This window comes from Camponotus floridanus, unplaced genomic scaffold (assembly GCF_003227725.1).
Source record: "Camponotus floridanus strain SB8 unplaced genomic scaffold, Cflo_v7.5 scaffold3, whole genome shotgun sequence".
Taxonomy (NCBI): Eukaryota; Metazoa; Arthropoda; class Insecta; order Hymenoptera; family Formicidae; genus Camponotus; species Camponotus floridanus.
The window spans coordinates 6,945,898-7,059,649 of NW_020229436.1; the positions used below are offsets into that span (position 1 = coordinate 6,945,898).

Here is a 113,752-nt window from a genome sequence, read left to right on the forward strand (position 1 = left end):
GATATAAATTTAGTATATAAACAAATGTCGATTCTAAAACGATTTTCGAACATAAAAAAGTATTCGAACATAAAAAAGTATTCGAACATAAAAAAGTATAAAAAATTTTGTTTAAAATAGTAAATATATATATATATATATATATATCTTATAATCTTATATAAAAAAAAAATCTTATATAATTTGGTATAATATATGATTGATAAAAAAATTATATGATTGATTTATTTACAATGTATATGTTATTTTTTTCCAAATATTTATATTCAAGAATAAACAAAATTGTGTAATTAAAATACAATTGTATTATAAGAATATCTGTATAATAAATCAGAAAAATATATGTTACCATCATCATTTGCAATAATTTATTTTTGTTTTCATGATTTAAAGTCTTTTTGATTTAAATATGATGTTTTTTTCAATTAATTAATAATTAAAGACATGTAATTTTTAATTTATTATTATTAAATTTAGTTATTAATTTTAAGTAAAATAAACACTTTAAATTTTCGTTAAGAAATAAGTAAATTAATTTATATGTAACAGTTAAAATCTATCATTATCAATTATTAATTAGTTAATATTAATTAATTGCTATAATACAGGTAATATTCACAAAATAAAGAATTCAATTTAGTTGATCAGTAATATATTGTCATATTGTGATAAAAAATAATAACAGATACGGTACATATAATCTGTATATCATAGACATAGTAAATTTAAACGGAGTATTTACCTTTATTTAAAGAGTAAGGGGATAAAGATGCATGTACAAACAAGATCTATTCTGTTTCGTGCCCCTTACACTTTCGTTCGTCCTCGCTCGTGCGTAGCGTTTGTAGAATAGTTCTCCCATTATACTACATGCGAGTGATAGAGAATTTAAGGAGCATGGAACGTTTTCTGGAACGTTTTCTGTGCACGTTGGTCCTTACTCTTCAACATTTAATATACTACGTTGTATATATTTAAACACAAATACAAGTTTTGTATTTAAAAGTCAAAATTATGCATTAATACTGTCCAACTTCACTAACTTATAACAAAAATTTTATTATTTATAATAAAATTATTATGACACTACGGCATTTTAATAAAATGATTATTAATTAAAATTAATTTCTAAAAGAAGCTATTTAAAGTATCATACTATAAATCTTTAGGATATATAAACCAGAAAAGTACATGCGCACATAATTATTTCTTCAATAATGTTAACATCCTAATCCAATCGTCACATCGAAAAAATTTAAATATATTTAAAAGTTAATACTATTTAAAAATTTAAAACATGAAAATTTAAAATTTATAATTTAATACTATATTTTTACATTACAATTTAAAAATTTTACTAAATTTTACTAAAATTTTACTAAATTTTATTAAAATTTTAGTAAAAATAATTGTAGTAGCACATAAATAATATCATTTGTAGATACATGATATCTAAAAATGCCTATCATATGCTTATATTTATAAATATAAATTTAAATTTGTTTTAATTTAAATTTTTATCTCTTTCAAACATTTATAAAATTTTATATGTACATAAAACAATATATAAAGTTGCGATTTTGTGTTAAAATTATTAAAATTTTATCTGTTGATAATAATTTTAATATCTTCAAAACTAGTTTCGGTTTAAAATCATATTTGTAGTATTTTTTTCTTTTTGCTTGCATGTATTATTCAGAAGACTTAAAGTCGAGAATAGGGCTAATAACATATTTAAGATTTATTTATTATAATAAATAAATCTTTGCAACAATTTGCACAAATATCCACTCTAACTTTTCGAATTAAACGTTGATTAATGGCTCCTGCGAAATTAGAGATTATTAATATTATATAATACGATTGTTAAAAATAAATATACATATAAATAATTATAACATAACAGAACATATAAATACTTTGAAATATTGTGGGAATTTTTAAACATCTTTAAATAAACCCAGATGGCATTAATGTATTAATATAAATTATTGCAAACAAAATATTATGTTTAATGTTTTTTCAATTGATAAAAAGTATTTTTGTCAAACTCTAAGCAAATGTGTTTATATTTAAAAAAGAAGAGTTTTTGCATTCATGTTCGTACAAATTTCTACAATGAGTAGAATATGCTCCTCTCTCTAAAGGGTCATTTATTTCTAAAATATTCTATATGTTTATATCCATATTCTTTTGTATTCTTTGCTTATTATGGTTATTTTTAATATGTCTCAAAAAATATATTAATATATTAATAATTTTTTATATAGCATGATTCTGCATATAATTCTGAATATAATTTATTGTCTATATTTTACTTACTTTATTATTATGTATTGCATAATATTCTTATTCCATTCTGTCGTATTGATAAGCGACTTGGTCATTGTTTGGATCTTGAGCTCTCTCATCATAAAGAAACCAAATTATCAATGTAGAGCAAATTCCTCTGAGTAGCATGAATTGGTTAGTGCTAATAAAGTGTAATAACATTTATTACAATAAAAAATCATAAAAAAATTATAAAAAATTGTTTTAACAATAAAAATTTTTATAACACATTGAATAAAATTTGTATATAGCAGTTAATGATTATTGTGATAACGTAAATATAAAGTGCAACATATTATATTTATTTTAATTTTTCATAAAATTTTTATCATAAAATAACATAGCCTCAATATTTAAAAATTAATGATGATTTTTTTATTTTTTATATTTATTTTTTTTATTAAAAATGATGATTTTATCTAAATTAATATATATAATTCTTTTTAATCCAAAAATTCTTTTCATAATTATCATTATTTGTTTCTTTAATAATAAACATAATAATATTAAATGCAGTGAAAATTTAGTTTGTACCATAATTTGTACCATATTTTTAATTTTTTCGAATCGTAGTCTTAATTGATTATACAATAAATTGCATATAAATTGATTCAATATAAAGATAGGCATTAATATTAAAAATATAAAAAAGATTGATTTACCTGCATGAAAAACAAAGATTTGCCAAGAAAATGAGTAAAATCCAACTTTCATCACTAGTGCTAATTCAATCAATTCATTATCTTCTATTAGAATTGCATAAATTAATTCAAACGATTCAAAATCCTCCATTGTTATATATACTATGTCTTTCGATCCAATATTTTAAATGTAAATGTTTTTATATCGAAGTTAATATTTGTACTGTTGGTACTAATCGTATAGACAGATAAAAATAATTTTTATTAATTTTTATTAATTTAGGAATTGATAATTAACATAATTATCAATTAACATTATTCAATTTTTCATCTCACAAAAATATATTATAAACTTAATAATTCTGTTAATAAAAAGAAACTTTATTATTAATAAGTTAGTTTTTTTATGATTTAACAATTAATATAAATTAAGTTATTAGTAGTAACAATTTACACATTCATGTACATATACATTATTGATAAAACAGTTTTATGTTCAATAAAAATTACTACTATACATATTTCTTCCATAAAATCTCAGAAAACAAATTCTTTATCTTTTATATTAATATTAATTTTTTCTTTATCTTTAATATTAATTTTATAATTATATTATTCTCTTTCTACACTTATTTTTCGATAAGTATTGAAAGAGAAATATAAGGAAAAAACACGCACACAATTATTTATTTCAATCTTTTAGGTACTTTAGATTATAAATATATTAAAATTAATTATATAAATCTAATTTATAATAGAATTAAACATTTGATCATTTTACCTAATGTGCTAAGATAGAAACAAAAATGAATATAACACAAAACGTTCACTGTGCACTTGCATTATCCTTAAAATACATCGTTGATATTTATTTAGCGCTTTTCTTCAATAAAAGATTCGAGATTGCAATTTTCTTTATCCAATCTTTTTCAGTTCTTATTATCAATATTGCGATACTGTATCAATCATCTGTAAAAAATACATGTATTTTATATATTATACATATCTTATGGGATAGCAGATTTTAATCAAACGGAGAAGATAGATTTTTTAGTAATTATCAGACTGAAAGAAATATTAACAAGAAAAATAATAAAATTAATAAGATATATAAAAATATTTAAAAAATTAACATCAAGAATATTTGGAGAAAAAAAGGAATATAATTATATTTTTATAAATAAAGTATATTATCTGACACACACATACACACACACACATTTCTGTAATAAATTTTTTAGTCAGAAATATATATATAGTTTTGCCATCATAATAATATTATAATCTATATAGAGAGTTTTATATATTAATATTATAATCTATAGATAGTTTTGCCGTCAAAATAATATTATATCTCTGAAAATTAAAATTTAAAAAATTAAATTTGAATAATTAAAATTTGAAAAGTAATAATAACTGATAATAATAAACTTTGTATTTCTAGATATGACATTGCGGGAAAAACAAAATTTTTATATTTATTATCCGTGCTTGCTAAAGTTCTAAAAACTACAATAACTCTATAAAATTATACTTAAAGATTTCCAATATTTCCCTATTTTTCTTGACAAATAAAACCAATATTTTTCTCTTAAATATTTCGCTAATAAATCAATAATATATTAAAGAGTAGAATTAATGCTGAATAATCTTATAAAAAGTCATTAAAATGAAAACTTTTAATTAATATTATAACATATATATATCAAAACTATAGTAACTACTTTTGATCGATTTTGTTTCTAATTTTAACATGCACGACATTTTGAATTTATTAAGATACAACGAACATTGAAATTGCGATAATAAAATATCGCGTACTCTAAATAATGTATGACAATTAATATATAAATGATGAACGTGCATATCGATGAATCGTTAGAACTTCAAGCACGAATTTTGCAATACAAAAAATCGCAGTAAACTCATATTGATGATTTTATTGTCAATAATCAAAATTTAGAGCAAATATTATAATTAACAAGACGACATATGAAAACAAATTGACACGTTCAGCGATATAATTGTCGAAATACGAATAATTAATTTTATAATATCACAATGTATGTTGAGACCTTACCAGAGATCGTGATCCATTATCTTGTATATAGGACACCACAACAATAATGAACGTATGATTTCTGAGAAATATAAATGACATGATAGATTTCACATATACTTGTTTCATTTAAAGAAATATTATATCAAATATTATATAAATTATTTGTGAAAATTATATTTATATAGATATGCATATGTTTAAAATTTCCAAATCAACGTTTTTTAGGAACCAGATCTTTTACACTAAACTTATCTTATACAAATGACATTGATTGTTTTAATCGCGCTTAATAAACTGATTTTCGAAAAAATCGGAACTACATTGATATTATATCGCGAATGTAACTAACTAAGTCTATGAAATAAGATTATGCGAATAACTAACATAACTCGTGTGTACGCAAAAAAGTCGATAAAAACTGGATATGTAAATAGACATGTTATTTCATAATCATGAAGTAAGAGTATGTACTTTTACTTCATGGTCACATCTACAATGAAATGAACAAAAGAGTATTTATTAATTTCGTAGTAAAAAAGCTGAAATTTACGAGAGAACCTATTAGTACATTTTTTGTTTTAATTTTTATCAGCGTATCGAGTTCGGGAAGTCGAGCATTCCCTTTTAAGAATTAAAGATAAAAGAGATTTTCATTGTAGTTCATCAATTTGTTACATTTTTCCAAATTTTGGCTGCCATATTAGATTATTTTAAATTTGGAAAATTCATATTCAGTTCAAAAAAACATTTAGGTACAAAGTTTTATGAGAATTTTGCCAATTGAAGGAAAATAAAACGATAGACGCTGTGACGTCAGTTCAATGCAAACACGAACAACACGAACAAGTATGAAAATGTCTATAAACATTCATATGCAACATTTAGCATATATGTAGCGTGATTTTTCGAAATAACAATGCTTTCGTTCTTTATAAAAAGTTCGTATATCCCCACTAACTCAACTAATTTGCACAATTTTAATTACAAATCAATTTCCGCAGATGTTACATTAATTTACAGAATCGATATGCAGAGGGAAATTTTACGCCTTAGTTTAAATTCTGACTGGTGCAAAAATATAAACAATATATTTGTAACAAAAAATATATAACAATATATAAACGGCGAACATCAAGTAACATTTTTATAATTGTTAGTTGTAATTTCCCACTCGACAATATAACTTGAACATGTCATGTAACTGTTATATAACATGTTATATAAAATGTTATATTGTTGAGTGAAAAGTATATAATTAAAAGTAAATAATTAACAGTTATGAGGATATCAGGATGACTTTGAATTAGTACTCTGTACAATTTCTCATGGTCCATAGGACCATAGCAGGGTCCACGCAAAATATTTCTTCTGCTAAGAGATATGAAAGGGACGGAAATTGCGACAGGAAAAGTATCGCAGAAGGTTTGAATCGCTGGATTCGATCAACTGCCGTTTCTTCTTCAGGATCACTCCTCAAAATCGTGCGACGTCCTTTCGAGGTCGGACAGATACTTTGTGAAGTCCTCGAGAGCTTCGTCGAAATCGAGCCATTCTTGTCGGAAATCGCTGGATTCTGAAGGAGAGGAAGGAGGAGAATCTAGGATAATTACTGGGACAGGGGAGGAAGGAGAAGAAAAGGACGGGAGCTCTCCGGCGAAAAAATGGAGGAATAGTGGGGCACTGGAGTAGGAGGAGGAGGAGGGGGAGGATTCTGACTGTCTTGTTGGCTGTCTATGATTTCCACATTTATTCCATTTGTGGTGATATTGGTGATTGGAGAGCCAGAAGTTCTTTTTTCCTCTAAGATTCGAGCCAATTGTTGCCTCAAGGCCCGATTCCGCCGATTCCTAAAGTGTTTTATACTATTGCGTGATTTGCGTATAATCTGCACTAATAAAAATAACAAAAATTGTGATGACGTATTTTGTTGTTATTATTATTATTACTATTATTATTATTATTATTATTATTATTATTATTATTATTATTATTATTATTATTATTATTTACTTCTCTCCTTCCATTATTTTAGAAATAATGCATCGAAACATTTTGAAAAATACGTGGATAATATGAGGATTAAAATGGAAAAAGAAATAAATTAGGAAATGAAAAAGAATAATCGAATTTCTCGGAAGAAATCGATAGCGATTATGGAAATGAAATGATTTCTCTAAAGAAATTCATAGCGATTAAAGGGAAGTAAAAGACAAAAAACAAAAGAGTGAGAAGCTGAAGGATGAACTTTTTGTTATTTTTAATAGCGATTAATTGTCTAAGAATCGTTTCGCAGCCGAGAAAGAAGGAAAAGAGGAAAGAAAAAAATTCAAAAAAATATATATTCGACTTACTATTTGTTGAGTGTGGTGTAAAAATAAAGATATATCTATGTCCGTGAATTGGCTGATGACTTTTTGCTAATTGGCTGTTAGTAGAAGGTGACTTGCGGCCGAAGTCTTCGCAGATTCGAGTAATCTCGCTTGATCGCAAAATTTTAATTACTGAATTACAAGTATAAGAAATATATGAGAACTGTACGAGAAGTGTGGTGTCGCAACTTGTTTCATATTAAGATTGCTCGTTTTCCTGTCTGGACTCTTGTTTGGAGAATTTTTCAAATAGAATCAGGTTTCGTGAACAGAGAGCACAGTAATGTCAAATTATAAACATACGCGGCTGTTTGATTTTTGTAACAGCTTCTGTTTGAACTTGCGACTTTTGTTTAGAAATTTTAAATTTATATCGATTTAGTATTTATTTATTGTTATTTATTTCCCAGCTTCAGATATCTGTTACAGGAGTTAATCTTATGCATGTTTATCATATCGCTATTTTTAAAAAGAATCGCTTTGGCTCTTGAGTGCAAAACTGTCCTCGATATTTATCTTGGGCAGGTTTTTATCGCTTCGAAGAAAAAAAATCGTAGAGTCCACAGACAGATTTATGAAAATTACGATTATTATTTATGAGAAAAAACAATTTAACACGCGAAAAATTATTTTCCTACAATGAAAATATCGAACTGTCATTGATTAAAGAATTATCTTTTTTTTTTCGAAAAACATTTGCAAATTGAAAATTGAAGTATGAAATTATTTATTGAAAATTTTAATTTTAACCATGAAAAGATAATTAATGTAAAGTTATTTTCGTAATTCTATAGTTCAAATTGTCATATCTTTTTTGTATAAAAAGATATATGTGTTTGACTTGTGTAAAATAAATTAGTACAGTTCATGTTAGTATCAATTTCCCTTACAATTTACATGACAAGTATATATTGATTGTAAATTTATAGAAGATATTAAATTTAAAATTATTTAGAACGATCCCGTAGTCAATAAACTTATTTAGAATGCAATGATATGAATATTAATTAATGAATATTAATTAATAAATATTAATTAAATTATCTAATATAATTCATATACAGGGTATCCCAGACTACCTTTTAAAATGAAAATAAATGGCTTTTATCAAAAATCGCGAACAATTTTTAGTAAATCGTGTACATTCTATCAAATGATGATATTTTCAACTTTTAATTCCGACCGGAAATACGCCATCCGGATTAGAAGTTGAATTTTTTTAAGGGAACTTTACATGGTACTTTTTATTACAAATTCGAATTGTACGTGAAAAAATAAGAAACTTTTGTATCAAACGTTTTTTTCTGAAAGTGCCTCTGTCAATTTTAAAATTGATCTTGAAAATAACTGTGATGAAATAATGAACTTCAAATGTTAAGACTGACAGAGGTATTTTCAGAAAAAAACGTTTGATACAAAAATTTCTCATTTTTTCACGTACAATTCGAATCTACAATAAAAAGTACCATGTTTCCCTAAAAAAATTCAACTTCTGATCCGGAAGGCATATTTCCGGCCGGAATCAAAAGTTGAAAATATCATCATTTGATAGAGCGTATCCGATTTACTTAAAAATTGTTTGCGATTTTTGATAAAAACCATTTATTTTCATTTTAAAATGGGTGCATGGGTGGTCTGGGACACCCTGTATATTTAGAACTTTTATGGATTATATATTACATTTTTAAAAAATGGAGATACACACACGCATCGATTTCTTTTGTCTGTAAATAAAGTAGAATAAATTGTATCTAATCTCGCTTAATTTTATAATTAATTTCGTCTTTTAAAATTGTAAAAACAAACACATCGACGTAATTGTACGTAATGATTATAAATTCGATCATTCATTCGATGCAACTGATGTGAGTTCCCATGCTCCCTAATGCAATGCCCGATTGTGCATCGCTGCAATCTCGCTGTTAAGGCGCGCGGCGCGAGAAACCGACAAAAATGTAAGTGAATGTTCGCGGTATATAAAGAAGATTCGCAATCGTGAGATGCTGCAACGCTCTCCGAGACATCGCTTACTCGAGAGGACTACGTCTTCGGATCGGGAACAACGAAAATACCGATTCTCGAGTTTCGACAGAGAGTATGCAACGATAATATATCTCTTTTAATTAAACAACGCGAAGCATTTATATGTGAAAATGTTCTGTGATTAAAGGAAAGACGCTTAGCTTTTGATAAAAAAAAAAAAAGGACAACACACTTCAACGAGAAAAGCCATCCTAAGTTACGTGTCCCTTATATTGTGCTCTCGATATTACGGATTACAATGTTCTTTACTATGCGGAAATGTAATTTAGAAGAAATCTTCTGTGGCACGGTTAGTATTGTTAATATTATATTTCGCACGCTTTAAATTTTTCGCCATTTTTTTTTTTTCGTGTATGTCAAATGAAATTTTTCTTGCTACGAAGGAACTCTCTATTTGTTTTTAAATTTGACATTTACATAGTTGTCGTCAATAAATTAATTCTCAAATTAATTCTCATTTCAATTTTTAATGTCTCAAGAACGTAATCAATGTTAATCATTCTGATTTTGAATTTCATAGATTCCCAGGGACTTTTAAATTTAAGTCAAAAATTTATCTCCTTCCAACTCTCTTGGAGAATAAAGCTAAAAAAGGGAGTAAAGGAGGAGACAATTTTAAAATTTCGAAAAGATATCCATGTAACATTTCGAGATCAGAATGATATAATAATTAAATGAAATTAATTGTCAATTGTTATAATAATAATAATTATATATAAATTACATAAATTATATAAATTAATTGTTATAAGAAATTATTTAATTGTTATAATTTATAATAATTAAATTAAATTAATATTAAAATTAATATAATAATTAAATAAAAAATCTCATCGATTGAATCGAGTTGAATCTATCAAATGAATTAATCACGTTATCGTATCTTATAGAATTATAATCTTTAGAATAACTAAAGTTTTAATTAGATATAGAACGAGTACATTGCACAATGGAGCAGACTAATGATAGCCGCCATTTTTTCCGTGTACATTTATGCATATAACACGTAAAAATTTACAAATTCACGGATAAATAGAGCTATGAATTTCTAGAGCCCCTTTTATTTTTAAATAAGATCTAATGTTAGATCTCAAATCTAGAATATATTCTCGTAAATGATCAAGAAGATGTGAAACCAATGACTTGCATGCTAGAGCGTCGAACATTCTTTCGACGCTCATCGGAAGAACGATAATAGATCTAGCACATTGTATGGTGAACATGAAGAGAATGTGAAGCAGCAACTGTGGATGTGTAATCTAGCTGCGAATCGTTTCTATTATGTAATAGAGACCATCTCTCGTCGTTAATAATGTCGAATAATTCTCTTATGCTTTCTTCAAATAATAAATCGCACGTTTTACGCAATGCAATTACTTTAAATAATATTGCGAAAAGATTATCTCACGTGTCTTTCCTCTGTTCTCAGATGTTACTCTTGTGTATCTTGTTGCTCAGCTTTAGTCGAGCGAATCTTCTTCGAGAGTGAGTGCAAGATGATTTGAATAAAAAGAAACTCTTCTTACTCCTAGTGAAAATTATTTACAGAATTAATCATAAAAATTTTCATAATAATTTCTCTCTGAAAATTTTCTATAAGAATTTTAAAACCTTTTCAGAAAATTTTTAAATTTTTTGCCATTGAATTAGTACACTTTTCAAAAGGCTTCCGAAATGAAGATAATTCATATTTTTACCAACGATAAATTTTAAATTAGAATTTCTTGTATAATATATATAAATGTTAAATATTTTGAGATTTTTTATTCTATATTTTTTTCTAAAATAATATTTAAAAATCTGAATATAAATCTGATATATCTTTTTAGAATTCTTTAATAAATTTAATTTATGAAAAAAATTCCTAAAATTTCCTAAGAAATTATATATGACATTTTTTTCACCCGGGATGTCATATCGATTTTGCGGAAGGAAAAAGGGCAAAAAATATTCCATCTTTTTCTCTTGCAACAGATACTCCTCGCAACCATTTCAAAACCCGAGGCAAGCGTATTCGTGCACTCCTGTCGATTCAACATCGTTGGATGCATTCGGACCGACTATCGCGTGCGCGTTGAAATTCGCATCGGTGAAAAGTGATGATGCGTCTGGACCGGGAAGTCATCACTTAGAATCACCTACATACGTCAAAGTATCGGCGCCTCTGCTATATAAGCCTTTGCCAAGGACTTCTTCCCTGGTATATATCGCGCCGCCCATCGTCAAATCTGCATCAGCTATCGTAGCTACTGAACCGAAATCGCTGGAGAAGGACGTCCAGAATATGGTGAATTATGTGAAAATAAAAAATAAATAGTTATTAAATGACAAAAGTTAAATAATGGAATGAAAAGAAAAAAGTTAAAAATAATGGAATAAAATGAAAATGAGAGATAAATGCCTATTATTTATATTAAGTATTTTTGATTGATAGGACGCCATTATTTTAAATGCGCCAGACTCTACGTCAGGAGTCAAGATTAAATATATCAATATACAAGGTGTCCCAGACTTAACGAATCAGCCGTTAATAGCAAATTCCTGAGATCATTTGGAGAAGAAAATTCTAATACCAAAATGTTGAGAAAGACATCTTAAAAATGTTCAAACTACTGTCGCATCGAAGACACAATCGCGCTAACTGCAAAATCCTCTTTTTTATTTTATAATAAATAAATTATTTTATTTTATAATTAATAATATTTTAAATAAATTTTATTTTAATCCCTCTATCGATATCGATATTATCGCGGGCCCTTTGATGCGCTATGTCCCTGAGCACAGGAGAACGTAACGTGTCGATTGGTAATAAATAATAATAAATTATATAATAAAGATAAATTATATAATAAAGGTAATAAATTTAATTTTTTGTAGCGCCGAAACTACATCTTCCTCAACATTTTGATATGAAGATTTTCGTTTCCAAATGATCTCAGGAATCTATCATTAACGGCTGATTCGTTAATGGTCTGGGACACCCTGTATATGTATACATAATTTTATATTTTTCAATCATATCTTTTTGAAAAATTTCCCTCGAACGAACAATACAATAGCACAAATGGATACAAATTTATACAAATTAATTACAAACAATATATAAAAGGAGTAAAAAATATAAAATACACAATATATAAAAAAATAAAAAATATAAATATAAGAAAATAACAGATAAAATATTATATATATATATATATTTTTTTATCAGGCGTATCCTAAATATTCCTTTAATTACGGCGTAATCGACGGATACACCGGCGACTCCAAGTCAGCGTGGGAAGAACGAGACGGAGATACAGTTAAAGGGGAATATTCGGTCGTCGAGGAAGACGGAACCATTCGTACCGTTTCTTACACAGCAGATGATCGTAATGGCTTTAACGCGGTTGTAACTAGAAGCGAGCCGCCAAAGAATGCAAAATCTGCAGCCGAAATAAAAACATTTATACCCGGCGCTCTATTTACAAACGACAGGCATAAAATTTGATACACTTTAGCTTCACTTCACTATTTTTTCTTTCCATGCAAAATGTTGTGTATTTTTTTTTACAGCGGAGCATTACGTATTTGATAGCTTCTTATAATATGTAGAATATAATATGTGTTCTTTTTTATACTCTAAGGTGATTCTTTTATATGCAACATACATATATTTAATTTATATATTATATAGGGTGTTTCTAAAACTATGTCGGAGATTTTAATGGCGTATTCTAGGGGTTAAAATAAGAGAAAGTTCATATAAACATGGGTCCAAAAATGCTTTTCCTCCGAGTTATAGCCCTCTAAAGTTGAAGGAAAAAATTGTGAAAACCACATAAAAATAAAGCTCATTATTAATTATTACGCTGTGCAGAACTTTAATGTTCTATGAAAAAGTCTCCGAGTTACAATACATTTTTCGATTTTTTCCTTCAACTTTAGGGGGCTATAATTTGGAGGAAAAGCATTTTTGGACTCATGTTTATATGAGCTCTTTTTCTTATTTTAAACCCTAGAATACGCCCTTAAAATCTCCGACATAGTTTTAGAAACACCCTGTATATATTTCTCATGTTTCGCTGAGAGAATGTTATTAATTACACTATTATTACAATGTGCCGAACAAATTGTATTATAATTAAGAAAAAAAATGTTTTCTTGTAGAATAAAATGTAAAATAAAATTAATTGTATGAAGCACATTATTTTCGAGAATTGAAAAATTTATTCCACACAACATACATATTCAAAAGACATTCAAAGGAGACTTTTTGAAGATGATTTTCGTCCCATAAATGTCTTTGAAATCTTGATATCATCTAGCTGTCTTTTGGATGTGTATATTGCGGATAACATATGTGTGTTTATTCTTTTTCAACTTTATATTCCTTTATAATCTCTAACTGGTTTGTGATATACATTTATTATTGAATTACTCTCGCGAGAATATGGTTATTGAAATATATAACAAGATACAAGATATTCTTTCTACAGAAAAAATAGAATTTATCTTAATACATTAGACACACATAATTTTCAATTAATACATTATTTGAAATTATTTTATTATATGATATGTTCTATTTTTTTATATATTAGAATTAATTTTGTATATAGTTATTAGTGTGCTTATATCGAGATAAATTCGATGACATATAAAATTGTTAGAGATTTAACTTGAAAAAAAAATATAAATATGTGCTATTAATTTTTCCAACTTTTAAAATCAAGTTTTTTTTTTCAAAAATATAACGCATCGTGTAAAAGGTATTCTATATTTTTGGTTTATTTTTACATAAGGATTATTTCTTTTCCAATTGGAAGATTTCGAACGCATTACGTATATATAAGTTGCTATATTAAGATAGTTTTTTTTGTATTACAATGTACAGTTCTCTTACCTGTATAACATTCAATATATGTATTTTCAGACAATTGCGTCTCTTTATTTGTAATTTTAGATATTTCATTGATAACATAATTTATATATTAAAACTTATATAGAAGAGAAAAATAAGAAAAAAATCTTTGTAAAAAAATATAAAAAAAGAAAGATAAAAAATATTTTCATAAACAAATATGTATGTATGTATATTAGATTATGTACATATATATGCTAAAAAATGAAGATCTCTTACAGAATTAAATATTTCAATTTTTATCCTGATGTGAGATCTGAGATATATTTTATTTTTATTTATTTATTATTATATTATGTATAGCTATGAATGAAAGAAATGTGTGATGTAAGGTGTAATTAGTATTGTATATAATATTTTCGGCAATGTTATCAAAGAATATATTATTATATTAATTTGTGTAATATTTATCATTACATCTTTTTTAGAAAGTTGTACTTTTTCAGCAAATTTAAAAAATAGCTTGTAAAGAATTAATATTGCAATAAATATTACAGATACAAAAGAGATTATTTGCATCTTTTTACAACATATACTAATTACGTTTATTAATACATATATTATATAATGTAATTATGAAGAAATTAATTTATTAGCGTAAGATGAAATGTATTAATTTATCATGTCTTTAATACAGTTTAAATTAAAATGGAAATGTTTTGTTTCTATTATATACTAAAACGAATCTATTATATCTAAATCGCCCTCCTAATGTTAAGGTTTCAGATATTATCCAAAAAAAATATATATATGAAAATAATGAATATGATATTATAAATAAAAAGGTTCTTAGAGCTAATCTCGTTATTCATGTTGTCATTCGAGCAATGCTTGTATCGCTTAATACCAAGTAACAAAGAATTAATACATAGTTTATAATTAGAAGAATTTCTACCTATTTCTAGATCTTTTATTACTATTCTTTTTTGCGCTGTTTGTAGATTTATTTTTATTCGAGTCTTTACTATTACTGTGACATTCTTTGACAGGTGTGGTAATGTGTTCTAAATTTCCATTGGACATTGAGCCATTTGTAAATTGAATTGAAGCATTTTCTGAATTATTAAGTGTACTATTATTTTGGGCATATCCAGTTTGAATGGAAGTATGATTTTTTCCGCTAGCTTCTTTATTATTGCTAGAAGAGATTGCATTTGAATTGCCAAAGTTGCAATTGTCCTCACTTCCACTATTTCCAATTTGAGACTCCGATTCACTGTATCGTTCAACTGGAATTAAGCAGGGATCTCATATTAACGGTATACAAGTGGAAGAGAAAGCGAGAGAAAATAGATATTGTTTGCAGATGGAGCGATACAGGTGCATAAGCCAATGTTAGAGGTATAGAATTTTCACTCAGACAATGCTCGTAGCGAGTATGATCTTTTCTGTATCAGAAAATAAACATTTATGTGTAATACAAATATTTGCATAATATATATATATATTTTTATTATAATTATTTGTTTGCTACTATTGTACTTGCAAAGTTTATACTCTCTTAAAGCATGGTCATTCATACGATCTCGAGATACATAAAAGTGTGCAACATCATTTATAGAGATTAATAGGAAAATGAAGAACAATACCATTATATAATTTATAATAAAGTATTATTTATATGCTACTAAACACATAACAGATATATAGCGACTAAGTCTATTCAAACTAAAAAAATTATTTAATTACTTAAGCTCAGCATCGAGTTCTAATATTAGGTTTCTAATACTCTAATATTAGTTATATTAATGATATTTTATACTTGTAGATATCAAATGCTAGCTCTAGTAATATTATTCTTCTAGATACAAAGCAATCCAAACGAGAAAAAAATCAGTGCAGATATATTCTATTTATAACATAATAATATATACAATAACACAATAAGATAACTTAATCAAACACAAGTAACTACTTATGCATTCATAAAATTATCATTGTTTCTACGGAAAAGAGAATAATAAAGAAAAGTGCGTACAAAATACAAGAATATTATTTTTATAAATAAATAATCATGATATAATAATCATGAATATCCATTGAGGTCCTTACTTTTTTCTTGCGCATTCTCTACAAGTCCACTAACCGCCTGTAACAAGAAATAATGCAAATTAGCTATTAATCCTCTAAGAAGATTAAAATAGCGTACAAAATATTAGAAATAAAATTACAAATTTAATTATTTAATTGATTATAATAGTATATCTTTGTTTTTTTTGTGTAAATAAAATTTTATCGAGAAAAATTTATTTACTTACTGCCATAGATGTAATAGATGATTTAGAAAATAATCTCTCAGCCTCTTTAAATTTTCTGTTACGCTTATCAGCTTTGCTATTAGTATTTTTGTTGCTCGCTAAATACCTATCCCAACCTCTTATTATGTTTCCGTATAATTGCGTATCTTCCAAATAGCTTCCTTCGAAGGCGTATATTTGACGTTCTAAATTGGCTAATGTATCCTGCAAAAATCAAGCCTTGTACAAGTTTTCCTATCTAATATCTGTTGTATTTTATAATGTAAAAAAAAATTATAATTTCATGGTGTTATTTTTATAAAAAAAAAATAAATAAATAAATAAATATAAAAATAAATAAAAAAATAAATAAATATAAATAAATCATGTTTGAGTTTCTTGCTAAAATATTTATAAAAAAAAATATAATTCTATTAAAATTATAATTAAAATATTTATAAAAAAATTATAATTAAATTATTTTTATAAAAAATAAATAAAAATGAATAAATAAATAAATATAAAAATAAATAAAAAAATAAATAAATATAAATAAATCATGTTTGAGTTTCTTGCTAAAATATTTTTAGATTTATCTTCCGACGTCATAACCTCATACTTTTGTAAATCACCACAATCAGCTGTTCGCATCTAAGGCTAAATAAATAGTACGAAATAAGATGTGTAATAAAGAGGAATTAAAAACTTTACAAATTTTGTGTTATGTAAATATACAATGTGATATTCTGTACCGCTTTGACGTAAAATATGCGTGAAAATTGTTGGCACATGTATATTGTACTCACAGCAATTTCAGCTTTACGTTTTATTAATTCTGCCAACTCCGCTCGCAGATCCACCGAGGATTTCGTAGACATTTTCGAATGTACGTTTAAATAGATTATAATGGCAGAATCAAACTAAAATTAACGGAGGATTATTACGTTGAAAACCGACGATACAACTTTCCAACTTGCTCCAAATAATCAGGACCTAGTAAACCAGTGTTGCTCTATTTCTCTCTCTTTCTCTCTCTGACAGCTCTGACAGGTTCCCGCAGTTTTCGCGCATGCGCAATATAACTAGCAGTATTACTCCAAGTGCGTTCAAAAATTCTCCCCATCGATTACAATGACGTCAAATTGATCAATCAGGACAAAGAGACCAATTAAATACTATTCCATCGCAGGCATAGAATTTTCGAACGTAATTTCCATCATTCTTGCCAATCCTCAAGGAATAAAATACTGACGTTTCGGTATTGACCAATCCAGTTCGACAGAATTTATACCGGGTGTCACAAAATTTGACATAACGTCATTTGATTAAAATTTTAATTTGTATGTACTTATAAATGCTTATATTTATTTTAATAATTGCTTATATTTATTTTAATAATTGCTATATTTATTTTAATCATTGCCGTGTTGTAACTTATATTTTCATAACTGCCGGCAAATTGAAATGCGACACAGTGTATATTAAATCAATCTATATATGTATATCCTACCCAAATGTAAATGGCTGTCATGGCTTCAGTTGTAACGTCGCCGTGTGTCAGCAGTCTAATATAATATATAATAGAAATTTGTGGATTTTGCTTGGAATTCAGATGGATTTTTCGACAAGAGAATTTTTTATACAAGATAGTTTTAAATTTTTATAATTTTTTTGTTACAAGTTTCGTATGCAAAACATCTCCTCGATACTCCGAATTTGTGAATGTCCTGATTTATTTCGACGCGTCAACAACGGAGCAGTCCTTTAGTAAGTAAGCCCTGTAAGTGCCTTTATAGGTTAAATAAAATAATACACAATATATGTATTTTATTTCAAAAATTTAACAAAAAACGACCGTATCGCGATTTTTCAATTATCTCCACAAGTTTTTGATTAAGTGCGGCAGAATCGAAAATATATCGATTTAAGTAGATTTATAAACTCGTGTAATTATGAGAGATTTATTTTAAAAGAGAAAAAAATATAAATTTTGAAAAATAATAAATTTATATCATAAAAATATTTCTATTAATTTTTGTCAATTTTCATCAATTTCTTGCTATACAAATTTGCATATATATTGATATAATTATAAGTATTTTAATGAGATATAAATTATAAATTTTTTTAAGAAACGTGAAACACATCAATATTAACGTATTATATATATTATATCGATATTATAAAGTCAATATTTTTAGCGAAAGTTTTCACGTGTAAGAGTTTTAAATAAAACAAAGAGCATTCTTTAATTAAAATAATTAAAATATATTGAAATTAGTAAATATTTAATTACAATAAAAATACCTTAAGATGTATCATTAATATTTTTAATTATTTAATTTTCGTGCTTTATGTGATTTATCTGAAATTCTTGTCTCTTGTAAACCATTGCAAAAACTAATTATCATCACATTTTTTTAAGCTATTGGGAAATTACTCGTAATAAATTTGTTCGCATTGATGCGTGTTTTTTTTTAAACGTGTAATTTTCGCCTTTTCTCTGACGTCAGCTGATTTCGCTGTCGCTCGTTCAATAGACGCATATTTTCGAATTCAGAGCAATTTATTCGCTCTAATATAAATGATGTGTATCGTATATAAATAGCCGTGGTACATTCGCCGCCTTGATGCACAAGAAGATGCATCGCGTGCAATATTACGATTAGATTACATGTGGACTTAGTCTTCTTAGAGTTGATTACATCCATAGATTTCGCTTCTTCTTCACTAGACAACAACATTTGTCAAGAGAAAAATATTATATATTTATATTTATTATATATTTATAATTATTATTAATTACTTATAATTAATAATAATTTATAATTAATTTATTATTAATTATTTACAATTATTATATATTTATATTTATATTTATTATTTATTTATAATATTATATATTTATATATTTATATATTTATATATTATATATTTATTCTATGGGGTTCGAAATGTAAAAATAAGTCAAGGTTGAATTCCCTTTCGAACAGATCAGCTTCTTATCGGCTCTTTTCAACGGCTTGGTCAACAATGGGGTCGATATGGATAAATGATATTCCACGAAGAATGTCACGAGACACTCACATGCCCTTCGACGACTCGTAATACTCGCGTTTTGGCCTTTTAACCGGAGTAATACTCTCGATCAGGTATGTGTCTAAAGATGCATGAGATTTAAACGCATGATTAATCGACGAAGAAACGCTCGAAGGCTGTAACAATTCATATATTCATTAAGCACGCTATCTGCGTGACTTTTTTGTTATCTGGAAAGTATTACGCGATTCAATGGTCAACCCGGTCAAACTTGAAACTCTCTCTAGATAAAGCTAACAGATTTCTAATAACTAGCGTGTTTAGATAAATTTGCGTGTGTTGGAATAATTGTAAATTAAAAAGTTGTATCAGGCAATGTATTTAATAATATCGTTTTATTTGGAAGAGAGAGATTGAATAAATTTTATATTATTAATTTTTTAATTATTAATTTTTTTAATTATTAATTTTTGTATTATAATTATGCAAACACTCCTCAACAAATTGAAGATACAAATGCAACAAATACGATATCGGTTTAAATAACTTTGTTAATACAATGCGTTAAAAAATTATTTTCGCAAAATTAATAGATTATGATATTTATATATAATATATATAATATATAATATATAATATATAATATATAATATATATAATATATATAAAATATATTATATATTATATATATTAATATATAATGTATATATAATATATATAATATATATATATAATATATAATATATATAATATATATAATATTTGAGAAATATGTTATATATGTGTTATAATATATGTGTTATATATAACATATGTAATAAATTATAGATAGAAATGATATACAAAATATAAATAAAATTATATCTTTGTCGGCATTTGAGATAAATGTATAAACAAATATATTGATAAATTTATAGATATAATTATATAGATATAATTTCATGTTATATTATTTAATGCTACATCAAAAAGCAATGTAAATAATTACTTATCCAAAGAATATTAAAATTCTTCTTATTTTTTTTAGTATATTTCAATAAAATAAAATAAAACGAGGACAATAAAAACTTCTAGATGACAAATATTATAATCTTGTTTGAATGTCCACAATTTATAATTATTAAATTTAAAATATTATTAATAATAAAACACATCACTATTACTCAATCATCTTTTCCCAAAAACTTGAATGTTTTATATTCTCAAATAACCTGACATTCAAATACAAATGCCTGATTCATTAATTTTCATACTTATTCACAGTTCATACAAATTGTTACAAATTACCGATTATAGGAGTATAAATATAATAAATAGCAAATTTGTATTTTATCATATATTTTTGATATACGAAGTAAAATAATTGACTCAAATATTCATAATCTTTATGATAAAAATATATTAAAGATATATTAAATATCTAAATTTTACGATTTTATTTATTACACAAAAAGACACATAAATGATTCAAAAAGATAAAATTCTTTTTCATTGTAAAAATATATAATGTTATGGAATACTTCTTATTACAAATATTACATTTTGTTTGATTGTTTTGTATTATAGAAAAGGGCCAAGGTTTTCTTTCTGAAATATTGCCATATTTATGTTCTTTTTTTATTGACTTCTATTTGACGTAATATCCATTTGTATCATATCCATTTTATATCACACACTATATGTATATGATTAAATTCCAATGAAGAATCACTTTATCAAAAAAAAAGAAGCAAAAGAAAGAGAAGACGTGAAAAAACGTACATATGTGACTCTTTATATAAATATAAATATTGATACACAATCTGAATGTGTCTAACAAATTTTGACGATAAATTATTTAACTTATTTACTGCTAATTATCTTGTCATTTGTAGGAAGATTACAAAAAGAGTTAAATATTACAATAAGCGCCAATATTAAAAGCCAATTTTGTACAAGATATCTTTGATGAAAATTAGCAACAAATGTTTTTGTTAATTGACCTGCGTAAACTATCAGGTTGATAAGGAAAAAAACTGGGATATTATTATTAATCAAATATATATAGGGTGTCCCACTGTAATTTTTACACCTAATAATTGAAAAACATTTTGAAAAAAAGTGTTTCAAATAAAAGTTGTAGAGTTTGGAGAGAGAAAGAAGATAGGAATATTAGTTTGATCTTGAATGTAGATACTAAGGCTAAGTGAAGGTCAACTTTTTTTAAATGGAACTTTCTTAATTCGTCTATAAATCGATTCCCCACAATATATTCCACGTGAAAAGTTATACGGGTAGAATAGCCAAAAATCAAGTAGTTTACGAGATATTTTAAATCTTAAGTTGACATATAATTTTACATAAATTATAAAATATCTCGTAAAAAAAATATTTATTGTCGATTATCTTATCTCAATACGTATATTAATTTTTTACGCACAGAATAATGAGAGGAATCAATTAGTGTAAAAAAACACAGTTGTTCTTAAATAAAAGAAAACATGTAGCTTCTCGTTGCAAATTCATATTTTTTTTAGAGCTTTCCAAAATATTATAATAAAATTATTTCTCACGAATATATTTCGAGACTAGAATGTTTTAGTACTTCATGTATTACCCAAGTGTATCACGTGAAGGTCAAATTTACAATTCCTTTGTGGTTTATATTTCTTTTGTCTTTATATGTGGACAAACACACAATAGAGGCGCAAATGCGACCGGTTTTTTTCTCTCAAAATACATTATATAATAGATAACAGAGGTAACGCTTCCAATTTGTAATTGCTTCAGTCTCTTTGTTTGTACTATAATTACATAAATGTACATTTTTATATAATATTCATAAAAATCCAGAGCTTTTGAAACGCAGAAAACACATCTTTCAAACGTATCTTAATAAGTATCATTAGCGGGATATATATAAGAATATCAATCATTTAACGCATTATTTTTCGTGATTCTTGAAAAAGAAGTGCGAAGGTTAATAGCAACTTTTCCCTGGTCGATACAAGTTCGTTATCCGTGTATATAAGGGACTTGACGAGACACGCGTGCTTTCAGTCTACGGCCCGCCAGAATTTCCGACTGAGTGCAAACCTTGAGTGCAATTTTGATAAGCTAAATATCACGACGCGGAAATAATTAATAGTTTTTGTAGCTTCTAAAACGAACGAAAGTGAAAACTCAAGAAAAGAGAAAAAAAGAGAAATATATATATATATATATATATATATATATATATATATTTGGAGAAATTCGCTTCTCTCCGAGTGAAAGTAATTGCTTCTGCGAACATCGCTCTCCCTATTCTGAATATTATTATCGGTGTATTGTGGTTGCACATTTATCATCTATGGTAAATTTTAATGGCACTCATATTTCCTCAAAAATGTTGATCACGACATGTCATCTTGTTCTGCAAAAAAAGTTTACGATAAATTTTACTATCAATTCTTTCGCAAAAACACAGATACAAACATGTACTCCAAATAACGATATTCATTCATGCGAAGCAATCGGGAAGGATTAATCGCTGTACATATGTGTATAACGCTTTTTATGTATCTAAATGCTTGTTGTATGAAATCTAAATGAATACAATTACTCTGTGTTAACAAGATGATTGATATATTTCATAAACGGTTAATTTGAATTTATATTAAAGGCGCTCGCAAATAAAATCATGATCATTCTCATCTTTATTCATGTACTTTGCACGTATAAATGTAAACGAACGGGTTTGCTATCAACGTCACATATGTATACGATTCTCGATTCTCGTGATAGAACACGAAATTTATTATCATATGCGTGATAATACATTCTAAAAAAAAGGATACCTCTTATCGGTGTCGTACAACTGACAAAACATCAATCATTTACACATATATGTATAGCTTAAACATATAATAAGAGATATAAAGAGAATATTTTTTGAAATAATTTATTCATCGTAGAAGTTTTTTTTTTACGAAGAATCGCGGGTAATAAAATAACAGTAATTATATTTATCAATCACTTTTAATTGATTGAGGCTAATAATCCGTTAGAAATTGTAAGCATGGCTGGCAAATAAAATTTCTGATTATGAGAATAATATTTGCCATTTAATGACATTAAGAAACGTTAAGAAATGTCCGATATTAATGGCCGATATTAACGGTTCGATATTAAGCGTAATCCAATATTAGACTATGAATAACCTTTCTTTCATTTTTTCTTTCTATAGATAAGCTAATCTCAAAAGGCAAAAATTCATTCGTCCACATGCAAAATATGAAAAGTAATTACTAAGAGACGAATAGTGGCAAATTAAAGCGCAAGAAGAAACAAAATTCTTTTTTCCTTTTCTATTATTTTCATATTTTTAATTAATAATAAACAAAATGTATTAATAATATGTTACAATATATATTTAAAAATATGTTATATATTTTTGATTAATATATTACAAAATTATATTGCAAAATATATTAATAATATATTATAAAATATATTTATACATATTTTTAATTAATAATATATTACAAATTTTTAACTAATTATATATTATATATATAATATTTATTTAATATAATATTTATTATTAATATTTATTATAATATTATATAATATTTTTAAATAATAATATGTTACAAAATTATATTATCCAATTTTTGTTTGCATTTATATTGCCGTATTTATTTGCATTTTTATAAACATTTTAAAATGAAATTAAATATTTTGCAGTATTTTAAAAAAAGGAAAACAATATTTTTTTGCGCTTTAATTAAATAAAAGTATTTTTCTTATTTGTGCATTGGCTCTTATTTCGGCATCAATTGTTAGTTAGTAACTGTTATACTTTGAACTAATTTTTATCGTCTTTTTCAAGATATTAAAGTATCGAAATAACTATTAACATATGATTATTTAATAAAAATAAAAATATTTGTAAAAAATGAAGATACAAGAAATACATGAATACAATAATAGACTTTATATATTTATACATATATTTCTTTGTTGTTCTGTTCATGATCCAGAATGGCGACTGAGGCCGAACGTTGGAAGAGAAAAACTTGCATTAATCGACTACGTAAATTAGCATCGAGGCGTGTGCCCATCTTAGCATGGCTGCCGAAATATGATTCGGAAAAGTTCTTTAGCGACTTCATAGCCGGTGTCACGGTTGGTCTCACAGTCATGCCTCAGGGACTCGCATACGCGACATTGGCTGGTTTGGAGCCTCAGGTATAATATACAATAAAAAACAAAATTATTTCACATAGATAAAATATAGAATATATTACTTAGATATATTTATATAAATACATTCATTAATTTCATATAGAATTATCAGTGTTTGCTGGTATCTAGATAAAATTATGTAGATAATCATTTAGATATAAAGAAATGGATCATCTTTATCTTTAACTAGATGAAGAAATATAAAATATCTTTATCTTTATCTTAGATGAAAAATATATGTCATCTTATCTAAAAGTTGTGTAAGATGACGTTTTCATTATGCAAAAAAGTTTTCCAAAAATTTAAAGCAAGCTTCTAAAAATCTATCTAAAATGTCTAAAATATATTTTTTATATTATTATTATTAATATATTATTAATATATTATTAATATATTATAAATATGTTATAAATATATTATAAATACAAATAAATAAATAAATATTTACCATATCATTTATATACCTTTTTGCTATTATTTAAATATTCTTTAGGAAAAGAGAAAGAATATGTGTTTATGATTTTAATATCCCATTTATAATCTGGGTCACATTTTTTACAAATATTTATAGTCTTCTAAAATAAACAAAAATATCTAGATAATTATTTAGATTATCGCAATAATTATCTCATCTTTCATCTAGATTAAGTAAAAGCAAAATCATCTTTATCTCATCTAAGATAAATTTACGGATTTTTATCTTTATCTTTATCTAGATAATTTTGAAATTATCTACAGCAAACACTGAGAATTATTAATAAATGAGTAATCTAACACACTGTATATAATTTTCTTGAATTTGCTTTGAAATGTTAGAAATCAACATATATCATAATAATGCAGCTTCTGCTTTCAGTATGGCCTTTACTCGGCGGTCGTAGGAGCAATCATTTACGTGATATTCGGCTCCTGTAAAGATATTGCAATTGGCCCTACCGCGCTTATGGCATTAATGACTCACGATTATGTGCAAGGGAAAAACGCAGATTTCGCTATACTTCTTGCATTTTTATCTGGCTGCCTGCAGTTACTAATGACATGCTTACATTTAGGTATGCCGAATCAATGAACGAGAACAATGTCTTTTTTATTTAAAATGAAAGAATGATTTTATTTAAAACCATTCTTTTTGAATGAAAAAAAAAATTTTTTCTTTAAATACGCAAGACAAATTATGAGGTATGCTTGTGTGAAGTTCCAAATAGATTCTTTTGCCATTTTTAAACAATTTGGAATAATTTTCTTTCTATGCATTTGACATCTATTGTGAATGGGTTTATTGTAATTAATTTTTTCACATAAAAAAAATAATTTCCTAGGTGTACTCGTAGACTTCATCTCGGTGCCAGTAACCGTGGGTTTTACATCCGCAACATCTGTTATAATCGTCGCTTCGCAATTGAAAGGTCTGTTGGGCTTGAGAATTTCAGCGCAAGGATTTTTGGATACCCTGACAAAAGTTGTTCAGAATATTAATGACACGAATCCATGGGACGCTGGAATGAGTTTCTCTTGTATTGTGATTCTATTACTATTTAGGGTAACGTGTATAAATTTTTATGCTTGTTTGACATAAATTCGTATGATATTTGGTACACGTTCTTGATGAATTTCTTTATACGTTTTACAGAAAATGAAGGATATCAAATTAAATAACGTTAGCAAAAGGTCAAAGAAGATCTTCACGAAAACGATATGGCTGATCTCCACAGCGCGAAACGCCATTGTCGTTATCATTTGCTCCGTTATTGCGTACAAGTACGATTCGTCCGAATCCGGATCTCCGTTTATTCTAACGGGTCCGGTGAGATCTGGTCTTCCACCATTTGGCTTTCCACCATTCTCCACGCGAGTAAACAATCAAACCTTTACCTTCACGCAAATGTGTTCCGAATTGAATACCGCCATAGTATTAGTACCGATAATAGGTGTACTTGGTAACGTGGCCATAGCTAAAGCTTTTGTGAACGATGGTAAGGTCGACGCTACTCAAGAGCTTCTGACACTTGGGATTTGTAACGTTCTTGGATCTTGCGCGAGTTCCATGCCAGTTACAGGATCGTTCAGTAGATCGGCGGTGAATCACGCCAGCGGAGTGAAGACGCCAATGGGTGGATTGTATACCGGGATTCTGATTTTGCTGGCTCTCAGTATGCTCACGCCGTATTTTTATTTTATTCCAAAAGGTAGCGAATCTTTTCACCGCATGCAACATGCAAAAGACAATGAATCAGTTTGATATAATATTTATTATTATAATTATTATTAATAATAAATTAATATATAATTATTATTTCTTTTTTAGCTTCGTTATCAGCTGTCATCATTTGCGCAGTAATATATATGATCGAATACGAAGTTGTAAAACTGATATGGAAATCGAGCAAAAAGGATCTTATACCGATGTTCGTCACCTTTCTGTTTTGCCTCATCATCGGTGTGGAATACGGTATTTTGTTGGGCGTCGGTATAAATTTGATGTTTTTATTATATCCCTCTGCAAGACCTACAGTCCACATCGACAAGTGTACAGTGGGTAACACCAGCTCAAAGAATAATTTTTTTCTTTCTCCATCAGTCTAAGATATTAGTTGTAAAGCTATAAAAAGAAAAGAGTTAAATCTGATGAATATACATTAGATCGTTCTTCTCCGAAATGATTACATTTTTATTAATTTGCAATTTTCTAAATTCTTATTTTCATTTTATATCGCATTTATTACAGACTGATTCTGGCGCAGATTACTTGCTGGTTACTCCAGGAAATAGTTTGTATTTCCCAGCGGTCGATTTTATAAAGCAGTCGGTGGGTAATGCTGCTATAAAGCAAGGATCTAGTCAAGTGCCAGTTGTTGTCGATTGTAGATATATTTTAGGCGCAGATTTTACGGCTGCTAAGGTATAACGTCTTTGAAAATCAATAATATAATTAAAGATATAATATGGTGTGTTATATTTAAGTTTAAATCTATTGTTTTTTTTTTAATTTAGGGCATCAAAACATTGATTAATGAATTTAGTAGTCGTAAACAGGCCCTGTACTTTTATAATCCAAGATCTGACGTTGTTACTGTTCTAAAAGGCGCTTGCGGTGACGAATTTCAATACGTTTCGACTCAGGAAGAGCTCTCTTACTTGTTATCTACAACTCTAGGTAAACAAATCGTGTAATCGATTTCTGTTAATTTTTTATTTTAATTATTTAATTATATTTTATTTAATTATAACTATTTAATTATATTTTATTTAATTATATTTTTTATGTTAATTTTTTTATGTTAATTTTTTATGTTAATTTTTTTTTTATGTTAACTTCTTTTATATTTTATGTTAAAGTTATTTATTTACATTTTTTTATTTACTGTTTTTCTTTAAATTTGAAATTTTTTTCTATAAATTTTACTTATTTTTCTATTTACATTCTTTTATTTATTGTTTTTCTTTAAATTTGAAATTTTTTTTCTATAAATTAAGATTTTTTTTTCTTTTTTCACTTGTGTTCCCCTGTGATCACATGACTGCATAAGAATGAGGAAGAGTAGGAAATCAAGGAAAATATTTTAGAGCGTAAAAGATTTTAAAATCAACGTATGTTGAACATAATATCAAATATTACAATATTAGAATTAAAAAATTTCACTTGTATGTAAAAATATATTTATGCATTTCGTTTCCAGACAAATATGCGCAACAAACGCATGACAAGATATTTGCGCCTCTAGCATTAAATAATTCAGAAATGGTTCATAGAAATACGCGTGGTTCCTGTCATGAGCTCAGTGAGGTGACAAGCACACTATTGCATGCTACTGCGAGCTGAAATTAAATCTTATTTAATACTAATGCAGAATAAAAGTTTTTAATTAAATAGAATGTAACATAATATCTTTATTTGACATTAAGTATACAAAACAATAAATTAAAAGCGATATAGAAATAAATTCATTTCTAAACATAAAGGTGTTATTCTTATTTTTCCCAATGTAAACACTAATTTTTATAATTAAAAAATTAATAACCACCCTGTTGCTTGGCTTAAGCGTTATTTATCCTGATACATAATCAGGAAGACACATTTTTCTATATTATACATTTTTCATTGTTCTATATAGTCTTTATAATTATTATATACATGTAATACATGGAAATCTATGAAATATAGCCTATAAAATATGTTAGCGCTTTTACTGTTACATGTATAATCATTAATAAAGAACCATTGTTAATAAAGAACCGTATCACATAATGTAGTGAAGGCACACAAGAGTCCATCACCAAAATTTATTTGTATCATTTTTTGTATATATTCGATGTAAATATAATCATACGGGGATATAACAACAATAATACTCAAAAATATTGCACTGAAAATCATTCTTATATTCTAATCGCTGTCTATTTCATAAAAAATAATAGACTCGTACTAATTGATTGGTGAAATTTGTATCATTTATATTTCTCTTTTTGTACTTTTTTAACACAAATTTATAAATCACAATTTATCAGAATTAATATCTCGTTATTTTGCTATAGAGCGATATGAAAAATAATTGTGATGAACTTATTTCTCTTTTGCTGTGTAATTTTAATTTTAATTTTTTAAGAGAATTTTTTGTTCCGAAGATTTCTAAAATGAAGCTTTACAACCGAACAGATAGATAAAAAATTTGTTATCTTATTTAATAAAATTGTTTAAATATACTTATTAAAATATTTAATAAAATTTATTTAATAAAAATCTATCATCATTAAAAAAAAGAGGAATTAATATACGTTTGTCAAGTTTAACTCTTTTCTTTTTTTTTCTTTGTTAAAAGTCTGACTTAATATCTTAGTTACTTTGCTTTTAAATTAATTAAACAAGAATTATTTGTTACTTTATTACATGAGAGATAAAGATTTTCCATTTATATTGGCTCTTTAGAATCTCGTGTAAAATTTTACACATTTAATAAAGCCCCGAGACGTCATCTGTCACCTTGCCACGTTTCCCGATCAACGAAGAGGTCGTGTTTCTCCTGCCAATTGGGTTTTCTTTAGCTTGTTGATTCCCCGAGTATTTGCCTGCGTTGAAACGACTCTTCCCGAGACCAAATGTATCATACGTTCGTCCAGCAAAGATCCCCGATTCGTTCGGTCTGCCAGAAAACTTGTTACCAATATTGTCCTTCTGACAAAAGGAATTATGTCTCATACCACTCCTCGACAATATTATCGGTGAGTCTTCCAAGCTTATGTCATCCTTGCTTTGGGCATAATTCAGCTTATTATGGTAATTCCATTCGCGAGTTCTCTGCTGCTCGTAAAATTCATCATTCCTCAACTGCTTATTGTTAACGTGGTGCAACACGGATTCTTCGTTCTTCGAGTGCTTGGCCCTAGAAGAGGAATTGTCTCGCTTCACCGGCTTGTCAAATTCGGAGGAGCCGCAAAAATCATCGAGCCTGGTCGATTTCGATCTCGCGAGCTGCTTCTCAGACTTCGCTCTTGATTGACGTTTACCTTTATTCCACTGACTCTGCTCTTGCGTAATAACGATGTCGACCATCGAGTCTAGACCCTCGTCGATCCTGTCCAGAGACTTGGTCAGCGGATTGGGAGACTTGGGCGCGTCAATCGATCGCGGTCTTCTCGTGACGAGAGGCTCCAGATTGAAGTCCGTGACGTAGAAAAGGCCGCTGTCGCTTTCTCCCTTCAACGAGCTCTGCTCCCTCCTGGACGCGCGATGGGATATGTGATGGAAGGATTCTGATCTACGCATCTTGGACCTGGAGATATCGGCCAGTAGCAGTGCCTGCTCTCGCTTGCCAGGATTTTCCGAGTTTGATCTGCCATAATTCTGCAAGCTCCGATGCTCGTCGAAGGAATTTAAGCTCTCGAACTTTCTGATGCGACATTCCACTTTGCTCACCGAACGTCTCGACTGCGATGGACTGGACACGTTTGACTCGAGATAATCGTGACTGGCCGAGCGACGCAGATATTTCCTCTTTTCCACCTCGCTTCTATACTTGGAGCTATGTCGGTGAATCGTCCGCTGATCGATGGACCGCCCGGAGGCGGTCTCGAACCCTTTGGAAATGGAATCGAATTGCTTGTAAACGTCCATTTGTCCGCTAGTAGGCCCGACATCCGTGACAATCCTCGACTTTGATCCGCTCGAGATGTCGTAGCCTCTCCCGACTTTCCCATCCTTCGCGTTTTCGCTCCCCTCGAAGCGAGGCAGCTCGTCCGTGTTCTTCTCGAACTTGACATCGTCATTCCTGTCCAGTTTCTGCAACTGATTCGCGTTGATACCTCCAATTGGCCCGTCGTAAATCTGATGCTTGCCGTTGTACTTGAGCCTGGAAGCGCTCAGCAGGGAATCGCTACCGTCACCCAAAGTTTCTTCCTCGATTTCCTCATCGTGGGAGTTGTACGTTTCCGCGTGATCAGTGAGATCGCAATGCCTGGCGGCCATAATGGCCGATAAGCATGGCGGCGCTCTTCTTGGCGGTTGGGGGTGCAGAATGGCCGGTATTATTGCCTCTTCCACGTCGGGTCCCTTAACGATAATCTTCACGCTGCCCTCCATCGATGACTTTGATGTCTTGCGGGGCAGATCGCGCGTATTGAGCCTCTTCGTGCCGCTGGAGTCCGTGTTGTAATCTTGATCGTTGCCGAAGTAAGTTATCTGCTCGTCCTTGACTTGAGTTTGGGATGCATTGGAGCACGCGTTTGACCTCAACACTTTCGAATCTGGGTACTGATCTCTCTTGGTTATCTTTTCGTACGTGTAACTGTCGGAATTGTTCAACGAGATCTTGGAATTCGATCTGTATAATTTGGTTTTAGCCGATTCCTGTTCATTAAGGGTGACTTCTTGATCAATGTTAGCACGATGGCTCAGCTCTTGAGTCTTGTCACTGAACTCCTCCTCGGCATCCTTCACAATGATTCTCAGTTCCTCGATCACATCGTCTATCGTGGTTTCCTGATCGTTGCTCTGCGCGGACGAGGTCTTTTGCCGATTGATCTTCGCTTGATGTTTCATATCTTCAGAGCTGCTGGACCTTTCCGAGGAGCTGATACCTTCATCCTCGCCGTTCGAGGATACCTTCGGACTTTTAACGATAGTAAGGACTGTTGGCGCAGATTTATCTCGCTCTTCCGAATCAGAATTGCTCCGTTTCTCAAGCTGCATCTGAAGAAGCGACACCTTTTTACTAAGTATCCTGCAAGTTTCCTCTGCGCGCATCACCCTGCGTTGCAGAGCATCCACGTCGACGCAATTATGTGTCCACTTCTGAACTTCCTTGTGCAGTAAATCAGTTAAAGCGTCCTCCTCACGCCCATCAAATTCCCTCAGCCATTCATGAAGCACCTGCGGCTCTAGGCCAGCTTCGCAGGCTTCAGCCTGAAGGAGAATGGGATATTAAAAAGGCGAATCTTTACAAAATAACATACTTCTTCTTACTTTTTCATCGTAATTAAATCAAGAGAAAAAGAAATAAATTATATATATTGTGTTTGTAAAAATAAATATACAGGGTGTCCCATTTTAAAGATTTCACTGTGGACACTGTGGCAACTAAATTAACTAACTGAAAGATTGTAAAGAGGAATTTTGAAAAGTATCTGGTCAGTAAAAAACTTGTTTCCCAATTTTTCAAAATTTGTTCCTCGTCAAATATGCCATTTTCAATTTAATAGGTTTTTGAATGCCCTTTTTCGACGTTAAAGAAAATTCCAACGTCAAATTTAAATTTTTTTATGAAAAGGACTTTTATAAGAAAACAAAACTTTTCATATTTCGGACGTTTTTTAGGACTTTTTAAATGAAAGTAACGATTTTTTTAAAAATTGCCCTTTTTTTACCCCAACTTTGACCCCAAATAACTCTCGAACGGATAAACGTATCAACCTCTGCCTTGCGCCAAAAATTTTCTTTTTTTATGCCCTTTCAAAAGATGTACTGTAATATGGGAATTTCCAGTTAAAAATTTTTTTAACTGATCCTTAAATGACCTCTTTAAAATTTGAAATTTCAAAATCAAGATTGCCATCGAGAGTATTCCTCTGAACCCACCAACCCTTGTCCAAAACATCTTTTTCTTAAATTCTTTCTAAAAGAGATATTCCAGTGGAAACTTTAAAATGGGACACCTTGTGTACACAGTAAAAAATTTTGTGTTAAATGTAACATATTTTACATGTCCCAATTTATCATATTTAACTCTAATTTTAATGTTAATTTAACAGAAGGCAAGTATGTAAATAAATAATACAAGTAATATATTCAAAAATTAACACAAAAGTGTAACACTTAAACTTTATCTGGAAATAAAGTTTATGTTAAATTAACATATTTATAATGTTAAATTTAATTAAAAGAAAATGTTATTCTTACATTTTTATGATAAATAACAGAAGGGATATGTCGATTTAGCATATGAAAACTGTTATAGATAGATAAATAACACAACTTATCTGTTAATTTTAACATATAACATATTTCATCAAAAATTCGTGCATTTACATATTAATTGTGTTGTTTTAACTCTTAGAAACGGTGAATACTAACTCAACGCAGAAATGTCAAAATAACGCAACGATAATATGTTACATTAACATAAGAGTATGTTAAAAATTTAACACAAAAATTTTTACACGAGAAAATTTTAACCGAAATACAAAATGTTTTTTACCGTGTATGTATCTCTTTCTTTATACTATGTATATTTTCTTTTATATCCTGTCTAAAATATATTATATAAATAAGCAGAAAAATGTCTTACAATCTTCCCTCACCTGGATATATAATCTGGTTTGTGTGCGAGGCGCCGATTTGAGGAAAGCATTCAAGAACGAAATCCCTGCAACTCTCAACGCGATAGCCGCTCTAGGGGCTAGAAGAGCGCCCGCTAGAAATCGGAATCTCCCTCCTTCCCCGTATTTGAGTCTCAGCGTCGACACCGCTTCCGAGACAGCCGCGTGTCCACCTGGCGCTTGGCATACTTTCGTCAAGAGCTGCAAATGAATAGGTACAGCTTAATTTACTTTGTCGAGAGGTAGCCTAGAAATTTGTAGAGTCGCTACACTATTAGCTCGAGAAGAAATTCCTCGAAGAATTCGCTTGAAAATCTCCATCTTTGTGCGTTTTTAGGGAAACCTGGGACTTTTACTTCATCATTCCGCGAACCGACAGGTACATTCTTATTATACGCGTTCGCAGTTTTGTAAAACTTCCTGTTCGCGTGCCGTGGAAGTAATTATCGCTCCTCGTTTGCTGATCGTACCGCGCGATATCCGCTCTCGCAAGGTACACATCCTGAGAGAGAGAGAGAGAAAGAGAGAGAGAGCTAAAAAAATTAAGTCTTAAACGTTATCTGTAACGTGTAGGCTGGCAAATGACGTCGACGCGCTCGACCGAATAACGTTTGGTGGATAAACGATAAAAACTGGTTTCGTCGGTGAGTACCCTCGAAATAACGGGTCGCAGTCCGTGTCGAGTGTGTTACCTTTATTCGAGAACACGCGTTTTACGAAATACCGATACGACCCGGAAAAATAACTGAACAGCCCAATCAAGAGCATTAACTTTTATTGCAGAAGAAGAATTGAAGATTGAGCCATTTTATTTTCTCTTTGATATTTTATCTTTTTTCTTTCTTAAAAGTCCATCTAGTCTTATTATTTTTGTGGTAGTATCTCGATTTACCATAATCGTCGATACTTTTAAGAAATAATATTAGAAATAATTTTAGAATTATATTTTACACTAAAGTGCAAATATAAATAATTTTATTATGATTTTATGTGAAAATACGGAGTATATTAAATTTTCAATTTTCTAAGATTTAAAATCATAAGGATTTCTTAAATCATGTAAAGGATTCCAAGATACACAACGAAAGAAATTAAAATTTCAATTTCCATCGAGTTACTTTTATAATATTATATAATATAATGTAATGTGTCTTTAAATCACTATACGAATGTTTATTCATAAAGGAAGTGATTATGTTATGTATATTGCCCATGCGATATTTCATAACTGATAATAAAAGTGAAAAGATAATTCTACTGTACATGAAAAAAAAGAATCGAAAGTACAGTAAAATAAAGTCTCTTCAAGTAAGAATTTATTCCCGAAAAAATTGATTTTGAATTTAACAACATCTATTTTCTTTTTACATTTCAATGACTTGTAATATTACATCCTTGTCGTGTGATATATGTATAAATATAAGAAAAGTGTAACATTTCATTTAGTAAAATAATTTTAAATAATTTTAAATAATTTAAATTACTTTAAATAGAAAATGAAAAGGAAAAAAAAAGAATTATGTATAATTATTATCCAGATTATTTTGGCAGTAGAAAAAAATGTATATTTTTATATAATATATAATAAGATAATGTAAATTATATTAAAAATTATATTTAATTATAATTTTAATTTAAAATTATAATTTAATTATATTAAATTATATTAAAAATTATATTAAAATAATTATAATAAAATAATTTAAACACTAAAAAAGAGAACGAAGGAGAAAAAGAAAAAATTTATGTATGAATTATTTAGAAAAATTATTTTGCCGACAGAAAAAAATATATATATTTTCGTATATGTCAAATTATATTGTAGTAAACTGGACGGGTATGATAACAAAAAAAGGATAAAGAATCTCGCGTTATTTTGCGCTGACATTCGTGCGACATGACGAGTTCTAATCGGTCCTTTTTGTCTAACGGTATCGCGACGCTTCGCTTCGCGAACGGAAGTGACGATTGTTACCTGAAGAGCCAGAACTCGAGACCGGTTCAGACTACTAGTCAAACAAACCGCGAGAGCCAGTAGACCAGGTTGCGCCTGTACTAATAGCCTCGGTGCATCGGCGCATCGTTCGCCGCACGCGGCCAGACATTCCACGCATCCCAGCTCGTCCAGGGCGGCCCTTCTGGTACCGATTCTGGGCCCGGGCTGTCCCGAATTTGGCGGTGAACTTTGGGCCAGCTGAACCCCGCGTAAAGTCTCCAGCAATAAAGTAATTCCGTCCGCGGGCGGAGATGCAAATTCCTGTACAAAGCTGAAAAAGAAACAATACGTTGCAAAAATCTAGTTGATGTTTTATGTAATTATAACACTTTTATAATTTTGATCTTTTTATATGTTTTTTTTTGTTAGTTAGGAATTGAAAAATTATGTTGATAAGAGAAGAAGACGAGAGATAATCGAATTCAAACGATAATATATATCTGTGATTATTATTTCAATAAATACTGATAAATATTATATATTTTATTCCAATGATATGATGACAATAAGATGAGAACTTATAAATTCTAAAAAAACTGTGTGATCAGTTGTCTAATGTCATTTTGAAAAAGATTTCTAAATTTTAAAAAATCATTAGAAATTTTAATTTCATCTGGAACAAATTTTATTACTGAATATGACTCTATTTTACAAATTTTATTACTGAATATGACTCTATCTTGAATATAACATTTTAAATTTATATCAAAAATTTATAATAAGAAGACCTTTTATTCTAAAACAGTAGTCGAAAATTTCTAAATTTTATGATTCTATAATATTCTCTAAATATATAATATTTCAGATATCAAAAATTTATAATAAAACTTCTTGCCCAAGCAATAACATCATAAATTTTTAAATTCTAAAAAATTGATACGATCAGCTGTTTAATGTCATTTTGAAAATACTTTATTACGATTCTATTATTAAATATATAATATTTGAGATATCAAAAATTTATAACAAAACTTTTTGCTCAAGCAATATAATCATAAATTTCTAAATTCTAAAAAATTACATGCGATCATCTGTTCAATGTCATTTTGAAAATATTTTATTACGATTCTATTATTGAATATACGATATTTCAGGTATCAAAAATTTATAATAAAACTTTTTGCTCAAGCAATATAATCATAAATTTCTAAATTCTAAAAACTTACATGCGATCGGCTGTTTAATGTCATTTTGAAAAAATTTTCTAAATTTAAAAAAACCTGCGTGATTAAGCTCTTCAATGTCATTTTGAAAGTATTTTATCATAATTCTATTATTAAATATATAATTTTTTAGGTATCAAAAATTTATAATAAAACGTTTTGCTCAAGCAATATAATCATAAATTTCTAAATTCTAAAAAAATCGACGCAATCAGCTGTTTAATGTCATATTGAAAAAATTTTCTAAATTTTAAAAAGCCTGCGTGATCAGCTGTTCAATGTCATTTTCAAACTATTTTATCATAATTCTATTATTAAATATATAATATTTCAGGTATCAAAAATTTATAACAAAACTTTTTGCTCAAGCAATATAATTATAAATTTTTAAATTCTAAAAAATCGACGCGAGCAGCTGTTTAATGTCATATTGAAAAAATTTTCTAAATTTAAAAAAACCTGCGTGATTAAGCTGTTCAATGTCATTTTGAAAATATTTTATTACGATTCTATTATTAAATATACGATATTTCAGGTATCAAAAATTTATGAAGACTGTTCAAACTATAGTTACATCAATGAATATCCGGTAGCAGTTACGCCAATGGATATCGCGACTATAACATTCTCACTGTTCGGCTGAAAAATCGCGTAAATGGTGAAGATATTGAGAAACATAAAGAAAAAAAGTTAATAATTACATAATTACGGAGCTTCTCGCTCGACAAGAAAACCGAGCCGGTTTTATGCACGTGCAGCTCGGCAGGATTTTTTTTCAAGATTGTCACCACGAAAGCGAGCAGGACGACTTCGTGATTGGACGAAGGAATCGATCATCATCGATACGGAATATATTAACAAAGACGTTGCAAGACCTGTCCGCGGGATAGTCTTCTCGACACGCACGGTGACTAGCCAGAGTAAGAGCTAAAGTATCATTTATCGGAGGGAAAATATTAGAACTTATATATTCACACACTACGGGATGAACAAGGCTTCCTTCCATGTATGACTATGCAAGATCCATTCATCTCGTTCATTTAAATTTAACGAATTTCTACTTCATCAGATATTCAATAACAAATAATTTGGAGCGAAAAAACTCGATGATTTTCAATTAATGACTATATAATGTAGAGCTGTCAATCAAACCTTACTAGCATCTCTTTTTGATCGATTCTTCGAGCGTCCTTTTACTAAGTCTTCGATTCGTCGCGCATCAGTTATATCGATCTCGCAAAGAGCAGCAACGTGAGGTGGTTTCTCCTTACAACTATTTGCGACGCCTTAAGGTAAACAGGTGCAAGAACGAGGAAATACACGTTATACTTGTCACACAGTGACAAGTCCATACTCTAGACAGGTGCTCGCGCAATTTTTTCCCGATTTTGTGGAAACCGATGCGCATGAAAGCCATCGTAATCTCGACTCTCTTTGCTCTTCTCTGGCTTGATATATCGTCGATCCAGTTTCTTTAATCGCGACGACTCGAAGAGCCAAGATAACAAAGTACAAGAAGCCTTTCGTACGTTTTTTTACGAAGAAATTTGCATACATTATGTTCACCACCATGGGAATTATCGCACAATATAAGTCTTCTGTCAATCCTTATGAGAAAGATTGTAGGATCGTTCTTCTTTTTTAACGGTAAAATTTTAAATTCCTACGAGGGCATTTACGTTTCGCCATGATTAATGCACATTGTGCGGGAAAGAAAAATTCGAGAGCTAAAAGTTCGACCGAGAGGCATTTTACATACAGGGTGTCTCAAAACTCATAACATTGGTCAACAAAAAAAATAATTTTAACTTTTTCCTCTTATAATTTTGCAATTTTGGACTTATTTAAGTGTGCTGATTTCGAGTACGACAGTAGTTTTTTTTTAACAGCTCTTGTTTTTTAATATTTTTAGACTACCCCCTTTAGAGATCACGTGCAGTTTTTTTAGTTTTATTCTACTCAAAATTATTTTTAACTCTCGATATGTCTTCGACTCGGAGACGTTGTTTACATAATCAAGATAGTTTTTGTTATATTTGTGGCGAATACATCTTTCAAAAATATCGAAAACCTATTTCAGAAATATAAATAAAAAAAGTAAAGCTGATACAACTAAACTAGTATTTTTTTCGTAATCAGTGCCTTAGATATAACCTATAATACATGTTAAATGTCAGGAAAAAATTTGAGTGTTGACCAGTGTAATGAATCTTTCAAAGACAGATTCCTGGGATCATTTGAAGACGAGTTTTCCTCAGCAAAAATGTCGATGAAGGCCATCATTTTTTGCATATTCCCGATTTTGGTCATCATATATATCTTTGCAATTAAGCCTTAAATTAAAACTCAACTAAAGTAAACTCTATTTAAAATTAATCGAAGAATGTGGGTTTGTTAATATTTTATTTCTACAAAGCTTGGTTTACGAAAAACCCCTCATTTCCAATCACTTATAATTCAAAAATTATTAGTGCCTCGACATTTTCGTTGAGAAAAAATCGTCTTTAGATGATTCCAGGAATCTGTCTTTGAAAAATTCATTGAGTTTTGAGACACCCTGTATATTACGTTCTTTCAACAAGAGGATCGCATTGTCGTATTCAAAATCAAATGAGGATCATCCTCATACAACAGACATTGTTGTTACATTATTGTTATACTGCAGCAATATTGCAGCAATGTTGCTGCAATGTAACAACAACGGTCTGTATGGGTTTTGTTCCGCATTTTGTCTATTTATAGTTGCTATAACATTCCGTTATTCCAACATGTAAACGAGAAAGAGAGAGAGAGAGAGAGAGAAAAATCATAAAATAATCGATCGGTTTCTCGGTTAATGAGAGAAGTCTTTATTATGATCGTTAATTAAAAAGATAAGTAGATGCAGATAATTTTACATCTTCAGAAAAATCTACCTTTTTATAACGTAAGGATGGAAAAGAGATTGCGTCGGCACTTTTATTCATCTTTCGTAACATATTTCCTTTATTTACATGCTTCGATCATTACCTCGCTCGGCACATTTTCGCATAAAAACAATGCTGAGAGTAGCGTCTCTCTCTTATCTCACCTGGCGAAACAATTCCTGATTTATAGGACGAAAGTACCCATACAGCACAGACTATTGTTGTTACATTGCAGCAATATTGCGGCAATATCGCAATGTTGCTGATTTATAGGGCGAAAGTACCCGTACAGCACAGACTACACTGGTCAACAAAAAAAAATAATTTTAACTTTTTCCTCTTATAATTTTGCAGTTTATTATTTAAATGTGCTGATTTCGAGTACGACAGTAGGTTTTTTTAACAGCTCTTGTTTTTTAATATTTTTAGACTACGTCCTCTTTAGACATCACGTGCAGTTTTTTTGAGTTTTACTCGACTCAAAATTATTATTTTCTTAACTTTCGATATGTCTTCGACTCGGAGACGTTGTTTAATCCAGATAGTTTTTGTTATATTTGTGGCGAATACATCTTTCAAAAATATCGAAAATCTATTTCAGAATTTGTTAATCGTAATATCTTATAAATAAAAAAAATAGAGCTGATACAACTAAACGTATTTTTTTCGTAATCAGTGCCTTAGATATAACCTATGATACATGTTAAATCAGGAAAAAATTTGAATGTTGATCAATGATTGTTATTACATTGCAGCAATATTGCAATGTTGCTGCAATATTGTTGCAATATAACAATAGTCTGTGCTGTATGGGTACTTTCGCTCTATAAATCAGTAACATTACAATATTGCTACAATGTAACAACAATCCCGCGAAAAACAGTTAAATATGAATTTAATATAGACGTTTATAAAATTTTCATTTGAATTTAATTTAATTTAAATTAATACTGATTGTTAATTAAAATCTTATTTGTTCCAAATATAAATCAAATTAGAAATTCAGGTTGGTTAGATGCTTATTAAATATTAATATGATCCATATATAGGGTGCCCCAAAAGTCCCGGACCGGTCGAATATTTCATAAACTATGCACTTTAGAAAGAAATGTTTCAGACAAAAGTTGTATGGCTTGAAGGAGGCCATCAGATAGTGGCAATGATTTGACATGGGAGAGTCATTTGAAAATCACGTGAAGATCACCGTCAATTTCTTAAATGGAACCCCCTATTTTTAAATATTCTGGTAGTTCACGTCGAGAGCTTTCCAAAACACTATAATTAAATTAGTTTTTATTAAGTACTTTCCGAATTATGAGACTTGAAATCATTTCTTAATTTTACATAAACCATAAAATATCTAGTAAAATATTCATTTTTCGATTATCTTACCTTAATACTTTTATGTACAAAATAATGAGAGGAATCAATTAGTGTTAAGGAAACACATAGTTGTTTTTAAAAAAATATGTAATTGTTAATTGCAAATTATATATTTTTTTCTTAAAAACAACTATGTTTTTTCTTTACACCAATTGATTCCTCTCATTATTTTGTACATAAAATTATTAAGGTAAGATAATCGAAAAATGAATATTTTACAAGATATTTTACGGTTTATGTAAAATTAAGAAATGATTTCAAGCCTCATAATTCGAAAAGTACTCAATGAAGAAATATTTAATTATAGTGTTTTGGAAAACTCTCGAGATAAGCTACACGAATATGTAATAAAAAATAGGGAGTTCTATTTAAGAAATTGATGATGATCTTCACGTGACTTTCAAATGACTCTCCCATGTCAAATCATTGCCACCATCTGATGACCCTCTTCAAGCCATATAACTTTTGTCTGAAACATTTCTTTCTAAAGTGCATAGTTTATGAAATATTCGACCGGTCTTGGACTTTTGGGACACTCTGGACAAGTTAAATCTAATAGCGAGAACGTATTCAAATTTAATTTCGATGCATATTAAAAACATATTTAAATTTAATTACTTTTAAATTTGACATTTGGTTTTTATTTGAGTTTAATTTAGTTCATATAAAAATAAGCAATATGAACCATATTTAAATCATATTTAACTGTTTTTCGCGGGAATGATATGGATATAGTCTCGCCTCTGATTGTTAGTGACATCGTAACAACTCGATGTGAAATCGGGCATTAATTGGTGGTGTGTTATATCGAAAGGAATATTATTCCAAGGCACTTGGGTGTGACTTAAACGCAATGCGTTACCGACACCCGCGGTTTTACGACGGTGGCTTTCCGGAAAGAGAAAAAAAATGCCGCTTGAAATGAACCGTTGTTTATGGACGGGAATTGTATAAACAGCGCAATGAATCACCTCTCGAATACGCGGATCTCGGGGACATGCAAATGAGTATTAAACGTCTGTATGCGCTCGCACTGTGGTCGACGTCTCCGGCGACAAAGGAAGAGGTGAAAGGGGAGGGGAAAGAGGGGAACGGGACGGGACGGGACGATTCTTCTCCCCTTTAACAATGGATACATTATGTTACCGCCGTGTATTATGCATAATGCGCGAGATATCGCAATACACGACGCGATACGTGCACGAAATACGGACGCGGGAAGGGGAGGAGGAAGGGGGGAAGTCCTTTGTGTAACTTGTCCCGTCTACGTCGTAAAAGTGCTCGGCGACCGCATTTGAATGCAAAGAAAAACAAAAGCTTCGAGAACGACGAGAGTGACAGTGAGGTGAGGAGAGAGAGAGAGAGAGGGTGGTGAGAAGGGGAGAGACAAACGTCAAAATGCAGCGAAACGCTTTTTGGCGCACGTGTTTCAACTCTCGGAAAGACATGTAAAATCGATTACTCGAAATCATCAAAGTTTATCGTCGTTTGTCGCTTTTTTTTCAATGTCATCGTGAATTTTAATGATAAAAAGAGAGCAATGTGAGTAATTTTATTCGTTTAAATGTATTTTTGAGGAAAATGAAAAAAATTATAATACATTTTTCTCAAGTTTATAATAAAATATGTTTTTATAATTGTGTCATTTGCAGAATTATATATTTTGACAGCTCAGAATTTTAACAATGAATAATTCTATTATTTTAGTCTATTAGTATACATTATTATATTTTATTCACTTGTAAATTGTAAATTGTAAATTTTACATTTAATTTATTTTCAAGCAAATCGATAAAATATGAAAAATCGTATCATATTATTTTTTAAATGATTAAATTATGTAATTTTGATAATTAAATGACATTATATTTATGTTATATTTTCATACATCAAGATAGATATTTTCTTTTCTAATTTTGAACTCATTAAATTTATCTTTTTTTTATCAAAAAGAATAATAATTATTTTCTAGTTTTTTATTGAAAGAAAACTGTGCAATTTCATAACAATTGAGCGTTTAATAAAGGTAAATAATCAAATATTTAATAAAAATATGGAGAAATGAGGAAAACAGATCAGATTAAGTAATATATTATTATGTAATATGTGATAGTAGAATAAAATAAAAATGATAAAATAGTCATATGTATTACAAGAAATTGAGTATAAAGGACAGTCAAAGAAGCTACGACACATACGAGTCACTGAACAATACATGATACACATAATATTGAGATATAAAATAGAAACTTAACACGATAAATACTGTATAATAATATTATTATATTATAAATGACACTTATCAAAATCCTTCAGAATCCATAAAAGTAGAGATTGAAAATAGGTGTAAAATTTCGACTCAGACGGTTATTTAATTAAGTATTTATGGTATACATACAGGGTGTCCCAAAAGTCCCGGACCGGTCGAATATTTCATAAACTATGCACTTTAGAAAGAAAAAACTTTTGTTTCAGAAACTTTTGTTTCAGATAAAAGTTATATGGCTTGAAGGGGGCCATCAGATAGTGGCAATGATTTGATATGGGAGAGTCCTCTCTCCCTATTTTTTATTAAATATTCTGGTAGCTCACGTCGAGAGCTTTCCAAAACACTATAATTACATTAATTTTTATTAAGTACTTTCCGAATTATGAGGCTTGAAATCATTTCTTAATTTTACATAAACCATAAAATATCTTGTAAAATATTCATTTTTCGATTATCTTACCTTAATACTTTTATGTACAAAATAATGAGAGGAATCAATTGGTGTTAAGAAAACACATAGTTGTTTTAAAAAAAAATATGTAATTGTTAATTGCAAATTACATATTTTTTTCTTAAAAACAACTACGTTTTTTCTTTACACCATTCCTCTCATTGTTTTGATTTCTCTCATTATTTTGTACATAAAAGTATTAAGGTAAGATAATCGAAAAATGAATATTTTACTAGATATTTTATGATTTATGCAAAATTAAGAAATGATTTCAAGCCTCATAACTCGAAAAGTACTCAATAAAGAAATACTTTATTATAGTGTTTTGAAAAGCTCTCGAGATAAGCTATACGAATATGTAATAAAAAATAGGGAGTTCCATTTAAGAAATAGACGGTGATCTTCACGTGACTTTCAAATGACTCTCCCATGTCAAATCATTGCCACTATCTGATGGCCCCCTTCAAGCCATACAACTTTTGTCTGAAACATTTCTTTCTAAAGTGTATAGTTTATGAAATATTCGACTGGTCCGGGACTTTTGAGACACCCTGTATATTTCCACACTATTTATAATTATTCGTCAATAATTTTAAATAATTTTTCAAGTTTCCAAACCCTTTGTTTTATTGTCAAATTGCATCAATTTCCGTCAACGATTTGTCCTGAAAATTTTTTTAACACAATAATTATACCAAATTAGAAAGATTCCATCTTATGATACACAAGAGTACACGTATATCGTGTTAAGATTCACCGACAAACGATATGCGGAAAGTTATAGTTAACCAAGCTATAATTGAACGGCGGACTAGTTAATGAACGAGGTGCATAAAGTGGATGGCAGTCACTTTTAAGAACAATGAAGAAACGGGACGCAAGAATATACATTGTGGAACCCGTTCAAGTGTATAACCAGCGTGAAGGAAGATGCTTAAGAGGGCGGACGAGGCAGACAATGACAGATGCATCGCGCAAAAAGGCAACGGTCTTGATATCGCGTAGAAAAAGATCTCCCGTTTTTCATTTGTGTGCAGTAGGAAGCGGTTATGCATTCGCTATTACGCCAAGCGGAAGCACCTGTGGGCTGTGTATGGGTTCGGTGGCCGGTCGAGGCTTCTTCGCCTTCGAGGCAGCTGATTCTCGTTCGCAGTCGCGAAGGGGGGAAGATGAAAAAGAAAAGAGTATCCGAAAAATTTCCTTTTCTTTCTTCGCCTCGTTCATTTTCATTCTTTCCCTCTTACTTTTTAATTATCGCATTGTAAAGAGACGATCTGCCAAAGATTAATTAGAGGCTCGACTTGCCTCGCACACGTAAGGATCCTTTGTTAACGTTTTACGCATCGCCACCTGTGCTATTTATTCGTATTTCCTTTTCTTTCATTACTTTTCTTGAGAAGATACATCGCGCACTGATATCTTCTCTATCAATTATAATAAGAATTGAAAGAATCAGAAGAATAAATTTGTGCTTTTTTTCTTCATCTGCTTTATTAAGCATAAAGCATACATAGATTTCTATAAATGTAATTTATAATAATTGTTAGATGATAGTACGCAGGTATGGAAGATAAAGTCACAAGTTAAAGTGCAGAAGTGAGTCTTTATATGCACTTAACCTCTCTATAAATAAATTCAAATTAAAATGAACTATAATAAAGAGAACAGCGATATATATATTACGATATCTCTAACAATAATAAATAGAACATAAATTTCGAATTTCTATGAATTTGAGAGCTCCGTCTATGAAAAAAAAAAATAATAAATATGTAGATATTTCCTCTAGGAACAAATTAAAATCTATCAGGAGAAAGTATAATAATAACTTAATTTTATGCTATCGTCTTGATTTAATTCGATGAAACTTCCGTTGAATGCGGATAATTTTTTTTTTAATTTCTTGCAGGAAGATATACTCATCGATCATAAATTTAACTTAGAAAGTTGCTGAGGAAATAGAGCGAAGTAACTTAAACTAGAGTTGACAGACTTACGCTTTGCTTATATTTATTTATTTCTTTTATTTTTATTTTATTTTATTTTATCTCTCTTATCATTAAAATATATGTATAATATTTAACAATAATATTTTTATAATATATTATATTTATAATAATATTATTTTTCATACAAAAAGAATATTATTATAAATATAATATATTATAAAAATATTATTATTAAATATTAATTTTTAATTTAATTAAATATCAAATATTAATTTTTTCAAATTCTGAGAATGCATGTAATTCATAGAAATTTGAAACTTATGTTGTATTATTAAAGTTAAAATTTATTAAAATAAATTATAAATAAGTAAAATAAATAATAAATTTATTTTAAAATTTATTAAAATAAATAATAAATAAGTAAATTATATTTATAGAAATCTCTGTGCTTTTCGTATAAAAGAAACTCTAAAAAAAATTTATTTCTCTGGCTCTTCCAATTCTGGCTTGTTAAAATTAAGATAGAGGAAATATTATTATATCTTTTATACAAAAGATAATAAAATAAAAAGAAATACAAATATAAAGAGCAATGCACAAAAGAAGCGATATGTAAAACGTTAATAAAGATTAATCTTTACGTGCAAGGCAAGTCGATCTAATTAATCTTTGACGGTTCGTCTCTTTAATTAATTAAAGTGAAAAGACGAGAATAAATAAATAAAGTGAAGAGAGGGGGAAAAATTCCATCTTTTTCATGCACTTGTCAAGTATTACTCTTGTGGAAATGAGTTAATTATTTACTGAAAGACCCGTTCTATAATCATTACTGCATGTGCATAAATTCATGAAAATACGATTAAGCATTCTAATAGGGTTTCGAGTAAATAATACACCTGTCGTTTCAGGTGTTTCGTCAGGAAAGATGGCAGATGCTTGGGTAGATCGATTTGCAATGGTACACTATACAGTTAGCCGTAATATCGGCATTCGGTTATCCACCACTTACTCCACTGCTTATCCGTCAACATCTTAAAGACGCCGGCATATTATAACTCATCTATCTAGGACATTCTTGTCCGCCATCTGACGCGCGCGCGAATGTGTGCGTGAGGATAGAGCCATCAACATTCGTCTTTTTTTCCTTTTTCTTTTTTTAAACATGATGTACTAGCGACGGACTTTATTAAGAAAAAATTTAATATTAAGCGTCGTCTTTAATCATCTGCCAAGCTAACGGATCAACATTTTTTTTCTCTTTTCCTCTTTCTCTCGAATGGAGCGTACGGTTGATCGTGCACACCATATAAATCGTTTCTAATCGGGGAGCGGCAGGATACACGTTTAAGATTTAATTTCAGAACTGCCGCAAATCACAAATTCTTGTTATCCCACGGCTATGTCGCATCATCGAGATATAATATTTACATAACATGTAAGATGACGAGAATCAAACTACGAACTATTATCTTTAATAAATTTTAAAATTTAAATTATATAAAAAATATATCAAATAAAAATTACTCGATTTTGAAGAAGACATTTTATAAGTGACGCAATTTTATTTTTGCAAATGAGACGTTTTCGAAATAATTTGTCAAAATTATTTGCTTTCTTTAAAAATTGTATGCTTTTTCTTTTTAAATTGATTTTTTTTCATTATTTTACACGTAAATATATTAAAATATTAATAGGATTGTCAATAGTTTGCTAAATATTTTAAAATTTATTTTGACATATTGTGATAAAATATGTAATATCTTGTAAAAAATATTCTGGTGAAGTTTTTGACGATTACTTTAATACTTTTACATAAAGAATAATGAGATAAATTGATTGATATAAAAAATATATAATTGCATTTAAAAGATGTCCAATTGCATCTCATATAAAGGTAAATCAATTCTATTCATTTGTTGTGTGAAAAATTTAGCCAATATTTTAGTGAATAATGAGTGAATACTTTGTAAAATATTGCATACATTATATCACGTTATATTAAAATAAATTATGAGGAATATTTTATAAGATATTGCATATATTATGTCGCGATATATTAAAATAAATTATAAAATATTTTGTAAAGCTTATTGACGTAGTACGATAAATAAAGCAATTTCACATCATGCAATTTATCTTCGTCAATTTAATTATTCTTCCTGAATCTTTTCTTCACCTCTCAATTACGTCAAATTGAATTAGAGAGACCGTTTCGCATTAATGCTCATCAAACACATATCACTGTAAAGGAAAAAAGGAAATGAACTTGAAAGATTGGATGTCACTTTGTTCCTTAACATTAAAAGCTTTATTTGGGTCAAAAATTGCTATCCCGATTCAATCATTATTACAGTCATTTAATTAGCTATCTTGTAATCATTGTGACTATAGGCACTATTAATCAATATAGATAATGTGCCTCGAGCGCTTTGGCGCGAGACAAACATCATCGATCTTCTGTCTAGCGGTGTGAAACATTAGAAGGAAACCTCTAACGATGCGCCTCGACGATGATTTTTAATCATCTTCGAACTTAATAGACGTGTGTGTGCGATTATGTATAATATGTTTCGATATAATTTTTGCAGTTTCGTAAAAAAATTTCTTTTATCAGTTTTTAGAGCTATAATTATTTCTTAAGATACCCTGCTTGCTACTTTAAATATTTATATTAATATAAATATTTTTGATGCAAAATATACAAATTATTATTTGCAATTAAATGAAAAATTTATTTTCGCTCAAGCCTTATTTTTTATTTTACATCAAAAATTTTTTGTTGCGAATAAAGTTTTGATCGACTGTCGAGAATAAAACGAAAATTTTGACGAGCATCGATTCACTTTTTCGCACGTGAAAAAGTATAAAATATAACTGTAAAGCCCGCATTCATTTTATTTCTTGCTTATCTATTCAATGGATGATTCTCACGTGTAGTATATCTAATGAAACTCGAATTTAGAAATTAATTGTATCACGCAAGCACGAACAATGAAAACTTGGATTACTGCACAGTCTGGGTTTTTTTTCGAACGCTTATTTTGTTTCTGCTATACTTCGGGTCTCTTCTTGTAAGATGAATATTTTATAACGTTTCATCATTAGTTCCACCTGAGGAGCACGAACAGCGAGCGTATATTTTAATCATTCGCAAATAATTCATACTTGGCTCTCTTCCGTGTACGTTTCTCGCGTGTATCCTCAGAAAATTCACTAGGGATCACTCAGGAAATTCACTTCTTTGAGAATGAAATAATTCATGCTACAAGTATAACTAGTAATCACTTCCTTTAAAACTATTCTGTATAATAATTTCGACAGTTCGATATATAAGATCTCGAAATTAATGATATATTCCATCAAAAAGTAATGATATATAAAAAAAAATTAATTAAAATTAATTAAAGAATAAAAATAAAATTGGCTCGAAAATAATAAATTATAGAATACATTTTTTTATACGTGACTTTCCGATAAAATTGGCTTTGAGAGTCAAAAAATTAATGAACACGACGTTTTTTCTTGAATAATCTCTAATAATCTTGTATTATCAATTATATTTTCTCGATAATAGTTATTAAAATATTTACACATATGAAAATATTATTTTTTCATTAAAAAAATAATTTATGTCAAAAATTTGTACATAATTTCTTTTCTTTCTCTTTCATTCTTTTTCTTTAATTTGATTTAAATTATATTAAATCTTTTTATTAAATAAAATGTTGCACTTTATTTGTTCTATATATTGATAATCGTCATGTGACAACGATATTATATTACAAATAATTTAAGTCTAAAAAAAATATAGATGTGTTAATTTTAGAATCATTTTTCTATCAAAAACACATAATCATGTATGAAAAAAAATTATTCAACTATATTTTTGATTTTTTTCATGTAAAGATAATAATAGAATTATTATCTTCTCACAATTAGTTTTACTACCAATTATGAAACATAATGTATGCAGTATGCGCGTGTATATAACATGAATTCTTTCTTTATAAATAAACATTGGCACAATGACTTGAAATTATTATAAAAATAATTCGATTAAAATCGGAATCACTTGAATTTCTCTCGTTTTTGTTATTTGATTCTCTTTTACATCATTAAAGAAATTATTTTGCAATTGAGTTTTGGAAAATAAAGAAGATCAAGTACGAATATAACACATTAACATAATAATTATAAAAATATACAATTATTATAAACATAAAATTTGTAATGAAATCTTTTTAACAAATATTTTTAATAAAATCAATGATATTTAATATCGAATAATATATTTTTTATAATATATAATATTTTAAATAAAACTTTTTTCCTAACATGTTTTGTATTTAATACAATTAATTAATTAAAATAATTCTTTCTTTATAATTTTAACTTTAAGTTTTCCAAAATTGTAATGTGATAGCTCATTTTTTTATGCTAAATTGATATTGGCATTAAAAAAACTACACAGAATAATTGTTTTTCACACATATACACATATACAGTTTCTTTTGTTAAATTATATTATTTGTTAATGACGAATAAATCATAAGATATCATAAGCACTGACCTGGGAAAAGCAAGTCTGAGGTCGGCTCTGAGTTTATTCAGCAACTCGCTGACCGATGTGAATTGTCTCAAGGTCATTTCGCCACTTCCGGATGCGTAACCGGAACTCGAACTGGTTGTCGATGGCAAGGTACCTTGGGAATCTTGAACAGTTCCTAATGGACGTCTTCCCCATCGTCTCAGCGCAATTGCATAATCCTCAGCGTTGTACGTAGGTGGCCTTAAACGTTCCTAAACGAATAGTTTGATCATTTATAATCTCTCAATCTCTTCTTTCCTCTCTCTCTCTTTCTTTCTCTTTCTCAATTTACATTATTATTAAAATTAATAAATTGATCATTAAATTGATATTACACAACTCGTTTAATAATTAATAATAAATAATATATATATATATTTTTTAATAATATTTAATAACATTTTTAAAATAATAAAATAATAAATTTTAAATAATATTTAATAATATTTTTAAATAATATTTTTAAATAATATTTGTTTATATTCGATACATTTTATATCTTACGTTAATATCACCTTTAATATAGAAATTGTGCTAAATGATTTACGATATATCAGGGCAATCATATTTTTAATTCGCGTATGAACAATATTTGATTTCTTGAAAATTTTACTAATCATCTACAATAAAATCTTTTTTAAAAATAAATATTCTAACATTGTGTATGTACTAATAATATAATATAACCATGCTATGGTCCGATGAGAAAAACAGATAAGCAACTGATGGAGAGAAAGAGAGAGAAAGTATGAAATAACGTGTAACGTGTATAAAATTCGCATGAAACATGATTTAAAGTGCAAATTCATGAGACACTCGACACTCATTTTCAGCGTTAAATCACATAATCAATAATAAAAATAATAAATTGGTACCTTTATTCACGTAATGTCTTTTGACGCTGAAAACGAATGTCTTGTTTACTAATAATTAATGATAAAAATTATTATACAATATTTTCTACGTACTATATTTGATACATGTCCTGTCACATATTCTGTAAGTCCGCGTTTTTTCTTGTTTTTTAACAAGGAATACAAGTAGACATATCAATTTATCTTAAAATAGAGACTTTATGAAAGTTTTATTGCTTACGGATACTTGTCTCTTGTTAGAAAGCATTCTATATTGATGATAAAACTGTAGAAAATGTAACCAATCAGATTCAAACAAGGATCTATACTTTTTCTGTCATATATCAATCTCGATCATTAATGCTAATCTATGGACACCTTTGTGTCGCGTTTAATAGAAGCTAATATCAAATAATGCAACTCGCGAGATATTTGATGCGTGTAGTACTTATATAACATTGCATCTTGGTATTGCTAGGATATTGAGAATCAACAGATTTGTCAATATTTGGATATAATCGCGATAGTAACTATTTTATATTTTTAATTTTAATAATTATTTAATTTTTTGAATTATTTTAAATTATTAATAAACTTAAAAATATTAACAAATTAATAAATTATTTTAAATTATTAATAAGCTTAGAATTATTAATAAGCTTAATAACGATATTATTTAAGAATAGTTTTAATAAGAGAATTTTAAAAATTAAAATAATAAATACACGTGTATACAAGAATTAATATCTGTATAAAATATTGTATAAAAATACAAAATTTGGAATACGAGAAGCACAAATATTAATTAATAATTTATAAATTGTAAATGAAGCATCTGTCGCAGATACAGTTATGCCAAGTGAGGCAACGTATCATCAGAATAGTGAGCAATTTTATATTCACGAAAGTATATTGCATAATTTATATTTCAATAATTTGGTATTGTTACATCATGCGCAGAGTTTGTACAAGATCTTTAATTAAAATGAATTCTCTTCGTTCCCAAGAATTACGAAATTTAGTTACAATTTTAATTAATGTAAACGAAATATAATGCAATCTAGATGCATAAACATGATAATTATGATCAATTATGTATTATTTTTTATGTATTATTTGTATTTATGTATTATTTTTTATATTATTCTGCATATATTATTTATAAAATTTGGCATAATGTATTAAGTTTGAAAGTTTCTAAATATATACAAATATAAATAAATATATATGAAATAAGTTATGTTTGTAATATTACAGCGCTAATTAAATTACATAATTTGAGAAAATAGTTTGACAGAAAATTTCGCAAGTAAAATTTTAAAAAATATATATGTACGATTTTTATTTATATAATAAGGATATGTGTATTTTCAATTTTGATTGAAAAATTCTCTTTGTTGATATTTTAAAAATTATTTAAAATTATTTAAAATTTTTGATTTTTTTCTTTAATTAATATTATATAATTGATTTATATAATTAGTACCATTATATATTATAAATAAATATATTTCACCATTAGTCGAACGCTCTTACTTGATGTAGCAATAATCATCTTTTTAATGCTCAAGTAGCACGACTCGATTGAAAAAGAAGAAGACAATTACGCTTAATTATGTCAATCATTGATTTCTAAAAATAATAAAGAATCAAAAGAAGGTTTTGAGAATGAAGGGAAAAATCTGACATTTTCGTTAGTCAATTAAATCATTCATAAATATCCACGATTGCCTACTGTTTTTTTTAAATATTACTTTATCATTCACGTCGTAATTAGAAATGACGATTTAATTGGCATGAAATCGTAAAATGGATCAATGTTATCGCATCAATCTTGAATCTACCGAACCATAATATGTAGCTTTTTCTATAGTCATATAATTCCTTATCGATTTTATCACAGCTCATATAATTCCTTATCGATTTTATCACAATTCCGATTAACGGAATGATTTACGCTTTTTTCATATTTTAATTTGTAAGTAAATACTGCATACAAATGTACGTTTCTCGCTCTTAATACATCAGTATAACTTTAAATAGACGTTTCTCTTTTACTAAAAAAACTGCAACGGATTAAGTTTAATGCGTGAATTTAAAATGAATGTAAAATGAATGAGGTTAAAATAGTGAGCATTTCGACGTATATCATGTCATGCTATGTCATGCTATCATTAACTTATCCTTTCTTTCATCCCGTTTTTTAAAAGGATAGGTTTGCGAAAGTTAATAAAGTGTGACAAAGCAATTTTTTCTATTAATAACGGTGATTATCTCTGAAATTAATACATGTGATTTATCGATATTAAAAAATAAATGCAATTATACTTAAATTTTTCATATAGTAAATATAATTGAAAACTAAACTAAATATAAAAAAAATATAATATAAATAAAATATAAATAAAAATATAAGTATAAAAGTATAATGCATTTTTTGTTATCTCATTAAATATAAAAATTTCACGTAATTTTATATACATGTATGATATAATATTTTATTTAAAAAATGCCGAAATAATAAATAATTAAAATCATAAATAATTAAATTATATATCTAAATATCATGCATTGAAAAGTAAGACAATAATTTTTGTATAATTAATACTTTATTATATCCGTTAAGTTCCATTTGATTTAGATAAATTTTTATTAAAAAAAGCGATATTTAAATTTCTTCGTAAAAAGAAGCAATATTTGAGTTTATTTGTATATAATGTGATGGATGATAGATAAACTTATCCATCACGTAACAATACTGCGCGCTAATTTGTACTAGTATTGTAGGATTTAACATGCGCTACAAATGCTTCGGCTTTGACTGTGACAATAAAAAATACACCAAGTCATTTTCCCGCTTGTGAGTACCGTAGCAGTGAAGCGAATCTCATCAGCGAGCGATGTTTTCTCGCTAATACGCGCCATTGTGTTCCACGCGAACAAATTACGTAAAATTTGATTTACTTTCATGCTTACGGTTTATGTAGAATGTGCAAATTATATGAAGAAATCCGCTATTGACGTACGCATGCGGAAGCAATAGAAATTATTCAAATGAGTCAATTACATTCGGATTCGTTCCCGTTCTTCAAGTACGAACGGTTCTCCTCTTTCGATATAACGTACGCTTATCGAATAGCAAGCGATCCAATATCTTGATAATTCATTACAGCGAGCAATCGCTGAAGAACACGTTTAGAGAGAATTTCAATTAAGTAAATTAAGTGTTTTTTTTTTCATATTTTCAAATATTATTCTATTTTTATTCGCGTAAATGACTTCAGACAGGCATTAGCTCGGAAATTGAGAAATTAAAGAGCTACGGGAAGAGTTTAGGGGAAGAGAAGAAACAATATATGATCGCAATATATCAAAAATAATTTTAAATGCGAGAGGAAAAAATAATGCTTGAAAATTTCAGGAAAATTAATTCAGATTAATTATAAATTAATCAATTGAGAAATTTAAATTAATTTTACAAATATATATATATATATATATACAGGGTGTTCCAAAAGTCCCGGACCGGTCGAATATTTCATAAACTATGCACTTTAAAAAGAAATGTTTCAGACGAAAGTTGTATGGCTTGAAGGGGACCATCAGATAGTGGCAATGATTTGACATGGGAGAGTCATTTGAAAGTCACGTGAAGATCACCGTCAATTTCTTAAATGGACCACCTTAAATAACCCCCTATTTTTTATTACATATTCGTGTAGCTTATCTCGAGAGCTGTCCAAAACACTATAATAAAGTATTTCTTTATCGAGTACTTTTCGAGTTATAAGGCTTGAAATCATTTCTTAATTTTGCATAAACCATAAAATATCTAGTAAAATATTCATTTTTCGATTATACTTTATATTATATTTATATTATACTTTATATTATACTTTATATTATATTTTACCTTAATACTTTTATGTACAAAATAATGAGAGAAATCAATTGGTATAAAAAAAACACATAGTTGTTTTAAAAAAAATATGTAATTGTTAATAGCAAATTACATATTTTTTTCTTAAAAACAACTATGTTTTTCTTTACACCAATTGATTCCTCTCATTATTTTGTACATAAAAGTATTAAGATAAGATAAAAAAATATTTTTTATATAAAATATTAATAATAAAAATATTTTTTATATAAAATATTAATAGTATTTTCTAAAAAAAATTTCTGAAAGAATACTTAACAAAAATTCTTTTTAGAAAATCCCAGATATTTTCCTTAAATATTTATTTTACTATCATCATTATGGAAATATTTACGACGTACGCTAATTATTTTTGGTTTTTCTCGTGTTTGTGAATTCTTTCTTTTAATTCTTAATAATTCTTAATAATTCTTAATAATTCTTAATAATTAAATTAAATTAAATTACAATTTAATAATTCTTTAATATTGGTTATTAAGCAACAAATTGAAGGAAATAATGCTGCTTTTCCTGCTTCTTGTTAGCGCAGAACGAAGGAAAATGTGAAATTGGCACGCATCATTGCCTAAACTGGCGATTTTTTTTATAGCAACGCTTTCGATAAAAGTCATCAATTCTATATTTTTAATACGTGCTATTCCTTCCGCAATTTAAGTGAAATCGCCGCACGTTCTTCGCCGACTTTCTCGCGACGACGAAACATCACATATGACCGCACGCGCGATCCTCGTCACAGTCGATCTAATTTCCAGATCATCCGCGAGCGATTTCCATTTTTATTCGACGGATCGAGCCGTATAATTTTGATCGTGCCGTAAAACTTTCACGTCCACGTGAAAACGTTCAAGTGAAAACTCATCTCGGGGCAATCGATTGCTGATTTATTGAATTAATATAAGTAGCGTACACTCCCGATTAATCGAATCGCTTGTGATTTAATTAATTACGACGCATCGCTAATTTATTTACAGGACTATTTTTTAAACCGTATAACATTCGAGGCATATCATTCGATCCGATTTCGTTAATTACGTAAACAACGGTACATAAAAAAATTCTCACGTCATTTTTTACCTCGCGCTGTATAAATTACTTACCGTGAGCGGTCGAAAATACGGAATGGAGAAATATTTATGAGTTTATGTTACGCAATGCGTCATGTTGCATGTGCCGTTAGCGACAAGGTCAAGGCGGAAAGTGACTTTGCTACTTTAGCTCTCGGAAGGCCGGGAATTTCTCTCATGTCAGTATTAATGCGCTCTTTCTCCTTCTCGCACGCATATGTCAACTAATTGTAAGTCGGGGCGACGAGGTTCTCACGGTAAAAGTCGCGAGGAACCGGCAAAACAGCTGGTTTACCTATCTGTCCTCGCCATCGGAAGCATCCTGAGCTGATATTGCTGCGTGATCATTTAACACGATTCGAGTTACGTCATAAAGCTTCCGCGCCGAGTTAACACGCCAGGTGATCGGCACGCGACGCAATTCGCATCTCAACGATATTTGTTACACGGTAATTTACTTAACGTCTCTATACTCTACCTTTTCCGGCTGCGGCCCCCATGGTTTCACGACCAGCAGCTCCTCCTCCGCATTGGGCGCCATGTCCGACTCGCTGAAAAAAAAGATATAAATGTATTATTCAGAGAAAATCACCGCAAATTTCTGTTCGTTATATTTTTAAAGGAGAAATATATAGAGACAGCTGTATAATTAATTTTTACTCTCTTATGGGAGGTCATTTTTGACTCCACCATTTTTGTAGCGAGGCACTTTGAGCATTTCGTCTCACATATATTGCGATAAAATATATTAAAGCAAATTATTTTGCAAATTTATTATTCCAGTTTTTATTTAAAAGAGAGAGGCGTATGAATTTTTTTGAATATTTTTATCCTTTGAAAAACGCATCTAACAAAAATGATTCTCTCTTGTTTTGAAGGTGCCAAAATATGATGTAAATATGATGTAAAGGTTAAAATTGTCGGAAATTTTTTATGAATATATCTGGAACTTTAAAAATTCTCTGGGTAAAAGCTAAAATCCCAATTATATCGAAATTTCGAAAATAAAATGAGCCAACTTTTCATACAATGCATTGGGGAATATAAAGGATTATAAAGTCGATATTGATAGAAGTAAAAAAACTTGACAAACAGCTGATAAGTAACTAACTGATAAATAAATTATTAATTAAAATCGCAACAATATTTTATTTTTCTAACCAGAGGAAACATCTCCAAAAATTCTGATGAAAATTTAAATACATACATGTAAAAAGAAGTAAATAGATGAATTTAGAAATTTTCAGTTACTGCCTAAAATGATTTTAAGGGGTTAAACTACCTCTTAAATATAGAGTGTCCTTTTGTTTTTCTCGATATATCTCAAAAATTTATTCGAGATAAAAATATTTTATATAAAATTTTATATCATAATTAAAACAAAAATTTTGGAAAAATCATTTTTTTCAGATTTTTTCAAAAATTATTTTTAATCATGGAACTTTTGTATAAAACATATTTAGATATCTAAAATAATTTTTGAAATCAAGAAAAGTAAATACATATGACAAATAATTTCTCCAGCCTTAGAATCATTTTTGTGCAATAACTGAAAATTTCTAAATTCATCTATTTACTTCTCCTCCCTTATTATATTATTATTATATTATTATTATTATATTATTATATTATTATATTACTATTATTATTATATTATTATTATATTATTATTATTATTATTATTATTATTATTATTATATTATTATTAATATTATTATATTATTATTATTATTATATTATTATATTATTATTATTATTATTATTATTATTATATTATTATATGTGTGTGAAATTTCGTTAGAAAATAAAATTGTCCAAGCTCGTGAGGTTCTTTTGTGTAAATAATAAAAAATAAATCACACATAGAATTAAATTAAATTATTCTTAAGTTATTCTATCTACTGTCATTTAATCTTGAATCTAAATAAAACAATTTTTATTCCAATTTGCAATTTTTATTCCATTGTCGTTTATCTTCTTAGAGAAAAGTACTTGAAATTGCAATCCCTAGAAATAAAAACGTATCCGTTATTAAAAACGGCATCTCGATCCAAGCAAGTTTTAAAAGACGCGTTGCCTCTCTCAAATACTACTTTCTTTGCGATCGATGCGGAATGTTGTATTTAATTAGCGAATGGCGTACATAGCGCTGTGTCGATCGTTCGAGTTGTAGAACGGCTCCACGGAATTTGCTTCGCGGTATTTTCAAACGGTACCTCACTCACGTGGTGCGTTCCGCCAGAATGGAGACGAACGATTCAACATGTGTTATTTTAGCAATTTCCAAATGGAAATTTTAATTTTATAATTTAAGAAAAATTTCGTAAATTTTATAACAATTTATAATATTTATAATTTTTAAAAAATTTACAAATTTTATAATGTAAAAGAACTTTATAAATTTTAATAAATCTCTAATTTAAAAAATTTTACAGATTTTAATAATTTTATCATTTAAAAAAATTTTATAAATTTTAATGCGATTTCATAATTTTCTAATTTTAATATAATTGTATTTTTGTATAATTTTAATTTTTAATTTACATCCAATCGAGATGTAAACTTCACCGTATCCCCGAGAGACATTTTTCCCTATCAAACTGCAAAATGATCGTCGTTAAAAATTGGATAAGTAGAATTAATTTTATCAACCTTGAATTAAGCCGATAATTTTTCACCGATAACTGCAAAATGATCGTCGTTAAAAATTGGATAAGTAGAATTAATTTGATCAACCTTGAATTAAGCCGATAATTTTTGACCGATAACGTCTCGTGCAAATGCGATCTATATCAATGATTCACGCGAGACATAGAGCTTGCGAAAGAATCACTCGTGGTAGCTAACCGCAAGTGGTATTAGCGCAGGGATTTCGGTTATCGCAATCGCGATTTTACACCTGCACACTTACTCGGTATGCAGATAATCTTATCCGTCGAGATAGAGGCGAAACTCCTCTCGCGAACGCTGGCATTTCACGGTCCGGTGCAGCGCAATGATTCCTTCTTCTAGATAGAAGGATACACGAGGACACGGATCACGGATGATAAGTTTTGTGGGTTAGCTGCGATGTAATAATAGGAGTCATGATGATCGGGCCGCAATCACGAGGGTATATGATTGCGCATCGATGATTCGATGGCAAGTCAAGTGAATCAGAAATGCACTATTACAGAACTATTGACGAACTTGTCGTAACTTTGCGAATTATATCGTGGTCAATTCACGCAACTTGAAGGTGTGATTACAATTTATAATTGGTATATTTTAAATATTATATCGTTACTAACAGATTTTTTAGTCACAAATCGCGTATACATTGTACATATGATAATAGATGAATAATTTGAGGACAATTCAATTGATTTAAGAAAATAAAATTGTTGCGATTATGCATTTATTATTTATTTATTACTTATTTATTATTTATTTATTATTTATTTATTATTCATTTATTAGCCTACAGCTGTTTGTCACTCTTTTATAAATATCGATTTTCAATATATTGTTCAATATATGTGAAATATTGGCTCATTTTATTTTATTTTTAAAATTGCGACATTGATAGAATTCTAGTTTTTATTCAAAGAATTTTAAAGTTATTAGAATATTGGTAAAAAAGTTTTGATAGTTTTAAATAGATATATGTGATGCTAATTCAATATTTTCTTTGTGTAAAAATACTTTTTCAAAATTATGATAAAAACTATCCAAAAATTTTTCTAATAAATTTGATTTTCTCTTGAAAAACATTTTTAAATACTTTCCCGAATATGAAAAATTCTGGCAATTTTATGGTTGCCAAATAAAATTTTTTTTCTAATATGTGATTTAAATATTAAGAATTTCGGATAATCTTTTAAGAATTCTATTGATTATTCTTATACAATTGAAATGATAAAAAAAGAAATAAATAGTAAGTTTGTAATTTTAATTCTCGATTAAAAATTTTTTAAATTTCTATGGGCAAAATTTTTATTTTGAAATGTAGCGTTTCTTTTTTTTGCATAGATATGTCAGAAAACGTTGCATCAAATCGATCCAATTAAATCAATTTTGAAATGAATTTTCATATAACGAAGATACAAATTTAATGTACTCTATTTCTCTTCCATTTTTATAGTAAATAATTTTCCAATCATTTATCAATAATGAATCGAAACATTTTTCTAAACACACAAAAAATACAGCTTTAGAATTTTCTTCTCTAGAAGAACATTTTTAATAATATTTTCGAAAAATTCTGGCAATTTTATAGTTGTCAATTTTTTCTGACATGTAACTTAAATCTTGAAAGTTCTGAATAATCTCTCAAGAATATCTTATTGATTATTCTTCTGCAATTGAAATGATAAAAAAGAGAAATAAAAAGTAAGTTTGTAATTTTAATTAGAAATGTAGCAATTCTTTTTTCTGCATAGTATTTTCATAGTTATGTCAGAAAACGTTGCATTAAATCTAATTAAATCAATCTTGAAATGATTGAATAAATTATTTTCAAGACGAATTTTTATTAAAAAAAAAAATACAAATTTAGTCTCTATTTTTCTTCCATTTTGTTTAGTAAGTCATTTTCCATTTCTCATTTTTTAAAAATAAAGCTTCCATTTTTCATTTTCTTTTTTAATAAATCATTTTCATTTATTAATAACGAATCGAAACATTTTCCAAACACGAAAAAGGCAGGTTTAGAATTTTTTTTGAAGAAGAAGAGTCAGACGCATATCAAGCTCTAATTGTATTGAAATCCCGACATGAGAATAGGCCGCGAGCTTTGCAGAAATCATGCAAGTCGCTCTCGGACGTCGCGCGTGGACCTCTCTCGCGGAAGCGCTGCGGATGCACGCGTGCATGCGTACGTGCGTACATGCGGGATATGTACTTGAAACGCGTTCTTGGATGTAAAACGCGGAGAAAAAAACGCACGTACGTACCCACTGCTCGGAGACAGCCGAGGCATTGACCCGCGCGCGAGCGGTTAGTCTCGCACACATATGCGCGCCTACTACGCCAATACACGTACATACGTGTGCACGGTGCTTTAATAGCATTAAACGGCGCGCACTCCCTCCGTTTATATCTCTTCGCGGCTACCGCTGCGTCTTGAAACAATTCGCCACCGTATCCGCCACGGGTTTCCGCTTTAATGTACCTTAGACCGCAGACAGCCCACAGTTGTCCGCGATAGTAACAATGCTGGCAATAAAATCGTCTTTACTTTTAAACCCTCTGCAGTCTGGACGCGATTTTAATTCATGGGAGACATCTGTTTCGGAATAGAGCGACATTTTATATTTGCAATTTGCACGAGAGATCGATTTTCGTTCATTAAATTTTATGTTTATACGTTGCAATATTTATCTGTCGTAATAAAAAAAAATCTTGTTATTGTTGTAAAATATTTGTTTCGACGTCGAGCGGTCAAAGAGTCTTTAACTTAATCGGAGATCATCATTCGAGATCGATTTCATGTTTTTGAACAATTAAAAAAATATTTTTTATCAAGTCTGAAAACTGGACGTGTATACAGGGTGTCCCAAAATTCATAATCAATCTTTCCAAGACAGATTCCTGATCATCTGAAGACGATTTTTCCTCAAAATGTCGAGGCTAATAATTTTCGAATTATAAGTGATTGGAAATAAGGGGTTTTTCGTAAACCAAGCTTTGCTGAAATAAAATATTAACAAAACCACATTCTTCGATTAATTTTAAATAGAGTTTACTTTAGTTGAGTTTTAATTTAAGATTTAATTGCAAAGATATATGATGATAAAAATCGAGAATATGCAAAAAATGATGGTCTTCATCGACATTTTCGCTGAGGAAAATCGTCTCCAAATGATCCCAGGAATCTGTCTTTGAAAGATTGATTATGAGTTTTGGGACACCCTGTATATTTTATTATTAATGTTATTATTATTATTATTATTGATATAAAATTATTTATTATTATCATTAATATAAAATTATTTAGTATTATTATTAATATAAAATTATTTATTAAGAATATTTTATTACTAACAGAAAATTTTGATTAAAAAATTTAAGAGTAAATATTCATAAAAGGGAATGCTTCGCCGATCACTTTTATTTTAAAATTCCTCTTGTGATTTCCACTTTGAAAATAGGAAAATACTCTTGATTTCTGACATGTATCATTTCATTTTTTTTACTTGTCAATCTATTCATTTTAAGGTATCCATTCTCGAATTTTGATATCATTACAAGACTTTAATAGATTATACACGTCTATTCATAAGTTATAAACAATTAAAATAAAATATAAAGAATGTACTTCTTACTTTTAATACAAGAAAAATATTTATTGGAGATAAAAAAAATATTTATTGAAGATAAAAAGTAAATGCTTAAAGGAAAGAGGCGAAAAATTTCATTAGCATTCCCGCTCCAAAACATTTCTAATCTCTTACTCAACTTGGAATTAGATTAAATATCTAAGATTAAGTTAGAAAATGTGTAGGATGAGAGCTTTGACAGGAACTCTGTCTTCCCTACCTACGCATATACTTTGCATTTAATAAATAATAAGCAACTACTCTGAATTATTGAGAGATTCAAGATGTACGATACAAATTTATGTTCTATTATTTTTTTTAATGGAAAAAGTTTTCATTTATGTTTCCTAGAAGAGAAATTTTAATATTATACTGCCAACATAAATTTGACCTATTTTTGTCAATTTAATAGCGATTTAATTCGACATGTGACTGTAGCCATTTCTGAGTTTTATTGAATATAATGATAAATTAATAGACTTTCTTTCCTCGAAGTTATTTCTCTATGGACTTTTTAGGTATCTATTAACACCGTTTTCTTCATTTAAATATTTGAACTTGAGCAAAAAGTAGGAAAGTAGTAAGAAAAATAGTAAAAAATAAAAAAATAGGAAAGAGATTAAGAGGATATGTAAATACATATAACCAGAAGGATCTGAAATGCAATTCAAAAAATAAATCATTCCGGATTTTATCACAAGATATCTCAAAAGAAAAATAAGATGTCCCCTTTTATGAATATTTATTTACTGAGAATAAAAAATTGTTGATTTCATAAAATAATTCGCGAAATAATTAAAATAATCTAATGATTATACGGTAATAGTACAATTTTCTTTGATGTAAGGATGAAAACTTGCTTTACAGAGCTACAAAGAAAAATGCAGAAACTTCCTCGTCCATTGTCTAAAAAATTGATACGTACTGCATCTTAACTCGTTGAAACAATTGTCCTCGTACGATTGCATAATGAAAAATGTCAATGAACCCGATCATTCCCTCGTAATAACAGAGGCATTTCAATCGAGTTTGCATTGGTAATAATAGCATTGGAATAATAGATTCTTCTCCCCCTCTCTCCTTCTCTCGTATTTGAAAGACGACGGTAATTGATTGCATCAATTTAAGGGGATCCCTCAAGCGTACTTTTTTACTGACAAAACCACTGTGATTTTCGGAAATGTGTCATTTTTTATTGCTTATTTAGAATTAAAAATCCTTCTCCAAAATTGAAGTATACGCAAATAGACACGTGAAAAGTCTATACAGTATGAGATTTTATTTTGAGAAAGAAAATAAGTATAAAATTGCATTTTTATTTATCGACTTCTTAAATCAACATGGCGTCAGAGCTGCCAACTTGTACAAATATTAGATCCTTATAAAAGTTGTATAGCTTTTATGCATAAAACAGTAGCTTCCACGATTGTGTACTGCGCCGTAGAACATTGTCAAACTATAAAAACTGAATTTAATTGTCTAATTAATAAATGGCATTCTTCCGAAAATTTCAGTCCGTATGTATCTGAAACGTCGGTAAAGTAGAGTGGAAAAAGCAGTGCGTCTTCTTTATAAAATAACGTGATAGAGAGAGATACGGAATGAGGATTTAGATGAGGGTGCTGTGTCGAGTTCAATGAGGGATCCCCTTAAGAGTCAAATGTATTTCGACGTTACGTAATCATCGTAACGACGTAGTCCACAATATAATACATCCGTACGGTGGAAGCACAACGGTATCCATGTTCCACGATTATTAAAGTCGAGTCGCGTACCAGCGCGAGCGGTCGAAAGGTATGCTTGAATACAAGAAGGGGTCATCGCTAGAGCGATTGCGGGGTAGGAGGAGATGGGGAAGAAAGACATTGTAAGCATCACGATGCCCGTAATGCCTTTCCGTTGAGCGCTCGCCGCATCAGATATCCGCGGCGCGGATGAGCGAGGAACACGTCCCGAGAGCAAAGGAAGGAACGCGATCGGAGAAGAGGCGCCACGATCTTCGGGACCCCGGATCGTCGATCTTGACGGCCATTAGCGGGATACACGTGGAGGTCCAGGAGGGATTCTTCCGTTATGACTGTTCCGGGAGTTATGCGCGATGGAATGTTAACCGATGCCCGGAAATGCACAGTCGATCCTCCATGCTTGATTCCTCGCCGATTGCCAAAGAAATAAGTTCTGCATTTACCCCGGGGCTTGCAAAAACCGAGCCGGACGTTCGTAAAGCTCTTTTGCGCGGTGCACAAGGTAAACGTACCCGAAGTTGTATCCGAACAAGACTGATTCCCCGAATAAAAATATCCATTTTTATTAGAATTAAGGATGTTTTGTATCTTTTCAAAATATTGAGAATTTAATGAAAATTGTACAGAATGTCCTTACATATGTTTAGAATCTTCGGTACAATTTTTAAATCGATTCACGAGTTATAAGAATTTTAATTTACACCGAATTTATATGTATTCTTATGGGAAACGTACAACCATGTCGATTCAAATGACAAAAACACATGGAAATAATATTCAGAATTTGTTTAAAATTTGCAAAAGTTTAGATACAGAGGAAATATTTGGTCAAATAATATTATATAAGTACTAACTGGTTAAAAAGATATTAAATATAATTCAATGAAGTTAGCCATGTATCTGTCACAAGCCGAAATTCTCTGCCAAAAGTTAATTATTTCGATTAACAAAATTCGGAATATTTCAGTAAAAACGCAATAAATATTTAATTAAACGCAATAAATAACGCAAAAAATACATCTCTGCACTGTAGCTAAGCTCAGATTGTAATATTCCACACAATTTCTTACTCAGAATACACCAAAAGTGGATATATTCGTCAATAATGATTTTCAGCTACTTTTTCCTGAAATTGTACATACACAGTAAAAAATTTTGTGTTAAATTTAACATATTTTACATGTCCCAATTTATCATATTTAACTCTAATTTTAATGTTAATTTAACAGAAGGCAAGTATGTAAATAAATAACACAAGTAATATGTTTAAAAATCAACACAAAAGTGTAACACTTAAACTTTATCTGGAAATAAGTTTATGTTAAATTAACATATTTATAATGTTAAATTTAATTAAAAGAAAATGTTATTCTTACATTTTTATGATAAATAACAGAAGAGATATGTCGACTTAACATATGGAAACTGTTATAGAGAGGAAAATAACACAACTTATCTGTTCATTTTAACATATAACATATTTCATCAAAAATTCGTGCATTTACATATTAATTGTGTTGTTTTAACTCTTAGAAATGGTGAATACTAACTCAACGCAGAAATGTCAAAATAACGTAACGATAATATGTTACATTAACATAAGAGTATGTTAAAAATTTAACACGAAAATTTTTACACGAGAAAATTTTAACAGAAATACAAAATATTTTTTACCGTATACAAAACATCCTTAAGCTATTTTATCGATATTTTAAGCTATATTTTAATCTGTATCTATAAAAGAGATACGAATTAATAAGATATAGAGAAATGTCAATCGTATTTTTAATCGAAAAAAGAGAACTTGGAAAAAATTTGTTTGGAAAATATTGGCGATTAATATTTCACGTATGAAGATGTTCCTTAATTTTTTTATTTCTTTTCATATTAAGCTAATTGATTATTTTCATAACATTTTTATTTTCTTCATAGCAAAAATATCGACGTAAAATTATTTTATATTATCTCTGATATCAGATAACTATGTATTTATCATTTCTAATAATCTCATATTCCAGGGCGAAATAATGAATTGCCTAGAGTCATTTAGAATATATTAAGTCGTGCGCGCGTACAGTAAATATGATCAAGAAATAGCTACTTCACTTTACTTATTATCATATATTGTAATCGGGATATCGTACAATCTACATTATTATTATTAGATAATCATATGGAAATTAGATCTCAAAGTCACGCTAGATTCCTTTTTAAAATAAGAAAATCGGGCTCTCGCTATTTTTCCCAAAATTAAAATTCCCACTATTATCTAACGCTCTTTTGTATACATTATTTCAAGTATAAACATCTCCATTATATACATGCTATGATATTTCGATTACATTGCTTCTAATCGAATATATCTAGCACATCAAAGCACTTTATTCGTCATGCATCATAAAATACATTAAATAAGGCCCGATGACCTCGATCTAGGAAGAGGAAGATTCAGGATGCGCAGCAACCAGGATCTCTCTCGAACGGGAAAGCCACTGGGCTATATATGTTGATTACAGAGCTCGGTCCTGCCGATGAATCTTTAGTTGCGATTATAGGAAAAGAAGGAAAAAAAATTACGCGACGAGAGAAAGAGAGAGAGAGAGAGAGAGAGAGAGAGAGAGAGAGAGAGAGAGAGAGAGAGAAGACAGAGGAAAACAGGACGGGGGAGGAGCACAGTCGAGGACGATAATAAATGCGAGATTAAAGCTGGCTGCTTGTTTTATTAGCATGAACTCGCTTGAACGAGCAGCGATCAAGATTTATTTAAATATCGTACTATAAATGCCCAGAGACGACAGCCAGTTATAAACATCTACGGTAAGACTCGTCCAGGACTAACCCGTGAACTCGTTTTTAGCGTCACTTACAGCGTCTCGCTAATAACATTGTGAATATATTGACACCAGAGATTACTATATCTTATATCACGAAATAAATATTTAAATTTTATTTATTTAATTAATGTGTTCGAAAGTTAATATTTAAAGACTTCTATCAAGAATAATCGTACGAGATCGATCGTTCATAATTATAAGGATTTTTCGAATCCTCGAGATAAGGACAAAGATGACAAATGGAAAAGTAATTAAAAATGCTTTGCATGTACAATCCCAGCAAAAAGTAGCTGAAAATCAATATTGACAAATATATCCACTTTTGGTGTATTTTGAGTAAGAAATCGTGTGGAATATTTACAATTAATTATATAATACAATTTGATCTTAGCTACAGTACAGAGATGTATTTTTTAATGTTTATTGCGTTTTTACTGAAATATTCCGAATTTTGTTAAGGATGTATTGGAGATATATTACAATCAATGAGGTCGCCGTGAATTTTTAATTTAACATTCTTAATAACATTCTAAATCGTCATGAATTATTTCAAATTTTTTTACTTGCTCTTTTAAAAGTTATTAATTTTTGAATTTTGCGATTTTAACATAGAATCTTATGTAAACGTTCAAGAGACAGGTAATAAATTATTCACAAACTATAAAAAAACAATGATAAAAATTTCATTTTCTAATATTATATTCTTCATGTAAAAATGTCCCCACAAAGTTTTAAAATGATTTACTTGCTCGGTTTGAAATTATTATTAAAAAATAACTGTGATTATCGGTTTGACGCAATATTGATGATAAAACGTGGCAACATTTTCTTGGAAATTAAGACCTATGTATATTAAAGAATACTTTGAAGCATGATTTCGTGATGTTTAAAAAATTTTTGATCAATTAGAATTCGTATTCTGCCCAACTTTAATTTTTTGGTACTTTGGATTAATGTTTGAGACAGACGATCCGTCCAATACATCCTTAATCGAAATGATTAACTTTTGGCAGAGAATTTCGCCTTGTGACAGATACATGACTAACTTTATTGAATTATATTTAATATCTTTTTAACCAGTTAGTACTTGCATAATATTATTTGACCAAATATTTCCTCTGTATCTAAACTTTTGCAAATTTTAAACAAATTCTGAATATTATTTCCATGTGTTTTTGTCATTTGAATCGACATGATTGTACGTTTCCCATAAGAACACATATTAATTCGGTGTAAATTAAAATCCTTATAACTTGTGAGTCGATTTAAAAATTGTGTTGAAGATTCTAAACATATGTAAGGACATTTTGTACAATTTTAAATTCTCAATATTTTGAAAATAGGTACAAAAAAATCCTTAAATACACTTTATATTTTTTAAATTATGAATCATAAGCAGAAATTTATTGGAGCGAAGCGTGGTACAGTAGATAGCGCATTAGTTTACAAAGCCAAAGGGCTTCCAGTGATGGTGAAAATGACTGGCGCTTTCTCGAAACCGGAATTGGATCGAGAACAGTTTGATAGGGGAGGAGAAGAGAATTCGTACGATGATACTCGCAGGAAATTGAAGTCATTAATGCTCGAGAGATGCGAGTAACGCCCATTGATCGAGATGCGTAGAGTCGAATCACTTCGTGTATGAACGTACTTTCTACCTTTCAGGACCAAGAGGCTTCCCGTTGAATATCTGTCAGTTCTTTCTAAATAAAAAAAAACTATCGATTAACTTAGAGATCGAGATTCGCGCGTGAAAATCGAGTCCTTGTTCCTGGATAAATTTATTAAAAATCCAACACGTGCGAGACATGCTAACATTGCGTGAAATCTTCCGGATTCGGGTCCCGTTTCGGATCCTGCCTGCTGCTTGTCAGCCGAATGTCCATTGTGAGATCGCGTGCGTATTCCGTTATGAATCTCTAGTTATAAAACGGGTCCTCTCCGTCTGCCGAGATATCCATCTTTCTCTCTCTCTCTCCTCTCCTGCTCTCTTTCTCTTTCTCTCGAGTAAAGTGTATAACTGTATCTTTTCCACGGATATGTACGCGAGTGTCCGTCGAGTGTGCAGGTGTGAGAGATGGAGGGATACGAAGGGAGATCTCTCTTCGAGAGAGAGAGAGAGAAAGAGGAAAAAATAATAAAATAAATAAATATATAAGTGGAAAGAGAAGAATTTTCAGTGCAGCATGATGCTCGACGGAATGTTTATCGCACGGGTGAAATCTCTAATTTACAGCCTCCCGACGCCGATTGCAACAATTTCTCCGGACCGTTAGGCGCTTTTCGATGCACTTCGTTTAGCGAGATGACATTTAATTCAGCGCCGACAATGTCGCGGTCCGGCTGTCATTCACAGTAAAAAATTTTGTGTTAAATTTAACATATTTCACATGTTCCAATTTATCCACTCTAATTTTAATGTTAATTTAACAGAAGGCAAGTATGTAAATAAATAACACAAGTAATATGTTTAAAAATTAACACAAAAGCGTAACACTTAAACTTTATTTGGAAATAAAATTTATGTTAAATTAACATATTTATAATGTTAAATTTAATTAAAAGAAAATGTTATTCTTACATTTTTATGATAAATAACAGAAGAGATATGTCGATTTAACATATGCAAACTGTTATAGAGAGAAAAATAACACAACTTATCTGTTAATTTTAACATATAACATATTTCATCAAAAATTCGTGCATTTACATATTAATTGTGTTGTTTTAACTCTTAGAAACGGTGAATACTAACTCAACGCAGAAATGTCAAAATAACGCAACGATAATATGTTCCATTAACATAAGAGTATGTTAAAAATTTAACACAAAAATTTTTACGAGAAATTTTTAACGAGAAAATTTTAACAGAAATACAAAATGTTTTTTGCCGTGTTCCGTAAGATTTTGGACGACAGAGAAACATGTCGATTGGTAATAATGTTACACTTTTTATTACACTTACATGGGAGAGCTCGCGCATTCATTCATTGATATAATAGTTAGGTAGAGGGAAAAATAATCGGAGGGAATAATTATGGAAAGAGAATCGTTTTGAACAGCGGTTAATTGCGAAATTTACATCGAGGATATATAACCACGTGCGGTAGCAACATTATTCATCCAGCGGGATAACGGGACGCAATAATTAACACCGGTAGGGAATTATTGGCTAAACAGCGCCGGTAATAAAATCGGCGGCGGCGAATGTTCCCCTGAATGAGAAAATACATATGAGAGCATATACATTTACATTTACAGAGGTAAGGGAAATAGAATCCTCAACCGGGACTGATTTTCTCGCGAGAAAAACGCTTTCTAGAACCTGCGAAACTATTTGCGCGAGTTACACGGCACTTGCGATTAATCATAAATGAAGCTACGACGAGATTAATAACCAAGATACGGAGTCTTGGACAAAAATACTACGTTATAAAATTACGAGTGATATTATTATGCACGAAATATTAAATTTATTATGTATTAATTTATTATATATATGTGTGCGTTATAATTTATTTATATTTACATTTATTTATACTTATAATTATAATATATGTTATAAATTATTTATATTTATATTTATTATTATTTATTATTATTTAGTATTATTTTTTATTATTATTTATATTTATATTATATTTATTTTATATTTATTTTATATTTATTTATATTTATTATATAAATTATATCATTTATTTATAATTTATTGTGCATGTATGTATATATATTCTAAATCCAAATATCCTTTTAATAAGAGATTCTCTGGTTTGGAAACAAATTTTCTTTATCAAAAATATCGATATGTTAATAATTTTTGAATTAAGTAATTTAAAAAATAGTTTTTTCCCAAAATAAATTTTTGTTGAGTTAAAGATTAACGAAATTACTTTCCTCGATTAATTTCAAGTGACACTTACTTCAATAGAAAAAAATTTTAATTATATATTATTTTTTTATATATTATTTAATTATAATATATTTATATATATTTATAATTTTATTATTTTATTATTTTATTATTTATTATTTTATTATTTATAATTATTTTTATATATTTAAAAAATTATAGATATATTAATATATATTTATAATTTTTTAAATATATAAAAATAATATATTTAATAATATATAAATAATATATGTACTAATGTATTTTTTCTTATTTAATATATAAAATTATAATAATATAATCTTATTTTATATATATATATATATATATATATATATATAAACTCGATTGTATCATTACAATGGTACGCTTCTAGGATCTCATAAATCTTTTATTGTACAATTTATGTAGTCTACGTGAGAATCTCGAACAAAGGACAAGACGTTTTTGCGAACAAGCTTCCGGTACTCACGTGCTCTCTTTCTTTTCTCTGTCGAATAACTGTCCGATGATTGAGATGTGTGGATCTTCGATAAGGGAATTGTATCTCGTTAATGAAAAAATATGCGTTTAATCCGTCGAACGTTACCGATCGTTCACTGGTTTGTTGAAAAAAAGAAAAAAAATAAATCGCACACACTCTCTCGTGAGAATTCGCTTGCGTGTCGAAGGAAACGATTTCGCGTTACAAAGCATCGTTTCCGCTGCATTTCAGTCGCCATATATGCGGATATACCACCACACTTTTGCTCCTCGCTGAGAAACAAAGAGCGGAGGCGAGAGAGTCGCCTTCGTCTACGCATGACGAGCCGGGTTTTAAGCGCTCCGTTGCTTTCACGGGGGAATTCCGAGGGAATTTATGGAATGCGAGAGGGGAGATGAGAGTTATATGCAATCGCCGGAAATTTAGGCGTAGATTTCCAACTGATATAACTATCGTACGTTCTACGTCTCTACGTGACACGTGTCTACGCCCACGTGACGCGTTTACATCCATCGCACCCATCGGATGACAACGCATGGGGAAACGTGACCCGTATGATTTATGGATATTCTCCAAGTAAAGCATCGCGAGTAAGATCCTGGCGAGGATCTACCTGTGAAACTACCTATGAAACTATTTGAATCCTCCTCTTTTCCTTCTTCATGTTTTCTTTTTTTTTATTTTATTCCTCTCAGGTAAAGAGCGATAAAATAAAATAAAAAATAAAATAAAATAAAGTAAGATAAAGTAAAATATAATATAATATAATATAATAATATAATAAAATAAAAAATAAAATAAAGTAAAGTGAAAATAAAATAAAATAAAGTAGGATAAAATAAAATATTGCTTTGGAAAGATACACATTACTGGGGTTGCAATTGTATTAAATAATGAAAAATTGTTCGTATAATTTTACGTAAATAACGCTGCTCCACACACACACAATCGTAATTATATTAAGGTAACTATACAAAATTTATGCGAAATTGTAATTCAATTTTATTACGATTATTTATTGCGTTCTTTACTTTTTTAGTATATTCGTTTATTTTCCCACAATCTAAGAATATAAATGCACGCACATACGCGAGAATTGAACGTATGAGATAATCTTCTCATTAGATGAAAAAAAAAATGTCGCATCGTATTAACGCGTTAAATAAAATAAAATAAAATAAAAAATAAAATAAAGTGAAAATAAAATAAAATAAAGTAGGATAAAATAAAATATTGCTTTGGAAAGATACACATTACTGGGGTTGCAATTGTATTAAATAATAAAAAATTGTTCGTATAATTTTACGTAAATAACGCTTCCTCAATCGTAATTATATTAAGGTAACTATACAAAATTTATGCGAAATTGTAATTCGATTTTGTTACGATTATTTATTGCGTTCTTTCCTTTTTTAGTATATTCGTTTATTTTCCCACAATCTAAGAATATAAATGCACGCACATACGCGAGAATCGAACGTATGAGATAATCTTCTCGTTAGATGAAAAAAAAATGTCGCATCGTATTAACGCGTTAACTCGGATGGTGCACGTTGATATCGTAAATTTATACGCGATGTGCCGGTTACAAGTCGATATAAATCCAGATTACAACATATATTTAGTTACGTGAGAAATCATTTCCCAACATTAATGCTGCACGACTATCAAGAAATCCCATGACATATGCGTGTATCACGGTATACACATAATGCCATTACACGAATGCAATTTCAGTGGAGATCCTGCGAATAAAACTTTGCGTTGAATAATTCAGTTCTTCCTCGAGGAAAATATTTATATTAATAATGACAATATAATTTCAGAGACTTCACGTACAAAACACGCGTATTTTAAAATTCTAATTTTATCGCAGTATGAATTTCTTTTTTCCTTTTCTTGGAAACTAGTTCATAAACGGATAAGAAAATGGATAGGTTTCCATACAATTTAAAAGATGGATAAAGTCGTATGTAAAAAAAAAATATATATATTTTTCCTTTTTAAGGATAAATATTTTGTTTAACATCGAAAATTTATCTAAAATTTATCTAAAATTTATCTATCGACATCCAACATCACAATGGATAAAATTTGATATTTGAGACTTTTTTTTAGTGTTAACATTTCACTTCATCAAGAAGGAACAATCAGAATTGTATCTATTTAATACAGTTGATAGAATATCAGATTGTTGCTCCCTGATGACATGAGCTGAAATGTTCACGAAACATTGGAATCAAATAAAGAATTATGTAGTTTAAACCGAAAGCCAATCCTAATAGATAAAATAATGCTATAATCGATAAAAAGATTTGTGACGATTTGTGAGTTGCGCGATATCTTGAACAATGGAGTAGATTAATAGCATGTCGAGACATTGTAAATGAATTATTATCTCTTTGTCGATACTCTTTATCGCATGTTGGACGATCGTTCACGAGTCGATTTAATAGGCTATTCACAGACAATTTACACGCGCTCGCTATAAAATCTTCTCTTTCTCCGTTGCTGTGAGAAATTGCACCGATGTGATTCTCGTATCAGAAATTCTGCGAAGAATCTGACTGAAAATCAAATTTTTAATATGAACATTTCGAATGAGTTCTCCTAATTCTGAGTGAGAAATAGAAGAAGATACTGTCTAAAATAATAGTCAAATTTCCATATTTTTTATTTGACTGAGAAAATGAAATGTATCCTATTTGCCAGAAGAATTTATATATTGTGATTAGAGAATCATCCGTTCTTTATAAACTGTGAGATATTTTTTATTATAATTTTCATTGATTTAACAGAGAGAAAGAGAGAGAGAGAGGCGGAGAGAACTTTAATCATAAAAAAATTCGATCTTACATATATCTTTCTTTTTCAATAAAATTTTTTGAGATTTTGATTTTATATATCTGATCTTGTTTTATATATCATTTCAGAAATTAATTATGCATGTATTTAAAATTTTTTTACTGTAGTTGATTTTTTCAATTAAGAATAATTACTTTGTAGAAAATTATATTTTTATGATATTGTACGTAAATGTGTGTTTTATGTCAATGAAATATTTTCCAATATTTATTCACTAATATTTTTCAATATTTATCTAATATATTTATCTAACTTAGTATAAATAATAAAATCATAAAATAAATTGTCATCTGAAATCATTAACATTTAATAAATAAAGAATTTTAAATTAGCAAAAAATTAGAAAATATCAGAATGTCATAAAAATTTGTTTAAAAATTCGATTAAAATATATTTCAAAATATTGTCCAGGTGTATTTTATAAGTTCAAGAATAATACAAGATTTCTAGTCAATATTCGAAATATCACGATGCATACAAAGTTTATAACATAATTAATAATATTAATTATATATTAATATTAATTAATAATAAAAATTATATTAATTATATAAACGATAGAAAGGATAGTTTTGTATCATACAGTTAGAACTAATTGATAATAGCACTTGTAAAAACTGTATAGATCATCTGCGACCTCACAGCTTTCCTACTTATCAGCAAATTAATTTCAACATTTGATTTATGCGTTTCTGTGAGTAATTGGATCAGCATCGTTCATAAATCGCTGTCAACGAGTCCGGAGCTTCCTTATAGTCATCAGAATGATCTACGATCGGGCGGTGACGGGATTTTGCTCGATACCGCATGAACTCTATAGAAAAATCGCGACGATGGGAAGCTTAATAATCGTCGTTGTCGCGGATGCGCAAGATGAATCGAGCTGAAACGAAATGGTAACAGTGAACGGAATCGAAAAGAAACATAGACGAGCGTTCCGCATTCGAGAAAAATGCAGAGATCCAGCGTAATTGGATGTTTGCAATTAACCAGAGGTAATGACGACGATGAGCGCGATAGCATCGCATATTATACTCGTTCGTTTCAGGGGACGATCCTTGTTCTCACATTTCTTAAAGCGAGGCAATTGACTTATTGTTGCCGACGTTACAACAATACGTGGTTTATTTTTTTATGGTCATATTAATTTATAAACAATTGCATTGCACAAGATATAAGCCAATATCTACAAAACACGCAGTTATGTAATACATATTAATAAAGATAAAGTGATGATAATGAGTATCAAATGCCTGTTTCACTCAAAATTGCAGTCCAATTTATAAAAAAGTCTTATATAATTTATGGGAAAAAATATTCCTTGGTGATATTGCGTTAAATTGTGACAATTAACAATTAATCATTTATTTCTATTGATTTCTCAATAATTTGTTAAATTTTTTAATTTAAAAGTTTTTAAAGTAACAAAATAGAAAATTATATTATAGTTATTAGAGCATATTAATGATAATTAATATGGAATATTTTACATCTATCAATGTGGGTCTATTTTATAAAAATTAAAAATTAAAATATTTCTATTTTTAATTTTTATTTTAATTTATTTTTATTTATTTTTATTTTTATATTTTTTCTTGTCTGAGTACTTCTTATTTCATTTTACCCCAAGAATAAAAAAAATATATAAGTAATGATTAACAAATAATCAGCTCTTTTATCTTAATACTCTTTATTTTTTCAATAAAGAATTATATTTCTACCTACTTATATTGCCTCTCCTTTCATTTGTACTTCAAAAAATATATTCTTTGAATTTTTAAAAATCGCTTAAGAGGATAACTTGTTTCATTATTTTTTAATAAATGTTTTATGTTAATAAAATTTGCTTATATACCTAATAAAATTCGAAATGCGGTAAAGTACTCTCTCGACGATGCGCTCTAGTAGCTTAGCTATACTTTTTCATGATCTGTAGAAATTTTATAACCAGAGATCGTAAACTGACGATTCTCACAACCTGAACCAATTTCACCGAGAGACCATTTTTCGTACAAAAATGTGCGACGTCTTTTAACATCCAATATTGCTAAACCGCACTCGAAGTTTAGAGCGATCGACCTACTTCTTCGTATTAAAAGCGACAATCTTCCTGTCAACTTTCGCGAGGGAGAGACGCACAGGTAGAGAAATTTGCATCTGATGCACGCGCTCGAAAATCATCCTACGAAATTGTCGCACGCACGGAACGAAATACCGCTAGGCATGCGAGATTTAGGATTTTAATCCGTCACGCTCTGCATAAGAAATCGCGCGACAATTTCTAATCTTCGTCCTCGTAATCATCATTACGTATCGCTGCGTTAACGACCGATTCGCGAGGCGTATTTTTTTTCTTTTAATCTAGTTGTAATAGAAAGTACAGTTATGTATCTCGCACATGGCAATTTCTAACGCGATAAGTGGAAAATTGGACACTTGGTGGAATAAAACTCTACTGAGAATGTTAATTAATTTAGCACTAAATTGAGTGTAAAAAATTCAATTATATCAGAGCCTTTCAAAATTCACACGAACGTGTAATAATATTATTTCGATTATATAAGTAAAATTCTCTTTCGAGATTGTATTTCTTTTTAAATATTTTAAAATTTTAAAAAGAAATTGTTAAATTTATAATATATAATATAACTATCACTTTGTAATTAAGATACAAGATCAACGAGATTAAAGAAAACTAGGTTCCAGTACAAGTCTAATTGGCTAATTCTCGATCTCGGTTTGTTTCGTGACGATGCATTATTATAAATGAAGTGTCGAAAGCAAGAGCAAGGAATAAATAATTACAAGTTGCGCTATTTAATCCGCATGAAACAAATGCTTTTACCCTGAGCACACTCATTGTCTTATATCTGGCTCGTTACGAGTGACAAGTGACAAGTTAGCGAATTACAACCACGAAATAGATGGATCGTACTTAATTGCAAGGTATCACGCACAGTATTTGTTGTGGGAATAAAGCGATCTTTAAAACAAAAAAAGGAATTTGGTAACATTTGTACGAACAAAACACTTGACGAAATAATCAAACACGTTATTTTCATATAATTTAATTTACCTGAATTAATGTCAATTTTATGCAATTAAGTCTATGCATTTTCGTTCATTTATTCTTATTGATTTTTAATTGCAGTATTGTAGATTAAATTACTACAAAATTTTTTTATTGTTGTAATTTTTTTATTGTCGTGTCCTACATGTTGTCATTAATAAATATATTTATATTTATTATATTTATTAATTATATTTCTTATATTATTATATTTATTATATTATACTATTATATTATATACTATTATATATTAATAGTATATATTATATAATATTATATTTATTAATTATATTTATTAATTATATTAATATATTTATATTAATTATATTATATTAATTATATTAATTATATTTATTAATTAATTTGGATATATATATATATTTTTTTTGCAATTAATTAATTAATTAATTTTGATGTATACTTTGCAATTAATCAATCAATTAATTTTGATGGATATATTTTGCAATTTTATATATATATATTTTTTATTTTAAGTAATGCACGAAAAAAATAATAAAAATAATAATGAAAATTATCTTATGTGTTTATGATGAAACGTTCATGACACTTATTGTTCCTAGTTCAATCCAGCATCGATTTAATCGATCGTTATGCTTGACAAATGTACGCGTACGATTGGCATCCGTGTGCATTCCGATTATAGCGGGCATGGTTTATTAGCATCAAATGGGATTAAATTGCGCGGAACATCGTGTGTACACGATGTTTATTGGTACCGACTTACATACTGCATTTCAAGAATCACTCTTGAAGAGAGGGCCTCATCGTGGCATTCGGAGCACCGGATTATATCAATTGATATGGGCAAATGTGTGATTGCACGCACTAGTAAACTTGTTTCTGCGGTGTATCGATGAAATAGTGTAAGACCTATCGGTAAACCGGTATACATGAGAACGTAACGTGAGATTATTCAAGGAAATTACGGCGAAAATAATGTTATTGTTATTATTATTATTATTTTGAAACTAAATTTATATTGGACGAAAGCTATACGAAGAGACTTATTTGATTATGTGTACCTATATATTATGAATGGATACGTCTTAAATTCCGCAAACGTTGAAATATGTAAGATTTATATGATTCTTTTTATTAATAAATAAATTTTATTAATAAATATTACTTCAAATAATTTATTAATAAATATTACTTCAAATAATTATTCATAATTATTATAATATATAAATATTCATAATTATTGATAAATATTAATTCTTTTCTTAATAAATGATACTTGAAATGTCATTATTAATAAATATTAATTTTTTTATTAATAAATGTTACTTCAAATGTAATTATTTAAGTTTTTTAATCAAATGTATTTTTCAAATTTTGCGCAAAACAAATTCAAAAGTATAATAGACTGGCTGTTTTATAAACATACCGTCCAATTTCTAAAGTTCTGTACATATTATGTATTTAATTTATTTGTGTATTTAATTATGTATCTAATTCACTTTTTGACGCATTCAGTCATAGAAACTATGTCGTAGAATGAAGTTTTACTGCTGAAATTTGTTACTTGCTTTTTATAATTGAAAAAAAAGAAATGAGATAAAATCTTTTCAAGCGCATAAATTATTTAAAAATAAAAACACTTAGAAGTAACCTTCTCTGTGAATTTAATCTTGACGGTTAGACTCAGAATTTATCCCGAACGGCAAAAAATTTTAATTTAGTAACTTTATTTTAAATCGATTTCAAAATTCACGGACCAAACACAAAGTATTATCCTATCATTCCTGCCTCAATCAGATTAGAGTTTATTTAATTACAATGTGACTCGTTTATTAATTTTATATATCTCGTAAATCCTTTCTTGTGTAAATAAAAGAGTTTGAAAGAAAAAACAATGTGAGAATTTGTCTGTGAATTAATTTTTCATTTCAGACGAAAAAGAGATAAATTCCTATTCGCAAAATATTTGTGAAGGAAGATTAACAAATAGCTGTTTGCGTAGTGTACGTAGGTGTATATTAGACTTGAAACAAACACAACATTAAAAAAGATACGAGAACAAAAATTACGTAGGTTGACGTAAATGTCCTTCGAATCACGACGATTAGTCTAATATGGAAGCGACCATGGCATCGATTGATGTCCTTTTCAAATCTTTTATTTTCGTCCTACCTTTGTTCTATTCAGGTTTTATTAAAATAAGTATCTTTTACTTAGACAAAAAATACTTCGATATAAAAAATTACGCACATATATAATTTATATTTTCGAAATGCCTCCATTTATATAATGTTATACATTTTTTACGTATGGATATAATACATCTCTTAGGCCCAATTGCATCAATATTATTTTAGCTTCAAACGAGACTTAAATATATGTCTTTTTTTATTTAGACAGAAAGATAAAGATATATACGTATTTAAATGTTGATGCAACCTGGCCTTAGAATGTTTGCACAAATGTTGATAGCGCTGATGATTTGCTTCAATATAATTGCGAATTCTCCTCTTATTTATATCCTTTTATTATTCAATACAAGAAATATGTTTCTATATCAAATATATAAGTATTTGGAAACTTAAATCGATTATATCTTGGAAATAAAAAATTTAAGAATTCGGAATTTTTGTCAAACTCTTGATTTTCAATTTTATTAATCGACTTAAATTTTTTAATCTTACTTTTATTTTTTCAATTTATTTTTAATTAATTATTTTGTTTTTTATTTTTATTTAATTATTTTTAATTAATTATTTTTGTTTTTTATTTTTATTTATATTCCACTACTTATTTATATCTCACGTAATCACTTAGTTTTTTATTATATACAGTTAAATTTTAATGGCAATCGAAATGGTAAATTCGTATGATTCGTTTCGGTTAATATCGGCGAGTAATATATCACAATTTAGAGCGCAATAAATCGTACGATGATGATCAGCTTCTATTTCATTATATTTTTGTAACCTAGAAAAACAAGATTGATAGCACGATATTAAAAGAAATCAATAATGATATCGCAAAGAATATATATATATATATATATATAATATATATATATATTATATATTATATATTATTTTTTTAAACTTATGTACATTCACGTACAACATTATATAAAATTCATTATATAAAATATAATTGATTTTTATTTCATCGAGCACGCTTTTCATTAAATATTTCATTAAATAAATGCAGTTTAAAATTAATAAATAAAAAATTAATAAATAAATTAATAAAACTAAACGTGATCTGTTTTTTCTTTAATTTATTTTTAAAGCACATGATTATATTGCACGCAGGATATTATACATCGAAAGCGTAGGATCGCAATAATCCTTATTCATTGTCCTTTTTCGACTTCTGAAAGAAAAACAAGGCACTTCTCGTCCCGCGATTTCGCGAGAACAATGATGTCTGATGTATTTACGTTTATCCAGAGTAGAAACGACGGCACGCAATCCTACGGATGGGAAAACGCACCGGATGATTTCGCATTAAAGAACCGAGTATATTTCTGTAATTGCGGTAATTGGCATGAAAGTAACGACCGGCGGTTTTTACGCGAACGCGATTTCGTTTCATTCATCGCCATTTTCTCTTACATTTTACTACGCACGATCCATATATATATATATATATGGAAATTAAATTACTCGTCTCGTTAGGGACGCGCGTTCACGCGCGTATATAAAAAAAAAAAGGGAGGAAAAAAAGTACGTGCCATCGCTTCGCCCGTAATCGCCGAGGAAGTTCAAACGAGATAGTGGCTTCTTCTAGTCAGCAAAAAATTTAAATAAAATTGTCAGCGTGCGTGCACCAAGTGGCGTGCTGATTACCCGCATCTTACCAATTACACTTGCGTATCCCTGATGAAAGGCAGCAGCGATAAATTAAATGATTCTAGTGTATTTAGATTCATCAATATAATCGTGGAAGTAATTAATATCAAATCCTCTCTCTCCTTAATATCGCCTCATTCGTCGTTATCAATTCTACTCCAATATGTGTGTGTGTGTGTGTGTGTGTGTGTGTGTGTGTGTGTGTGTGTGTGTGTGTGTGTGTGTGTGTGTGTGTGTGTGTGTGTGTGTGTGTGTGTGTGTGTGTGTGTGTGTGTGTGTGCGTGCGCGCGCGCGCGCGCGATACGGTATCAATGAATTATCGTAAGACAGGATTAAAGAGAGTTACAAGGAAGAGTTATAGAATTGATCATGATCTGTCATATTAAATAAATATTTTTCGAATATTTTTTAATAGGATTCTTTTTTAATCAAATCATTTTTAATAAGATTTTTCTAATAATAAATATTTCTAATAATATTCTTATTAAAATGTTTATTATTTGAAAAATAATCAATATTTTTATTGAATTAAAATAATAAATATTTTCATTAAATATCTAATAATAAATATTTTTCGAATATATTTTTCTAATAGGATTCTTTTTCAATAAAATCATTTTTAATAAGATTCTTCTAATGATAAATATTTCTAATAATATTTTTATTGAATTAAAATAATAAATATTTTTCGAATATTAGGATTCTTTTTTAATAAAATCATTTTTAATAAGATTTTTCTAACAATAAATGTCTCTAATAATATTTTTATTAAAATATTCATTATTTGAAAAATACTAAATATTTTTATTAAATTAAAATAATAAATATTTTCATTAAATATCTACTAATATATATTTTCCGATACTTTTTTTAAAATTATTTTAATAGAATTTTTTTTAATAGAATTTTGCGAATAATTTTCCATCGAGTTTTTTACTAATCTTTGTTAAAAAAATTGCGCTAGATGAATTCAAGTGAATGTGATTTACCTCTTAATCAATAAACTGGATATCTTCGATTGGACGTCTCTTCAGAATGCATGGAAAAACGCACGAAAGAGGCAGGCAGTCGATTTTAATCACGGTCCACGGTCTTAATCGCGTGACCTGTCGAAATATCGATCGACATGGTGCGATTATCGAGTGACACACACGTGAGCTTACTCGGAGGAACTCCGTTCCTCCGAACGACCCGAGGCTTACTGACTTCGGCGAGGCACAACCGGCGCGACGAGGCGCTGAGCGGCGTAATGAGGCGCCTTCACCTGCTCGTAACGTAAGTAGAGTTTATCCGAGTTTATCCCCCCGTAAGGTACGTCGCACACGCGAAGGACAGGTATGTGTACGCAGTGCGTATGCGATAATCGACCGTTTTCTCGCATGTATGTATGTAGAACGAGCGCGAAACGGCCGCTGGTTTGTATAAACCAATCGCACGGTCGCGATCAAATGAATCGAGACATGTAACTCTGGTGGAGATTCACTCAAGAGATTTTTTAATTTTTTATTTTCATCCGTTTTCATTGATTCTCCTACAGATCGAGAGAATATTGAAATTTTATTTATAGAACTTTGTAACAAAATGTAACAAAATGTAACATACTTCATTAATGAGAGAGAGAATTTTAAAATCAATTTTTCACATATTTTGACATCGTATGATTATATCAGATTACAATATTGATTAATAATATTTGATTTTGATATTGAATCAAAAAATCAACAGATTAATCTTTACCATTAGACTATGATTTCAAAATAGACAACTTTTTATTTATAAAATATCAGTATTTTTATTATTAAGCCAATATATTGATTTCTTCTTCAAACACATTTTGCTAAAATTAATTTTTTATTGTATTTTAACAATACCTCTTTTCTGAAAAAGAATGCACGATCTATTGTTGAGTTTGAAAAAAGTATGAAGAAGAAAAATGACATCAAAAGTTTCACTAAAAATTGTTATAATTAGCAACTAATTATTTTTGAAAAATTTTAAAATAAAATCACAAATATATTCACATTTTCTTAACATAAGAATTTCATCACATCAATTTATCAACCGGGCATGTGGCAAACACTGATGATTTTATCATAATATGCGAGATGACAGAAAATAATACTTTATTTTTTAATGAATTTCTTAGTGTTATAATTGATATGTAATATTAGCAGTATATTTGCACTTATGTGATAATCAACATTAATCAAATATTCGTCAATAATTCTCAATATATTCAATATAATTAAAATATTTTTAATATAATCAATATTTAACCAATATTTAATTAATTATTTAGATATCAATATTATTAGAAACCCGTTATCTAATCAAACGCATCATGTGTGTAAGATTGAAATAATTAACTATCGAATTGATTATTATTAATATATAATCGAATTGTGTACACACACAAGGTGTTAATAATATTTATAATAAATTAAGAATATGTTGAATAAAAGAAAACGAAATTAAAAAATTGATTTAAGTCCATATTACAATAGTTACTTTTAATAAGAAATTTTACAGGCACTACTTCCAATTCATTCTTTTATCTGTATGCATATATTGCAAATTTTTAAATAAATCTTTTCACGAAATCAAATCTTTAGAAACTTTTTATTTTTAAAAAAATCTAGGTTTTTTTATAAAAAATATAAATACTAAATATAAATACTAAATTTACAGATTTTAAATACTAAATATAAATACTAAATTTACAGATTTTATACGATATTATATATATTTTTTATGTTAACAAACATTGTAAGAAATAATATCTATTAAACTTTAAATTTAAATATTAAATTTGAAGATTAAAATATAATTATTAGATATTAAATATATTAGAAAATTAAAATATAAACAATAGTCTCATTTAAAAATTATATGACAAGCGCGATTGCAAATGATATTATTTCATAAGATGTATCATGTATTGCCATATCGCATATTACTGAAACTAGAATTATTGATGTAGGTGAAATGCTTGGCATAAGATGAAACGGTTTCTACGGATAGTTTCCTATCGGATACAGGCGCGACAAAAATTAGTAGTCGGTTTCCATAGAATAAAATTTATCTAGTACGTTTTACTTCACTGAAAACGCGTCGAGAAATTATGTATCTTTATAATTTATGAAGACTTTTACATGTATATTTTACACATGTTATTTAGCTTTTCAAAATAAATATAATTTTGTTAAAATAAGTTCAGTTTATACTCGTTACACACACCATACATCCATGCAGAAATACTACCGTTATCAGATATCGATAATTTAAAAGTAAATACTAAGAAAAGTATAAATAGAGAGATATCTTTTTTATAAGATATCTCTTTTTTTAATAGATATGATATTGAATTGTTTGGAAAGTTTGTTGCAGTTTTCTTGTGAAAATCGAAAGCTGTATATTATCCTGAATGTTTATTTATCTAATGTAATGTGAGCATTTTTTCTCATTTTTAGGATAAATTTTCAAAATATATTAATTATAATTAATATTTTCATCTAATCATCATTAATATGCTCTTTCAAAAGTGTATAATGTCATCAAGATTATAAAATCACTTCCCAGTACACACAAAGTGCTAGTATTAATATTATATTCATCAAATAAAAATATATTTTATTTATTTTCATTTTAAACAATTAATAGCTTACCAAAATTTAGCAAGTGTAAATCATTCTTGTTATAAAAAATATATGTTAAAAAATGTTACTTTATAAAATATACTATCAGATGCAGTAGTCAAATTAAAATATATGGTTTATTTTAACGTCATTTGTTAAAAAAACGCTACAAAATTTTCAAATAATTTAATATATAAATCTTAAAAATAAAATACTGATTATTATCGAATTAATAATAGAATTTTATACTATTAATCTTATAATTAGAATATAAGAGTTATACACAGTAAAAAATTATACGTCCATATGTTAAAATTTTCTTCTATTACCACGTTTTAATTAGTACTTTAATGTAAAATTAATATACAACCTATGTTATTATTTTTATAACGTTTTCATGTGTTACATTTATATTCATTTACATTCAATTTTATAACTTAACACTTTGTATGTGTCTCTTAGAAATGGAATATTATTTTGAGTATTTTTAACATAATTCAATTTTTAACATAATCATTTTAAACAATCAACATGTCTCAAAGTCAGTTTAACATTCTAAGAAAAGTTAAAGTGAATTTTCAAATAATCTTGAACTTTGACATACAAGAATAATCAAATTTACTAAAATCAAATGTTTCTATTACAAATAATTTAAATTAAAGTAATTACTATTATATGTTAACGTTCTCAACATAACTTACGAGTTATTGTAACTATTTTTTTCATGTAATTTTTAATTAATTTGTATGTTATTTTTACATTACACTTAAAGTCACAATAACAAAAATAAATGTAAAGTATTGTGTCAATTATTTAACATTACATAACATTTTTAGTTTGTCAATAAGTAACATACGATGAATGAGTTATTTTAACTTAAAATTTAGAGTGGACTTTCTGGGGCATGTGGAAAATATTATAATTAACATTTTTTACTACGTAGTGTTTTAGTAAAATGTGATTATTTTTATATATTTTTATATTTATCCTCAAGAAAGTGTATTATTATTGATACAGTATATGTATAAAAGATCCGTTATTGTAATAATAAAATTGGATAAATTAAAATATATATTTTAATTAAAATATATATATTTTAAAATATATATATTTTAATATATATTTTAAAATATATTATATATTTTTTTTAATAATTTGTGTAATTATCTTTGCAGAAATAATCAAAATAGTATCTCATTTGTTCTCTTATTATCTCCGCGGACTCACTTGACAATTACAAAAATTCATTCATAGTTGTTTTAATAGTAACTTCATCGATATGTGAAAATAGTAATTTATAAGATAAAACATTCGAATATTTGTGTTATCCTTTGAAACAGCTATAAAAGATCACTACTACGATGATAAAACAGAGACTAGATAAAGTAAAATATTCATATTGTTATCTTCAGTCAAAATGATAGGAACTGTCATCATTCTTTAGTTATCCCCACCTGATTGTCATGAAAATTTATTATGATTGACATTTTCAATAATAATTTCGTTGGTGCATTTATTATTAAGATACTATTTCATTACTAGAATTTTCATGACAGATACGTCTTTTATTATTTACATGCTATATTATTTGTATACTGATTGCATATGCGTGTTCATGTTACCTGTCGAACGTCAGGCTGTTCTGCTGGTAATCGCAAACGTCGCATCGATCTTGATCCTTCCGATGATCTACGACGATGCTCCACGTTCGGTTGATAAGGTAGAGGAGGTAGAGCGATTTGCTTCGTCGACAGGATTGCGACCTCGTGTTTCCCATTATTATTATTTCGTCGTCGAGTCTTATTTTACTTAGCACATATACACGATATGAAATTTTTAGGAGAAAAATTTTATATAGTTTTCCCCACACTTTTTATTCGCATGATATTATACATTTCTAACGTCCACGTTAATTGTATTGCATGCGTTTTCCGCACAGGTCTTCTTTATCACACGCGATTTTTTTTTATTTTAATTGATCGTTCATTGCAAGTGAGAACTTGCACGATATGTAGTTCTTTCAGAAGAAACTTTTTTCTCGTTGCAGGAATTACGTTTGATCGCATAACCGGCCGTGAAAGCCGTGGGATTCTCGTGTGCCATGACCCTGGTCTTTGGGCCTCGGAGTCGTGTAACAACTTAAGTAATAACTTACATCCTCTTACAAATGGAGAAATCTGCAAGCAGATTTTTACGATTTGCCTTTGGTTTATTATTCGCAATTTAGTTTTTTGAGATACATTGTATATTCCATTATTTTTTTGAGATACATTGTATATTCCATTATTTTTTTTCTTACATTTTCTCACTCGATCCAAACGACAGAATAAATATTCATTTTAAACATGAATATTTATTCAGATTTCAGTTACAAATTTTAATGTATTTTTTTTTAATGTATTTCTACCCTGGTTGCACTTCCTGTTCCGATTGTTTACTCATTATGAACGACTATTGCATTAAATTACGTTGCAGTAAATACGCGTTGTTCGTTGCAAATACATCACTAACATTGCCTGTGCAATTGTGTTTACACTCGTAATTACGAGGCAACGACTCGAAAGTAACATTTACAGAATGGATGCACGCTGCACTTCCTCGAATGGCAAGGGAAATTAAAATGCGCTTTTATGACGCGACTTTTATCAAGATCTCTTACCGGAAAATACCCATAAATTATACTCACGACGTTTACGTGAGAATGTTATATTTTCCGTTCTAATAAAAATCTATTTACAAGGCATTAAAAAGGTGTTTCAATTTACTACTTTCTCTTCCATTTTAATATTTCTTGTTTTTTACTTTAATAATTCTGCTTATCTTTTTTTTTCTTACAATTTTTAATTTAATTTACAAGTAAATTTTTCTAAAAAAAAATGTTGTTTTGATTCTATCACTGTATTTCTTGTTGAAAATATTTGCCTATATTTGCCTATATTTATATATTTGTATTTTGTATTTAAATTTTCTCCTGAAGATTGATTTCGATATAAAAATATCTCGTAATAATGTTTATATTATTACCTATAAAATTTTATAGGGTATATTGTAAATCGTAGGAGAAAAAAATGCAGATGATTCTTCATATAAATACAAGTTATAAATATATATAAGAAAATTTTTTCATTTAAATCTTTATTTTTGAGAAAATCGACTTTGAATATCTGTCAAATGCGCATCCATTTAATTAATAAGAGTTGAATTTTATTATACATAATTATTTATATTCGCATTTGAACAATATTATTTTATGTTAGATTTAAGTTAGGCAATAAATAATATAATATATTATTTCATTAAATTACAAATTATTAAAAAAGTCTCTTTTCTTGTCATGCAAAGAAAGGCTTGAAAAATTAAAAAAAGTAAAAACATAAGTTGATTTTACAATTGTTTAATTGTTTATAGTACAAACAAAAATAGTTTTATAGAAATCTGTAACAAATTTAGAGGAATTTTAATCAGATGCACATATACAATATATGGTGAATTTTTTGAAATCAATTTTCTCTAAAACAAAGTCTTGTATGAAAAAAAATTTTATTCTATATTTTTTATTTATATTTCATGAAGAATCACTTTTATTTTGACTTATATCACAATTTATAATACACTTTATGTGTATTTGTGTATGGGCGTATATATCTCCACGTAACTGTCAATAATTTAATTAAAAATAGTAAAAATTACTTAAGAATTTTTCACGATTAATTTTAATTATTTCCTAGAGAATTTTATAAATTTCAGGAATCTTTACATCTATGTCAAGATTGATTCTCCTGTAAAAGGAGTCGTAAGAAGACAAACTTGACATAGATTTAAATGTCCTTAATTGATTTTCTCGAGAATGAAAAAAATTTATACATTTACAACTTATTTATATGCAAAATCATTTGCATTTCTTGAAATATTAAATTAATGATGAACAATTATATGAACCATTTTGTATATAAAAATGTATATAAAAATTAATATTTGATTTTAAGTTTTTCAAAAAATAAAAGTTATATCGACTGTAATTTAGCTTAATTTTGTTTTTTATAACTATTTTATATAAAAATGCCTCACATAAAAAATTTCAATTTTGAGAAATAAAAAGAATAATAAAAAAAACTTTAAAAATGTTTAATTTTGATAAATAAAAGAAAATAACTTTATTAAAATTCGACAAACTTGTATAAATAGTAATAATAATTAATTGTTGCAGTACCTTTATTATTTTTATTATGTTTCTATAACTTTTAATGAATATATTTTCGAAAAAACTAATTTCTCAGATTTTTAATTCTTCAAAAGATTTTTTAAAAGAGTGTTTACTCACAAAAGTTTGAAATAATGTTATCAACACTGTGTTCTGTGAGAACATTTTCTAGTGGGTGGTACATTTTTATTTTAAACCTTTAGATAAGAGTTAGGGGCTAAAATAAAATAATTTGGTATCATTTTGGTACCTTTCATCCACAGTATCGATGAATCGAATTGACATCATCAAGAAAACATGCTACTGGTTTTTAAATCGTTGTTGGAAATTTTAGTGACCCACTAACACAAAAAACTAACGTAAAAACAATTGATGGTATTTTTTGTACAATTGTTATTACATTTTTATTACACTTTTTCATGTATACTCTTGATTTTTTTCCGATTACACAATATTACATGAATAATAACAAGTATGTACACATTTATAATGTGCATAATTATAATCATAATGTATATATGTATAATTATAATTATAATATATATGTATTATAATATATTTGTACATACTTTTTATATAATTATTATCATAATAAATGTACATACTTTTTATATTTTATATATCCTATTTACAAATGTTTTAAAATATATTCTATCATAGTTAAACAAAATTTATATAATATACGGCTATAATTTGATTGAATATATGATAAATAATTATAAGATACAACAATAAATTAATATATTTGATTAATATTTTGACATTGCAATATCTTAGTCTTTTCCAGTGAATTTTTACTTTAATAATTACAGAGAGATTTTTTTTACTCACATCAACACGTAGGACACGTTATAGGCACATGCAACCTTAACTACACTAAATATAATTCAGCAGTGCTCTCGCCTAAGAAGATTGGAACAAAAAATAATTTCAAATTTAATCGAAATTAATCAAATTTATCGAATTTAATCGAAATTAATCAAATTTATCGAATTTAATCAAATTTAATACTTCTCATTTCTTTTTTTTTCTCTCCAACAATTAGTAGGATTCATTTATCCCGTTTGTGCCATCAATCTTATCATGCATGCGGCGTCTCGCCGCAAACAAAGCGAGTTCCTCTACATCGGAGCGATTAGCATTTGCTAAAAATCGCACTTAGCACCGGCCCCGCACTTCTCTCACTCTCTCTCTCCCCCTCCCACCACTGTTTCGCGTCAACGTTCAACACTACGGCATCACGGCTAATCGTGAAAATAATCGGTTAAAAATTTACACACCCCCGCATGAGGCCCCCATTCGATGGAGCACCTCCCTTGGACACGAACCTCCGGAAGATACCGAGAGTTTGGTGAAAAACGCGTCGTGCGAGAGGCCGCGAGAGGCATTCACCGAGCGGCTTTCAAGAGCCGACTGCCAACCCGCGAATGCCCCGAGGTGCACGTGTGCACATCGCCTCTCTCGGTTACCTCTCCAACGAGACCCCGTCTTCATTCTCGGCCGGTGCGGTACGGTGCAGCCAGTGTTTGCTGGTATCTAGATAAAATTATCTAGATAATCATCTAGATAAAGAAATGGCTCATCTTTATCTTTAACTAGACGAAGAAATACAAAGTATCTTCATCTTTATCTTAGATGAAAAATATATGTCATCTTATTTAAAAATTGTCTAAGATGACGTTTCCATTATGCAAAAAAGTTTTCCAGGCATGCTTCCAAAAATCTATCTAAAATATCTAAAATATATTTTTTATATTATTATTATTATTAATATATTATAAATATATTATTATTATTATTATTATTATTATTATTATTATTTTATATTTATTATATATATATTATTAATATATTATAAAAATATATTATAAATATAAATTAATAAATAAATATTTATCATATCATTTATATACCTCTTTGCTATTATATAAATATTCTTTAGGAAAAGAGAAAGAATATGTGTTTATGATTTTAATATCCCATTTATAATCTGCGTCACATTTCTTACAAATATTTATAGTCTTCTAAAATAAACAAAAATATCTAGATAATTATCTAGATTATCGCAATAATTATCTCATTTTTCATCTAGATTAAGTAAAAGCAAAATCATCTTATTCTCATCTAAGATAAATTTACGGGTTTTTATCTTTATCTTTATCTAGATAATTTTGAAATTATCTACAGCAAACACTGGGTGCAGCGCAATCATGGCGCGTCCATGACTCGCAATCGGCGAGGGAAGAGACTTGTACTCGCAGTTTCAGACTGTGGGTCAAGTCGCGACCTACGCCGCGCTGATGCACCGTGAGCCTCTTTCATCCTCGGCTTCTCGAGCACTCGGAAAACAGAAGATCCGGGGAGGGGGGAGGGAGGACAGAGGGGCTTGGCCTCACTGGGTCAGAACTGACGATCCTTCTCGATTTAGGACACGAGTGTATTAAAGGATTTAATTTATTTGCGTAACAATATTTTCCATTCTATTTTTTCCTCACGAGCATATTTTTTATTTTCTTCATTTTATATTATTTTCAATTTTCAATTTTCAGTGTTATAAGTTCTTAATTTTTAATATGGTTATTTTTATAATTTATTATATATTATTATTATATATTATTATACAGGGTGTCCCGGACTTAACGAATCAGCCGTTAATGGTGGATTCTTGAGATCATTTGGAAATGAAAATCTTAATGCCAAAATGTTGAGGAAAATGTAGTTTCGGCGCTACAAAAGATTAAATATTACCAATTGCCGCGTTACGTTCTCCTGTGCTCAAGAATAAAGCGCATCAAGGCCCGCGCGATAATATCGATATCGATAGAGGGATCAATATGAAATAAAAAATGGGATTCTGCAGTGTGCGCGATTGTGTCTTCGATGCGACAGTAGACAGTAGTGTGACCATTTTTATGAAGTCTTCCTCAAAATTTTATTAGAATTTTTTTCTCCAAACGATCTCAGAAATCTGCTATTAACAGCTGCTTCATTAAGTGTGGGACACCCTATATATTATTATTTTCGGAAATTAAAATAACTACTTTGCATAACAATGTATTTTAAATTAAAATATTTTTTACAGTTTAACATAATATTATTTTATACGTATAATAATTTTTTACAGTAATAAATTGTTACATAATATTTGACAGCAGTTTTTCAGTTTTAAATTTATTCTTCACAAACACATTTTTTATTTTATTTATTCTTTGTAAAAATATAATTTAGGACACGCTATCTTACGCTTTTATAGTTTGTAGTTCGATGCGACAGTAGATAGTAGTTTGAACATTTTTATGAAGTCTTCCTCAACATTTTATTAGAATTTTTTTCTCCAAATGATCTCAGAAATCTGCTATTAATGGCTGTTTCATTAAATGTGGGACACCTTATATATTATTATTTTCGGAAATTAAAATAACTATTTTGCATAACAATGTGTTTTAAATTAAAATATTTTTTACAATTTAACATAATATTATTTTATACATATAATAATTTTTTAGTAATAAATTGTTACATAATATTTTACAGCAGTTTTTCAGTTTTAAATTTATTCTCTTCATAAACATTTTTTATTTTATTTATTCTTTCTAAAAATATAATTTACGACACGCTATCTTACGCTTTTATAGTTTGTAGTTCATCTCTGACTTCATAGAATTATTGTTTGCCCGCGTTTACCACTAATAGTAATGAGAATATAGACCACAAATCAAAGTAGAAATGTCATGTTTTGCGGACACATTTAAATGCCGGTTTTCAAATCCGAGCGGCTGATCTCACATAATAAGGGACAACTACGGGATACGACGACTGTTTTTTTTCATCGCAAAAAACACAATTTGTTCCAGCAACGGTTAATTGGAGTAATTTGGATGAATACATAATGACATCGTGGTTTGACGAGAGATCGAAGGGTCCGATTTCGATGAGATTAAGAACTAACGAGCCGACGTTGGGCGTAACGTAACACGCAACGTATCATAATTCGTTGTTATGTGGAACGGAAATAAACGGTTCTCTCGCAACAACGAATATTTTATAATAGGTTCGAAATGTATCTATACTATTATCCTTTCACAAATATATTAGAGGACAATAAGGATAATTTTAATGTTTTATTTAAAATTTAAAACGTGGATTTCAATTTATAATAAAATATTTAACAATCAATAATATTCAAATATATAAAATATACCATTAAAAATTGTAAATAATTTTAAGATGACGAAAGAGAATTTTTGAAGATTTCTTTTTCAAATCTAAGAAGCAACTTTTTATTGTAAAAAGGAAGAAAGACCTCATTTAAATAAATAATTCGCTTGGCTTATCCTTGGGTTTATGTGGGAGGCAATCTCGAAACAATCGAGATAAGATTGAAATTAAAATCAAATTTGTTTACGAAATACTAAATTCAGGAAACACAGCACATTTTTCGGAAAATAATATATGTATAATGTTGCTTCTTTTAATAAATTATACGCTTTAATTATTAATGGAAACTAATGAATTACGAAATTAATAGAAATCTAAATGATTAATAATAATTCATCATTTTGATAAATTTCTATAACTGATTGAATGATACATAACGAAGATGAATTCGAGAAGATAATATGTTGGCAGTAGATAAAATTATATTGGATACAATTGAAGTCAACTATCAATTGATTTCGATTAAATGATGTTAAAAATAATATATATTCAATTTAATGGCAATTATTTGTATGAATTTTTCATGGATACGTAAATCGTTTTATTTTCTGCACGTACCAATCTTACTAGGTCAGTTCGCTCCAGTGAGGCTTCTTAACGAAAGGCAATCAAGTACCGCTGCAGACAGAGTCCACAAGAAATGTGATTTTCATAGTCTGTAATCGCGCGACCGTCAATGAAAAACATCACGAGATCCACGAGTGAGGAATGTCTTCGCGAAGAATAAATAAAATACAGAATATTATCCCAGAGATCTTTCAGGATGGCACGCCAGTCACTTGACTTCTAAATGTTACATGCCAGCGGGAGTTAAAAAAGAAAAACGTACGTCTCTCTCAAACATATTGTCAAAAGTCAGAGTTCATCTAAAGGCAAAAAAAGAATAAAAAAGTACAAGAATAAATTGCTGTAGCCAAGTGATTTATAAATACAAATGTAAAAATATAGCGACTTTGTATTCTTATTGACAATAAATTTGTTAGAACTCAATCTACGAGTTGTGAGAATTAATGCCAACAAGTCGCGTATTGTAATTGACTCTCGAGAGAAGAGGAAACATAAATGGGTACTAATAGGCAACATATATCTTTCAATGAACAGACTTAAATGAACAGACCTCGCTTTACCTCGATGCAAAATTTAACATAGAACGTTGATGAATTCTGCGGTCAAAGATCGTGTCAGAAATTTAGTCTCCGCTTTAGTCTCGGTTACGTGAAAAAAAGATAAGTCTTGAGTATTTGAATGGATTAAATCCACGGCTGACTCGAGGTAAATCTTCACATTCGTGTATTCTCTGTATTCTAAAGAGACGAAGGCTAACGGGTGTCTAACAGCATTGAAAATAAGAAAATGCCGCAAAGAATAAAGCAAAAAAAGTATAAGATGTGGCTTCGATGATTCAATAATTTTCATATCGCGCGCAAGGTTTTAATTTAATTTAACATTTCAATGTCAATTAAATTTATCATCACGATCATTTTTAAATAGCACTTCGTCCATTTATACCTAGTTTATATTCAATCAACGAAATTCTGCGCAAACTTTGAGTCTAATTTATAGGTTTTAATCATTGAAATATTTTTTTTAATTTACAGAGCTCTTCAGCGAAAAATGGTTTGAATCTATGACATTTCGGATATATTATGCTTGCGCTCTAGAAAGAGCTGAACATTGAATCCAATGAATATTTAATGGATCGCTGTGTAATGTTCAGCTCCTTTTGGAACACGAGAATAATGTATGGGATGCTTATTGTAAAATTGCTGCTATAAAAGTACAAGTTTTAATTCGTTATTACATTTCAAAACAACATTGTCTATCCTGAAAAATAAAATTCATAGTGAGGATAGGCACGACGGTAGTACTAGTGGGTCAAATTCACGCTTGACCTGATACACGTGTTGAACGGATACACGTGTATCAAGTCATGTATCAAGAGGCAGAACGCCGCTGCTTCCGGATGCTTGTGCAACGTCAGGAACAGGGAAGTAAAACGAAAGAAATGATAATTACAGATGTCTGTCAAAAGCAATCGTGCCAGAGAAATGAAATCACTCAAGTAAATTATTACGAATAATTTACATTTGTTGAAGAATAGATTTATCTCTTTATATCTTTATCTTATAATATGTCTAAAAAAATTATATTTAATTTTTTCAATTATTATATTTAATTTTTTTTATATTATGTAAAAAATAAAACTATTTTGTAATTAAATAACTGTATTAGTCATTTGTCTTTTGCAAAATGAACCAATGAAAATTAACTTATGAGAATCTTTCAAGCGTATCTGTTTTACCAACAAAAACACCGTAATTTCGGAAATGTGCCATTTTTTATTCTGTATAAAATTAAAAATCCTTCTCCAGAATTGAAGTATATGCTGAAACGGACACGTGAAAACTTTATACAGTATGAGATTTTATATTGAGAAAGAAAATAAGTATAAAATTACATTTTTATTTATCAACTTCTTAAATCAATATAGCGTCAACCTGTACAAATATTAGCTTCTTATAAAAGTTTTATAGCTTCTATACATAAAATAGTAGCTTTCACGATTGTGTGCTGCACTGTAAAACATTATCAAACTATAAAAATTGAATTTAACTGCCTAATTAATAAATGGCATTCTTCTGAAAATTTCAGTCCATGTGTACCTGATATATATAGGTAAAGTAGAATGGAAAAAGCAGTGCATCTTCTTTATAAATAACATGATAGAGAGAGATACGGGATGAGGATTAGATGAGGATGCTGTAATCGTGTAAGAATTTGCCGTTCAATGAGGAATTCCCTTGACATTTTTGAAACCATTAGAGAAAAATTTTTCGAACAAGGATTGCATGATAAAGAAAAGATCATCTATGATGATAATTTTTTTATTACTTCGAAATTCATTCCTGTTGTTTTCGGAATTTTATTTTTATATTAAAGTGATTATTGATACAAACTTTGCGCTGAAGATGACTTAAAAATAAGTTGAAACGTCCGCACATATCTTAAATATCTATATGTTATATCTGGTTTTTTCTAAACTTGTAATTATGAATTATTAATATATATATTCTTTAACTAATCTATATTATTGATATTGATCTTTAGCTCTCTACGTCTACTTAATCACTTTAATTTTGAATTTACAGAGAGCTTAATTACTTTTTGTTTTTATTTTTATAACAATACATGTACAAAATGTTCAAAAAATTTTCCTTTACCTCTTGTAACTTCGAGAAGATATTAAAGATACTATTGCTATTATAATTCTCATTGATTGTACATATCGGAGAAAGTAACGAAGATATCACCTCATAACTGTATCTGTTACTTAAGGAACTTATTTTGCAAACAATAGTAAGTGGTAATTATACAAAGAATAAGTTAACAAAATATAAAATGTGTCTACGATTTATGTATCCGCGCATCTCCTTCGAGCCACTTCTCACGGTATAGAAAGCACAGAGATGTGAAGCATTTTGCCTTAAAACTACACTGTGTGTAACAAAGGATTAATTTATGCACGTGATACCTATCATCTTGCGCCGTCTCTATGATCTTACGTAAAATAGAACCTGTATTTCTGAGAAAAACGGATGATCAAAAGGGAACGTAAAACGCGTATAATGCTTATAATATCCGTGCGAACGCGGTTTTGTATCACGATAGCTTTCTGGATAACGTAAGACGGAATTGCGGTTGCGTTTATTACGTAAGAGATTCTGTCTTCCGCAGGAAAAATATCTATCGATAAAAAAAGATGTGTCATGGCCATAATCTATCTCTCTTTGTGTTTAATATGCGCATTATACTCTTAAAAAACTAGGTTAATCATGATAATAATAAGCGTAAACGTGTGATATTGAATCACAAAGATTCCTATGCAAAGTTTTGAATATATGAATTCGTAAATTCAAAAATCCATCAATCAACAAAATTAACGCGTGAAAAACGAAAAAAACAGAAGAATTTCTCGATCGCAAGCTTCTTGAATCGTGATTAAGATGCACGAATAATTTATATATATATTAAAATTTACTATAAAATTAATTAATATAAAATTTATAAAAATTTATTCTAAAATTAATTTATTAATATATTAAATAATATATTAAATATATAATATTAAATACATATAAATATATATTTATTATATTAATATATTTATAAATTAATTTAATATATTTATTTAATATATTTAATATATTTATAAATGAATTTTATAATAAATTTTTTATAAATTTTATATTAATTAATTTTATAATAAATTTTATATAATAAATTTATTATAATATTTTTTAATTGATTAAATATATTAATAATTCCGTTTATTAAAGGAATACTTGGATACTAATTATAAATATATTATATAAATCTTGATCTTGCCGGAGCAATGTAATACGTGTAATATGTGTTACACTATATTATCAAGCGAAAGTTATATCCCCCCTATAATCGAAGTACGTATCAAGTTTTATACACATATAGATATATATTCGTCTTCGATTTATATTTATTAATTGTTATTGCATTATTTTGCGAAGATTATGTATATTATATATTCTTTGTCATTCAACTTTTTTGATAAAAAATTCGAAATATAAAGAATGCATTTTATAAAAACACTAACATAAGTCTTTTTAGAAGAAGACTAATATCATGAAATGTTTGCAATATATGTTTAAATAGCCGAATTAAAATCTGCCGAATATTTTTATGATAGAAGAAATAAAGAGGTCACTCATATCACACACACACACACACACACACACACACACACACACACACACACACACACACACACACACACACACACAAATGCACGAATCCTGCATATGATAAAATATAAATGTTATTGAACGACCGCATGGAATCCGGAAGAAGAACGACCGACCTGTCATACTTTGCCGTTGGGAATTAATTAAACGGACTTAAAAAGTCGTCGGAGCGGTATCGTCATTAAGTGGAACAAGGTGTCACTCTGGTGTCTGTTACAGCGTGACCTACAGATACAGACTGTTTTCTGCTCTCCGAGTAAAAAATCCAGTTAACTGACTCTCTTTATAACATTTTTCTTTTTTTTTAAGTACAACACAGCAAAAATTGAAATTTAACTGTTATGACAAGTAATAATTAATTACTTCTGATAAATCTTTGATAAGAGGATCAATCTGAAAACCGTTCATTTAACATGGTTTTTCATTATATTAATTATTTAATTTATTTACATTAAGTATTTAAACTATTTATATTAATTAATTATTTATATTAATTAATTATATTTATTAATTATTTATTTTATAAATAAAAATGTACAACGAATCGATATCTAATAGATATTTCTTCTTATTTTCCGATTGACTAACTTAATTATCTGATAAACTTTGATAGCTTCAACGGTGAAAGTTTTCATTTATACAAAAAAAAGAACTTGTTTCTACATTAATCAAATAAAGAAAATGAATTACATATATGTTCGAAAATATTAAAATCCTGCGTTTTTATTTTTGATGTATATTCCTGTTTTGAAATTCTCTTGATTTCCTAATTAATTAATTGTGTCAAATATTATAATCAAATATTAACAGTTGTAATGTTATTATAAAAAATAAAGCAGATTTTGTCAGAAGTATTATTAGCATAATATTCGTTATAATTATTATATTATAAAAAGAAAAATTCTTATTTAAATATTAAATTATCTTATTATACTATTATTTATTCTAAAATAAAATTTATATTTCTCATTATATATCAAAGAAATTACTATAAGAATCTTTATAACAAAAATAAATAGCTTTCGCGATAAAAAATATATAGAAGCTAAAAAAAGGATATTAGAAGTAAGCGATGAAAGTTACTTCCCTCGCATGCATAGACAGCTGCAATTACAGTCTGTTACAGTTAGGGTCAACAGAAAAAGATGAGGGTCTTGTCGGTCCAGTTTGCCACGTTAGATCTTCTCGCGAATAGATCTACTCCAGTCGCTCTCGGAGAGAAAATGCATCTATAGTGCATGGTAATGGCCAAGCCTACGCCCATCTTACATGGAATTATATACCGTTATATTATTTATACTTACATTTTGCTTACGAATAAACCACGTGTCATCGATATTACTACTTAATAATCTATATTAAGCTTTTTTACAATTATTTATAAGCTTTTTAATCATTGCACGGATAATTACCGCTATATAAAATATGGGAAAACGCATAAATATCTAACGCTTGATTGCCGTAAGCTAGATAGAGAACAGTAATCTTTATAAACAGAGAGAAGAATAAACAAAACATGCGTGCTACACAGTTTTAAAGTATATAATTATATATATTTTTTAAAATATTATTAGTAACACACATATACATATATTAAACAATATATATAATTTAAATATTATATTAGCTTTAAAAAAATTTAACTTTAAATATTTTAATTTTTATTTTTATTTAAATTTAACTTTATTTAAATTTTTTTAAATACCTTTAATTACATACATGATTATTTTGCGAAAACATAATTTAAGAGAAGAAACAATTACTGTTATTATTGTTCCTTTTATTTTTTTTTTTTTTTTGTTAAATTTTCACCCATTGTAATTTTTCTTTTTCTATTTTCTATTTTTATTTAAGATTTTTGTTAGATTACTTAAGATTCTTTTTATTATATATTATTAGTCTTTGACTTTTAATTAGAATGCAATTTTTTTTTATTCACAACAGTAAGTCTAATTATTTATTTTCAATTGAATAATCCTTAATTAATGACTTAATCAAAAATACAGGATAACTCGAGAATCGAATTAGAGAGAATTCATCGATTACAAAAACATGAACAGGAACTCTATCATGGAGCTCTACCCTACTGAACTTTGTACGTATTGCGGGAATTTTTAGCACCAAATGCAGTCCAAAGGAAATAACGACGTTACATTTCATTGTCTTTTTCAGTACAGTCCAATTAGATAGTTCATCTTGCATTCTATAGAGAAAGATATGCTTGATTCATGTTTATTTATAATAATATTTGCTTTAAGGACTTGTACAAACTTAAAGAGATTCTCTCATCATTTTTCTTATACGAGAATTATATGGGAAAATTCTGTAAACAGCATGTATGCTATTCATATTCTATGCATCGAGATGTCACAAATATCTCACAATTATTATATATTTAATAATCGTTAAAATATATATTGAGTTATATACATATCAAATAATTATTTGAATCCGTAAACATAAATATGTCATGAAAAAAACAAGTTTTGGAATTTTAAATAATGCTAATTTTTAAAATAAAATTCTTAATCTTTAATTTTTACATAATTAATTTACATAATTAATCAGTTGATTAAAAAAATCAGTAGCTTATAATTATTTATTAACTTTTAACGGTAGAATTTAATGACATTTTATTACGTTAACGTTAATAATAATTTGATTAGTACGAAATTATTGATTTTAAAAGCTCAGAGTATGTCTGTATTATTATCAAACATCAATATATATTTAATACATATAATATATAATACAAAAATGTATTTTAAATGTATTTTACTTCATTATACATATACATTTAATATTACATTTAATTTACATTTCTATAATTTCTACAAATTAAATTTTTAATTTTTATTTACAATCGTTTTTTACAATCGACTTTATACATAATTTTTATACATAATTTATTTAATTATTTATTTCATGTTTTTCCTGAAAATATATTTTTTTATTTCCTTAAAAACAAATTTAATTTTATTATTTAATTGTAAATTTTATTCTAATTTCTAATTTTGAATTTTCTTTTCTAATAGCCCTAAGACATAGTGGCCCTACCTAACCGCCCGAATAATCCTAACAAACCTAAATGCTCTACCTAAGCCCTACTTGAGTTACGCCAATAAAAACTCTAAGTTTTGGGAATCCTAATCGAGAATGTGAGATATGAAAAGCCCTACCCAGGAATTCGTGATTACGAAATTTAGGGAGTCCTAACCGCGAGATTTAATTTGGACGGCCAGCTAATTATTATCGCCGGCAGATAAGACGATCGTATAATACGGTCGTAAATAAATCGCTTTTCAGACGTACACATCTGAATTCATTCGTCAAAAATACAAAATACAAATTATCATGCATATGTATGATATAATTAACATGCATTTCAACTCTCTCGGCGGGTTAAAAATTCATATCTTTAAAATTTTTATAAAAAACTCGTATTATATAAATATATATACATATATATGTGTATATATATATATATATATATATATATATATATAATCGAAATAAATATTTAATTTATATTTAATTTAAGTTATATTTTGCTATAATTTATATTTAATTTAATTTAATTTCTATTTTAAAATAAAAATAAAGATATCAATATTTCTATACATTTTTCCCTTGTCCTTAATATTTAATTCAATAATTAGTATTTCCTTTAGCAAAAATTTTAAAAATATAAAAAAATAACATGTAACATTTAGTATAAAATTTTATTTTGGAATATAAATACATATAAAAGAAATTTTTTAATGATTTAAAATTTATCAGAATTTGTACACGCGATTGTCCCGCCAATCGAGAATTAGAATAAGCAACGGATTTATTATCTACATGCATTTATATAAATCCACTGCTTCAAAATAAAAGTTCGTCACTCACCGGCATTGATGCGCAACAGTGGAGTTGTTAATATTGAAGCTACGTTGTCTGTAACATACAAATATAAGATCCAAATTATAACAGCGCTTAAAATAATTAATATTTTAAAAAATTACACTGTAAAAAACATTTTGTATTTCTGTTAAAATTTTCTTGTGTAAAAATTTTTGTGTTAAATTTTTAACATACTCTTATGTTAATGTACAACATATTATCGTTGCATTATTTTGACATTTCTGCGTTGAGTTAGTATTCACCGTTTCTAAGAGTTAAAACAACACAATTAATATGTAAATGCATGAATTTTTGATGAAATATGTTATATGTTAAAATGAACAGATAAGTTGTGTTATTTTTCTCTCTATAACAGTTTCTATATATTAAATCGACATATCTCTTCTGTTATTTATCATAAAAATGTAAGAATAACATTTTCTTTTAACTAAATTTAATATTATAAATATGTTAATTTAACAAATTTTATTTCTAGATAAAGTTTAAGTGTTACACTTTTGTGTTAATTTTTAAACATATTACTTGTGTTATTTATTTACATACTTGCCTTCTGTTAAATTAACATTAAAATTAGAGTGGATAAATTGGGACATGTGAAATATGTTAAATTTAACACAAAATTTTTTACTGTGTATTAGTTAATTTTTAAGTACTCTCATTTTTTCTTGTTTAAATCATTCAAATAAATAAAATCAAATTAATATATGTATGCAATTATTTATACATAATAAATATAAAATAATAATACTCACCATCAGGTTGCTCCACTGGTGCAGGATGCCTCTCCCAGGCCTCCTCCTCCTCTCAGTTTTAAACGCGCGGTACTTAACGCCACGACCGCACTCACGAGCGATATTTTTATCGCTATTTTCGCACTTTTACGCGCGATACTGAACGGTTCCCGCACTACTTCAGTACGATAAAAAATTTTCTATTTGATATATATTTCGCGCGATATATATTTAATACATATATATATTTTGAACGGCACTCCCGGTTTCGAACACAACGCGAAAACGCGAAACGCCACCGTCCGCGACACGTTGACGGCACCGATGACGCGAAAGGGTACTTAGCTTCCCCTTCAGGCTCCTTAAGATTTATACTAAATAGAAAAATTTAAGATAAACTTCAAGGCGCCATCCAAGTACTAAGCCCTCCCACCCCGACAAGGTGTACCCAATGGGAGGGTTATATTATATATAATTTTATATATAATATATTTTGTTTTGGAATTTATTTTGTAACATACTATATATAAATTTAAATTTGCAAATATAAACAATAAATAAAAATATAAAAGATAAGAGAAAATATATTACATAAAGCATGTTCAAAATAATTGATTTTGAAACTAATTATTGCGCGCAATTAATTTTTACATTCTTCCTTTTAAATAGATATATTTTAATATTATGAATTGCGTAATTACAAAATAATTTATACTTTTTACATATAAACTTTTAGAAATACGATAAATAAAAAAAATTTCTATTTTTTTATATGTAAAATTTAAATAAATATATTAATATGAAATATTTTATAAAACAAGAAGTATCTGAAAATATTAATAAAAAATTTTATAAATGTTTTAATCATTTTAAAATAAAATGGAATATTTTTTATAAGTATATGTATTATATATGTTACAATTTAAAATCACTATTGAATCACTATCAAAGAAATAAAACGAAATATGTATATTTTGAATATACATATACTAATGATAAATAATTTATATATCGTTGCATCCGCAGAACGATATACAGAGTGTCCCAAAAGTCCCGGACCGGTCGAATATTTCATAAACTATGCACTTTAGAAAGAAATGTTTCAGACAAAAGTTGTATAGCTTGAAGGGGGCCATCAGATAGTGGCAATGATTTGACACTTGTTAATTGCAAATTACATATTTTTTTTAAAAAAACAACTATGTCTTTTCTTTACACCAATTGATTCCTCCTATTATTTTGTACATAAAATTATTAAGGTAAGATAATCGAAAAATGAATATTTTACAAGATATTTTACGGTTTATGTAAAATTAAAAAATGATTTCAAGCCTTATAACTTATAACGAAAGAATTCAACAAGTGACGAATACATTCAGCGGGACAGGACGCGGGGACAACAATATAATAAATAATGAATGTGATAAATAATTTATATTAATGATTTACCTCATATCTTATTGGTCCATCCATTTCCAAAACCTCCTTCTTTCTTTTACTTTCTTCGCTTTTTCCTCGTAGCACTTCAATCCTCCTTGCATTCATTTGAATTCCTCGTTGCACTTACACTTATTGACGAAAAGTTTCTCGTTGCACTTGCAATTGTGTTCAGAGAAAGAATTTGATAATATGAAACGTTTCGCATCACTACTTTACTGCTCAAGAGCCACTGAGCAAATGATCGTAAGTCAGAAATATTACTGCGGTACTGTTTATATCGCCAAGGTTGACTATGTGAAGAAAGAATTTGATAATATGTGAAACGTCACTACTCGAGGTGTGAATGATAATAAAGCTGTGTAACATATTAACAATAGCGCGATACTGCTTATCAAGGTTAAACACGGTATTATTGATAAGTCTCTCGTTGCCGAAATATTTTCTATAATATAAAATATTTGCGCGAGGAATATTAAATTATGAAAGTTTATTTTAATTTATTGATTAAGATTAATTGATTATTTATTAAACTATTCATCAAGAAGTCTTTCGTTATGCTAATTATTTGCATTTTTAATTCGATTGTTTTATTTCGTGTTCCCTCATAATCTAAATTACATTTAGATTGTCAAATAGAACGATAAAGTAATACGGATGAGATATATTTTTGACTGTAAGTATTAAAATAATAATTATTGTCCGTAAAGATCGCAACGGTCGAAGTGATTATTCAATATTTTGGATTTCTATTATTTAATCGATTCTCGATTAAATTGTATATTGTTTAATTAACAAGGATTGAGAAAATTAAAAGCATTGGTCGAAATATATTTAATTCTAATATTGTTAAAGAAATATAATAAGCATCGATGATCGAAAAATCATAACATAATTAATTTTCTTAAATTGTATGTGTTACATTATTTTGTTATCTATTTTCAGTACGCAAAAGGACTGCCAGGAACTCGAAGTGTTCCTTTCGGAACAATATCCTTAATATTTTATAAAATTATTACAGTTAATTTTTAAGTATTCTAATTTTTTCTTGTTTAAATAATTCAAATAAATAAATCAAATTAATATATGTATGCGATTATTTATACATATTAATTAATATAAACAACAATATTCACCATCAGGTTGCTCCATCTATGCAAGATGCCTCTCCTAGGCCTCCTCCTCTCAGGCTATTAGAGTTGTTGCATTGATCTATAACATACAAATAGAAGAAAAATTATAACAGCATTTAAAATAATTAATATTTCAAAAAATGATTATTGTTGGCAAAAGGAGATTTATCTCTGATATTAATACTTTAAACGTAAAACTAGCGAAAAAATGTTTGTTTTTATTATAAATTTTTGAAAAATGTAATTAATAAAGAGAGTAGATTTTTATATATATGAAATATTAAAATAATTATATTATTTTAAAAATATTTTATAAAATATTAAAATATTTCTATATAAAAGTATTAATTAACAACAAAAATGTTATAAATGCTTTATTATAGATACTTTGTATTAAAATAAAACCTAGAATATTTCATACATTCATTTCATGCATTATGTTATGTGATTTTTAGAGCGAATTATATATATATATTATCGAGAAAATGAAAAATAATAAGCAATATATCTATTTTGAAACAATATATAAAAATAATAGATAGATTAATACCAATTATAAGTTCGATAGTTTAATATAATTGAAATGATATAATAATCGTTTAGTTAATAATTAATTTAACAAAATATACAACGTATTTCGCACCATCTTTACTGCTCGAGTATCGCCGTGTGAATGATACCAAGGCCGTATGACGTATAACACTAGCGCGCTATTGTTTACATCGTCAAGGCCGAACACTGTGTGTTATTCTCCGTTCATCATATGGAAATATATTTTACGTATTTTAATACAGCAAATTGTTCGATATTGATCGCGATCGCGTCTAGAAAAGGAATTTAACGGAACGCCTCCCACCACTATTTTACTCTTTGAGTGTCGTCGCGCAAATAATAATAGAGCCGAAAAAATTAGTCCGAAAGATCGAAAATTATCGCGCATGAAAATCAAATGTTAATCTTTTAAATAATAGGAGAAAATGACTTACTAGATTCTGCACTTTTTTCGCACAAATTTAATATGTATCAGGTAATATATTAATGTATATTAATAATTATATTATATATTATATATTAATAATTAATTGTATACTATTATTAATACAGAGAGAGAGAGAGAAAGAAAGAGAGAGAGCCAAACTTATTATTTATAGTAGAAATTTATTTAATATTAAAATTAAATATAATATTAAAATATTTATAATAAAATTATTTACAATAATTATTTATTTATAATAAAATTATTAAAAATATTTATAATAAAAATTTAAATAAAATTTATTTAATATTAAAATTAAATATAATATTAAAATTAAATAAATTAAAATTTATTATAATAAAAATTTAAATAAAATTTATTTAATATTTATAATATATAATATTTAATAATTATTTAATAAAATTTATTTAATATCTATTTACTCTTCCCCCCTACTACACATGTGTATAAGGTTCTATCGAAATCAGAATTTCCCGCGAGTGCAAAAAGTGCAGGTAACGCGGGCAGATCCATTTGACGTTTGACAGCTGGCAGCACTGAAGCGGCGCCGAAGCCGGTCGTCCTCGTCCTCGCTCTTCCAGGTGGCATTTGTGCGCGAACAGTTGAACACCTTGGGACGATCCGATTGACTGGATCGACTCCGATCAAGATGGCATCCGCGGAACAGGTCGGCCTCAACAAAACATGGGAATTGTCACTGTACGAGCTACATCGCACGCCGCAGGACGCGATCACCGACAACACGGAAATCGCGGTCAGTCCGCGGAGTCTGCACAGCGAGCTCATGTGTCCCATTTGCCTGGACATGTTAAAGAAAACTATGACCACCAAGGAGTGCCTGCATCGCTTCTGCTCCGACTGTATTATTACGGCTTTACGGAGTGGCAACAAGGTATAAGCTTGTATTTAGGATTCTGCGAGCAGGACTAAACCCGATAATGCGTCGTATGACTCTGTTAAAGGTGTATTATTAATTTCACAGAATGTCAACAATGTTATATTTATGGGAAAATTTATTTATTTATTATTTTATTTATTATTTTATTATTTTATTTATTTCTTAATTATTATATATTTTATTTATTAATTAATTATTATATATTATTTATTAATTATATATTTTTATTTATTTATTAATTATTGTATAATGCATTATATACTTCCATTTAAACTAATGACACGGATACTATAAAGTGATAATTATATGCTTGAAACCTTCCTTGATTAATAAGAAATTTATAAACATGATATCGAGATATATTGTAGTTATCAAGAATATCTGTTACAATTAATTCAAACTTGGTGAAACTCATACTCCTTCTGTCTTTTTGCCAACTGTAGGTTGGCAACAGTCGGGAGTGAAAAATAAAGTTTATCTCAAGTTATATGAAAATGGAATAAATCTTATTTTTTATATTCTAACCTACTCGTACCTGTTTCTAACATAACAATTTTTATGATATTTGCAGGAATGTCCCACATGTAGGAAGAAATTGGTTTCCAAACGATCCCTCAGACCGGATCCAAACTTTGATTTGCTAATTTCGAAAATCTACCCAAGCAGAGATGAATATGAGGCTCATCAGGAACGAGTTTTGGCTAAATTAAATAAATCACATTCACAAGCAGCGCTTGTTAATTCTATTACAGAAGGTATTAAGTTACAAAGTCAGAATCGTCCCCAACGTTCAAGGAAGAATGCCAATGAATCCGAAAATGCGAGTAACGCAACATCTTACAACAATACGCCAAATGTTAGCGCACCTACAACACCAAATCCATCCACAAATGTAGCAAATCAAAGTGATTCTTCTCAGAGCGCAACAGGACCTTTGAATAGTGGAGGTATGGTTAGTCTTCAAAATATCAGCATTTCTCAACCTGTAATTAATCCAACAGTTTCTGTTACAATTTGTAAACTTTTATTATATCTTTGTTTATTTTTGTGTTTATCAGGGACAACGTCGAGAAATTCCACCACACCATCACCAAATCCTGCGAATCAAATTCCAAAAGCACCGAAACGACAGAAGAGCTTTCAAAATTCTGAAAATGACTCTTCAAGTGCTGAGGCTGAAACTGGCGGTGGTGACTCTATGGTTGACACGGAAGGTGAAGGTCCTAGTGAACCTTTAATGCTCAATGAAATTGAACTTGTTTTCAAGCCGCATCCTACAGAAATGGCTGGTGATAATTCCCTAATAAAAGCGTTGAAAGAAAATAGTATTCGGTACATAAAAACAACAGCAAATGCAACAGGTAAAGTATTTTGCATAAGTTGTATAATGAAAAAGAAAAAAATTTTGTTAAAAATAAATATGTCAAATATGAGAAAGCAAGGAAAATAAATTTTTTTTTGTAATTAAGGCATTTTGTTCTTGCAGTGGATCACCTGAGTAAATATTTAGCGATGCGTCTGACACTGGATCTGGATACTGAATTATCAGAATCGGATAGGTTACTAAATTTCTGTATCTACATCGCCCCTTCATCAGGACAACTTGTGGTACTAAATGGTTCACAAACGTTACGGCAAGTGAACGATAAATTTTGGCGTGTCAATCGACCCTTGGAAATGTTTTATTCATGGAAAAAAACCTAGGGAAGGCCTCGAAAATATCAATCTGACGGGAACTAATTGCGCTTTGTTCCAAAGATAAGAGCGAATTATCTTTATTAGACAAAGTACAGTGGAATGCATTAAGTGTGAAAAATACATATCATTGATGTATTCTGCTGTACTTTCCATTTTAATCAGATTCAGAGTGTAAGGAATATTCTTCATAATCATCGACAATGGTGCAATGAATTACATCTTCAAAATTGGTTGCCAGTAATCTATTTGTGTTAATAAAAGTTGGATAAGACAACTGAAATAAATGTAAAACTGATTTAAGCGGCATTACATACATCCTGATGTTTGAAATGTGAACTGAATGCAGTTACACAAGGTATTTTTTATGAAAGTCACTATTAGTATTTTTTATTAAATATATTAGATACACTTAATATATTATATAACTATATTTTAATGTATTATATTTTGATTTCTACTATTTAGTATGTTATAATTGTTTATTCATTTATAATGTTGTATAATTCCAACATAATTATGTTTTTTAGAATGGTATAATTTCAAAATTAGAAAAATTTTGTTTTTAAGAGGAAATGCGATAGAGCTTTGCAATATTCTGTATATTAACTATGTACATAATAAGGGGCCATTAAAAAAACAGCAGTTTATATCATTGATATCAAAAATAAATAATTGAAATTTATAGAACATTTCTAAATAATTAAATTGTTTTCTTTTAATACTACTAATTACATGTTGTAGGCAATTAAAATTATACTTTGATATTATATGCTCTATTTGAGTCTGTTTTCTTAGAATTTGTATGTAACTATGTGTGTATGTTTATATATAATATACACACATGCACATAATCTTATGAAATTGAATTTTAGAAAACTTTGTTTTGTACATAAATTACAGAATTATCATTAATAATTTCATGATTTCAATATTAAAGAAATTATTTCAATTTTAAAAAGAAATAAATATATTTATATTAATCAATATTGAGAGAGAAGAAACATGAGTTTGAATCAATGTTGTAAATTAACCCGGATAATTTATATTTGCAAATGGACATATATATATATATATATATATATATATATATATATATATATATGTCCATTTGCACACACATATGTATACACACACATATGTATAGCTTCCAGGATGTACAAACGTCGCTTAAATTTGAATGAAACCAGCAGATAAATATGTACACGAATGAAGCTTATACCAGAGTTGCAATGATCATGTCACATCATACTGAATATACATTTATTACACTAATATGCATTATATATTTGCACGTATTCATACGTGTTATGTTATTCCATCGTTCAATAGTCTCACAATAGTCATTAACTTATTTTAAACAATCATATTGTGGACCATTCTGTATAGTTTACAAAAAAAGAATAAATCTATGTAAATATGGATATTTAATAGTTTATCTTAAAGAATACTATGCGCACCAAATCTTGAGACAATTTTGAATTTAAATATGAGTAGAAGCTAGAAAATGCTATGTTCAACATATATCACATCTCAATTTATTCTCAGATTTAAATTGTCTTTCAAGATTTGATGTACGAATAATAGGGTGAGTCATTAAAAATGCTTTATAAATCTTAAAATATGATTTTTATTAAAAAAGGGGTAAGTATTATCAAAGCCAGCCATCTATGTAATACATCAAAAGAAAGTTTTTTTTTAATGCGATTACTCGTATTTGTATAGATTAGTAAAATTGAAGATTGTCTTTTTGATTTATGACTTAATAATTATAGCTGTTAATAATCGTAAAATACATTCTCGCTGAAAATATAAAATATTAATAAATATTAATAAATGCAATATAATTTACGTTATAATTAATATGCATACATAATTAATTATATATGCATATTAATTGTAATATAAATTATATACGCATTTATTAATAGGAACTAAAATAGAAGTATTTTCAACGTATTTTTTATTAATTTTATTGAATATGAGTAATAACATTTAAAAAAATTTACTTATTTCGATTTTGCAAAGAAAGAAAATTCATATAATCTTTTTCATTTAACGTCATATTCAGTACGATGTCAATAAAGAAAATGAGTTTTAATAATTTCTTTAAAAAACAAGCAACAAGCCTTAAAGATTTTAAAAATTACTTCAAGTTAAGCTCATTAGAATGGCATCAGTAAATGTAAAATATTTATCAAATATTCAATATCTCTAATAAAATACTCATTCTTTTTTATCATAATATTTGCTGAATTTTTTACAGAATAATCAGCAAAGTTGATTATTTTTATTCTTATTTTTATGCAAGCATTGCTCTTGTACAAACTGTAATGCCTTTGTTTAAGTACAATAATATATTCTTTTATACAAATTATTTATTTCATTATTTGTATTATTTTCTATAAAAATATTAAAGTAAATTCAAAAATAGATTTAAAAAATCGAAAAGTAAATAAAGTAAATAAAGTACAAAAAATATTATTGTACATATATTTTATTACAATTATATATATATATATATATATATATATATATATAATTAATATTTTATTACATCAAAATTAAGAAACAAATTAGGAAAATCTCAAATTTTTTATTTTTTATTTAATTGATAAATATTTTTGATTGATAATTTGTATATATTTTATATATTTATATTTATTATATTTTATACACATACAAAAAATGCAAGACAAAGTAAATCGAAAAGTATAAAATATAAAATATCACATATTTTATTATACATATGCGAGTGTGCATACATCTTGAAATAATATTAATAATAAAAAATTGACCGATATTAATATATAAATATTGAAAATAGATATTAAAGGATTCGTATTGTTCAGAACTGCTACATTTTATATATTACAATTGCAAATTAGGAATTAATTGGCCGGAACAAACTTTTTAACGTACTGATATAAAACTCACTTTTGATAAGACAAATATCTATTTACGCGACGCTGGCATTTCCCTGCTTGGAAGTTTTGTGTTTCCGCCGTCGTTAAAGATACATGGAATTCGTCTTTACCCCGGTGGATGGAATAATCGATAAATGCCACCCTATTGTATGTCCCCTTAGATTTCCACCGAAGCGAAAACAATACGTATATCGGCTTTTTGAAAACACATTACACAATCTTTGTTATTCAATCTTAAACCGCATACATTTTTCTCGTGCTATTTTTTTATTTGCTTGATTTCCTTTGTTGATTTTAAGCTGCAAATTCTCTCCCTTTTGTGTTGTTATTATATTAATATATTAATAATAATTTTTATTGTTAATTATTAATATATTAATATATTAATATATTAATTATAATTTTTATTAATAATAATTAATATATTAATATATTATTATATTAATATAACAGAGATTTTTTTTGCGATTTCAGATTAACTAATCACGTAATTTCTTTTTACATGTTTTTGAACTTAATTATTCCAGCAGCGGTACTCGTAATAGTATACTAGTTAATTACGGCATAACATCGTATGAACTAATGATTAGCGGCTGCTAATTAGTGTTCCGGAATGAATACTGAAGTGAATCCTATCTCGCGGCCATATGCATATAACTTGAACAATACTCAATCTGTTTACCGCTACATCTTTAATTGCCATGTTTCTTACAAGAAGAATGCAATAGATCATTGTACGGTTTTAATGTTGCTACTAATTTCCAATTAATCTTTATCAATGATCACATAAGAATGTCAAGATCGATCCGAGACATCTCCCGAAGAAGAAATAAATTACGAAAAATTAATTTTTTTATTGTATAATTATAATCAATCTTTAATAACTTCGCGTAATAATTTAATTTTTGTCTTGATACAATATTGTATTTTAATAGACTCCATCTCAGAAATATGTATTTGACATTTTTTTTTATTTTTATTTAATTTTTTTTTATATGATGTGCCAAATTTTTAAAATATTTTTATTATAATATATTATTTTATTTTCAATTAATTACTGCCAAATTTATAAGTCATTAATTTGAATGATTGGATTTGAGAATATCAATGATAAACTTCTTGTGAGGTTCTTTGTACCAGGATGGATAACGCGAGAATCTTCGACTTCCATCAGGAATAGAATTCTCGGATAGAAATGGATTCAATCTAAAGTTGGGCGGCTCTACAGTCTCTTTCAAAAAGGCCGATATTTGTCGCGCGTAATCTTCCGTATCAATTGCTCGTTCTAATCTGGGATGAAGGTGAATAATTCGCTCGAAAATTTCATCAGGACAATTTTGCGAGAAATTCTCACTCTCTAGAGAAGAAGGTTTCTTTACTTGTGTACCATCTGCCTCGTGAAATTCGTCCTGCGTTTTTTCTTAATCGTTGTTGTTTCTTCTTCTGCAAGATTATCGTGACATGCTTTTTCATTATTATTCTGAAAACCATAAAAATCTCCAAAATGTACGGCTGCATTTTCGTGCGCTCTTGTCATAAATTGCGGATGTTTTGATTCACAATTTTCGTTCGGCGTTGCTAATGAAATTGTTGGGAACAAACATTTTGATTTCCTAATAAAATAAAGAAATTAAAGAAAATAATAATTAAATGAAAATAATTATAAAATTAAATAAAATAATGATGATAGAAACTGAAAATGGAAATTATAATTTTCACTGGATACATGCATGTTATCTTACATTAAAACACAATTAATATATTAAATTATATTATAAAAACTTTAATTTGAATTTATGTGTGAAATCTTTACGATCAACATGCTTATTTTGTATAATTATAATATTTACAAAAAGTTTTATTATACAATAATTTCAGTTATTAACTGGAAAATCAAGAATAATATGTATTGTATGATTTTTTTAAATGTAGTCAATAATATTGCTCACTCATTGCTGTTAGCATTTGAAGTCGAT

At 28.2% G+C, this 113,752-nt stretch overlaps 5 protein-coding genes across 15 annotated transcripts; 3 read left to right on the forward strand and 2 right to left on the reverse strand.

The window, feature by feature from the left end:
- Positions 1-9,455: 9,455 nt before the first annotated feature.
- On the forward strand, positions 9,456-13,201 carry LOC105254346 (cuticle protein 19). The gene is made up of 4 exons (XM_011262970.2): positions 9,456-9,735; positions 10,876-10,931; positions 11,421-11,733; positions 12,658-13,201. The coding sequence occupies exons 1-4, from the start codon at positions 9,685-9,687 to the stop codon at positions 12,934-12,936; spliced, it is 699 nt and encodes a 232-aa protein (XP_011261272.2). The 5' UTR covers positions 9,456-9,684; the 3' UTR covers positions 12,937-13,201.
- A 1,842-nt stretch (positions 13,202-15,043) lies between these two features.
- LOC105254336 (chromatin modification-related protein MEAF6) lies at positions 15,044-17,618 on the reverse strand. The gene is made up of 4 exons (XM_011262948.3): positions 17,393-17,618; positions 16,608-16,811; positions 16,402-16,438; positions 15,044-15,578 (listed from the first exon to the last, which is right to left on the reverse strand). The coding sequence occupies exons 1-4, from the start codon at positions 17,462-17,464 to the stop codon at positions 15,241-15,243; spliced, it is 651 nt and encodes a 216-aa protein (XP_011261250.1). The 5' UTR covers positions 17,465-17,618; the 3' UTR covers positions 15,044-15,240.
- A 502-nt stretch (positions 17,619-18,120) lies between these two features.
- LOC105254337 (sodium-independent sulfate anion transporter) lies at positions 18,121-28,723 on the forward strand. 6 transcript variants are annotated; one of them, XR_889443.2, is made up of 11 exons: positions 18,121-18,353; positions 19,580-19,738; positions 24,629-24,836; positions 25,690-25,885; positions 26,153-26,373; positions 26,464-27,019; positions 27,139-27,365; positions 27,559-27,732; positions 27,825-27,987; positions 28,361-28,421; positions 28,511-28,695. XR_889443.2 is itself a non-coding variant. In XM_011262950.3 (10 exons), the coding sequence occupies exons 3-10, from the start codon at positions 24,630-24,632 to the stop codon at positions 28,651-28,653; spliced, it is 1,887 nt and encodes a 628-aa protein (XP_011261252.1). In that variant the 5' UTR covers positions 18,121-18,366; positions 19,580-19,738; position 24,629; the 3' UTR covers positions 28,654-28,722. The 6 variants fall into 6 exon arrangements, 5 of the variants coding, with proteins under 5 accessions (XP_011261252.1, XP_011261251.1, XP_011261255.1 ...); XM_011262950.3 differs by lacking the exon at positions 28,361-28,421 and having other exon boundaries at positions 18,121-18,366; positions 28,511-28,722; XM_011262949.3 differs by lacking the exon at positions 28,361-28,421 and having other exon boundaries at positions 28,511-28,722.
- An 850-nt stretch (positions 28,724-29,573) lies between these two features.
- Positions 29,574-105,277, reverse strand: LOC105254338. Of its 5 annotated transcripts, none has more exons than XM_011262955.3 (8): positions 102,711-102,861; positions 101,944-101,991; positions 86,478-87,032; positions 56,683-56,755; positions 50,329-50,558; positions 35,617-35,908; positions 33,624-33,842; positions 29,574-32,229 (listed from the first exon to the last, which is right to left on the reverse strand). In XM_011262955.3, the coding sequence occupies exons 3-8, from the start codon at positions 86,630-86,632 to the stop codon at positions 29,782-29,784; spliced, it is 3,417 nt and encodes a 1,138-aa protein (XP_011261257.2). In that variant the 5' UTR covers positions 86,633-87,032; positions 101,944-101,991; positions 102,711-102,861; the 3' UTR covers positions 29,574-29,781. The 5 variants fall into 5 exon arrangements, with proteins under 5 accessions (XP_011261257.2, XP_019884023.2, XP_011261260.1 ...); XM_020028464.2 differs by lacking the exons at positions 101,944-101,991; positions 102,711-102,861 and adding exons at positions 89,888-89,959; positions 90,068-90,454; XM_011262958.3 differs by lacking the exons at positions 86,478-87,032; positions 102,711-102,861 and adding an exon at positions 105,263-105,277 and having other exon boundaries at positions 29,575-32,229.
- Positions 105,278-106,808: 1,531 nt separating this feature from the next.
- On the forward strand, positions 106,809-109,244 carry LOC105254339 (E3 ubiquitin-protein ligase RING1). 2 transcript variants are annotated; one of them, XM_011262960.3, is made up of 4 exons: positions 106,814-107,148; positions 107,726-108,101; positions 108,213-108,515; positions 108,641-109,244. In XM_011262960.3, exons 1-4 carry the CDS (start codon positions 106,906-106,908, stop codon positions 108,856-108,858), a joined length of 1,140 nt encoding a protein of 379 aa, XP_011261262.1. In that variant the 5' UTR covers positions 106,814-106,905; the 3' UTR covers positions 108,859-109,244. The 2 variants fall into 2 exon arrangements, with proteins under 2 accessions (XP_019884026.1, XP_011261262.1); XM_020028467.2 differs by having other exon boundaries at positions 106,809-107,148; positions 107,726-108,515.
- The last annotated feature ends 4,508 nt before the right edge of the window (positions 109,245-113,752 follow it).

What these genes read in the sequence shown, in the direction of transcription:
- LOC105254346 (XM_011262970.2), top strand. Translation starts at nt 9,685, where the DNA reads ATGTTCTTTACTATGCGGAAATGTAATTTAGAAGAAATCTTCTGTGGC. An exon ending in CGAGCGAATCTTCTTCGAGA is followed by an intron (nt 10,932 to 11,420) that starts GTGAGTGCAAGA and finishes CTCTTGCAACAG; the next exon opens with ATACTCCTCGCAACCATTTC. An exon ending in AGAAGGACGTCCAGAATATG is followed by an intron (nt 11,734 to 12,657) that starts GTGAATTATGTG and finishes TTTTTTTATCAG; the next exon opens with GCGTATCCTAAATATTCCTT.
- LOC105254336 (XM_011262948.3), bottom strand. Translation starts at nt 17,464, where the DNA reads ATGTCTACGAAATCCTCGGTGGATCTGCGAGCGGAGTTGGCAGAATTA. An exon ending in AACGTAAAGCTGAAATTGCT is followed by an intron (nt 16,812 to 17,392) that starts GTGAGTACAATA and finishes TGATTTTTGCAG; the next exon opens with GATACATTAGCCAATTTAGA. An exon ending in CATCTATTACATCTATGGCA is followed by an intron (nt 16,439 to 16,607) that starts GTAAGTAAATAA and finishes TTCTTGTTACAG; the next exon opens with GCGGTTAGTGGACTTGTAGA.
- LOC105254337 (XM_011262953.3), top strand. Translation starts at nt 24,630, where the DNA reads ATGGCGACTGAGGCCGAACGTTGGAAGAGAAAAACTTGCATTAATCGA. An exon ending in CAGATTTTACGGCTGCTAAG is followed by an intron (nt 27,733 to 27,824) that starts GTATAACGTCTT and finishes TTTTTAATTTAG; the next exon opens with GGCATCAAAACATTGATTAA. An exon ending in CTTGTTATCTACAACTCTAG is followed by an intron (nt 27,988 to 28,510) that starts GTAAACAAATCG and finishes TTTCGTTTCCAG; the next exon opens with ACAAATATGCGCAACAAACG.
- LOC105254338 (XM_011262955.3), bottom strand. Translation starts at nt 86,632, where the DNA reads ATGGGAAACACGAGGTCGCAATCCTGTCGACGAAGCAAATCGCTCTAC. An exon ending in GGGGGCCGCAGCCGGAAAAG is followed by an intron (nt 50,559 to 56,682) that starts GTAGAGTATAGA and finishes CTATTCGTTTAG; the next exon opens with GAACGTTTAAGGCCACCTAC. An exon ending in AAACCAGATTATATATCCAG is followed by an intron (nt 32,230 to 33,623) that starts GTGAGGGAAGAT and finishes ATTCTCCTTCAG; the next exon opens with GCTGAAGCCTGCGAAGCTGG.
- LOC105254339 (XM_020028467.2), top strand. Translation starts at nt 106,906, where the DNA reads ATGGCATCCGCGGAACAGGTCGGCCTCAACAAAACATGGGAATTGTCA. An exon ending in CTTTACGGAGTGGCAACAAG is followed by an intron (nt 107,149 to 107,725) that starts GTATAAGCTTGT and finishes TGATATTTGCAG; the next exon opens with GAATGTCCCACATGTAGGAA. An exon ending in AACAACAGCAAATGCAACAG is followed by an intron (nt 108,516 to 108,640) that starts GTAAAGTATTTT and finishes TTGTTCTTGCAG; the next exon opens with TGGATCACCTGAGTAAATAT.